Source organism: Lygodium microphyllum, chromosome 22 (genome assembly GCF_053477565.2).
Source record: "Lygodium microphyllum isolate KBCC chromosome 22, Lygodium_microphyllum_v1.1.10, whole genome shotgun sequence".
NCBI classification, from domain to species: domain Eukaryota; kingdom Viridiplantae; phylum Streptophyta; class Polypodiopsida; order Schizaeales; family Lygodiaceae; genus Lygodium; species Lygodium microphyllum.
In genome coordinates this window covers 126,395,901-126,540,079 of record NC_141156.1, presented here as the reverse complement: position 1 = coordinate 126,540,079, position 144,179 = coordinate 126,395,901, and positions in this window count along the sequence as shown.

Below are 144,179 nucleotides of genomic sequence, written 5' to 3'. Positions count from 1 at the left end.
CGATACCTTTGTCTATAAGGCTTGGGCTTCTTTTGTGGTCTTCTATGATATTTGTAAGTCCAAAGCCTATCCTTGGCATTGTCTCCTGACCTTCTTGTTTCAAGCATGGCCTCGCTTATTGGTTCTCTTTATTCAACATGTGCTTGTATCAAAATTTTCAACAAGTCCTTGCTCTTGTCACTAGGCTTACCTGCTATGTTAGAATATTCCTTGTTGTCTTTCCCTCGTGGTTTGATGAGGTCACCCTTGCTAAAGGTTGTGTTTATCCTCGCACATGGTAGTGTCAAGTGTATCCTCTGTGCTACATAATCAGCCTCACACTTTGTTGCCCTTTTGAAGCATCTTCCTAGGAGGGTTTCCTTTCCACAATTTGCACTATTTGCAGAAACATGGAATAGGATAGGCAAGCTTTTAGTTTCAATAGTTACAAGGATTCTGCACTTCCCTATAAGTGCTTGTGGATGTCCCTCGTAAAGGACTAAGAGTTGCCTTAGTTGGTGTGGGCTCTGATTGGCCTAGTAGGGTCCATGCTTCATAGGTCAAGATATTAAAATATGCTCCTTCATCGATGAGAGCATCGACATTATGCTCTCTTTTTGCAGTGAGGTTGACCCTACAATAAGTAGGTGGTACTACGTCTTCATCTTTCGGGTCTTGGCTTATAATTTCAATCCTTTTGATACATGCCTTTGAGTCCCCAACTACACAAACAAATGTGGATTATCTACTTATGTCTTGGGTTGTCTATGTCAAGATTGTGGGAGAGAAGGAAGGAGTCTCACTTGAAGCTTTCTTGCTTGCACAATGGGGGAATACACACAAGGATGGAGGCTGAAAACAGTTTTTCTCTTCTTAGTTGTGTAAGCCAAAAGAACTCAAGTACAAAGAAATAGAAGAACCCTATATATGGGTCTCAAACCAAACTCAACTAACTAAGGTGGCATACTAACCGAGCCATGAACTAGAGTAGATAAGGATAGCTATCATGTAGCTATTATTCATGGGCGGTGTACCAACCGCGTCTGCAACTGACAAGTCGGTGACATAAATACACAACGGTCACCCTGGCGTATCACGAGTGGAGCTCGATATCTCAACACTCCCCCTCGAGCTCAATCCCAATTCCTGCACACCAAGCAGGTCTCTGAACTTGCACAGCTTCTCTACGCCCAATGCCTTCGTGAATATGTCAGCTACCTGATCCTCTGTGCTGACATAAACTAGATCAATAAGACCTAGTAAAACCCTCTCTCGCACATAGTGATAATGCACCTCAATGTGCTTTGTTCTAGCATGATAGACTGGGTTATTTGCCAAGTGTATACTACTCATGTTGTCACAATAAATGACAACTGGCCCATCTGTAGACTGATGCATATCATAAAGTAGCTTATGCAACCAAGCTACCTCACATGCAGCCATTGCTGCACCCCTGTACTCAGCCTTTGTGCTCGACAAGGAAACTGTAGGCTGTTTCTTGCTGCTCCAAGTGACTGCAGCACTCCCAAAAGAGAACACATATCAATTGGTAGATCGTCTATTAGAAATACTACAAGCCCAATCAACATCAGTATATCCATGCAACTGTATCTGAACCCCAGTCTTATAAAATAGTCCATACTGCAATGTGGACTTCACATACCTGAGTATGCGTCTAGCCGCATCCAAATGTGGTTTCCTTGGAGCCTGCATAAACTGACTTACCAATCCAACAGCATAGCTCAAATCTGGCCTGGTAATAGTCATATAAATCAAACTTCCTACTATGCGTCTGTACATAGTAGGGTCTTCTAGAAGCTCACCTGCATCTGTGCTCAGCTTCACATTCTGCTCCAAAGGAACTGAAATAGGCTTACAGCCTGTCATCCCATATTTGGACAGCATGTCCAATCCATATTGCCTCTGCAAGAGCTGTATCCCACTTGGTGATCTAATCACCTCAATGCCCAAGAAATAACGCAGCTCTCCCAAATCCTTCATCTCAAACTTCTGCTTCAATAGCATTTTCACATGAAGGATATCTTCATCACTGTCACCTGTCATAATCAAATCATCAACATAAATGACAAGTAGCATAATATCTTTCTCTGTTTTTCTCACATAAAGTGAGAAATCTGCCTTGGAAATCTGAAAGCCAATAGTGACAAGATACTGTCCTATCTTGTCAGACCATGCTCTAGGTGCTTGCTTCAAAACATAGAAGGCTTTCTTCAACCTATAAACAAACTCAGGATGAATAGCATGCACATAACCTGGTGGCTGCTCCATATAGACCTCTTCTTGCAAATCACCATGCAAGAAGGCATTCTTTACATCCATCTGATGTAAAGACCATCCCTTTGATGCAGCCATAGCAATGACTGCTCTTAGGGTTGCCATCCTTGCAACCGGACTCAATGTTTCTTCATAGTCAATGCCATATGTTTGTGCATACCCCTTGACTACTAATCTTGCCTTGTATCTGTTCACAGAACCATCTGCATTGTGCTTCACCTTATAAACCCACTTACAGCCAATTGCATTTTTACCTTTAGGCAAAGGTACCAGTTCCCATGTAGCATTTGCTTCCAAGGCATCCATTTCTTCATCCATGGCTTTCTCCCATTTTTCTTTTCCCATGGCTTGCTCAAAAGAAGTGGGTTCTGGTTCTTGTATCACTTTGACCATATATGCATAGTGAATGGCTGTAAATCTATCATATTTTAGCCTATCCACAGGATACCTAGCTCTCGTAGACCTGCGCAAAGTAGATTCATTCCCAGGTGCTCTCAAAACATCCCTGGTCTTCCTTACTCCAGGTGTAACAATAGAAGGAATACCCAACTCATCATCAATGCTTTGTTCTGAGCCACTAGATTCACCATCCACATAAGAGTGACCTGCATTCACATCAAACATGGGCTGATCAACCTTCTCTTTTCCTTTTTGTGATACCTGCATACCACTATCTGCATTACTTTGAGAAGATTCTCCTGATCTCAATCTGCCTGTCCATGGCGAAGAATGTGAACCATTGCTAGAGGACGCTCCAGGTCCACTAATATTTTGTGACTGCTGCTGTGAATTCTGTGCAGCATTACCGTTTTGTGCATCTACATCATCAATCACATTTACTGGTTTATACCAGCTAGTCATCTCATAAAAAACAACATCTCTGCTCACTGTAAACTTACGAGTAGAAGGGTTATAGCATCTATACCCTTTTTGTTGCAGAGAGTAACCAATAAAGATGCACTTCTCAGCTTTTGGATCCAACTTGGATCTCAACTCATCTGGCACATGTACATAGGCAATGCAACCAAAAATTTTCAAATGAGAAATATCTGGTTTCCTACCAGTATACCTCTCCTCTGGAGTCATTCATTGTATTGCTGCAGTGGGAGTCCTGTTCATTATATAGACTTCTGTAGCAACTACTTCAGCCCAATAAAAATATGGCAAGTCTTTTTCATTGAGCATGGCACGAGATACCTCTCCAATATGCCTGTTTTTCCTTTCTGCAATTCCATTTTGTTGTGGGGTATGACTGCATGAATATTGTTGCTTTATGCCATGCTCCTGTAGGAACCTTGCAAACTCATTTGAGAGGTACTCTCCCCCTCCATCTGACCTTAGGCATTTTATTTGCAGGCCTGTTTATTTTTCAACCATAGCTTTAAGGGTTTTGAAATGCCCAAAAATTTCACTTTTCTTTTTCATAAAATACACCCAAATTTTTCTGCTATAGTCATCAATAAAAGTGACAAAATAATGACAGCCTCCAAGAGATGCAGCTTTAGTAGTCCACACATCAGAGTGGATTAATTCCAATGGCTTCTCACTCTCTTGAACATGTCTAGGAAATGGTTTCCTTGCCTGTTTTCCAAACTGACAGGCTTCACATACCTTATGCATTTCTGCAACCTTAAATTTAGGCAAACCTGCAACAATATTTTGGGCCTACATTGATTTAAGTCGCTGTACATTAACATGACCAATGCGTTTATGCCAGATATCAATATCTGCAACTACACCGGTCCCATGTGCAAACATTGCTACACTCAATTTAGACATGTCTGCATCCAACGTAAACATTCTGCCCTTCTTCTTTCATTTTGCTATCAAGTGACCTTTATTTTTCATATCGTCAACAAAGTATCCATGAGGATTAAATTTGACCTGCAAGCCCAGCTCAACCATTTGACCAACAGAAACCAGATTCTTGGTGATATTCGGGACATGAAATACATCCGACAGGTATTTCTTTTTCCCATCCTTCATAGACAAAGGAATTTTTCCAATCTGCACAATAGGACGTGCAGTATCATCACCAGTCTCCACAAATCCTGGTTTTTCCATTTTTCTTGCATCCTCCATCCATTCTGCATGACCTGTCATGTGGTTTGATGCACCTGAGTCAACATACCATACATGATTGCTTTCTTCTGCACTTGTCACAGAATTGTTCATGTGCTGCACCATAAACAAATGCTCATTTCTGTCATCATCCTTTCTACTAGAAGATACATGATTTCCTTGTTGCAGTTTTCCATTCATGATGTCATTCTGCTTTTTATAGCAGTCTTTAGCCATATGACCCATTTTACCACAGTAGTAGCATTCAACATTACTGTTTGCATTTTGGCCTCTTTGCCATCCACCACGACCTCTTTGGCTCCCCCTGCCTTTAGAGTTACCACATCCTTCTCCATAGGACTGGTTTTCTTGAGTTTGCTGCATATTCTGATTTCTACCACGGCCTCCAAAACGGCCTCCTCTACCTCTGCCTCTACCTCTTCCAGCATTTGAGTAGAAGACAGCTTCTTTTGAAGTTCCTCCTGAAGAAGATGCACCACCATTTCTCTGCTCCTCAAAAATTAGAAGAGCAATCAACTCCTCAAAATCAGGAAATCTTTCACGAACTGAAATGGATGTCCGAAACTGTGCATAATCCTTTCCTAGACCATTCAAGGTCACTGAAACTAAATCATCATCTTCCACTGGCGACCCAATGGAAGCAAGTGCATCTGCAATCTTCTTCACCTTCATGTGGTAGTCATTGATGCTCATATTTTCTCTTTGCACATTATGCAACTCTTGCTTGAGCTGCATTTTCCTGGCTTACGTTTTTGTGCTATACATTTTTGACAAAGTATCCCATGCCTCCTTTGGTGTACTTGCATCCTGAATATGCACAATCATAGAGTTTGAAATACTGATAGACAGCCAATACATAACTTTCCTGGCTCTCTGATGCCATTCTTTGAATGCTTGCATTTGCTGTTGATTGGGAACATCAGGAAGAACTGGTTCTTCTTCATTTCCTGCAACAAATTCCCAATATCCTTTTCCCATAAGGAAATTTGTCATTCTAAACTTCCATGCTTGGAAGTTGTTCTTGTCAAGCTTTTCAATGACAATCTGTGAAAGAGAATCAGATGCCATTACAGAACACTGCAAAAAATTCTGTCACTGCAAAAAACACAGCTTCACCCTCACAAGGGAAAATCTGCAAAACTGGCGAAAGTGGTATTTGACCACACAGTCACTTCCTAGTGACGATTTTGCATGAACAGGCAACATGGATGATTCTGTAACTCCCAATGTCTCTCCGCACAAGCATATGATGCAATTTCTACAGTAACTTTTCATCGACCTGTAGAACAGTGGTTGCACAGCATAAAACTGGGCCTTTTCTTGAGTGCGTGCAGAAAACTTCTGCCTCCAAAACAGGCCCCGAAATGGCCTCAAATAAAAAAAACAAGGTCGTCGAGGGCTATAGATCTCCCCCGCAGCATATACTACCCTCTTGCTTCACCGCGAAGGGCGTCTCAACCTGAGACAATACACTCCTGCACTTTCCGGCTGTGCTACCTACAGAGATCTGCTCCCAAAACAGAAAATGAAAGCAACACTGCTCCTCTTACTAGAACACCGCGAGCTTGGCTTGCTTTCTTGAGCTCCTTACCACGAACAAGGCTCTGATACCATGTCAAGATTGTGGGAGAGAAGGAAGGAGTCTCACTTGAAGCTTTCTTGCTTGCACAATGGGGGAATACACACAAGGGTGGAGGCTGAAAATAGTTTTCCTCTTCTTAGTTATGTAAGCCAAAAGAACTCAAGTACAAAGAAATAGAAGAACCCTATATATGGGTCTCAAACCAAACTCAACTAACTAAGGTGGCATACTAATTGAGCCACGAACTAGAGTAGATAAGGATAGCTATCATGTAGCTATTATTCATGGGCGGTGTACCAACCGCGTCTGCAACTTACAAGTCGGTGACATAATTACACAACAGTCACCCTGGCGTATCACGAGTGGAGCTCGATATCTCAACAGTCTGTGCAATGTCACTCAAGGTGCATCTATCGGTAGGACTGTCATGTCTAGTCATTATTGTAGTTGTGACTTGATGTTGTTGCATTCTACTTTGACTAGATGCAGTCTGAATGCAACATATACATGTTTTTGTGGTGTGGCCTTTTTGCCCTTATTGGTTAGATTGGTCCATTGAGGTTCTAGGGTCTCTGTTTGTTCGTTCGGGTCTGGGATTTTGGTTGTTGTTTTGCAAGTGAGAATATATGCTTGTGTAGAGCCATTACCACACTAGGATCTAATTTGGAGGACGTGTCATGGTATGTGTTTTCTCTCTAGTGCAGAGGGGGTAGAGCCATTACTACACTAGGATCTAATTTGGAGGACCTGTCATGGCACGTGTTTTCTCTCTAGTGCAGAGGGGGTAGAACCCCCTCTGCGGGGGTTTGGGGGGGGGGAAGGGGAAACAGTCCCTCCCAGCCCACAAGGCTGTTAGGCTAAATACCATGCACGATTGGAAGGACCCTTCGTAGCCAAGTTTTGAACTACTTGCTCTATATTTCAGCCCAATGATAGATCTATGATGTGCTTTCGGCTCTATATGGTCTTTAGGTCGGTTTCAAGGGTTAGATGTGTCAATTTTGTATTGTATTCACATGTCTAATTTTGATAGTTTTCTGTTTGATTCTTAGGAGTCCGGTTATCAAAATCAGATGTTTGATTTTCGGTCGGTCCGATCGGCTGATCGGATGGGATCCAAATCCAAGTGGTCCAATTTTGGTGGCATGATTATGGGTTGGTCCAATTTTTGTGTGTCCAATTTTCATGCTTCCAATTCTAGAAATCAAACATCTGATATGTGGTCCAATTATGGGATGTCAGATTTTTGAAATCGGACAAGGTATGTCAGATCGGATAGTATGGGTTGGTTGGAGTCTGAAAATCAGACCATCCAATCCTGGGAATTAGACCATCCGAGTTCGATTCTAGGAATAGGACTCTAGTAACAGTGTCCGATTCCTGTGGATGAGTTTCCATGGATGATAAAAATCAAATCAATTCTAATGATTTTGGTTATGAGGGGTCACAAAAACTTCCAAAATGTAAGATAGACCATAATGAAGGATTTTATATACCTGGAATAGCAAATAAACTCCTAAATACAAATCGGCAAACAAATCAAAACCCTCTTGCCCTGTTATGATAGCAAAAACCCTAATGCTTGTTTTCTTTTTCATTTCTTTTTTTTTCCTACCCTTATGCATTCAAATCACAAAGCAAACACCTACACTACTCCAACATACTTTTCCAAATCCAAAAAACTAAAAATTTACTTGCTAAGGATATCGAATACCTCTTCAATCTCCCTTACTTCCTAGCTATCTACCTCAAGCACTGGTTCGAGGAAAACCCTATCTCAATGCTCGATTCGGAGCGTGCAAGCACTCAATGCTTGAATTGGCAACTGAACCAAAATGTAAAGTGAGCTCAAGCTCAACCTCCAAGACCCACTGACTACTTATTGTTCAAGTGTTTCAAGCCGAGCACTAATGGCTACCTCTCACATAGCCGACACATTATCTCTCTCTACAAGTGTAGTGAGCTTACTTCCATGCCCGATCAAGTTTCCTCCTCTCCCAAGCGCTCTGATAGCTCATGATCCAAGTGGGATCCAAGTGGAAGCTTCAAGCGAGCTCGATCCTCAAGCTCCACGCTTTGAGCTAAATTGTTGTGAGCAAGACGAGACAAGAGAAGAGAAGACAATAAGAGAGGAGAAGCTAGAGAGCTTCTCCACCATAGTTCCTCACCCTCACACACTCACTCCCTCTCTCAAGCACAAGCTCAAGCAAGCAAGAAGAAGAAGAAGAGGAGGAGAGCTACTTTTGGCCACACACAATAATGAGCTCTTCATTCACTTTTCAACATTATATACAAAACCCTAACCCTAGTTCCCTTTGGGTGGTCATCCCCTCTTTTACATGGCGGGCCATAGCCTCTAGGCCCTTTTTCCCATGGGTGAGAGCCCCGGTGCTCTTAAAATAAATCACGGTGTGCCTTGCGCTCTTTTGCAAAAGTATTGACTTGCGCTTTTTCTTGTGTGTCTCTCTCCTTAATTTAGGGCCTTTCTACACTTGTTGTGTTTCCATATGTTTCTTGGCATGCCTTTGTCTTCTATTTCACTTTTTCCTTGGCCTTGTCTTCTGCTTTAGATTTTCCAGATTTTCCACCTTGTTCTTCGAAGGATTAACAGGAGTATTGGGCTACAGGGCTAATTGGACCATTGAAATCAATCCCCCATTTTTCAAATTATTGGTGTGGTATCACTTGGGTCAACTCCATCTTATCCATATAAATAGGGAATTTGGTTCGTTGCCATTCATCACAATGCTTCACAAACTTAATTGAATCATAGAATAGTGTAGACCACCACAATTGAGACTGGAGCACCTTACGCATTGTAGTGTCCCCATTGTAGTGTCCTCTAGCTATTCTACCATGAGATTCTATAAGCACATCATGCATCTCATGCTCATAGACACATCTCCTCAATAGTCTATCCTCCTATCCTAATTCGTAGAGTTGTCCCTAACAACCAATTGATAGGATTCAAACTTTAAAATGAGACATTTTAGCCTAGCCTTCTCAATTGGACATTCAAGTAATCCATGTTCTAGGATGTGGACTATGTTGTCTTCCCAATAAGTGTTGAGATATCGAGCTCCACTCGTGATACGCCAGGGTGACCGTTATGTATTTATGTCACTGACTTGTCAGTTGCAGACGCGGTTGGTACACCGCCCATGAATAATAGCTACATGATAGCTATCCTTATCTACTCTAGTTCGTGGCTCAGTTAGTATGCCACCTTAGTTAGTTGAGTTTGGTTTGAGACCCATATATAGGGTTCTTTTATTTCTTTGTACTTGAGTTCTTTTGGCTTACACAACTAAGAAGAGGAAAACTGTTTTCATCCTCCACCCTTGTGTGTATTCCCCCATTGTGCAAGCAAGAAAGCTTCAAGTGAGACTCCTTCCTTCTCTCCCACAATCTTGACATGGTATCAGAGCCTTGTTTGTGGTAAGGAGCTCAAGAAAGCAAGCCAAGCTTGCGGTGTTCTGGTAAGAGGAGCAGTGTTGCTTTCATTTTCTGTTTTGGGAGCAGATCTCTGCAGGTAGCACAGCCGGAAAGTGCAGGAGTGCATTGTCTCAGGTTGAGACGCCCTTCGCGGTGAAGCAAGAGGGCAATATATGCTGCGCGAGAGAGCTTTAGCCCTTGGCGACCTTGTTTTTTTGATTTGAGGCCATTTCGGGGCCTGTTTTGGAGGCGAAACTTTTCTGTACGCACTTATGAAAAGGCCCAGTTTTATGCTGTGCAGCCACTGTTCTACAGGTCGGTGAATAGTTACTGTAAAAATTGCATTGTATGCTTGTGCGTAGAGACATTGGGAGTTACAGAATCATCCCTATTGCCTGTTGATGCAAAATCGTCACTAGGAAGTGACTGTGTGGTCAAATACCACTTTCGCCAGTTTTGCAGATTTTCCCTTGTGAGGGTGAAGCTGTGTTTTTTGCAGTGACAGAATTTTTTGCAGTCTTCTGTAATGGCATCTGATTCTCTTTCACAGATTGTCACTGAAAAGCTTGACAAGAACAACTTCCAAGCATGGAAGTTTAGAATGATGAATTTCCTTATGGAAAAAGGATATTGGGAATTTGTTGCAGGAAATGAAGAAGAATCAGTTCTTCCTGATGTTCCCAATCAATAGCAAATGCAGGCATTTAAAGCATGGCATGAGAGAGCCAGGAAAGTTATGTACTGGCTGTCTATCAGCATTTCAGACTCTATGATTGTGCATATTCAAGATGCAAGTACGCCAAAGGAGGCATGGGATACTTTGTCAAAAATGTATAGCACAAATACGCAAGCCAGGAAAATGCAGCTCAAGCAAGAGTTGCACAATGTGCAAAGAGAAAATATGAGCATCAATGACTACCACATGAAGGTGAAGAAGATTGCAGATGCACTTGCTTCCATTGGGTCGCCAATAGAAGATGATGATTTAGTCTCAGTGACCTTGAATGGTCTAGGAAAGGATTATGCACAGTTCCGAACATCCATTTCTGTCTGTGAAAGATTTCCTGATTTTGAGGAGTTCATTGCTCTTCTAATTTCTGAGGAGTAGAGAAATGGTGGTGCGTCTTCTTCAGGAGGAACTTCAAAAGAACTGTCTTCTACTTAAATGCTGGAAGAGGTAGAGGAAGAGGTAGAGGAGGCCGATTTGCAGGCCGTGGCAGAAATCAGAATATGCAGCAAACTCAAGAAAACCAGTCCTATGGAGGAGGACGTGGTAACTCTAGAGGCAGGGGGAGCCAAAGAGGTCGTGGTGGATGGCAAAGAGGCTAAAATGCAAACAGTAATGTTGAATGCTACTATTGTGGTAAAATGGGTCATATGGCTAAAGACTGTTATAAAAAGCAGAATGACATCGTGAATGGAAAATTGCAACAAGGAAATTATGCATCCTCTAGTAGACAGGGCGATGACAGAAATGAGTATCTGTTTATGGTGCAGCACATGAACAATTCTGTGACAAGTGCAGAAGGAAGCAACGATGTATGGTATGTTGACTCAGGTGCATCAAACCACATGACAGGTCATGCAGAATGGATGGAGGATGCAAGGAAAATGGAAAAACCAGGATTTGTGGAGACTGGTGATGATACTGCACATCCTATTGTGCAGATTGGAAAAATTCCTTTGTCTATGCAGGATGGGAAAAAGAAATACCTGTCCGATGTATTTCATGTTCCCAATATCACCAAGAATCTGGTTTCTGTTGGTCAAATGGTTGAGCAGGGTTTGCAGGTCAGATTTAATCCTCATGGATGCTTTGTTGAGGATATGAAAAATAAAGGTCGCTTGATAGCAAAAGGAAAGAAGAAGGGCAGAATGTTTACATTGGATGCAGACATGCCTGAATTGAGTGCATCAATGTTTGCACATGGGACTGGTGTAGTTGCAGATATTGATATCTGGCATAAACACATTGGTCATGTTAATGTACAACGACTTAAATCAATGCAGGTCCAATATATTGTTGCAGGATTGCCCAAATTCAAGGTTGCAGAAATGCATAAGGTATGTGAAGCCTGTCAGTTTGGAAAACAGGCAAGGAAACCATTTCCTAGACATGTTCAAGAGAGTGAGAAGCCATTGGAATTAATCCACTCTGATGTGTGGACTACTAAAGCTGCATCTCTTGGAGGATGTCATTATTTTGTCACTTTTATTGATGACTATAGCAAAAAAGTATGGGTGTATTTTATGAAAAAGAAAAGTGAAGTTTTTGGGCATTTCAAAACTCTTAAAGCTATGGTTGAAAAAGAAACAGGCCTGCAGATAAAATGCCTAAGGTCAGATGGAGGGGGAGAGTACCTCTCAAATGAGTTTGCAAGGTTCTTGTAGGAGCATGGCATAAAGCAGTAATATTCATGCAGTCATACCCCACAACAAAATGGAATTGCAGAAAGGAAAAATAGGCATATTGGAGAGGTATCTCGTGCCATGCTCAATGAAAAAGACTTGCCAGATTTTTATTGGGCTGAAGTAGTTGCTACAGAAGTCTACATAATGAACAGGACTCCCACTGCAGCAATACATGGAATGACTCCAGAGGAGAGGTATACTGGTAGGAAACCAGATATTTCTCATTTGAAAATTTTTGGTTGTATTGCCTATGTACATGTGCCAGATGAGTTGAGATCCAAGTTGGATCCAAAAGCTGAGAAGTGCATCTTTATTGGTTACTCTCTGCAGCAAAAAGGGTATAGATGCTATAACCCTTCTACTCGTAAGTTTACAGTGAGAAGAGATGTTGTTTTTGATGAGATGAGTAGCTGGTATAAACCAGTAAATGTGATTGATGATGTAGATGCACAAAATGGTAATGCTGCACAGAATTCACAGCAGCAGTCACAAAATATTAGTGGACCTGGAGCGTCCTCTAGCAGTGGTTCACATTCTTTGCCATGGACAGGCAGATTGAGATCAAGAGAATCTTCTCAAAGCAATGCAGATAGTGGTATGCAGGTATCACGAAAAGGAAAAGAGAAGGTTGATCAGCCCATGTTTGATGTGAATGCAGGTCACTCTTATGTGGATGGTGAATCTAGTGGCTCAGAACAAAGCATTGATGATGAGTTGGGTATTCGTTCTATTGTTACACCTGGAGTAAGGAAGACCAGGCATGTTTTGAGAGCACCTAGGAGTGAACCTACTTTGCGCAGGTCTACGAGAGCTAGGTATCCTGTGGATAGGCTGAAATATGATGGATTTACAGCCATTCACTATGCATATATGGTTAAAGTGATATAGGAACCAGAACCCACTTCTTTTGAGGAAGCCATGGGAAAAGAAAAATGGGAGAAAGCCATGGATGAAGAAATGGATGCCTTGGAAGCAAATGCTACATGGGAGTTAGTACCTTTGCCTAAAGGTAAAAATGCAATTGGCTGTAAGTGGGTTTATAAGGTGAAGCACAATGCAGATGGTTCTGTGAACAGATACAAGGCAATATTAGTAGTCAAGGGGTATGCACAAACATATGGCATTGACTATGAAGAAACATTCAGTCCGGTTGCAACGATGGCAACCGTAAGAGCAGTCATTGCTATGGCTGCATCAAAGGGACGGTCTTTACATCAGATGGATGTAAAGAATGCCTTCTTGCATGGTGATTTGCAAGAAGAGGTCTATATGGAGCAGCCACCAGGTTATGTGCATGCTGTTTATCCTGAGTTTGTTTATAGGTTGAAGAAAGCCTTGTATGGCTTGAAGCAAGCACCTAGAGCATGGTCTGACAAGACAGGACAATATCTTGTCACTATTGGCTTTCAAATTTCCAAGGCAGATTTCTCACTTTATGTGAGAAAAACAGAGAAAGGTATTATGCTACTTGTCATTTATGTTGATGATTTGATTATGATAGGTGACAGTGATGAAGATATCCTTCATGTGAAAATGCTATTGAAGCAGAAGTTTGAGATGAAGGATTTGGGAGAGCTGCGTTATTTCTTGGGCATTGAGGTGATTAGATCACCAAGTGGGATACAGCTCTTGCAGAGGCAGTATGGATTGGACATGCTGTCCAAATATGGGATGACAGGCTGCAAGCCTATTTCAGTTCCTTTGGAGCAGAATGTGAAGCTGAGCACAGATGTAGGTGAGCTTCTAGAAGACCCTACTATGTACAGACGCATAGTAGGAAGTTTGATTTATATGACTATTACCAGGCCAGATTTGAGCTATGCTGTTGGATTGGTAAGTCAGTTTATGCAGGCTCCAAGGAAACCACATTTGGATGCGGCTAGACGCATACTCAGGTATGTGAAGTCCACATTGCAATATGGACTATTTTATGAGACTGGGGTTCAGATAGAGTTGCATGGATACACTGATGCTGATTGGGCTGGTAGTACTTCTGATAGACGATCTACCAGTGGATATGTGTTCTCTTTTGGGAGTGCTGTAGAGTCACTTGGAGCAGCAAGAAACAGCCTACAGTTGCCTTGTCGAGCACAAAGACTGAGTACAAGGGTGCAGCAATGGCTGCATGTGAGGTAGCTTGGTTGCATAAGCTACTTTATGATATGCATCAGTCTACAGATGGGCCAGTTGTCATTTATTGTGACAACATGAGTAGTATACACTTGGCAAATAACCCAGTCTATCATGCTAGAACAAAGCACATTGAGGTGCATTATCACTATGTGCGAGAGAGGGTTTTACTAGGTCTTATTGATCTAGTTTATGTCAGCACAGAGGATCAGGTAGCTGACATATTCACGAAGGCATTGGGCGCAGAGAAGTTGCGCAAGTTTAGAGACGTGCTTGGTGTGCAGGAATTGGGATTGAGATCGAGGGGGAGTGTTGAGATATCGAGCTCCACTCGTGATACGCCAGGGTGACCGTTGTGTATTTATGTCACTGACTTGTCAGTTGCAGACGCGGTTGGTACACCGCCCATGAATAATAGCTACATGATAGCTATCCTTATCTACTCTAGTTCGTGGCTCAGTTAGTATGCCACCTTAGTTAGTTGAGTTTGGTTTGAGACCCATATATAGGGTTCTTCTATTTCTTTGTACTTGAGTTCTTTTGGCTTACACAACTAAGAAGAGGAAAATTGTTTTCAGCCTCCACTCTTGTGTGTATTCCCCCATTGTGCAAGCAAGATAGCTTCAAGTGAGACTCCTTCCTTCTCTCCCACAATCTTGACAATAAGATGTAAGGTTTGGTCTAAACAAATCTCTTTTGTTAGACATTCTAAACATGTGTATTTGGAAGGTCATCTACAATGCCTTGTCTAGCTACTTCTCCTATGGTTATGCAAGACACATAGTCTACCATGTTTATAAGCATGTTGACACTCCTCAATCCACTCAAATACAATCAACAGCTTCCTACCTATCATGCAATGAGCGCATAATTCAACACAAACCATCAATAGTATCCCATGCGGTCGAGGAAGCACTAAACTTCCTTGTAGTTGGTTGGTGATGGTAAATCGACAATCACTCTAACTTTGGAAAAATCAATAGCAATTCCATTTTGCAAGACTACGTGTCCTAGGATATATCCATGCTTTACCCAGAACTAGCATTTTAATGGGTTCATTGAGAGACCGTATTGTCTACACCATTCAAAGATTATGCAGAGTTTGTCTAAGTGCTCCTCCCAACTTGAATGAACACATAAATCATCAACAAATACTTGCAACCAATTTCTAAGCATGTCCTTGAAAATAGCATATATAAGATGCTGAAAGGTAGCAGACATATTAGTTAGTCCAAATGGCATGACTATGTAGACAAACACACCCCATTCTGTTGTGAATGTCATTTTATACATGTCATCTGGGTGCACTTGCACTTGTTATAGCCAAAGAAGCCATCCAAAAAATTGTTGGCTTCCTTTCCTACCACTCTCTCAAGCATGGGCTCAATGTATGGTAATGGATAATTGTCTCACTATGTTAACCTTTTTGTAATTCACACACACTCAAATCTTCCCATTCTTGATCATGACAATTACTATGAGTGATACCCAATCTGTATGCTCAATCTTAATCCAACATTCAACATCTTGTCTATTTCCTCTTTCACAGCATGAGCATGCTTGAGATTCATTGTGTTTGGTCTTTGTTTGATTGCTGTTGCATTGGGGGTCATAGGAATGTTGTGAGTCAAAATACTCTAATCAATTCCTTTCAACTCTTCTAAGGACCAAGCAAATACATCTACATACTCTCGTAAGAGATTAATGAGACTACAAAATCTACAATCCTGTAATTCTTTGCTTCTTTCATTGACATGAAAACATCTCTCTCCATATCCTCGGGAATCATCCATAAGGGTTTGCCTATTCTTTGTACATAAACTCTAGTAATACAATCACGAAGTTTTAACACTTCTTCTGCTTCTGTGATGCACTCCCTGCTTGTCCATCATAATAAGAACTAGCAGGCTGGCATCAAAGTTCTTATGGGAGTAGGTCATCTCGAGATTTGGTTGCCCTATTGAGATAGTGAGCGACCAGGGCACCCACTTCATCAATGAGGTGATTGCCCACCTACTCTCAAAGTTCTTGATCATCCATAGGAAGTCTTCACCGTACTATCCCCAAGCCAATGGCTAGGCAGAATCAATGAATAAGATCCTGGTCAACGTGCTCACAAAGGTGGTTTCCACTTCTCGGAGCGACTGGGATAACAAGCTCATGGCAGCTTTATGGGCCTATTGAACAGCCTATAAAACAACTGTGCAACAAATGCCCTTCAGGCTAACATACAGAACCGAGGCTATCCTGCCGTTAGAATTTTTATCCCTAGCTTAAGGATATCAGTGCATGAGCATTGAGAAGGGAAAGAGGCTTGGACTAATCGTCTTATCGAGTTGGAACGCCTCGCTGAAACCAGACTCATCGCCAATGCTCTAATATGTGAAAAGGTGTGAAGAGAGATGTAGTTTGACAAGCATGTCAAACAACGTGATTTTGACTAGGGTAACCTTGTGTTGTTATACTCTATGAAGGGCCATAAGCAGAAAATGAAGTTTAGAGGGTTAGGACCTTTTAGAGTATATGCCATCAATAGGATGGGCAATGTCAAACTTGAAACACTGGAAGGCGAGGGCATAGGCTTTTTCAATGGCAGTCGCATGAAGAAGTACTATTCTCCCACACATCCTTTACATGAGCCCCCTATGATAGAGGCCCCTAGCAATGCCTACGTCACAACCATCACCAAGATAGAGGATGATGAGGAAGCTATTGCTCCAGCTCATTTACGAATCATGGCCATAGCCCAAAAGACACATTCTTTTGATGCTTTGATCGATGAGGGAGCTAACATCAATATCCTAACCCATGCTCATTGGACCCTCATTGGTCAACCCTAGTTGTAGTCAATTAATGCTTAACTTAGCCCATTTGGGACTGAATCCTATGCACTCCTTGGGAAATGCAAGGTCATTGTCTCTATTGAGTCTGAAAGTTTGCCAATCATCTTCTATGTGTTGCCCAACACGAAGGAGGCAGGCAAGGCGTTGCTGCTAGGGTGCACTTTCAAAAAGCAAACCCATTGTTACGTCGATTACGACTTGCAATGTATCCACCTCACCATAGAAAATGTGCGCATCATGAGAACCTTCAGCAAGGGCAGCGCGGGTCCCTCCAAGACTGCCACTCCACCAATAGAGAAGACCATGCCTAAGGTTAAGGAGAGGGGTCGTGATGTGTCACACCCCACTCAGCCCACAAAATACCACCCCACCAAACCCACTCCTAAGGTTAAGCAACCTACATTTCAATGGATACCTAAACATCAAGGCAAGCCTTCCCACAATAAGCAAACGTGACCCTCAGTCCATTGCCACTCTAGATTCTTTATGAGATCCTTAAGAGGTTTAAAGTTTGCAGCTAGGTTACTAGCTAGCTCTCTCATCAGGTACTCAATAATTCTATGGAGTTCAAGTTTATTAGTTTGTACGTGGTAGGTGATAGGCATTGATTAGCTGATGGAACTCTTGGCCATCATGTAGAGAGGTATTGATCATGTAGCATCATTCTTGGGTAACTCAGAAGCTATGACTCCCTTGGGTTTACTAGCTACTTCTATAGCTTGCCTATAGTCATCCTCATCATCTAAGAATGGCAAGTTGATGGTTGTCAATACATGCATCCAATCACACTCATCCTCAAGGTAAGGAATATGCTTAGTTAAGGGTCCATATTCATGCTTTCCTTGTGAGTCACCCTTTAGTATTGTAGAGATAGCATCAAGGTCAACTAGTGAGGTTTTCCAAGTGTCCATCTCTACTCAAACATATTATGTTCCATTGCCCAAGAATATCAGGCCATTACCCCAATCCTCTATCACTCGAGCATTTCTCATCCATGGCTTACCTAACAAAATATTGTAGTCCACTCCCTTCATGACTGTGAAGTTAACCAATAATTAGATTCCTATTATCTTTAGAGGCCAATTTTTTAGCACTCTAAATGTTCTAACTTTCATTCTATTTGTTAGTGTAAAATTAAACTATGCAATTTCCTTTAGTGGGTTTTCCCAAGCTTGAGGACTACGTAGCTAAGCATACTAACTCCTACTCCCATGTCCACAATTCCTTTATGTGTGGCATCACCTAATGTAACAACAGGTGAGACTATGTGCATTTCCGTGCCCTCCCAAAAGGCATTCACTTGTAGAGATTTAGACAATAGGTTCAGAGTTAAGCTTGGTATATGCATCTTTGCATCATGGTTTGACAAGTCAATCACTCCATGTCTGTCGGGTCTTTCTACCCACTACTTCAACACTTGCCATAGCATGGGGTTTTGCCTAAGCAATTCTCCTAATGGTAAGGTAACAAGAGTTGATATTAGTGTCGTGAGAAAATTTCCAACCTTTTCATTTTCCTCTAACTCAAGGCCTTTCTACCAATGCTCTTGGGCAATTCATATATCTGTGGCATCTAGATTCTCCTTGTGTAGTGCTACATGGGGTGTTGATGTGCCTCTTGATCTCAAGTGCATAGGGTAGATTGGTGGACTCATGATAGAGAGCTCATTAATCTCATCCTTCATGACAAATGACTTTGCAACCTACAAGTGTGCTTGAGCTTCTTTCACCCACTCTTTGACTTTGTCCACAACTTCTAATTGGTGTTTTGTGTCGAGGTATTCTCTAATCTTGGCACGTTCCTTTTCCACTATCTTAGAAGTAGATGTTTCTACCTCTGCATCTATAACTTGTTCCCCTTTGGTTAGAGTGGTGGCACTATCAATTTTGAGTGTTATCTTAGCATCTGCCCTCTTCCTTCTTCTCCTTCGACTCTTCTTTCCATCAAATGTTGCTTTTAAGTTGCTAGTTCCAAGTAATGAGATACTAGCCCACTTCATTTGAGCTCAAGTCAGGATGTTTAGTGGAATTGGTGTGGCTTCATCATCACGTGTTTTGACACTAAAGAATTAAAATGGTATTGATGGTACAATCATCATACTAGTAGGGGATCTCCTGTCAAGAATCGGGTGGTGGGGGGACTTGCTTGAGCTACGGTGCCAAACACACACTGTATACACAAGAGGAAGCTCACTCAAGAATACAAGAAGAGATATGGATGCCAAAACGTTTTCTTGCTGGTTTTTTCTTCTTCTTCCACACACTATACAATGTACACAAAGTATAGATAAGATACAACATAAAGGAAAGTGGCCTACTAAGTCAAACAATGCATAACCGACTACACTAATCGACTAGCGCTATATCTTTGCCAGATGTAGGTAGGTGTAACAAACTAAATATAATAAGTGATAAGTCAGTGGCCATGTGAGTATCATAATGACCACCAACGTACTAAGTGTAGACATGCGGACCCATCTAGCTAGGCGGTCCATCATCAATGTCTGCACGTGTTGAGCTTGCCATCTCAACACTCCCCCTCAAGCTCAACTCTATCTCTACAACTTTAAGTAAGCTTCAAAACTTTCGAAGCTTCACTGCACCCAATGCCTTTGTGAAAATGTCAACTATCTGATCCTGTGTGCTGACATATACCAAGTCAATCTCTCCTGTAAGTACCTTCTCTCTCACAAAGTGGTAGTGCACCTCAATGTGTTTTGTCCTAGCATGGAACATTGGATTCCTAGCTAGCTGTATGCTGCTCATGTTGTCACAATGAATGACAACTGGACCATCTCCCTGCGCGTCCAAATCACCTAATAACTTTTGTAGCCATACCACCTCACATGCTGCCATAGTAGCACCTCTATACTCAGCCTCTGTACTCGATAAAGCAACTGTAGGTTGCTTTTTGCTGCTCCATGTAAATGTTGCACTACCAAGGTAAAACATGAATCCACTTGTCGATCTTCTATATTGACATGCTACGAGCCCAATCTGCATCTGTGTATCCAAAGACTTGTACATCCTTACCTGCCTCATAAAAAAGTCCATAATGTGAAGTGGACTTCACGTACCTCAAAATACGCCTAGCTATATCCAAATGAGGCTTTCTAGGCATCTGCATAAACTGACTGACAAGGCCAACAGCATAGCTCAAGTCTAGCCTTGTGATAGTCATGTAAATCAAAATCCCTACTATCCTCCTGAACATAGTAGGGTCTTCTATATCATCCCCAATGTCAGCACTCAGCTTCACATTTTGCTCCAATGGTACTGAAAGAGGCTTACATGCTGTCATACTATACTTGGATAACATATCCAAGCCATACTACCTTTGGGATAGCCATATACCATCATCACATCTGATCACTTCAATACCAAGGAAGTATCTCAATTCACCCAAATCTTTCATCTCAAACTTCTTCTTCAAGAAGTCCTTAACTTCAGCAATTCCATTGTCACTGTCACCTGTAATAATCAAGTCATCCACATAGATGACTATGATGACAAAACTTGCATCTCCCTTTCTCACATAAAGTGAGTGATTAGCATTAGAAATACGAAATCCAATATTGACAAGATAGTCTCTAATCTTGTATGACCATGCTCTAGGTGCTTGCTTCAGCCCATAGAGCACCTTCTTTAACCTGCACACATATCTGGGATGCTCTAACTCCTCATAACCTGTTGGCTGCTCCATATACACTTCTTCTTACAATTCATCATGCAAGAAGGCATTCTTAACATCCATTTGCTGCAAACTCCAACCTTTGGCTGCTGCCAAGGCAATCACACACCTAACAGTTGCCATCTTAGTAACTAGACTGAATGTCTCTTCATAATCTATGCCATATATTTGAGCATAGCCTTTTGCAACCAGCCTAGCTTTATACCTGCTAACTGAACCATCTGCATTATGCTTGACTTTGTAAACCCACTTACAGCCAATAGCTTTCTTACCCTTAGGTAAGGGTACCAAATCCCAATTCTTATTGGCTTCTAATGTAGGCATCTCCTCATCCATTGTTTCATCCCAATGAGCATGACCAACAGCATCCTCAAAACAATTGAGCTCAACATCCTCAACTAGTTTCACCATATAAGCATAATGGTGAGCTGCATAACCTTCAAAACGAAATCTTTTAACAGGATATCTGACGCTGCTAGATCTATGTACCACCGGATCACTCAATGGAGCCTTTACATTACTATGAGCTCTGTGTATACCTGGTATCTTGACTGAAGGAATACCAAGCTCATCATCCAAGCTCTCCAAACCATTAGAATCTCCATCCAATCCCAAATGACCGATAGGTGCATCATTACCATCCAGCACTTTCTTCTTTCCTTTGTCCTTCCCTGCAACACTTATAGATTCACCTGAAGACGTGGGGCTACTCCTTAGTCTCCTAGACCAAGGGCTCACTGTAGGTGTAGTACCAGATGATGTTTTTGGTCCACTAAGACTACGTGATTCTTGTTTATCTTTCTGCACATAGCTGTCCTGATCATTATCATCATCCAAAACATCACCAGCAGGTGTATACCAACTTCCCATCTAATCAAAGATAACATCCATGCTCACTCTGAACTCACCTGTGACAGGGTTATAACAGCGATACCCTTTCTGCTCTAAAGAGTATCCAATAAAAACACATTTTTTTGCCTTCGGATCAAGCTTCTTTCGTAGCTCATCTACCACATGAACGTATGTAACATAGCAAATACCTTCAAGTGCGATACATCAGGCTTCTTGCCAGTAAAGCATTCTTCAGGAGTCATCCCATGAACTACAGCTATGGAAGTTCTATTCATAATGTAAACAGTAGTATGGATAGCCTCAGACCAAAAATGTTTGGGCATATTCTTTTCAGCCATTAATGCCCGTGCAACTTTTGTAATATGCCTATTTTTTCTTTCTACAACACCATTTTGCTGTGGGGTATACCTGCAAGTAAATTGCCTCTTTATCCCATGAGTCCTCAAGAAGCCACTGAACTCATTAGAGAGGTACTCTCCCCCTCCATTTGATCTCAAGCACTTTACTTTTAAGCATGTATCTGTTCCAAAAACTGCCTTAAAAGATTTTAAGTACTCAAACACATCACTTTTTTCCTTCATGAAGTATACCCATAACTTCCTTGAAGAGTCATCAATAAATGTGACAAAGTATTTGCTACTACCAAGAGATACATTCTGTGTAGGCCCCCAAACATCTATATGCACTACATCAAGTATTTTTCTACTCACTTCTCTATCATGTGAGAAGGGTTGTCTTGCCTGCTTTCCAAATTGGCATGCTTCACAAACTTTGTGCAATTTTACAACTCTAAAAGAAGGCAACCCTGTAACCAATCCTCTGGACTGCATTAATTTCAGCCTTTGCACATTTGCATGTCCAATATGTTTATGCCATATTTCAATATCTGCAACTACTCCTTTTCCTTTAGCATACATAGCAGCATCCATTGCAGGAATTCCAGCATCTAAAGTGAACATTTGGCCAACTCTACTTCCTTTTGTGACCAACCTACACTTATCATTAAAGTCTTCTACAAAATAACCTTTTATATTGAATCGGACCTGCAACCCTTGCTCTACCATTTAGCCAATAGATACTAGATTCTTTGTAATTGATGGCACATGTAATACATCTGTCAGACTCTTTGTCTGGCCATCATACAAGGACAAGGGAACCTTTCCAATGTGTGAAATTGGGTGGTATGAATCATCACCCTTTTGCACATAACCTGGATTTTGTAAGTCATGCATCTCTCCAAACCATTCAACATGACTGGTCATATGATTAGATGCACCTGAGTCAACATACCATACATCATCATGTGTCCCCTTTCCTGTAACTGTATTCATCATATGCTGCATAACAAACAGACACTTATTTTTGTCTTCATTCTGTCGTGAAGATGATGCATAGTTTCCTTGCTGCAATTTACCACTATGAATATCATCATTCTTTGCATAGCAATGGGCTGCAATATGGCCTGTTTTGCCACAATAATGGTAAACAATAGTAGAATTTCCAGAACCTCTACTCTACCATCCACCTCTTCCTCTAGAGCTTCCCCTACCTCTAAAGTTTCCTCGGCCTCTAGAAACCTGCATTTCACCAAATTATTGATTGAACCTGTTTTGCTGGTTATCACCAGTACGTCCCATACCACGGCCTCTCAAAGAGAATCTACCACGTCCCCTTCCTGAAATTGAGTAAAATGATTCGGCCTGTTCACCATTTCTTTCAAAAGAATCACCCTACATATTGATCTCTTCAGTAATCATGAGAGAGATCAGCTCATCAAAATCTGGAAATGGCTTTCGTACATATACTCAAGTAACAAATGATTTCCATGCCTTCTCATTGTTAAGGCCACTTAGAGTGGATGAAACCAAATCATCATCATCTGGCATTGCATCAATCCCTGCTAAAGCATTTGCAATGCTCCTCGCCTTCAACACATACTCATTGACAGACATTTTCCCTTTGTTCAAGGCATTCAACTCTTGCTTGAGTTGAATCTTTCATGCCTTTGTATTTACTGAAACATGCTCTCAAAAATTGTCCAAGCTGCATGTGAAGTTTCTGCATTCCTGATATGTCCCAGCATAGTATTATCAATGACTGCAGATAGCCAGTACATCACCTTTTTATTTTTTGCATTCCACTCTTTCCATGCTTTTAATTCATCTGTAGTCGGAAGGATACCCAGCTCTGGCTCATTTTCTTCACCTGAGACAAACTCATAAAGGCCCTTTCCAATGAGGAAGTTCGTCACACGGAACTTCCATGAAGGGTATTTGTTCTTGTCGAGTTTCTCAATAATGGAATTTCCACTGTTCTCTGCCATTATCACAAACAAGGATATAGCACAGCAAGCTAGTCTTCTGCAATCTATCACAATACATGCACAGCACTACATCAAGCAACCTTTTTCACTGATTTCTCAATAGTACATGTAATCTGCAACCCGTTTGCAGATAAACCTTATGTTTCCTTCCTGAAAGCACCTCAAAAATTACAGATTCGCAATCTGTAACCTGTGCACCCACTTTCGGTCAATACATCCGAAATCACAATGTATCCTGAAACTGCTATCCGCAACCTTACGGCTCTAAAACTGGGCCTGGAACGGCCTCAGACGCCCAAAATAACTGCGGGAAAGCCCTAAGTGATCTGCTCGCACACAAATATCATAGCAATCTGAGATTTTTGCTCAACCCTGCTTTTGGTGCCTCCACTGGCACTATCCAACAAAGAGAGTGGAAGAATGGGAGAGCTTCTTACCTGTTGCTTGCTTGTTGGAACCTTGCTTCTTCTCCTTCACTTTAGCCTTCAAAATTAGCCTCTCTCACTGGCATGGCTCTGATACATTGTCAAGAATCGCGTGGTGGGAGGACTTGCTTGAGCTGCAGTGCCAAACACACACTGTATACACAAGAGGAAGCTCACTCAAGAACACAAGAAGAGAGATGGATGCCAAAACGTTTTCTTGTTGGTTTTTTCTTTTTCTTCCATACACTATACAATGTACACAAAGTATAGATAAGATACAACATAAAGGAAAGTGGCCTACTAAGTCAAACAGTGCATAATCGACTACACTAATCGGCTGGCGCTATGTCTTTGCTAGCTGTAAGTAGGTGTAACAAACTAAATATAATAAGTGATAAGTCAGTGGTCATGTGAGTATCATAATGACCACCAACGTGCTAAGGGTAGACATGTGGACCCATCTAGCCAGGCGGTCCATCATCAATGTCCGCAGGTGTTGAGCTTGCCATCTCAACATCTCCATCTAGGGCAATCAATGTACAAATATGTAACTTTGTACTCTAGACATCTTAAATCTACCTTGTCCTTGCTTACTTGCTCCTTTTTAGGGCAACAAGATGAAGTGTGCCCTAGATGTCCACAAGTCCAACATGCTAGTAGCCCCCCTCCTAGACCCCTGCCTAAAGCCATAACCAACATTGGTCTAAAGTTCATCAATATAGGATTACCCTCCTCATCATAGCAAACATAGGGGCTTGCATATGTTTTTTCCTCTAGTGGCTCCTCTACGAAGAAGTGTATCAGAGTATTGCTTGGTATATGGGTCACTATGGGTATAGGTGGCCTAGGGATTTCCGTGGGGTTAATGTCAATCCTAGGGGTAGCTAGCTTTGAGTCATTATGTGCTAGTAGAGCTAATGGAGCTCATCTTCCAAAATTGGGTTACCTATTCCTTGGATAGTAGGGTTGAGTATAGGGTTGTGGGTATGGGAGCCTTCTTGGCAATCAACAGTGCATTGCATCATATCCAAATCTATCACAATTAGCACAAAGTCATGATTAGGGTCGGGACATTCAGCTAGAAGATGGTCCCCACCACAATGCACACATTGCATGTGGGGTTGCACTTTCCTTCTCAACATCTATTGTAGCTTGGACAAACTCTAACTTCAAGTTAGCTATCTCTTAGTTTTGGTCTATATTTTTCCCCTTATCTTGCATGCTATGGCTTGATTTCTCACTGAGGGTTGTGGTTCTCTTGGTGTTCCTAGAGGTGGTGTTCTCTTGCAATGTGAGTCTTAAGCTTCTCTCTCTTAGCAAGTCATCCATGTGTATTGCCTTTCAAAGACCCTAGCTAACACATCCCTTTTTAGGTTCGAGTTATTGGCTAAGGCCTTATAGAGTTCTTTGTTTTGGATTCCATTGTGATAAACATGGTGGAGAGACTGCTCTCTGATTGGATTGTTGTTACTGGCATCCTCTTATAGAAACTTCTCACATGAGTGACATAGTCTCAGATTTTCCCCTTGTCTTTTTGACCGACATTCATCAACCTGACAATGAGGTTGTCTGAGTATCTGGCTTCAAAAAATCTCTTAATGAAAAGATCTTTTAGGCTATTGAAGTTGTTACGCTCAACATTGCCTAGGCTAGTAAACCAAGTTCGTTCCTTGTCTCCTAGGTAGACTCCAAAAGCTTGTGCACATTGAGCAAGGTCCATGATGTTGTTTGCCTCACACACCTACTTAAACTGATCAACGAAACTGTGAGGATCATTACCTACTTGATATTTCTCAAGTTGCTTTGCAACTATGGGTATCTTAGTTTGGTTTTTAGCATTTGGGGTGATTCTTACTCTAGCTAGTAATGAAGTTGCTAGAGCTACCCCGTTTTTCTCTACGACAGTGTTATCTAATAGTCGCTTCATGAGAAGTTCACTCAATGTAAGATCTGCTTCTAACACTCTCTCCATATCCACATTTCCTCCTCCTCTGTTTTTGCCTATGATGGTTGGGACTCGTTGGACCTCGTTGAGCTCTATCTCTTGGCGTAGCCTCTGAGCACGTTGCTCCTAGTTGTAACTGGCTATGCATTGTAGGGCAAGTCTTCCTAGCCTCCTCGCCTCCTCAAGATCAACTATGATTTCATCTATGGATCTCCTAATGTGTGTTATTTTCATTTGACAATTGTATCGTGATATGAGTTGTTGTATGTCAACTAGAAAATCTCCTAAGTCAAGGTCTTGGTTGCGTGTGTTTGTGCTAGCACGTACCATGTTGGCGGTCTCTTAAACCACTAAGGTGTCAATGAGGGTGATTAGGTTGGCTAAGGATGTGTCTCTAATTCTGGTTCATTCCTTTCTTCGCTCAGTGATATCAAGTAGTTTGAGGTTATTCACTTCTCAGTGTTAGTTTTCTTGGTTTTTTCCATGGTCCTAAGGGTTTTGCAAGTTCTACTGGTGGGTTTGTTTCTTTGCTTAATTCTCCTTTAGTGTATTCCTTGTTAATTAAATCGCTTCATAAGTTTATGCTTATTCACATACTTGGATGGTGCAATGAAATGTGAGTTTTGCACAATCAGGCTTTCAACTTTTCTCATACACCTAAGTGTCTGCAATGCAATATGCAACCTTCAATGAACTCATTCACACACACACATCTCTTGCCAATTAGTTCTTTTATGGTTTTAGCTCTTTTACGCATGTTGTGATCAAACCTAGTAGTCAATTTTGATCCTCTATGGGGTCCTGATAGGTGGTCCGCCTAGGCAATCGAATAGTGTCTCTATTGGGAAGGAAGCTACAAGTGATCGACTAATTTGGTCAGTTCTTGGGCTATTGAGGGTAAATTTCAATGTTAGTCAGCTCTATGCTCACACTTGCAGGTCTGAGATCGTCACCTAATAATTAGCTCATAGCCTTTGGTATGTTTGGGGGGCCTCAATGGTCCCTAAAAACATGTTCTAGTTTAGGTTTCCTGCAAATTTGGATATTTGAGTTGCAGGTTTTTGTTCATTTGAGTCCTAGACTCGGTCGTCCGAGTGGTCGATTTGGATTGTCCAAATGGTTGATTTGGATTGTTTGAGTGATAGAGCCCAACTTAGATATGGATTCGTGTCTGAGTTTGAGAGGGTGTATCCAAGTGGACAATTTGACCATCCAAGGTTGTTCGAGGCCATCCAAGTGAGAGCTACTCAAGGGGACTTTTAGGTGTCTGTCTGAGTCCCAGATTCAGCCGTTTGAGGGGCCAATTGTCCAAGGTGTGGAATTTTAAGAGTTGTTTGAGAGGACAAAAGTGGTTTGGCCATCTGAGCAGTGAGAAAACACACCAAATGAAAAAAAATTAATGATAAATGACTCAATAAATCACAAGTGCACCCAATGACGATTCTATAATTATTCTTCAATTAGCAAGAAAGGTTTTCAGTATACCTAGAATCACCAAGAGTGATGATATGATGGATTTTTGTTGCTATTGCTCTCTTGACCTACTACTTTCTCTTGGCCTACTGCTATCTCTCTCTCTCAATCTCTCACATGCTAAAATGAGCTATTTCCCCCTTTTCTCTTCTTTTAATGTCCTCTCTTTCTTCCCTTACTCTCTGAATTTATTCAAAATCTATTTTCTTTTATTTCCATGCTTCTTGGTTGTTATGAAAACTTATCTTTTCTCTCTTTTTCCTTATTTTTTCAACCTTAATGCATCCTACTAATGAAAAATACCATACCACTAAACTAACTAATGTTCCTAATGAAATGAAGGTTGCCACTTCAATGGATATTTACACAAAGACTAACACAAAATATTGGATAACAAGAAATGCTCGAAACCATAGCTTGACATTTCTTAATTCAAGATGTCTTACAACCAAGAATTACAGGAGATGTTGAAGCCATGGAAGCTTGAGAATCAATTGATGATGGGTGTTGTAAGGAACTCACCCCTTACAATGGTGGGGAAGGAAATACCTTCAAGCTCCAATAAGTGGAGATGTGAAAAATGATTAAAAGATAATTTACATTGGCACCCTCTTGCCTTTTATACTCCAGTCCAAGATAGGCTAATTTCCTAATTAAAGCAACATGAAAATTGCTTTATTACAATCCACCATCCTTGCCCAAAAGTTCTGTCCTCAAAACTTTGAAGAGTGAAAGGACAAATGAATGGTAACTATTAAGAAATGAGAGGCCAATACTGAATATCCTTGTTGAAGTTGTCGATTGAAGAAGATAATCTTCCATTGAAAAGAATCTCCAAAATAAGCTCAAAATAGTGGAAATCTAGAATGATGTCCTGAATAGGGTAGTGATAGTAAATGACCCATAACTTTGGATAGAAATGTCAAATTGTCACATATGAGATATAGAAATGAAGTATACTTTATAAGGTAACCATCCATATCGTGAAAATCTAATTTTGATGTCGATAGGTTAATTATTTTCATGACAAAAAATTAATACAACAAGTTGTCCATTGTGCAATGAACTAATTATCTTCTTGAAGAAGCCATGGAAATTGATCCAAATATGAAGCATGTTGCCAAGATGATTCCTCCATAGGCAATCCCTTCCACTTGACAAGATATTCCATAACAATATAGTTCCATAAAACCTGCTCTCTCTTGCCAACAATTCTTTTGGGCTCATAGATGATTAAGCCATCTTCATCAAGAGGAGGTAGTTCTTCAAGAACTTGTATGTTAGGCCCAATGTATTTCTTGAGTTGAGACACATGAAAAACATTGTGAATGTGTGTGGTAGGAGGTAAATCAAGTTGGTAAGCAAGATCCCCAACTTTCTTTATGATTTGATATGGACCATAATAGCGATGAGCAAGCTTATAATGTCCACCATTGAGAGAAGCATAATGAGGCTTAGGTACTTTCTCAATTACCCATTCTACTTCTTCAAAATCCACATGCCTTCTTTTATCATCTGCATATGATTTCATTGTCTCTTGTGCCTTGCTAATATTTTCTTTGCACTGCTTCATTAAGGCTTCCATCTTTTCCAACTCTTCTCGAGCAAGAGGATTCACTTCATCATGAAACAATGCTGAAGGTACTTGGACTTTATATCCATACAATGCCTCAAATGGTGACATGCCAATACTCATGTGATGAGTATTATTGTAACACAACTCCACAAGATGAATCCAATGATCCCATGCATTTTGTGTATCATGGAAAAAGTGTCTGAGGTATATTTCTAACCATTTATTAACCCTTTCAGTTTGGCCCTGTTTGTGGATGATAGGCAGTACTTGGAGTTAGTTTGGTACCCATGGAAGTAAAACAACTTTCCAAAAAATTTCCATAAACTTGGAATCTCTATCAGAAACAATATTCATAGGTAATCCATGAAGTCTGAAAATTTCTTCCATGAACTGATCTACCACCTGTTTTGCTGAATATTGGACTTTGGTAGGTATGAAGTGGGCTAATTTTGTAAGACAATCAACCACAAAAAAAACGCTATTCCAGCCATGCTTGTAATAAAATCCATGCTGATATCAATCCATTTACCATGTGGAATAAGCAAAGGCTGAAGTAGACCACTAGGCAGCATATTTGAGTCTTCATTCTACTGGCATGGTAAGCACTACATCACATATTCCTTGACATCTTTCCAAATTCCTTTCCAATAGAAGAATTTATGAATCTTGTCAAAGGTTTTAAACAATCCAATATGTCCTACCAAAGGAGAAGAATGAATCTCTTGTAAAATTGGAGATCTAAATGATGACTGAGGGGTCAAGTATACTCTCTCTTTAAACCAAAGAAGTCCATTTTGCCATTTGGAATTGGGAAATTTAGATCCATCATCTTGCTATAATTTCTTCATAATATTGGTAGTGTGATCATCTAAAAGATATTCTTCTTGAATGTTGTGGATCCAATCCTTGTGTATGGTAGAGATGCTAAAAATAGAACATGCCTACATCTTGGATAAAGCATTTTCCACCACATTATCCTTGCCTGCCATATAAGAAATCTCAAAATCATATGCTTGAAGTGTAGCTAACCATCGTCTTCATTTGGGAGAGAGATTTGGTTGAGAGAGGAAATACTTCAACACACAATGGTCACTCTTTACCTTAAAATGGTCGCCATAAATGTAATGGTGCCACTTCTTGATCGCATGAAGAATGGCTAGCATTTCCTACTCATAGCCATGGAGTTGTCTTTCTTTATCATCCAGCTTCCTACTTTCATAGGCAATAACACCATGGTTTTGGCATAAAACAGCCCCAATACAACACCAATACCTCTGCCACTAGCATTAGTAAATATAGTGAACTCCTTGGAAAAGTCTAGGCACACTAAGATAGGTGCTAAAATTAGTAGACTTTTCAACTCATTGAAACTCTTAGTGGCTATAGCATCCCAAAAGAAAGCTTCCTTTTTCAATCTATCAGTAAAAGAGGAGCTGCTACATGGGCATAATTCTTGATGAATCTCCTATAGAAAGAAGATAATCCAAGAAATCCTCGTAGTGAAGTAGAATTTTGTGGTATGGGCCAATCCTTGATGCACTAGACCTTCTTTTGATCAACCATAATCCCTTTCTCACCAACTATATGACCCGAGTATTCTACTTCATCAGTCATAAAAGTACACTTGCTTTCCTTTGCAAAAATCTTGTGTCTCCTCAAGGTAAGAAGAACTTCTTTGACATGTTTCAAATGTTCATCTCAACTCTTCCTATAGATGAGAATGTCATCAAAGAATACCAAGATTGATTTACACAAGAATGGCTACAAAAACTTGTTCATAAGAGCCTGGAAAGTTACATGTGCATTTGAAAGTCCAAATGGCATAACTAGGAAGTGGTAGAGACCTCTTTATGTTCTAAAACCTATCTTGTACTCATCTCCTTCTTTCATCCTAATTTGGTGATATCCTGACCTTAAGTCAATCTTAGTGAAAACTCTTGCATCTTTAAGTTCATCCAACAAATCATCAATCCGGGGGATTGGGTACGTGTTCTTTATGGTGCTCTTCTATAGTCAATACAGATCCTAAATGACCCATCTTTCTTCTTGACAAGTAGTACGAGAGAAGCAAAAGGTGACTAACTAGGCTGAATAAACCCCATTTCGAGCAAGTCTTTAACGTGTTTCTCTACTTCTTCTCTCTCATACTTGGATAACCTATAAGGAGGTTTGTTGATGGGTTTAGTATCAGGCATTAAATCAATAGCATGATCTACTTCTCGCTGAGGAGGCGATGATGTAGGTGTCTAGAATATATCCTTAAACTCTTCCAAAAGTTTACATAGACATGGATCTTGCTCCTTAGGTGAAGTAGATTGTTGATTTTCATCTATCTTTGATGAAAGAAGTGTGAAAATGCAAGACATAGCATTAATTTCTTTCTTCATCTTCTTCTTGTTGATTATTTCCACTTGCTTTCTCTCCATGCCATTAAGTTTTACTTGTTGTCCATTCCAAGTAAACTCCATGAATATTTGATTTAGATCCAAAGAAAAAATTTCAAGCTTTTTAAGCCAATCACAACCAATGATGATGTCAATAGGACCCATATCTAGAACAATCAAGTCCGTCAAAATAGTGCAAGACTTTGATAATTCAATAGAGTCAGCTGGCATATCTCTTTGCTCAACTCTTGAGCACCATTAGCCACTTGTACCTTTAGTGGGGCTTCTATTTCTTGAGGTCATAACTTCAGCTCATATAGTGATTTGGCATTGACAAAACTATGTGTAGTACTGCCTGTATCAATGAGAATATGGGCAACCTTTGAATTTATAATACCCTTGAGCCTAAGTGTACTTTCACCTTTACAATCCATCCATGCATCCTGAGATATGGAACATAACATTGGCTGACAAGAAACTATAAAAGGATCTTCAATCTTTGATCCACCAGGATCAAATGGACCACCTGGATCATAAGCAAAATTACTAACCAGCTCTAATTCCTCCTGTGTGTCCTAATCATCATGCTCATGCATCTCATCACAAGTAGGAACTGCCTCTACTTGCAAAAAATTTCCTTCTTGTATCCCTTCTTCATCAACATCTTCAATATTCAGCATATTAGACTTTGCCATATATCCTTTGCACTTCAACTTGTGCTCAGGAGACCATTTCTCCCCACAATTAAACCTAGACCCTTGGATTTGTCATTGGGAAGTGCCTTGTTGCTGTTGTTATTGGAAAAATTCCTAATTGCACCTTCAGCCCTTTTGAATTCTCCTTTTGGATCAGCATTATATCTAAAATTATTGCCCTATTTTGAAGCATATGTTGTAGGATAGGAACCTTGTTGAAATTATTTTGAAACCCGTTTTCAACTCTAAATCCCTCTCTTTTTTGGCTGAACTGCTATCCAAATCTCATAGGCTGATTTGATTGATAATTCATTCATGTTTTGGGCTAAAATGAAGTCAAAACTCTTCTATATTTCTATTTGTACCTCTCAACATATTGAATGGCTGCATGAACATTTGCAGGCTTGGCTACCCCAACTTCAGCTGAAGGTCTAGATCAATACCAAAAATATATTTGTTCAATTTGGCTGAATCGAAAATGCCTTCCACGTACATGGAAAGGTTTAGAAATTGACTGGAATATTCTCTCATGATAGGACCACTTTGCCTAAGATCATACCATTTCGTTTCAAGCCTTTCCTTCTCCATTGGTGACACAAACACTTCAGTCATGGTTGGCTGATTTGAAGTCCTCCCAAGACTGAAAATTCTGTCCAATCTTACTCATGTATCTCCACCACATATGCACATATCCCTCTAGGTTTAGGGCTGCATAACAAATCTTTGCTTGATCATTGCATGGGTAGAGAGTGAAATACATTTCCAATTTGTCGAGCCATTCTTCAAGTTCGATCGGTGAAGGGTTATCTCCTTTGAAATTGGATGTATTGATATTGTCCTTGTATTCCTCAATGTCATAATGATAGTGTTGCCCATTAATGTGCTATAATACCTGTTCCTTCTTCTTATTCCTAGCCATCATGAAAATTGTAGTAATTTAGGATTGCCGAACAAAGAGTGGTCAATAACCAAAGCTTTACTCCTCCAATCTAAGTGCTTGATAGCTCCAAATGAAGCTAATAACATGTAATATACTGGATTTACTGAGATAACAAGTTTGGAAAGAGGTATATGGTTGCTTTAGATCAAAACAATGTACCTTGTCAACTTGTCCAAGTGCTGTCTACAATGACCACCTATAACTAAATGGCCAAAACTTTTGAACCATTGGTCCAAATGAGGTACTCTATAGCTAGCATAGAAGCTAACTTTGTCCTCTACGCAATGAGTATAACCAATTTTTCAGAGTAAACTATCCCATTTCTGTAATTGATTCTTTATGACTGTACAGGATGAGACAACAACCTATAATAATCTATAGATTCACTGTTTGGACCCTATTTCAATCCATTTGGTCATCGATCATCAAAAACATCACAAAGATTAAAGAAGAGTAGTAGAAATACCTCTTTCAATGATTGAGAAAGAAGATGTTGCTTGACTCAAGCCTCAGTCACAAAGATTGATAGACCTTCTCCTTAAATCCAACAATTGATCAAGAGAAGAATAGACTCCATAATCCCACACATTAGCTCCAAATTTGATCCAAGAATGGAGTCTAGATCAAGTCTTCAGCTCCAATGAATAGTATAGATGATAATTCTTGAAATTAGAAGCCTATTTGATGAAGATTTCAATGAAAATCTTCAATCCCTGTCATACTTGTAGTTCAAGAGAAGATTGGGCTTCAATCTTGAATACATTGATTGGATTCTTCAAAAATCTTGAATGCTTGAAGTAGAAGAGAGATCCTTGGAGTGATTTAGAGCAAAAGCCCCATGAAATGGAAAAGAATGATCCAAGAATTGGATTCTTAAATCTTGCTGCCATGTTTTGACTCCATAGCCAACTATTCTTGAAGCTTCAAGTCCAAGAATGGATCAATGTCCATTCCTTGAGTGTTGAGGAAGCTCCAAGAAGCTTGATAGAGCTAAAGCCCCTTGTTCTCTTGAAGAAATTTCAAAAAAAGTTCATTGATGTCATACATCTACCATAGCCAGGGCTTGAGAGGCCAAGAATGATCAAGAGAGTGAGAAATAGCTCTATATGATTGCTGAAACCCTTGAAGAATGACTGTCAAAGCTTGTTAAGCCATAGCCTTGACTAAAAATTTTTGTGGAGGAGGGGGGGTGTGTTTAGCACAAATAATGCAAACACATCCTCTTGTATTAGAAAATGAAAGTGCTATAAGCCAAGCACTAAGCTACTCTACTGAGAGTTTATACACTAAAGAATCCCGTCTTGTAGATCATTTGAGCCATTAATGGGCCTGAGAGAAAGGAGAAGCCAAGATCCACCATGAAAGCTTGAGGGAAGCTTGAGAGAAAGAAGAGAGAGAAACTAGTCCCAAAAAGTAATCAACGTTTAACTCTTGTAATCCCAATTTAGACTCCAGTTAAGGTCAAGAACCTTCAAAATAGGCCTCAATTTGACCACGACTTGCTATTTCGGCCAAGAACCTCCATCTTCCTCAAGATATCCTTCAAAGAAACCTCCAAAATTAATCATGACTTGTTTTAGAGAACTCTGACTAGTCACGGTTTGAATTGTACCAAATCTTGTGACCAAAACTTAGTACTCCAGTTACCTGCTACTTGTCCCTATGACTAAATTCTCTATGAAAATGACTCTTCCCATGGACCAAATCCCATGCTCTGATACCAATTGAAACGAAGGTTGTCACTTCAATGGAAATTTACACAAAGACTAACATGAAATGCTAGAAACCATAGCTTGCCATTTCTTAATTCAAGATGTCTTACAACCAAGAATTACAAGAGATGTTGAAGCCATGGAAGCTTGAGAATCAATTGATGATGGTTAATGTAAGGAACTCACCCCTTACAATGGTGGGGAAGGAAATACCTTCAAGCTCCAAGAAGTGGAGATGTGAAAAATGATTAAGGTCCAATACCTCTGAAGGAATGCCCTAAGGGTGCCCAAATGGGCCGAGTAGGTGCCGGGAAGCCGGGGAGTGATGGGAGCTCATCAGGAGAGTCTGCTATGGCTGTCGGGAAGGAGACCCAATGAGTGTAGGTAATCGATAGGAAGCTGAAGGAGTCATGAACCAAGTTGGAATGCTTGAGCAACTATGATTTGATACTAGTTGAAAGGAGAGAAGGATCGAAGCTTGCTTGGAAGATCTATGGCGGGAGAGCAAGAGCAAGAGAGAGAGAGAGAGAGAGAGAGACCAAATGGGAACTCCAACAGTCACAATGTGTGACCGAGCCTTCCTTTATTCAAATTGTCACTGAAAGAATATTGGGCAACAAATAGATAGTGACAAGTGCATATCATTTCTCAAATCCTTTGATGTTAAGAAGGTACAATGATGGTCAAATAAGGGGATGTAACCAAGAGTGTGGAAGTTGTGCTTGATATGAAGTTGGTTGAGAAAGTTCTAGGGTTAGTGGACAAGACAATAAAGAGGCCAAAGAAAGGTGTGTATGGAATGCTAGGGATGAATAAGCAACAAGTATACATGAACGATGGAATCACCCTAGCAGACATCCTCAATCCCATTGTCAGATTGCAAGCTAAGATGGTGCATGCTCTCTTCTCAAGCTAGAGGTACAATGCACTCGCAAATAGAATAAGGATACCACTACTCAATAATATTGTAGCCAAGGCATTGGATGGACAAAGTAAATTGAAACTCCCATGTTCGAACGCCAATCCATGCATAAGCTAAGGTACTAGCATAAGCTCCAAGATGGGTGGAGAATCCCAAGCAATGGAGGATGAGTCAAAATGGAAAAAATCTACAGCCAAGGTATCAAATATAGGTTTTAGAGGAGTGCTAATAGCCCTAATACAAGAGGCCATTTGGGATATTGACAGAGAAGAGGAAATGGAGGAAACACTAGAACAATCACCAATCCATGAGCATCATTCACCCATTATAGTGAGCCCTCCCGTTTCTTTCTCTACTGGGAACCTCGAGGAAGAAGAAGCTAATTGAGTCGAGAAGCTAGGAAGAAGCAAAGCAAGTGGCTAAGAAGAGGGAAATTGACCGCCAAACTCAACAACAAGAAACCTCAAGCAAGAGAATGGTCAATGAAGAGTAGGGGGAGCAAGGCTCAGCACCATTCAATCAGGGAGAGGGGCAAAGAATTATGCTAAGTATTCCCATCAAAAAGACTAAAACCACTAATGAAGAAAGTAGAGACTTGTAGAAGGTTAAAGAGGAGTTAAGGAGACTTGAAGAGGAACGTAAAAAGAAACAAGAGGAGGAGAAAGAAAGGTTAAGATGAGAGGAGGAGGAGCAAGTGTCCATTACCATTAGAAGATTAGCAGAACAAATCTCTCAATCCCAAGAACTAGCCATGATGAGGTGGACACATGAAAATGTGCCTAGAACAAGTGGTGCCACAGAGGAGGCTAAATGGAAACCAGTGGTAGAGGGTAGGGGAAAGGTCCCCATGCATGCACTACCATCATTCATGGCTACCACAACCACCTCAATACAAGGAGTCATAGAAGTAGTAGTTAATGAAAGTAACATAATGGCATGGGTGTAGTACCTACTAGGCAAAGTGCATGGGCTAGCACCAATAGTATCAGAAGGGGTCCCACTGGTAGGAGCTAAGAGACCAGCAGTAGTAGCCAATACAGAATCCCCTCAAGGTCCTAAGGTGCCATGCCTTGAGGTGTCAATCACTTTGGTATTGTTGACACTACACAACATAGAGGAGCATGATGAGCTAGTGAAAGAGCTTCAATGTCAGTGTGATAGAATGAATGAGGAGGGAAAAGTTGCACTTGTCGAGCTAGAAGCAGAAAAGGATGCTTTTGAAAGCCACTGCAACCCATTCCAATTCATCTTCTCCTACCCTCAATCACTTGATCGAGTACTACCACCAAGGGTGGTGAAGGAGGCAATCAAGCTTTGAATGTAGTGGGGCCAAAAGGTGGCTAGAAGAAAGGGCAAGGAAATCAAAATTGTGGCATAGGGAACAAGCTAGATATACTAGGAGGATAAAGTGATGGATGAGCCTAGAGTAGTCAAGGGTTTGAACTCGAATGCCTCTTGGAAACTCGACTTCTAGCTACCCATGCACTCATATGTGAGAAATCATGACGCAAAAGCTGGTTTGACAAGCATATCGGCGCGACTTTGAATAGGGAGACTTAGTGCTCTTGTACTCTGTTAGGGGGCATAAACAGAAAATGAAGTTTAAAGGTCTAGGGCCTTTCAAGGTTAATGCCATCAACCACGAATTGGTAATTTTGAACTTGAGACTTTGGAAGGTGAGGACAAAGGCTTCTTCAATGGAAGTCGCATCAAGAAGTACTACCCTCCCACTCATCCTCTCTATGAACCACCAATGTTAGAACCCCCCTATCAAGGTACGAGTAACCACAATCACAGAGATTGATGATGAAAATGAGGAAGCCATAGAACCTGCTTACCTCTGTATCATGACCACTACCAAGCAAACTTGCACTTTCAACGCCTTGATTAATGAGGGAGCAGACTTCAATGTCTTAACCCACGATCATTGGACCCACCTTGGCAAACCACAATTATAGCCCACTACTGTCAAACTAAGCCCATATGGGGGACCGATCATATGCACTCCTAGGGAAGTGCAGGGCCACAGTTTCTATCAAGTTTAAAAGAATACAAATGATATTTTATGTGTTGCCAAACACTAAAGATGCAGCCAGAAAGTCAGTGCTAGGTCAAACATTTAAAAAGCAAGCTCACTACAATGTCGATTATGAGTCACAGCGTATCCACCTAGCCATTGGCAATGTTCTCATAGTAGCAGCTTTCAGCAAGGGCTGCAGGACTCCTACAAGATCCGCAAGGCCACCGATAGAAACACATGCAGCCAAGTCTAAGGAGGGGGGTTGTGACTTGTTACAACCCACAACCCTCTATGCCAGCAACCCGCTACGGCCAAAGCCAATGCTCATGAACCCCAATTCAGATGGATATGTAAACATCAGAGCCTGCCACCGAGGAGCAATCAACCATGCCTTTGCAAGGATAAGAATGCAACCTCAAAATCTAGGAGGCCAAGACAAAGCTACAGACAGTGATGTACAGTCAAGCCGCGATGGGTTTCTAAGACCCTATTGCAAGTGCAAGGCTATTATGAGGGTAATTCTTGGATATGGATCCCTAAGGGTAAAACAACCAAAGGCACTGATCAAATGCTGCCCTCACACTTAATCATACCCATCCATACAACGTGTTGTGAGGTGCCCGCCCATCGGCTTTCCAGGCACTCTTTTAGCGGTCTATCGAGAAACGAATCTAAGCGTCGCTGCCCGGCACTCCCAAGGAATGTTCCGAGTTTTGTCGCCTAGGGTTTCCCGAATCAGCCTCGCAACGGAACGTTCACGACCGAACCCACTAGGATCGACCTGAAATTTGGGTTCCTAGTTGTCAAGGTCTCCTGTTAGCATTCTAGCGTCGGGTATTGGACATCCTACTTTACGCAGAGATATCCAACCCGAAGCAGATCTATGCCGCACTTGGTTCAAAGAGAATGGGAAACGAGAGGGATACATTGCTCAACCTCTCTGTCCATAGGGCATAGTCCCATTCCGGTCCCCTAAAACGGCATGAATCGGGTTCTGACCTATCAATATCTAAAGGTCGAATGACGATAAAAACTTGTGAGAAGCCTCCCAGTTCTCTGGGACCACCCTGCCATAGGACGGACCCGTCGGGGATTCCGCCCACCCGCTTCCCTTAATAGCTTTAGTTTTCTAATTAGGTCCTACCACATTTATGTGGGACACTTAAAATCAGCTTCATTAATTAAGCCTTTTAGGGAACAAGGTTCGTTCGCGTAAATTATAGCACAGACACGAAAACAGAGCAAAGCAATCTATTGACAAACAAGATCAAACAAGTTCCTTAACTTATCTTCAAGTTAATCTTTGTCTCCCGCCCATACAGGAGAAATTATGTTTCGCTTCTGTCCAACAGAAGTATCCCTTCTGCCCTGCAGAAGTAACTGGTCCAATTCACATGGCACCAAAACTCAATCCTTTATCTAGAATAGGATCTCCCAACATGCCCAGATGTTGGGGGCCACGGAGGTCTTCAACTCCATTCTTGACCTAGCAAGGGGTGTCCAGAGCTCCAACTGACCCACAAGCTGTCTAGGAGCGAAACATCATTCCCGTGGTTGGCCTTTTCACCACTCGACCTTCGGCCCATGAATCGAGCAGTGCCCTCTCGGGTTACTACGCGGTGCGACCATGGAGGTGATCCACCCGTACAATATATGTCAAGATTGTGGGAGAGAAGGAAGGAGTCTCGCTTGAAGCTTTCTTGCTTGCACAATGGGGGAAGACACACAAGGGTGGAGGCTGAAAACAGTTTTCCTCTTCTTAGTTGTGTAAGCCAAAAGAACTCAAGTACAAAGAAATAGAAGAACCCTATATATGGGTCTCAAACCAAACTCAACTAACTAAGGTGGCATACTAACTGAGCCACGAACTAGAGTAGATAAGGATAGCTATCATGTAGCTACTATTCATGGGTGGTGTACCAACCGCGTCTGCAACTGACAAGTCGGTGACATAAATATACAACGGTCACCCTGGCGTATCACGAGTGGAGCTCGATATCTCAACACTCCCCCTCGAGCTCAATCCCAATTCCTGCACACCAAGCAGGTCTCTGAACTTGCGCAGCTTCTCTGCGCCCAATGCCTTCGTGAATATGTCAGCTACCTGATCCTCTGTGCTGACATAAACTAGATCAATAAGACCTAGTAAAACCCTCTCTCGCACATAGTGATAATGCACCTCAATGTGCTTTGTTCTAGCATGATAGACTGGGTTATTTGCCAAGTGTATACTACTCATGTTGTCACAATAAATGACAACTGGCCCATCTGTAGACTGATGCATATCATAAAGTAGCTTATGCAACCAAGCTACCTCACATGCAGCCATTGCTGCACCCCTGTACTCAGCCTCTGTGCTCGACAAGGAAACTATAGGCTGTTTCTTGCTGCTCCAAGTGACTGCAGCACTCCCAAAAGAGAATACATATCCACTGGTAGATCGTCTATCAGAAATACTACCAGCCCAATCAGCATCAGTGTATCCATGCAACTGTATCTGAACCCCAGTCTCATAAAATAGTCCATACTGCAATGTGGACTTCACATACCTAAGTATGCGTCTAGCCGCATCCAAATGTGGTTTCCTTGGAGCCTGCATAAACTGACTTACCAATCCAACAGCATAGCTCAAATCTGGCCTGGTAATAGTCATATAAATCAAACTTCCTACTATGCGTCTGTACATAGTAGGGTCTTCTAGAAGCTCACCTGCATCTGTGCTCAGCTTCACATTTTGCTCCAAAGGAACTGAAATAGGCTTACAGCCTGTCATCCCATATTTGGATAGCATGTCCAATCCATACTGCCTCTGCAAGAGCTGTATCCCACTTGGTGATCTAATCACCTCAATGCCCAAGAAATAACGCAGCTCTCCCAAATCCTTCATCTCAAACTTCTGCTTCAATAGCATTTTCACATGAAGGATATCTTCATCACTGTCACCTGTCATAATCAAATCATCAACATAAATGACAAGCAGCATAATACCTTTCTCTGTTTTTCTCACATAAAGTGAGAAATCTGCCTTGGAAATCTGAAAGCCAATAGTGACAAGATACTGTCCTATCTTGTCAGACCATGCTCTAGGTGCTTGCTTCAAGCCATACAAGGCTTTCTTCAACCTGCAAACAAACTCAGGATGAACAGCATGCACATAACCTGGTGGCTGCTCCATATAGACCTCTTCTTGCAAATCACCATGCAAGAAGGCATTCTTTACATCCATCTGATGTAAAGACCATCCCTTTGATGCAGCCATAGCAATGACTGCTCTTACGGTTGCCATCCTTGCAACCGGACTAAATGTTTCTTCATAGTCAATGCCATATGTTTGGGCATACCCCTTGACTACTAATCTTGCCTTGTATCTGTTCACAGAACCATCAGCATTGTGCTTCACCTTATAAACCCACTTACAGCCAATTGCATTCTTACCTTTAGGCAAAGGTACTAACTCCCATGTAGCATTTGCTTCCAAGGCATCCATTTCTTCATCCATGGCTTTCTCCCATTTTTCTTTTCCCATGGCTTGCTCAAAAGATGTGGGTTCTGGTTCCTGTATCACTTTGACCATATATGCATAGTGAATGGCTGTAAATCCATCATATTTCAGCCTATCCACAGGATACCTAGCTCTTGTAGACGTGCGCAAAGTAGGTTCACTCCCAGGTGCTCTCAAAACATCCCTGGTCTTCCTTACTCCAGGTGTAACAATAGAAGGAATACCCAACTCATCATCAATGCTCTGTTCTGAGCCACTGGATTCACCATCCACATAAGAGTGACCTGCATTCACATCAAACATGGGCTGATCAACATTCTCTTTTCCTTTTCGTGATACCTTCATACCACTATCTGCATTGCTTTGAGAAGATTCTCCTGATCTCAATCTGCCTGTCCATGGCGAAGAATGTGAACCACTGCTAGAGGACGCTCCAGGTCCACTAATATTTTGTGACTGCTGCTGTGAATTCTGTGTAGCATTACCATTTTGTGCATCTTCATCATCAATCACATTTACTGGTTTATACCAGCTACTCATCTCATCAAAAACAACATCTCTGCTCACTGTAAACTTACGAGTAGAAGGGTTATAGCATCTATACCCTTTTTGCTGCAGAGAGTAACCAATAAAGATGCACTTCTCAGCTTTTGGATCCAACTTGGATCTCAGCTCATCTGGCACATGTACATAGGCAATGCAACAAAAAATTTTCAAATGAGAAATATCTGGTTTCCTACCAGTATACCTCTCCTCTGGAGTCATTCCATGTATTGCTGCAGTGGGAGTCCTGTTCATTATGTAGACTGCTGTAGCAACTGCTTCAGCCCAATAAAAATCTGGCAAGTCTTTTTCATTGAGCATGGCACGAGATACCTCTCCAATATGCCTGTTTTTCCTTTCTGCAATTCCATTTTGTTGTGGGGTATAACTGCATGAATATTGCTGCTTTATGCCATGCTCCTGCAAGAACTTTGCAAACTCATTTGAGAGGTACTCTCCCCCTCCATCTGACCTTAGGCATTTTATCTGCAAGCCTGTTTCTTTTTCAACCATAGCTTTAAGAGTTTTGAAATGCCCAAAAACTTCACTTTTCTTTTTCATAAAATACACCCAAACTTTTCTGCTATAGTCATCAATAAAACTGACAAAATAATGACAGCCTCCAAGAGATGCAGCTTTAGTTGTCCACACATCAGAGTGAATTAATTCCAATGGCTTCTCACTCTCTTGAACATGTCTAGGAAATGGTTTCCTTGCCTGTTTTCCAAACTGACAGGCTTCACATACCTTATGCATTTCTGCAACCTTGAATTTGGGCAATCCTGCAACAATATTTTGGGCCTGCATTGATTTAAGTCGCTGTACATTAACATGACCAATGCGTTTATGCCAGATATCAATATCTGCAACTACACCGGTCCCATGTGCAAACATTGCTGCACTCAATTCAGACATGTCTGCATCCAATGTAAACATTCTGCCCTTCTTCTTTCCTTTTGCTATCAAGCGACCTTTATTTTTCATATCCTCAACAAAGCATCCATGAGGATTAAATCTGACCTGCAAGCCCTGTTCAACCATTTGACCAACTGAAACCAGATTCTTGGTGATATTCGGGACATGAAATACATCGGACAGGTATTTCTTTTTCCCACCCTGCATAGACAAGGGAATTTTTCCAATCTGCACAATAGGATGTGCAGTATCATCACCAGTCTCCACAAATCCTGGTTTTTCCATTTTCCTTGCATCCTCCATCCATTCTGCATGACCTGTCATGTGGTTTGATGCACCTGAGTCAACATACCATACATCATTGCTTTCTTCTGCACTTGTCATAGAATTGTTCATGTGCTGCACCATGAACAAATGCTCATTTCTGTCATCACCCTGTCTACTAGAAGATGCATAATTCCCTTGTTGCAGTTTTCCATTCATGATGTCATTCTGCTTTTTATAGCAATCTTTAGCCATATGACCCATTTTACCACAGTAGTAGCATTCAACATTACTGTTTGCATTTTGGCCTCTTTGCCATCCACCACGACCTCTTTGGCTCCCCCTGCCTCTAGAGTTACCACGTCCTCCTCCATAGGACTGGTTTTCTTGAGTTTGCTGCATATTCTGATTTCTGCCACGGCCTCCAAATCGGCCTCCTCTACCTCTGCCTCTACCTCTTCCAGCATTTGAGTAGAAGACAGCTTCTTTTGAAGTTCCTCCTGAAGAAGATGCACCACCATTTCTCTGTTCCTCAGAAATTAGAAGAGCAATCAACTCCTCAAAATCAGGAAATCTTTCACGAACTGAAATGGATGTCCGAAACTGTGCATAATCCTTTCCTAGACCATTCAAGGTCACGGAAACTAAATCATCATCTTCCACTCGCGACCCAATGGAAGCAAGTGCATCTGCAATCTTCTTCACCTTCATGTGGTAGTCGTTGATGCTCATACTTTCTCTTTGCACATTATGCAACTCTTGCTTGAGCTGCATTTTCCTGGCTTGCGTATTTGTGCTATACATTTTTGACAAAGTATCCCATGCCTCCTTTGGCGTACTTGCATCTTGAATATGCACAATCATAGAGTCTGAAATACTGATAGACAGCCAATACATAACTTTCCTGGCTCTCTCATGCCATGTTTTAAATGCCTGCATTTGTTGTTGATTGGGAACATCAGGAAGAACTGGTTCTTCTTCATTTCCTGCAACAAATTCCCAATATCCTTTTCCCATAAGGAAATTCGTCATTCTAAACTTCCATGCCTGGAAGTTGTTCTTGTCAAGCTTTTCAGTGACAATCTGTGAAAGAGAATCAGACGCCATTACAGAATACTGCAAGAAATTCTGTCACTGCAAAAAACACAGCTTCACCCTCACAAGGGCAAATCTGCAAAACTGGCGAAAGTGGTATTTGACCACACAGTCACTTCCTAGTGACGATTTTGCATAAACAGGAACCAAGGATGATTCTGAAACTCCCAATGTCTCTGCGCACAAGCATACGATGCAATTTCTACAGTAACTTTTCACCGACCTGTAGAACAGTGGTCGCACAGCATAAAACTGAGCCTTTTCTTGAGTGCGTGCAGAAAACTTCCGTCTGCAAAACAGGCCTCGAAATGGCCTCTTGCTTCACCGCGAAGGGCGTCTCAACCTGAGACAATGCACTCCTGCAATTTCCGGCTGTGCTACCTGCAGAGATCTGCTCCCAAAACAGGAAATGAAAGCAACACTGCTCCTCTTACCAGACCACCGCGAGCTTGGCTTGCTTTCTTGAGCTCCTTACCACGAACAAGGCTCTGATACCATGTCAAGATTGTGGGAGAGAAGGAAGGAGTCTCGCTTGAAGCTTTCTTGCTTGCACAATGGGGGAAGACACACAAGGGTGGAGGCTGAAAACAGTTTTCCTCTTCTTAGTTGTGTAAGCCAAAAGAACTCAAGTACAAAGAAATAGAAGAACCCTATATATGGGTCTCAAACCAAACTCAACTAACTAAGGTGGCATACTAACTGAGCCACGAACTAGAGTAGATAAGGATAGCTATCATGTAGCTATTATTCATGGGCGGTGTACCAACCGCGTCTGCAACTGACAAGTCGGTGACATAAATATACAACGGTCACCCTGGCGTATCACGAGTGGAGCTCGATATCTCAACAATATATCCTTCCTTAATTAAATCCTTTAAGAATCAAGCACAAACACGGCATTCAGCCTAATATCATTTTCTAAGAAGACATTCCTTTATTCCCATGGCGACTTGTCATCACAGACCCTTGCCATGCATTTACCATAACTCACAAGCACTTGGAATAATCATCCAAACAACAACTAACAACCAGTTGAATGTAAAAGCATTTAGGATATTGTTTGATCAACCAACAAAACCAATTGCATTCTTTCCAAACAATGCAAGAATAGGCGATATAACATTTCCATCGTATATTTGCTCTCTCCCTTGGGATCTAAGAGCAATACCATGCAAACATGTTCTTAACACTTCCTTCCTTCGGCTAGGGCATATGTTAAGGGTTCAAACACTATTCATGATGTAAGTTCTATAGGTCACTTACCTTGCTTGATAACCCAACCCTGGATTTGGATTGGAAAAAAGTCATCGTTATCCAACGGATCTCAAGACATCCTAGTTTTAACCCCTATGATCAATTTCTTGTACTAGCTCTTAGTCAAGTCATGAGGCAACTAGAAAATTATCCTCATATATCAAACATGTCATAGGCATAACGTATAAATACTTGATAAGATAAGTGTGAGATTATCTCAAGTAATTAGACTTTAACATGCCTTGCCTTGAGCTAGAATATAATTCTTCTTAATATTTGGGCTCTTAAGCTAAGTACATTTGAAGTATCTAAACTTTAAACTAGTACTTCTCTATTCATGATTCTTAATGTCATATTCTTTTAGCAATCATGCTAGTTATAACCCTTGACTATACTTTAATCTAGTACTTGTATGCCCAATCTTTTAATGTCGTTCTTTTGACGACTATGTCATTCATAACGCTTGATTGATTCTTCCTTGTAATTTCTCTACTAGCAAATAAGTCATATGTAACTAGGTGCAATTATCTTCCCTTGATATATGCACTTCACAAACTCCATCTTCCGAGTAAGCGGGATGAAATTTATCCTTTTCCCATGACCTATTCTCGTGCAATAGTATGGGGCCTAACGTATCTCATACGAGAACAAAAGCAAGCATCTATGAATTTGAAAATACATTACTTACGATCGGAACCGCAGTTGGATTGACGGTGATGCCTTTGCCTGAAGCCTTGTTGCTGGTTGCAGGATTGTCATCCGCACGCGACATTCTTCGCTTGGAGGCCATCGTCCGTAAATAGACTCAAGAGATTAAGGAGGTAGAATAGATTCAAGATGGGAGAGCGTAAGAGAAGATGGTTAAGTCGAGGATCGAGATAGAGGGAATTGAGCTAATTCTCTTCCTCGCAGCCTCTCGAGGTGACTCTTCTCTCTCTCTCTCTCAAGCTCTCTTTCAAGCTCTTTCTCACAATCTCTTGGAGGGGTATCCTTCTCTCTACTTCTCTCTCGCAGCCTCTTCGGGATCTCCTTATGCTTATTATGCCTCTCCCATGCCTCATATTTATAGTGAATTAGAGAAGAGGGCTTGTGGTTGAGAAGTAGAGCTCTTTATGGAGGGGGATCTTGGAAAGATCAGTGATCTGATGCTCAGATCATAAATCTGATGGTTCCATTGGCTCCGAAAGGGGGGTAAAACTCCAAGACACTTGGTTAGAAAGCTCTCAGTTCACTCTTTCTTCTTTTCTCTGTTCGAAGTGCTGTCTACTGCCTGTAAACTGCGATCGCGGCGCGCGCCATTTCGTCAGTCACTTTTCTTTATTTTTCTTTTTATAAAATCTTCAAACTAACTAAAATATCACTTGTCTTTTCTTTTTAAATGACATCCAGTTCTAAAAATCTCCATATCTTTTTTTAAAGGATAATATCTAAAATATACTAGCTTTGCCCAAAATCTAATATTTTTGGACCTTTCAAACTATACACATGAACTTAGTGATTAATATAACTCATAAGTCTCATTCACGTTGTAATTTACGTGAAGGGTAGCTACGGTCTTTGCCAATTCGAGAAAAACATCGAATTTACGACTCTTGATTTTTCTAAATAAAATATTTTAAATTAAATAAAAATTATCAATAATTAATGTTAGTTAGTTTTTACCTTAGTTAGTCTTTAGTTAGTAATCTTACTAACTTATTAATTGACTAACTAACTTACGAACCAACCAACTAACTTTTATTGTGCGGAGATATTACACGTGTCAAGGCCTAAAGCCACATAAGCCTTGAGACACCAAGCCCATAGACTCACAACTGATTAGGCCCATGAAGACAGACCAAGTCTATTGGCCCAAATCTCAGCCTACTACTCCCAAATCAGTACCACGTAACGCTATTAAGACTCAAGAAGTTGCATCTGCAAGTAGCAGTGCCCCATTAGCAGTCTATTCCCAGCTCGTTGTGCAAGAGACCCAATTGCAATCTCAAGAACAACTGAAACCGCAACCATTTGCTGTCCAAACTCTCTAGTTCTGTCAAACCCCAACCACCCAAAGGCCTTACACCCTCCTACGAATGGAAATCATTCTTGACACTAGTTGCAAATCTTGCTAAAGACACAGGGGATGACGTGGTTGCTTGCCTTAGATGCTTAGATGCCACATTCATGTCGCTGGCTCTGAGCTATGACCACTTGGACTTGGACCTATTACAAGAGCCCTTAGAAACTGAAGTTTGTATGATGCCTTGTTCATGGGACACATTCGGATTTGCATTTGTCAAAGCACCCCACTCAGCTCTGCAGAGTTGCTCAGCACTGAGATATCTAGAGAGCAAGCCATCAAACAATGTCTCATTACATCATACGACAAGCGAGCTACTTCTGCTATCACTAACCAAGAAATCGAGGAGTTGAAACAACTTGCTGAAACCGAATCCCTGTTCTTATGGAACTACTACTATGCTCTTCGATTGCAATGGGAACTCAAAGGATACCAAATAATGACCAATGTTGAGCAGTGATGCGCAATAAAGACATCGGAGTATGACCCAACTTATGTCGCTCCAACCTTATATAGGGTGTTAACAACTATTTGTGGCCGACCCATGGAAGAGCACATCAAAGGACACCCTTACCTTGATCTTCTCCTGACCGAGGAAGAGTTACATATTGCTAGTCATGTTGATTCCAATGACTTCCTAACTGATGTCCTCACTTACATCACATGTGTAGGCATCTGACCCTTTGATATGGACTACAAAGCTCAGTTGGAGTATAATCCAGACTTCTATTCTTGGCTCATGCAAAGGTAAACACTCGACTCGTACACTGAATGCCCTTGGCCCGCTAACCTTCAATCCTAGGAAGGATTCTTCTCAAATCTGGAAGGGTAGGGGGTAAGGTGAGTCAAATTAGAACCAATCAAAAGCAAACACATAAACACATAATAAAAAACACACCGTCGTGAAAAACTCAGTCTACACTTAAACGTAGAAAGAAAAGAAACATGTTAATTTGTGATTGACAAAAAATGTCACAAAAAATTTGAAATAAAGGGTGAAAAGTCTGAAAGGAAAGTTTATTTTGGAGCTTAAATGTTTTCATTCAACAAACATGAAGTCTTTCTTTTCAGCAAATAATTATTTTGAAAGCACTAATGGGAATCATGGTTCATGACAAGAATGAAAGATGTCACAGCAAGATTGTGCTCTTCACTGACTCCCTTTCACAGAGGAGGAGAGGACGCAGTACATCATCAGCTTAGAAAATTGTGCTTATAATTAGCTAAAATTCCACAGTATCCTCAACTTCGAGGAAGTGGTAGCCAAGGAGAAGGCTGCAAGGAGAGTGGTGGAACAATGTAACCTCTTGAAGTACCTAGAGAAGTTTGTGCAGGAGCCTGACCACACAAAGTGTGTGGAATTTCTAAGAACATACAACCTCGATCAAGAATGCAGAATGGTGATCGTGGGAAGAGGGGAGAATGCTAAATAGGTGTAGGTGCCATTGAACCAGGCCTTTGTGGAGAAGGCACTGGGGTTGGAACCTAAGGTGGAGAAGAAACATAAGAGAGATGTGTATGCTATGCTAAAGATGAAGAGGGAGGATGTTTTAACAAACAACGACATTAGCATACAGGATATCCCCAATGTTGAGGCCCACATGCAGGAAAAATTGGTGCACTCACTCTTCTCTAGCTAGTGCTATAACTCCCTCATGCATCGAATCAATGTGCCTATGTTGGAGAATGTGGTAGCCCACACCTTGGATGAGGTAGACTAGAATGGCTATGTGCGCAAGACTATAGACCAAGCAGCCAAAACCCTAGCCCTGGGCAGTAGGTTGGTAGGTGGAGAGTCCCAAACCTCTAAAAGTATAAAGAGAAAGAAACCTTCTTTGAAAGCCTCTTCCATCGGATATGGAAGTGTGTTGATAGCCATAATCTAGGAGGGTGTGAAAGAAGCTCAGCAAGGAGAAGAAGGATGGGAAGAGACTCCAGATAGGTCTCCACACTAGGAGAAAGAGCCATCCAACAATAGGACAGAAACTGAGACAGAGAAGGAGGATCAGGAGGCTCAATCCAAAAGGAAAAAAGCAAAGAAGCCCACTAAAAAGATAGCTCAGAAGAAGAAATAGGATGAGAGCAAGAAGAAGGAAAAAGAAGATCTAGAGAGAGCCAAAAGGGAATCCTTAAGAGAGGTTGAAGAGAGGGAGAAGAAGAAAAAGCAAGAGGTAGAGGAGTTGAAAGAGGAAGCCAGAAAAGCCAAGAAGGAGTTGGAAAAAGAGGCTAAAGAGAGGAAGAAGAAAGAGAAGAAGCTAAAAAGTTCACAGAAGAATCAAGGAAAACAGAGGAAGAGAGAGAGAGAAGAGCTGGGGAAAAGGAAGCGGAGTTGTGGAGAAAGGAAGAGGAAGACATGGCCGAAGAAACTTGCCAGTCCATAGAACAACAAAGCTGACTCAATGACCTAGGGGCTTTAAGTCTGCCCAGGGATGAGGGACCTGGCTCAAGCACTCATGTACCCAAAGTCATATCGCTTGTGGTCATTGAAGGCAAGGGCAAGGCTCCCATCAATCCCATCCTGCCCCTCTTGGTGCCCACCAGTGAAGCAACCACTCTCGCTCCAAGCATCCCGGCTAGTGCTGATGTAAACAATTTTGTGGCCTGGATGCAGTACTTCATTAATAAGGAACTGACCCAAGGAAAGAGTGTGGAGACTACGGCCACTAGGCAGAAAAGACTGGCCACATATGTCAAGTCTAGGCAAGATCCAAAATGCCAAAAGGCGGAAGCTTCGACCACTCCAATCCCTACTACTATCACACCACTAGCAAACTATGATGAATACGTTGCTGAATTGCTCTCTTAGCTAGATAAGGCAAAGGAGGAAAGAAAGATAGCAGTGGTCGAGTTGGAAGTGGAAAAGGAGTCGGTAGAAACCTTCCAGCTTGAAAAGACGAGGCAAATAGTTGTGCAACAAAAGGAGATCTTTGATCTAAAACAAGAACTAAAGGCCAAAGATGACAAGGAGAAAAGCTAGCGGCAATGATTCAAAGATGAAAATCAAGAGCTAGTGAGAATGCAAAGAGAATATAAACTTTTGATCATGCAACATGAGGATTTGGCAGCAAAAATAGAGCGGATCGAACAAGGCATGGAAGAGTTTGCCGCAAGGGAAGAAGAAAGGAAGCAAGAAGAGGAGCAACACCACAGAGAGATGGAAACCATGACCGAAAAGTTGAGCCTTGAAAGAAAAGAGCAGGAGAGAATGAGCAGAGATTTGGAAGACTAGGAGTAGAGACTCATGGCCCTGGTACAAAGACAAGGAGAAAGTATGGAGGATATGAAAAAGAGAGTCGAAGAGTGGGCATGCCAAAATGAATGAAGAGTGAATACCTTCGCGCGCCGCTTGGCTCTCATGGAAAAAGGCAAAATCCTAGCAACAAGCAGAGTAGTAGAGGCAGCCCAAGTGGGCTTCACTACTCAACAACGAGCTTTCTTGAATATTTTGATGGATGCCACTCACATGGAGGAAGGGGAGTCCCTTGAGGTGGTAAAGAAGAAGCTGAGCATAGCATGTAGAGCTCTACAAGAAGGGCTACACATGCCACCACAATCCATTGCAGTTCAGTTGAGCCTTGATGAACAACACAAGTACATGTTTTTGGCCAGCCTAACCCCCTAGGAGATTGATGCACTGGGGTTTGTACAGGAGGTATAGCAAGAAGATCATCAAAGGGGTGAATCCGAATTGCAATTTGACATGGGCAGATTTGAAGAAAAATTGATCCCACAACCCCCTTCACCCCACTCTAAAGAACAACATCATTCAACAAACACATCCACGAAAAGAAAAACTGCCTTGAGGGAAAAGAGAAAGAAAATTGTGGAAGAAGATAGATAGAGATTAAGGGGAAAACCTATGACACAACCATCCACACCTCTTCCACCATGCCTAGGTGACCTGTTGGCTAGATTCCATGAGGAACTCGTAGTCTAGGAGAGACAAGAAAAAGAGAAACAGCCTTTGAAATTCAGCTTCCTCCTCCCCAACAGCCTGCACAGAGTCCTTTTCCTTAAAGTAGTGGAAGAGGTGATTGGCATTGGAAGCTAGCTAAGCCAACAATGACTAGAAAAAAGAGAGAAGAATCCCACCCTTTGGGGCATCAAGGATGCAGAGTATTGGCAAAATAAGGTTTTTGAAGTGCCTCGGTTTGTGTCCAGATACGAGTGCCAACCACCACTGTGGCGGAGACACATTTGCGATGACAATGTGTTCTTCTGGATGGCTTTTTGTAATACCCTCCCCTCTGAGAGAAACAACCCCACCCTCATGGCGTATCCTCGTAGGGTAGGAGTAGATTTTGATACAAAGATCCATGGTCACTATGACTTTCCCATCATATATAACCCCCGTACTACTACCTTAGCACAAGCCCTCACCTTCACCTGGGACATCCTAGATGCTACCATGACCCGCTTCATTGCTGACTTCTCCTCTTGTTCCGATCCTGCCTTCATTACCACATGCAACTACCTTAGCCTATTAAAAATCTTACCTAAGCAGGACCCCACCTTGGTAGAACTTGGTCTCCCCCCACTCTTTTTTTATCCTAATGCCATAGACAGCTGCGCAATGACCCTCCTAATGATGCATGCCAGCGTCCTATCTTCCTTCTGCCTAGCTATTCTTGAGGATATGAATGATAGCCAATTCGCCCACTGTAACCACCCATTCCTCTCCACCACCTCTCTCCATGTTTGCTTGAACCTTAAGGGTTACATGCAGAGTTCAAAATTTTTGAGTCACTCCATTAAATCCCCTTCCCCACCACATTCTGATGATGATAACTAGCAATTAGCTACTGCCCGAATCATGTAACTTAGCAAGCAAGCAAAAAGAAAAAAGAAAAAAGAAAAGGCCAAACACAAAGACAGCAAACAAATAACAATGAAAGGAGCACATGACATGTTTAAACACAATTCGTGGCACATAGCTTACAGTCATTGCACCTAGGGGTCTTTGAGTTAGGCAGCATGTCCGGTGGCCTTGGTCGGCCAACTTCGTTCCTAACCCCCTAGCCCTTTTTTACTCCCCACTTCACGCTTAGGGTACCTCAAGGAAAAGACATACCTAGGGAGGTAACACTCACCTATGGTTAGACATGTCACCCTAAGCTACACACACAACACCTTCCTTTACACGAACGAGGTTCTCAAGTGTGGGACATCACCCAGGCTTGCTTGTGGCTAGACCCAGATCCTTGCTCCACCAGCATGAGCACACATCATTGCACGGTGAGGTAGACACTCCCCTTACGTCGAGCCCTCTCTCCTTTTAGGTACAACAAGATGCTGCAAACCACCAACTTCCAAGGCCCCCATGATCCACTCGACATACCTTGGGTTCTCCATCCAAATCATTTCCAAAGCTTCCCAATCAATAGAGTTCGCATGTCACCCTATCATCAGCCCCCCAGCCACTTGCCCAGAGCCCACCCTTCCACAACAAAGAGCTCGAAGTGCCATGGGACTGGCACCCTTCTTGGAGGGGAGTAATGTTAATCTCAATTCAAGATGACAGAAATATGAAGCAAAGAGCAAAAAAAGGATAGAAAAAGAGCAAAGGCGTAGAGGTGGCCCCTAAAGCTAAGCTAAGGCAAAAGTGCAATTATAAATGGAAGGTGCCTCAAAAAAATCTAAAAACTCTGTAAAAGGGCACCAAGCTTCCCCCTGTGCCATTTGTAAAAGAATAGACGGGTGTAGTCTTAAGGCATGAGGCTAGAAGAGGGAAATAGGAAAAAGGACCTTGCCACAACGGCCGGTCATGTAAAAAGGGATGGGTGCCCATGGGATTTTAGGGTTTGTATATAAAGTTTAAAAAGTGAATGAAAGCTCATTCTTTGGTGTGTGGCTAACAAGAGTCCTCTCTTCTTCTCTTCTTCTCTTCACCTTGCTTGTGTGTGTGCTCTTGAGAGAGGGAGTGTGAGAGTGTGAGGGAGTGAGTGTGTGGGAGTGAGGGATGAAGAGGGTGAAGCTCCTCACCATCTTCTCTTCTCTTCTCCTTTCTTGCATGTGTGTGGCTATGGTGGATGGAGCTCGATAGAGGAAGCTTGAGGATGCTTGAGCTAGCATCTAGGATCGTGGAGCTACCAGTGTGTGCGAGGGAGGAGGAAAATTATTTTGGCATCAAGGTAAGCTCACTACACTTGTAGGTTCAAAGGTGTGTCAGCTAGGTGAGAGATAGCCATTAGAGCTCACCTGAAATGCTTGAGACAATAAGCAGTCTGTGGGTCTTAGCGGTTGAGCATGAGCTCTCTCCACATGTGGCCTCTCTATAGAGTGTCTTGACTCCAAATAGCCCCAATGGTACTAAAGATACGATTTCCAAACTAGAGGGTGGTGTCCATTTAGGGCAATCAGTAAAGAGCTGAGTGATTCCACACTCTGCACATCTAAGGTCAGCCTTATCTTGGTTGGCTTGCTCCATCTTGGGGCATGCAAAGAGATGTGTCTTAGGTGACTGCAAGTCCAACACAAAATTGGCTCTTGGGTTTGCCCTTCTAAGCCTCTTCCTCTTCTTCTTCCTAATGCCATCACCATCACTAGTAGATAGTCCATGAGAAGTGGATTTTCCTCTTTGTCATATGACACATAAGGGTTTACATAAGGCTCATCATCATTTGGCTCCTCCATGTAGCGGACTAGAGCGTCGCTCAGTGGATGGGTTATGAAAGGTCCATGTATCCTAGGTATGTTAGTAGGATTGATCTCCATCCTAGGAATGGTTGGTTTCATATCATTTGGTGATGGAAGAGCCAATGGGACTCCTCTCCACAAGAAATTCAGAGGCCTATTTCCTAGGTATGCCTAGTTATAAGGCTATGAGTATGGAAGTCTCCTTGGTAGCCTGCAAGGCATGGCATCATGACCAAACCTACCGCAATTGGCACAAGGTCGAGACCTAGGATCTTGACACTCAATTGAAAGGTAGTTTCTACTACAATACATGCATTGGACATGTGGGCACATAGGTCTTCTCATCATCTCTTGTAGTTTGGCTAGCTTCATTTTCATCTCTGCTAGCTCTTGAACTTGATCAACACTTTTTCCCTTGTTTTAAGTGCTTGGAACCGATCATTCACTAGATGAAATTGCCCTTTTTGAGGTTCTAGAGTCGTCCTCATCTCGATTTGAGTTCCTGGAGCTCCTCTACTCAAGCTGGTCATCCACTCGTATGGCCTCTTTGAATACCCTAGTTAGTGCATTTCTTTGCAAGCTCTAGTTGCATGCCAAGGCCTTGTAGAGTTTCTCACTACAAATTCCATCAATGAAGGTTGTGGACACCACTCTCTTAGTGGGTCATTCATTAGTTGAGATTCTCTTAAGTAAAGAGACTTTGCATATGGGTAACATAGTCCCTAATGCCTTCTTTGCCCTTTTGCTTAAGCCACACTATGAGATTATTGGAGTGCCCAGCCTGAGAGAATCTCTTAATGAAGAGGCTCTTGAGGTTGTTGAAGTTGTTGCACTCTGCAATGTCTAGGATTGTGTACCACATCCTACCCTTATCGCCTAGGCATAGGCCGAAAGCTTGTGAGTGCTGAGCAAGATCAGTGAAGCCATTGGCCTCACAGACCTGCTCAAATTGCTCCACAAATCTATAAGGGTCATTGTCCGACTAGTATAAATCTAACTACTTTGCAACTACACGGATTTTCGATTGACTCTTGGATCCTTGGGTAACTCCTAATCCTGCAAGCAATGAGGTTGCTAGTGCTGTTGTGCTTTGTTCTGCTAACATATTGTTTATGAGATGCTTCATGAGAAGCTCACTCAGCATTAGGTCTACCTCTAGTGCTCTCTCTCTCTCTCTCTCTCTCTCTCTCTCTCTCTCTCTCTCTCTCTCTCTCTCTCTCTCTCTCTCTCTCTCTATGCATTTGGTCTTGTTTGGTTCCTATTCACTAGGGCTAACACCCGCTAGACTTCCCGCATCTCTATGTCCTAGTGCAATTTCCTAGCTTGCTACTCTTGGTTGAATGCCGATATGCTTTGCAAGGCTTTTTGTGCTAGTTTCCTCTCCTCTTCAAGATCCTCTATGATGTCCTTTGATGGCCTTACCTTGGTGGTCCATCTTGGTGTGCACATCATGTTTATTCACATCTACTAGATTTCGACTAGGAAGCCTCCCAAGTCAAGCTCTTTGTTTCTGCAGTTCAGACTAGTTTCTGCCATATTTGCAGTCTCTTGCTCCACCAAATTGTTGATGAGGTTGATTAAGTCATGCAGTGTTGCACCTCTCCAATGGTGTCGATCCTTCTATGCATCAGGCTTTCAATGTTAGGTCTCTCTCCTGGTCCTATAGATTGGGGCTCTTGATCAACCTCTAGGTCTGAGGATCATCTCCTATTGGTGGGTTCATTTTTCTTGTTAAGTCTAAGTTGGTTCCTTCTTATTTACAGACAACCCTCAATTTATGTTCACTCAGTATGTGTGTGGTACTCTTTCCATCCATGGTGCGAAACTAGGCTTTCAATTTTTTTAAAAGTGCACTTCAAGGCCCAAACAATGTGGGGTGTAATGTAGAATAGTAAATGCAGCTTCCACAGTCCTATCTATATTGTTGGTTAAATCTAGCTTTAGGCTCAATTACTAGCTACTCTCATTGGTCTCTAAAGTCTGTCCTGCTTCTTTCAGCTTAGTCAAGGTCTAACTAGGATCTATAGGTTAGCTTGTGGCTCTAAGAGGGTTCTAAAAGCTAATGTGATTGTCAGTGGTTGTTTTTAGATGCCTAGTTGTGGATTTTAAGATCAAATGTGCATATAAGGCTTTTGAAGGATTCCCCCATTGTGGGGGGTGTTCTGCTTTGCACGAGATGTGCTAGATTTGTCAATTATTTTGCTATCAAATTTTTGGTCTAATTCTACAAGAGTGTTCAATCCTCAGAATTGGACATCTGAGTGAGGATAGACCAATTCTACCTCATTCAAATTTTATGTATGATTCTAGGTGGTCTGAGTGATCGATGGCCAATCATCTGAATCCAATTCTGTTTGTCGGATTTCTGCATCTGATCGAAGTAGTTTGATGGTAGGTTATTCGATTTCTAGAATCAGACATGTCGAGTGTCCAATAAGACATGCAAGTTGTGTCTGAGTGTCCGATGGTCCTATTTTCTAGAATCAGATGGTAGTGTCCAATTGGATGGGCTAAATAGGTCCAAGTGTTTGATTCCTAGAATTGAACTCTATCACATGCGTCTGGTCCTGACGACATGAAGGCAATTATGACATTAAATCAATTCTACGCAAAGATTTATGACATGCAAAGTGACAAGAATCTCCACAATGCAAGTATGGATCAAGAGCAAGGTTTCATATACTTGGTATGTGTGAAAAATGCTTGTGGAAAACGATCGATCTGTTGGGGCTCTAGGTCTCTCTCTCTCACTGCTCTAGGTGAAACGAGCTTCACCCTTGCTCTCTGGGGTCTTAAACCCTTGCCTCACTCAACCTTGACCTCTCTAATCTCTCCCCTTATGACGTCAACACATTCATCACTCTTTTTTCCCTTTTTTCCCTTATTTGTGCCTTGTTTGGGCATGTTCTACAATAGCAACCCAAAATACTTACTGTTAAAAACCATGAATCTAGAGCATGGTAGCTATTGAGGTTGGAAAATGAAGACTATGTTCATGTTGTCATAAACCAAGAGAGATCGGTTGTTACACCAGTGAATTAGGTTCCAAGATAGATTAACTTGGACTCATAAAGACAATCTTGTATAATGAATTGACACAGATAAGATACTAAGTGAAAGTACAAAGCATCATAATAATTGTCTTGAAAGATGAACCAAGTACATGCTTTTATAGCTTTTCAGTTTCTCCACTCTCCTCACTGTGCGTATGGGATTTAGGAAACCTCTTCTTGGAGCATACATCATTTGTTATTTCTCAACACCCCCCTGTTGAGATATCGAGCTCCACTCCTGATACGCCAGGGTGACCGTTGTGTATTTATGTCACCGACTTGTCAGTTTTGCAGATGCGGTTGGTACACCGCCCATGAATAATAGCTACATGATAGCTATCCTTATCTACTCTAGTTTGTGGCTCAGTTAGTATGCCACCTTAGTTAGTTGAGTTTGGTTGAGACCCATATATAGGGTTCTTTTATTTCTTTGTACAAGTGTTCTTTTGGCTTACACAACTAAGAAGAGGAAAACTGTTTTCAGCCTCCACCCTTGTGTGTATTCCCCCATTGTGCAAGCAAGAAATCTTCAAGTGAGACTCCTTCCTTCTCTCCCACAATCTTGACATGGTATCAGAGCCTTGTTCGTGGTACGGAGCTCAAGGAAGCAAGCCAAGCTCGCAGTGTTCTGGTAAGAGGAGCAATGTTGCTTTCATTTTCTATTTTGGGAGTAGATCTCTGCAGGCAGCACAGCCGGAAAGTGTAGGAGTGCATTGTCTCAAGATGAGACGCCCTTTCGGGGCCCTTGTCAACCTTGTTTTTTTGATTTGAGGCCATTTCGGGGCCTGTTTTGGAGGCAAACGTTTTCTGCACGCACTCAGGAAAAGGCCCAGTTTTATGCTGTGCAGCCACTATTCTACAAGTCAGTGAAAAGTTACTGTAGAAATTGCATCGTATGCTTGTGCGCAGAGACATTGGGAGTTATAGAATCATCCCTGTTTCCTGTTGATGCAAAATCGTCACTAGGAAGTGACTGTGTGGTCAAATACCACTTTCGCCAGTTTTGCAAATTTTTCCTTGTGAGGGTGAAGCTGTGTTTTTTGCAATGACAGAATTTTTTATAGTGTTCTGTAATGGCGTCTGATTCTCTTTCACAGATTGTCACTGAAAAGCTTGACAAGAACAACTTCCAAGCATGGAAGTTTAGAATGACAAATTTCCTTATGGGAAAAGGATATTGGGAATTTGTTGCAGGAAATGAATAAGAACCAGTTCTTCCTGATGTTCCCAATCAACAGCAAATGCAGGCATTTAAAGCATGGCATGAGAGAGCCAAGAAAGTTATGTATTGGCTGTCTATCAGCATTTCAGACTCTATGATTGTGCATATTGAGGATGCAAGTACGCCAAAGGAGGCATGGGATACTTTGTCAAAAATGTATAGCACAAATACGCAAGCCAGGAAAATGCAGCTCAAGCAAGAGTTGCATAATGTGCAAAGAGAAAATATGAGCATCAATGACTACCACATGAAGGTGAATAAGATTGCAGATGCACTTGCTTCCACTGGGTCGCCAGTGGAAGATGATGATTTAGTTTCTGTGACCTTGAATGGTCTAGGAAAGGATTATGCACAGTTTCGGACATCCATTTCAGTTCGTGAAAGATTTCCTGATTTTGAGGAGTTGATTGCTCTTCTAATTTCTGAGGAGCAGAGAAATGGTGGTGCATCTTCTTCAGGAGGAACTTCAAAAGAAGTTGTCTTCTACTCAAATGCTGGAAGAGGTAGAGGCAGAGGTAGAGGAGGCCGATTTGGAGGCCGTGGTAGAAATCAGAATATGCAGCAAACTCAAGAAAACCAGTCCTATGGAGGAGGACGTGGTAACTCAAGAGGCAGGGGGAGCCAAAGAGGTCGTGGTGGATGGCAAAGAGGCCAAAATGCAAACAGTAATGTTGAATGCTACTACTGTGGTAAAATGGGTCATATGGCTAAAGACTGCTATAAAAAGTAAAATGACATCATGAATGGAAAACTGCAACAAGGGAATTATGCATCTTCTAGTAGACAGGGTGATGACATAAATGAACACTTGTTTATGGTGTAGCACATGAACAATTCTGTGACAAGTGTAGAAGAAAGCAATGATGTATGGTATGTTGACTCAGGTGCATCAAACCACGTGACAGGTCATGCAGAATGGATGGAGGATGCAAGAAAAATAGAAAAACTAGGATTTGTGGAGACTGGTGATGATACTGCACATCCTATTGTGTAGATTGGAAAAATTCCTTTGTCTATGCAGGATGGGAAAAAGAAATACTTGTCTGATGTATTTCATGTCCCGAATATCACCAAGAATCTAGTTTCTGTTGGTCAAATGGTTGAGCAGGGCTTGCAGGTCAGATTTAATCCTCATGGATGTTAGATATGATCAATGCCCCACCCTCATTAGGTGCTACCAATGATCCATGGTGCTCAAAGTTGTAAGGCCCCCATTATTAGGAGAAGCCAAATGTGAGCCTGGCATTGGTTGAGTCCTGACTTGTATATCAGATGAGGTCTATGTGATCGGATGGCAAAAAGGTGACTGTTGTGGGTCTAATCTTTGGGTTAGACGGAGTGGTTAAGCTGGTGGCAACTCGAGGCGCATTGCATCGAGTTGCGGTGTAAGGGAGTTAAAAGGGGCCCCTATTGTGGGGTCCGGGGGCCGTGGAAGTGGCCCCTGGCTGGGGGGTCCGGGGGTAGCGCCCCCGGCCCGATGGTAAAGGGAATATTCCCTGGAATATTCCCTGGCCGACTAGTGGAGGCTCATATGGTAGGTCCAGGCCGACCTAATGACCTTCGCAGGCTATAAAAGCTAAACCCCTTCGCAGCCATCTTTCACTAATCTTTCACCCAGTCAGAGTTGTTATTCCAGCTAGCCTTAAGCTCTTCACCTATCTTCTGTCTAGATCACCATCTAAGCTTCACACAGTGGAAGCGCATGGGTGGACAGAGCCATCTTTGTATCAATTGTTTGGAGTTAAAGAATTTACTGATTCTCCTCTTATCTGTTGTGAACTCTCTATCTCTTTCTTAGATTCTGTTCGCTGCGGCGTGTAATATTTTACATGGTATCAGAGCCCAGGGGGCTCTAGAGATCGGAGAGCGTGCAAGAGTCAAATGCTTCAACAGCAAAGAGAAACTATGTTGACTCCGGGAAGCGGTTTTGGCGCATCAGGAAGCGGTGCAGGAGGTGGTGCTGCTGTACCGGCTATTCAAACACTGAGGATTCGTCCACCAACCTTCAGCGAAGGCAAGTTAGATGGTACAAACTACACCTTGTGGAAGTTCAAAATTACAACTATCCTTGATTCTTATGAGCTTCTGGAGACTGTGCTGGGGACTGACGCAGAACCACAGCCTACCCCCGACCCATCAAATCCTAGTGTGATGATTCCTCCGAATGCAGATCTTCTACGAGCTTGGAAACGAAGGAATGCAGATGCATTGTGTGCCTTAGTTACAAGCTGTTCTGACATTGTTTTGACTTTGATTCAGCGTACAACCAAAGCGTCAGATGCTTGGAATGTACTAAGGAGTCAGTATGAAACATGAAACCAAACAAGGATTCAAAACTTGGAGAATCAACTAGCAACGGAGAAGTTTGCTGAAGGAGAGACGGTTGAAGCATTCATCACTCGGATTAAGAATCTGCGCGACCAGATGGCTGGCGCTGGGATACAAAAGACTAGCGAAGAGCTAGCTCGGAGATGTCTTCGGATTTGTCCACAAAAGTTTGATGGACTAGTAACTACCCTTAATACTCAGGTGAGGCCTCAAGCTTTGACTTTTGAGGAGTTTTGTGCATTATTAATGGAGGAGGAGTTGAGGCTGAAAGCCCGAGAAGGAAGCAACAATGGAGATGCTGCATTCTCTGCCAATGCAAAAGGCAAAGGTGTTTCCTCCACCAAAAATTATGGTGACAAAAAGAAGAAGGGCAGCAAGAAGAAGTTTCAAGGAGAGTGCTTCTACTGTAAGAAGAAAGGACATGCAATTGCAGATTGTCGTGTCAAGAAGGCAAATGAAAAGAATGGTACCCTTAAAAGTAAAGGGAAAGAGACAGCCAATACGGCTGAAGTAGAGTTGGAATTATTCATGGCGACCATTGAGGAAGTGTGCTCCTCAGCGCAAGAAGAATCTACCACTGACTCATGGGTGTTGGATAGTGGGGCCTCCCGTCACATGACCAACAAGAAAGGTCTATACAGTTCTATGCAGCCTCTACGAGAATCCATCACTGTGACAGTTGGAAATGATGCTAAATGCCCTGCTGTGGGCACAGATACTATTTCTTTTGTTGCTGCAAATGGTGAAGTCAAAAAGCTTTCAAATGTGTTGTATGTTCCCGTAATCAAGAGAAATCTCTTATCAATTGCTGCCATAACTAATCTTGGTCATGAAGTGAGGTTCAAGAAGACAGGTGCAGAAATTATTGATAGTGCTAGCACAATTGTTGGCAAAGGAGAAAGAAGGAACAACCTGTATGAGCTAAGTGCTCTTAAAGCCACCGCTGGAGTGGGCACAAGTAAGCTTTGGCATGAAAGGTTTGGACACATTGGATTTGCAGTATTGAAGGAGATGCAAAAGCAAGGCATGGTTGCTCACCTACCTACAATAATTGAATTGAAGGAACCATGTGAAGCTTGTATGATGGGCAAGCAACAGAGAAAGGCATTTCCACAAGAAAGCAAGAATAGAGCACAGGCTCCTCTAGAGTTGGTGCATGCTGACTTGTGTGGTAAGATGCCTACACAGGCCTTGGGGGGATCTTCTTATTTTATGTTGATTGTCGACGACTACAGTAGGAAGATGTGGGTGTACTTCCTTCGTGATAAGGCTCAAGCTTTTGGTAAGTTTAAAGAATGGCTAATACTTGTTGAGAATGAAACAGGGAAAAGTGTGAATAAATTTAGAACAGATGGTGGTGGTGAGTTCAACTCAAAGGAGTTTGAAGGCTTTTGCAAGAGCAAAGGGATCAAGCGTCAATTGACGACGCCTCACACACCTCAGCAGAACGGTGTAGTGGAACGCAGGAATCGCACCATTGTGGAGATGGCAAGATGCATGCTAAAGGGCAAGGGATTGCCTAATCATTTTTGGGCTGAAGCTGTTAATACTGCAGTCTACATTCTAAATCGGAGCTATACAAAGGCTCTCAAGGGAAAAACACCTCATGAGGCTTACACTAGTAAGAAACCATCTGTCTCACATTTCAGAATTTTTGGATGTGAATGTTATGCACATGTTCCAGATGAGAAGAGAAACAAGTTACAACCAAAAAGCAGAAAATGTATCTTCTTGGGTTATAGTGATGAGCAGAAGGCTTACAAATTATATGACCAAGAGGCAAAGAAGATCATCGCGAGCCGTGATGTGGTGTTCAAGGAGGAGCCGCATACAGTGGAGGAGGAGAAGGCAAGTTCTTCCACTTTATCATCAAGCGAAGAAGTAGTCCACTATGAACCTGTCCCAAGAGCTATCCCTATCCTTAAGGAGGAGGAAGCATCATCTTCAAATGATGAGGAAAAAGTTCACCTACCTGACATCACCCCACCGGAAAAGCCATTGCCACGCTGGGTGAAGCAGCTCTATGACCACAATAATCCTATGCCTGCATCTGTTGAGGAGAAGGCAGACGGACCAAGGAGGTCTCAGAGAATAGAGGAGCAAAGGAGGGCTTCTGCTCACATAGTCAATATGGCCTTGATGGTTGAGATTATGAGAGAAGTAAAGGAGCCAACTGACTTAGAAGAAGCACTTGCAGATCCATCATGGAAGGCTGCTATGTAGGTGGAGTATGACAGTATAATGAAGAATGACACTTGGGAGCTAGTGGATTGACCAGCAAAGCAGAAGGTCATTGGCACCAAGTGGATCTGGAAGGTAAAGTACAAGGTTGATGGTACCTTAGAAAAGTACAAAGCTAGACTGGTTGCCCAAGGATTTTCACAAATTGAAGGGTTTGATTTTCAAGAGTCATTTGCCCCAACTGCCAGAATGACCACTATTCGCACGGTACTTGCAGTGGATGCCCACAAGAAGTGGCCAGTGTACCAAATGGATGTTAAGTCAGCGTTCTTAAATGGTGACCTCAAGGAGGAGGTGTGCGTGGCTCAGCCACCAGGGTTTGAGGCCCCCCATTCTGAGAACAAAGTGTGTAAACTGAAGAAGGCATTGTATGGGCTGAAACAAGCCCCCAGAGCATGGTACCAGCGGATAGATAGGTTCTTTTTAAACCTAAAATTCAAAAGATGTGCCTCAGATGCTAACTTGTATGTTTATAGGGATGGTAAAAAGTCTGTAGTGATTGTTCTATATGTGGACGACCTTCTTATTACAGGTGACTATGAAGATATGATCAACCAAACTCGAAAGGCTTTGAGTTCTGAGTTTGAAATGATAGACTTGGGCTTGCTGCACTATTGTTTGGGGATTGAAGTCTGGCAAGAGCCAGGAAAGATCTTCATCTCTTAGAAGAAGTATGCATGGGAGATCTTGAAGGCATTTGGCATGACCGAGTGCAAGGAGATAGCTACACCTATGGAGGTGAATGCAAAGTTATCCGTCGAGGATACATCAGCACTAGCAGACATTGGGAGGTATAGGAGGTTGGTCGGCAGTCTGATCTACTTGTGTAACACCAGACCAGATATCAGTTTTGACGTTGGTGTTTTGAGCAGGTTCTCAAACAAACCTCATGAGAGTCATTGGAAGGCTGGGATGCGGGTGCTCAAATACTTGAAGAAAACTCTTGACTATGGTATCACATACAGTTTCGGAACCTCTCTTGTGGGGAATTGTGACTCAGATTGGGCAGGAGACATTGATTCCAGGAAGTCAGTTTCTGGTTATTTTTTCTCTTTGGGTTCAGGAATTTTCTCTTGGATTAGTAAGAAGCAACCAACAGTGGCATTGTCTTCTACCGAAGCAGAGTACAAGGTAGCTTGTTTTGCTGCATGTGAGGCCGTATGGTTGAGAAGGATTCTATGGCATATGGGAGTGCAGGATGAAGAACCAACTGTGCTGAGATGTGACAATCAGAGTTGCATCGCCATTGCCAAAAATCCAGTGTTTCATGCACGCACCAAACATATAGAGATCCAATATCACTATGTGCGTGATTTGATGGAGGATGGGATACTAGTGGAATTGGTCTACTATCCAACAGAGGAGAATGGAGCAGATATCTTCACCAAAGCACTTACGAAGGATCTGCTTCAAGTTCATCTTCAGAGACTCGGCATTGGGACGAGGAGATAGTTCACCTATGGGTGGACATTGAGGGGGGGTGTTAGATATGATCAATGCCCCACCCTCATTAGGTGCTACCAATGATCCATGGTCCTCAAAGTTGTAAGGCCCCCATTATGAGGAGAAGCCAAATGTGAGCCCGGACATTGGTTGAGTCCTGACTTGTATATCAGATGAGTTCTATGTGACTGGATGGCAAAAAGGTGACTGTTGTGGGTCTAATCTTTGGGTTAGACGGAGTGGTTAAGCTAGTAGCAACTCGAGGCGCATTGCATCGAGTTGCGGTGTAAGGGAGTTAAAAGGGGCCCCTATTGTGGGGTCCGGGGGCCGTGGAAGCGGCCCCTGGCTGGGGGGTCCGGGGGTAGCGCCCCCGGCCCGATGGTAAAGGGAATATTCCCTGGAATATTCCCTGGCCGACTAGTGGAGGCTCATATGGTAGGTCAGTGAGCAGGCCAACCTAACGACCTTCGTGGGCTATAAAAGCTAAACCCCTTCGCAGCCATCTTTCACTAATCTTTCACCCAGTCAGAGTTATTATTCCAGCTAGCCTTAAGCTCTTCACCTATCTTCTGTCTAGATCGCCATCTAAGCTTCACACAGTGGAAGCGCACGGGTGGACAGAGCCATCTTTGTATCAGTTATTTGGAGTTAAAGAATTTATTGATTCTCCTCTTATCTGTTGTGTACTCTCTATCTCTTTCTCAGATTCTGTTCGCTGCGCCGTGTAATATTTTACAATGGATGCTTTGTTGAGGATATGAAAAATAAAGGTCGCTTGATAGCAAAAGAAAAGAAGAAGGGCAGAATGTTTACATTGGATGCAGACATGTCTGAATTGAGTGCAGCAATGTTTGCACATGGGACCGGTGTAGTTGCTGATATTGATATCTGGCATAAACGCATTGGTCATGTTAATGTACAGCGACTTAAATCAATGCAAGCCCAAAATATTGTTGCAGGTTTGCCTAAATTCAAGGTTGCAGAAATGCATAAGGTATGTGAAGCCTGTCAGTTTGGAAAACAGGCAAGGAAACCATTTCCTAGACATGTTCAAGAGAGTGAGAAGCCATTGGAATTAATCCACTCTGATGTGTGGACTACTAAAGCTGCATCTCTTGGATGCTGTCATTATTTTGTCACTTTTATTGATGACTATAGCAGAAAAGTTTGGATGTATTTTATGAAAAAGAAAAGTGAAGTTTTTGGGCATTTCAAAACCCTTAAAGCTATGGTTGAAAAAGAAACAGGCCTGCAAATAAAATGCCTAAGGTCAGATAGAGGGGGAGAGTACCTCTCAAATGAGTTTGCAAGGTTCCTGCAGGAGCATGGCATAAAGCAGCAATATTCATGCAGTCATACCCCACAACAAAATGGAATTGCAGAAAGGAAAAATAGGCATATTGGAGAGGTATCTCGTGCCATGCTCAATGAAAAAGACTTGCCAGATTTTTATTGGGCTGAAGCAGTCTACAGCAGTCTACATAATGAATAGGACTCCCACTGCAGTAATACATGGAATGACTCCAGAGGAGAGGTATACTGGTAGGAAACCAGATATTTCTCATTTGAAAATTTTTGGTTGCATTGCCTATGTACATGTGCCAGATGAGTTGAGATCCAAGTTGGATCCAAAAGCTGAGAAGTGCATCTTTATTGGTTACTCTCTGCAGCAAAAAGGGTATAGATGCTATAACCCTTCTACTTGTAAGTTTACAGTGAGCAAAGATGTTGTTTTTGATGAGATGAGTAGTTTGTATAAACCAGTAAATGTGATTGATGATGTAGATGCACAAAATGGTGATGCTGCACAGAATTCACAGCAGCAGTCACAAAATATTAGTAGACCTGGAGCGTCCTCTAGCAGTGGTTCACATTCTTTGCCATGGACAGGCAGATTGAGATCAGGAGAATCTTCTCAAAGCAATGCAGATAGTGGTATGCAGGTATCACGAAAAGGAAAAGAGAAGGTTGATCAGCCCATGTTTGATGTGAATGCAAGTCACTCTTATGTGGATGGTGAATCCAGTGGCTCAGAACAGAGCATTGATGATGAGTTGGGTATTCCTTCTATTGTTACACCTGGAGTAAGGAAGACCAGGGATGTTTTGAGAGCACCTGGGAGTGAACCTACTTTGCGCAGGTCTACGAGAGCTAGGTATCCTGTGGATAGGCTGAAATATGATGGATTTACAGCCATTCACTATGCATATATGGTCAAAGTGATACAGGAACCAGAACCCACGTCTTTTGAGCAAGCCATGGGAAAAGAAAAATGGGAGAAAGCCATGGATGAAGAAATGGATGCCTTGGAAGCAAATGCTACATGGGAATTGGTACCTTTGCCTAAAGGTAAAAATGCAATTGGCTGTAAGTGGGTTTATAAGGTGAAGCACAATGCAGATGGTCCTGTGAACAGATACAAGGCAAGATTAGTAGTCAAGGGGTATGCACAAACATATGGCATTGACTATGAAGAAACATTCAATCCGGTTGCAAGGATGGAAACCATAAGAGCAATCATTGCTATGGCTGCATCAAAGGGATGGTCTTTACATCAGATGGATGTAAAGAATGCCTTCTTGCATGGTGATTTGCAAGAAGAGGTCTATATGGAGCAACCACCAGGTTATGTGCATGCTGTTCATCCTGAGTTTGTTTGCACGTTGAAGAAAGCCTTGTATGGCTTGAAGCAAGCACCTAGAGCATGGTCTGACAAGATGGGACAATATCTTGTCACTATTGGCTTTCATATTTCCAAGGCAGATTTCTCACTTTATGTGAGAAAAAGAGAGAAAGGTATTATGCTACTTGTCATTTATGTTGATGATTTGATTATGACAGGTGACATTGATGAAGATATCCTTCATGTGAAAATGCTATTGAAGCAGAAGTTTGAGATGAAGGATTTGGGAGAGCTGCGTTATTTCTTGGGCATTGAGGTGATTAGATCACCAAGTGGGATACAGCTCTTGCAGAGGCAGTATGGATTGGACATGCTGTCCAAATATGGGATGACAGGCTGTAAGCCTATTTCAGTTCCTTTGGAGCAGAATGTGAAGCTGAGCACAGATGCAGGTGAGCTTCTAGAAGACCCTACTATGTACAGACGCATAGTAGGAAGTTTGATTTATATGACTATTACGAGGCCAGATTTGAGCTATGTTGTTGGATTGGTAAGTCAGTTTATGCAAGCTCCAAGGAAACCACATTTGGATGCGGCTAGACGCATACTCAAGTATATGAAGTCCACATTGCAGTATGGACTATTTTATGAGATTGGGGTTCAGATACAATTACATGGATACACTGATGCTGATTGGGCTGGTAGTATTTCTTATAGATGATCTACCAGTGGATATGTGTTCTCTTTTGGGAGTGCTGCAGTCACTTGGAGTAGCAAGAAACAGCCTACAGTTGTCTTGTCGAGCACAGAGGCTGAGTACAGGGGTGCAGCAATGGCTGCATGTGAGGTAGCTTGGTTGTATAAGCTACTTTATGATATGCATCAGTCTAAAGATGGGCCAGTTGTCATTTATTGTGACAACATGATTAGTATACACTTGGCAAATAACCCAGTCTATCATGCTAGAACAAAGCACATTGAGGTGCATTATCACTATGTGCGAGAGAGGGTTTTACTAGGTCTTATTGATCTAGTTTATGTCAGCATAGAGGATCAGGTAGCTGACATATTCATGAAGGCATTGGGCGCAGAGAAGCTACGCAAGTTCAGAGACCTGCTTGGTGTGCAGGAATTGGGATTGAGCTCGAGGGGGAGTGTTGAGATATCGAGCTCCACTCATGATACGCCAGGGTGACCGTTGTCTATTTATGTCACCGACTTGTCAGTTTGCAGATGCGGTTGGTACACCGCCCATGAATAATAGCTACATGATAGGTATCCTTATCTACTCTAGTTCATGGCTCAGTTAGTATGCCACCTTAGTTAGTTGAGTTTGGTTGAGACCCATATATAGGGTTCTTTTATTTCTTTGTACGAGTGTTCTTTTGGCTTACACAACTAAGAAGAGGAAAACTGTTTTCAGCCTCCACCCTTGCGTGTATTCCCCCATTGTGCAAGCAAGAAAGCTTCAAGTGAGACTCCTTCCTTCTCTCCCATAATCTTGACACCCGCCCTCAAATGATGAGTATCTACCCTTGCTGGTTTTTGCCCCCCCCCCTACATGTGTACATGGACCAGGAGACTAGCTCTTTGGCAGCCTAGTGAAGTTAAGGCTTGAAAATTTACATCTTGGTAGGGTTTTTACATCCACTATGGGAAACAAATTCCTTAGAACAATCTGTCAGAGAGTTTTTGATGGTAGCAGAAGCATCTGCTTCTTCTTCTTCATTCATGAATTGGTTTTGGTGGTGGTCATTCTACATTTGCTCTGCTCTTTTCTTGTGAAAACATTCACTGGCTATATGGCCAGTCTTACCACAATAATGACATGTCATCCAACTTTTGTTGTTAGTGTTGAATCCTCGACCTCTTCCCTTGGGTCCAATAGCTCCTTTGGTGTATAAGAGATTTTCCCTTGAGCTAGTCTCTTTTACATCTTTGCTTTTAAATTTGCTTTCTCCATCAAGTAGTGAGTGCTCAATGTCTTTGAGTGAGAGATTGGGAACATTACTTAGTGTTGAAACAAGGTTCTCATACAATTCATGATTAACACAGGCAAGTAGCACTGCTATTGCCTCATCCTCATCAATGTTCTTTTTAAGAGTTGCTAGCTAAGTTTTAAGGCTCTTGAACTTATTGATGTGTACAGTCATAGATGAATTGTCTTTTACATCCAAGTTATAAAACTGCATAAGTAATTTTACTTTTGAGTTCTTTGCTTGTGTACCAAAGATTTCATCAAGTTCTTCCCATGCCTTCTTTGCATCCCTGATGCTAGAGATGTGATGTAGTACATCAATTGATAGACCCCAAGAAATAATACCTAGAGCTTTGTTGTTCATCTTCTTCCATGCCTTTGTTTTAGGCTATTCTTCTGAAACATCTTCTTTCTTATCATCTGCAACTTCCTCTTCATCTTCAAACAAATCCCACAAATCTTTCTACATAAGGTGGTACATGGTCTTCTCCTTCTAGGCATGAATTACTTCCCCATTAAACTTTAATATTTGCTCAAGATTTTCCATTTTTGACCATTAGCAATCAGCTTCAAAGAACCAGCAAAGAAGTTGTATCAATGTGTTAATAGACACAGGATGATTAGTGTTCAACAACATTGTATGATTATCAAGGAGATACAATCTTGGAGTTCAATGTTGGCCATTGATGCTTAATCTTCTTCTTGAAGCTTTTTCTTGTTGGCTTGGAGAGGAAATTTTGTTGGAATCTGAGTAGGTTTGATTGGTAGAGGCTTTAGGAGGAGGAACACTGAGAAAAAATCAAGTTTTCAAGCTTTAGCTATGGTTGCCAGTTAGGGTTCCAAGACATGGGCCTGGTTTTTCAATCTGCGTGGACTATATACACTATCATTTCTAGAGGTTTTTTTATGAGAAGAGAGCTTAAGTGATGGGCTTCAATTGCCCTATGATGGCCGCCTAGATTGCACCTCATGCTACAAGCACAATCGTACGATCTGAGAACGGTGTAGTTCTTGGTAGTAGCGACATCAATTTTTTCGAAATGCCAGGCTCTATATATACCAATGTCACACTTTGATATACCAGGAAAGCATGCAAGGAGTTGAGGAATGTTTCTTTAGAAGGGAGCTTGGGAAGATCTAGCCTGTATGTGGAGATGCAGCTCCTCCAAGGTAGGTGTTGTTGTCCACAGATATAGATATGGCAGCAACTTTGAAGGCATGCAATGCTGAGGCTATAGCTGCACAATGTCACTAATTGAGGTGCAAGAGAGGAGCTCTAGAAGCAAAGAAACACTTCTCTAGAAGGAATTCTAGAGGAATTTGGCCTGTGGAGATAGATATAGAAGCTTCAAGCTGACAATGTACTATTGGCTATGGCTGCCATGGAAGCCTTATTGAAGGTAGGAATATAAATGAAGTTAGAGATGAGATCCACCACTCAACTTAAGCTAAGAGGATATGGAGATGAGCTAATCCATGCTTGAATGGGCTCTGATACCATATTAAAGACCACGGATCTAGAGCATGGTAGCTATGGAGGTTGGAAAATGAAGACTATGTTCATGTTGTCATAGACCAAGAGAGACCGGCTGTTACACAAGTAAATTAGGTTCCAAGATAGATTAACTTGGACTCATAAAGAAAATCTTGTGTAATGAATTAACACAGATAAGATACTAAGTGAAAGTATAAAGCATCATAAAAATTGTCTTGAAAGATGAACCAAGTACATGATTTTATAGCTTTTCAGTTTCTCCTCTCTCCTCACTGTGCATATGGGATTTAGGACACCTTTTCCTAGAGCATACATCATTTGTTATTTCTCAACATTTACTTGTCTTGAAGATTAAAAACCCAAATATCCTATCTATATCAAGCATTGGTTCGGGGATGAAACCCTACTTTGACACTCGATTTGAAGCACACAAGTGCTCAAGCTTAAATCCATTAGTCCCGAAAAACAGAACCAAAATGAAGTGGGAGCTCAATGTTGAGTGTTGAAATGACCTATTTTTTGGCTGATTTTTATTGTTTTTGGGAGCTGAATGGTTGATTTTATGAGATGATTGATTGGTTTGGAAGTGGTTTGAGAGTGTTTTGGATAGGTTGGAATGGTTTTATTAAGCTCATGATATTTATTAGTAGAGATGTGAAGTTCTGATGATGTTCTGATATGTTCTGTTTGGTCCTGATAGCTTCTGTTGAGCTTCTGTTTTGTTCTATTTTCTCTCTTTAAGCAGGGATGGAGTATTGATTGATAGGGTTTGAGATTGTTTGGAAGCTTATTGAGTGATTTTTGATGGTTTGGAATGGTTTTGGTATGAGTTATGTGGTTCTGATGCTTTCTGTTGACCTTCTGTAACTCTCTGATGAGCTTCTGATGAGCTTATGTAGACCTTCCGTATGCTTCTGTATGTGTTCTGTTGGATGAGAGTGTAGATTGGGAAAGTTTTCTAGCCTTGGAAATAGGTGAATACAAGTTCAAAAGAGCTAAAAGAAGTCAAAGAATTAGATGCTGAAGACTCAAGTAAAGACTAGAGTGAAGTGACAGTGGTGAGCTATGAAAAGACACTGTAGTGGCTCTAGTGCCTCTTCATATCAGACATACCTCTTGGGAGGTGTATCCACGACCTAATAAGGATTATTGTGAGTTATTATTGAGTGATTTTAGTGAGGATATGATGTACTATTGATGGAGAGAGAGAGAGAGAGAGAGTCAGAGATAATCAAATCTATCAAAATAGTGTGATTGTATATGAGAGATTGAGAGAGAAGACTATGAAGATATTGAAGATGAATACTATGTGATGTATTTCCATTCAAAGATAGTGTATTCCTTTACTTTCTTTGTTCTATTGATGTATTTTATGAAGATATTGAAGAATATGGTTGATTCTATCAAATCCGTGGGAGATCTACATGATGCTGCATGAAGATTTGTTGTGCCTGGTGTTCTTTTCTTCATTGTGATCATATAAACCCTAATAAAAAAGCTTGTTGATGTTACAAGATAGATTTTCTTGCAAGATAATTCCCTTTTTCCTTGGTGTTCCTCTTGGGGCTCCATGTTTTTGGTGTGCAGCCGGGGAACCTTGCCATCAACAAGCACCAAAAGAGGCTGAAAATGAAGGAAATGGCATTGCCAAGAAGAGAAGAATTCAATGGATGTTTGTAAAGTTCCTTCTTCCACTGAAGAGTTGGAATTTCTCATAATCAAAGCCACTTTCCACAAGAATTTCATCCCACAATGGCGGAAACACATCACCATCATGATGCATGCTCTATGTGGTAGACAGTTTCCTCTTCATGTTGAAGCAGCAGAAACTTGCATCTTAGTGGCAAACTGTTTGGGAATAAACTGAAGAGCAGAAACAGAGAGAATGACCATCCATGGAAGATTTGGCATTCATTGAGAAGTTTCCAGACATCATCAAGTGGGAGATTGTGAAGAATCTTCAGGAGTCTTGGTCTGTAGAGGTTCACAAAGACAAGAAGGAAAAGAGTTGGAATTTGTTCGTGGATTCTCAACAGCAAGATACGTGGGATGCTTGGTGTTCTGACAATCTTTTGTTTGTTCAATTGGAAACCCACTGGAAGTTGGTAGACAGAGTGTTTTTCACAACATACACTGTTGAAACCATCAGAAGCTGGCATTACTATGATAATGGCACCACTACAATGCTTAGACGTATGCATTTTGACACCTTCATAACCGAATACCTTCCTCTGTGCAGTGGCATGAAAGTAGAATTCAGAGACGTTGAAAAGGAAGAAGTAGAAGAAATGTTGGCAAGAGAGTCCTCCAGAGACTGAAGCCTTCTGTTATCCCTCTGTGGAGCACTAACAACATAGTGGAGCCAACCCCCTGATGAATGACGCAATAAAGAGGCAAGCGTTAGAACGAGTCCAGAGGTACGTGAGAAGAGAGAAAGCAAAAATCAAAGCTGAGAACGAGCTCGCAGTAGAAGTCGCCTTTGACGCCCTTGCGGAACTCTTTACAGAAGTCCCAATGGCACATCAAGCCCTTCCTCCTCCTGCTGGAGGTCCACTTCCAAGCCAGATCCGTCCTGGAAATATTGATGACAGGCCAGCGAATGTAGTTCCATTGTGCCAGTTTTTTAGAGAGAGTACAATGAAGACCCCGATCTTCATGTAGCAGAGTTTATGGTAGCATGTGTGGCTAACAATGCCAGAACCCCTGAGCATTGGTTAGCAATATTCCCCGCCACTTTCAAGGGCGCGGCGTTTCAGTGGTATGAGAGATAAGCAGCAGGAACTTTTGGCACATGGGACGACCTGAAGTTGGCCTTCCTCACTAAATTCAGGCGTGAAGGTTTTGAAGAGCGGATGCGAGAGGAATTTATGAATTTAAGTCAGTCCTCTGGAGAAAGAGTAGAAGCTTATGTCTCACGAATGGAATCCATCTTGAAGAGATGGACTAACCATAATCTAGATGATGGCATTCAGAAGGGGGTGTTTCTCAGAGGATTACAACCAGAAGTCCGTAAGTTTGTGGAGCTGCAAAGACCAGCCACACTGCAAGCTGCAACCGAAGGTGCAAGACTATACGATGAAGTGGAAGCTAGATTGGCAATGAATCCAGGAAGAGGAGTCCTACCTCCTCTGATGCCAGGAATGATGTACCCACCAAATGCAGTCCCAGGAACAGTCCCCTACCCCTATCCACAGATGCCCCCAGTATCACAGTACAGTGCACCAAATCCACAGTGGCCACAATCAATGCCTCAAATGATGGTTCAACCACAACAACAATGGTCCCAACCAATTTCCCCAATGCCAAATCAGCAACAGTGGAACTCTACCAACTAGAGCCAACAGCCAATAGTTCAAACAGGAGCTCTGAATCAGAATCAGAATAGAGACCCCTCTGCACCCGCCCAAACTGTTTATGCAGTGATTACAGAGACTTCTCAAAACCCTACTGCCAGTGCCTCAGGAGGAGAAAGCTTGAAGGATTATTTATCCAACTCAGTTGCAAATATCAAAAAGGAGTTGATGGATGTGATTACAGAGCAGTTGCAAGCGCTGAAAGTGAATACCGCTAGCATATCCAACGTTGCAGGAGCAGGAAGAGATGTGATGCAGTCAAATACTTGGTGTGGTAAGTGTCACCAAACAGGCCATTTAGCCACTGAATGTACACGAAAACCAACCATCCCTGGAGCTTTCTGTTCCTACTATTTGTGGAAGAACCATATAGAGGATATTTTCTCTCTGAAGGAGATGCATGATAGGAGAAGGAAGGAAGAAGATGCAAGATTCAACTTGCTGGAATCCAAAATGACAACACAGGATATTGGACCCAAGCCTAGAGAGTTTGGTCCTAATTTCGGTCCAAGGAGGTTTCCCTCACAAAGTTACAGAGGAAGACAGTCTGGCGGTGGTCAGAGATCAGAAGTGGAGTGTTACAAATGTGGAGAAAATGGACACATTTCACCAAATTGTCCAAATCCCAGAAGGTCAGTGGATTACAAGCCCTTATGCAGTCGATGCAAAGGAGAAGGCCACACTGCAAAAGACTGTCCAAGCCCAGCCCCAGTGAAAAACAGTGCTACTGATAGTCCGGCCAAGGCCCAAGAGCCTACCTCCAATTTAGTGGAATTGGAAGTTGCTGCCATCACGCGTGTAAAGAAGAAGGAACCACCTATCCAGAAAGAAAACAATCCTCCTGCCAGAACAGTGAAGTTCAATCTTCCAACAGAAGAACAGAACAGAACAGAGCCTGACATTGCGGTACAGAGCACCACAGTGCCACAGAGAGTCACATAGATAGGTCCAGATATAGGACCAGAGGTCCAGGAGATAGAAGAGGAGGAAGTGCCGCAAGTGGCAGAAGAAGGCCCCATGATGCCCCTGTTGAAAGAAAAACGGAAAATGAAAATGGGTGTTGCCCCATTCCCTAACCGGTTAGAGAAGCCAGTGGATCCTATTAAGGAATATGATATGGTTAGAGATCTAGATACCTTTAAACCAAACCTCACATTCCGACAATTATTGATGTTGTCTCCCAGTTGCCGAACAAGGTTCAAAAGTATACTGACCAGAAGACGTGGCTTAAGGATTGCTCCCTCAACAGCAACAAAGTCCAACAAAGCTCCAGAGCCTGTAAAAGAAGTGGACGTGGCTAACGTCTTCCTAGATCTGGGTACCCCAGAGACTGGCGTGTGGATAGAAGGCTACTTTATTGCAAATGCACTAATTGATGGTGGTTCATCAATGAACATTATGACAGATGTGACAATGAAGGATCTAGGCCTACAAGGTGTGCAACCAACCCAATGGCTCATCAGACTGGCAGATCAGAGCAGAATCAAGCCTTTGGGCATTCTCCCGTATGTGAAGACTACAGTGGCTGGAAGAGATTATTGGCTAACCTATTTGGTGGTGAAGCCAAACTCTTATGGTACATTCTACCCCCTATTACTGGGCAGACCATGGCTTTTTGAAGCCAGAGCAAGGACGGATTGGTTCAAAGGAACCTTGACCTTGGGTAGAGGACCTAATAAAGTGGTGCTGAAGCTATATGGTGCTCAAAAAGGACATGGATCCACTTCCTTGGAATTATCTTTTGACACCCCTGATGAGGCTACAGATGGAACGTCAGCAGATGAAGGTGCTGTCAAACAGATCCTTCCCAAGAAAATAGTGGCACGTGCCTTAACAATGGATACTGTAAGCCAACTTCCAAAAGATGCAAAGCCATTATCAATGGGTGAATACTTCCTGCCTGAACCAAGAACGATTTCCGAAATCACTTTTGACAGTGAGATAGAAGCATGGATGTACTGCTCTCCCTATTACATGGCCATAGCAGAGCCAGAGACATAGATAGAAGATGAAACAGAGAACATGTTCTTCTCTTACAGAGCTCCTATAGAGACAGAGATAGAGATAGAGCCAGAGAGACAGAGACAGAGACAGAGGCAGAAGATGAATCAGAGAACCTGTTCTTCTCTTACAGAGCTCCTACAGAGACAGAGATAGAGACAGAGACAGAAGAGGATGGAGAGGATATGGAAGAAGAAGGTTATGAAAGCAAGATGGAAGAGTCTATCCCACCTGAAGAGGATACATATGAAGAAGAAGTTCCAGAAGCATCGAAAGCAGACGAGCTCATGCTGTGGGACAGAATGGCGATGGTACCATCTGGTTTGGTAAATGGATCTTCTCATATGCAAAATCTTTATAAGAAATGGGTTAAGAAGAATAAGCCGTCTTTCAGTAGTGGCTCTTGTCGTCCGCAACCATCCTTGCCAAAGAAAGATATTGATGATGATGATGATGCACCGTGCAAACAAGCACCAGTCTCACGATTCCAACAGGCATCAAAGGGTCCCTGTTATGTGACGTTCCTGGACGTGTCATCAGAAGATGAGTCTTCAAGCTAAGAGGTAACTAATCTTGAAACCAAACCCGAAACGGCTCTAATCCCATTTCAACATCTCAAGAGGCAACCTAAGTCTCCACCAAAAGAAGAAGTTGGTTCTAGTGGGACATCAGAAGAGGATACCACCCCCTTGAAGGAGTCGGATTTGTACCCAGAAGCCGTCCGTGGGACCTTCATTCGTGAAGTAGAAGGTGAAAGGCAGTTAACCTTTGTAGATGCAGATGGCACTGAACGCCATTTGAAGGGGGGTAGCAGCCTACCAGAAGAGGAGTTGTCAACTTTGTACAACTTGTTGAAAGAGAATTTGGACGTGTTTGCGTGGTCCCACAAAGACCTAAAGGGGATTGACCCCACAATATGTCAGCATCATATTGATTTGGAGCCTGATGCCAAGCCAGTACGGCAACGACAGAGGCGAATGAACCCGAATTATTCCACATTGGTGAAAGCAGAGCTGCTGAAGCTTCTGGAAGCCGAGTTCATCTATCCAGTGGCAAATAGTGAATGGGTTTCACCCATCGTGGTTGTACCCAAGAAGAATGGCAAGCTTCGTATATGTGTGGATTTCCGCAAGTTGAATTCCAAGACCAAGAAGGATCACTTTCCTATCCCTTTCACAAACCAACTGTTGGACACAGTGGCAGGACATGAGCTTTATTCCCTTCTGGATGGATTCAGTGGATATAACCAAGTGCAGATAGCAGAAGAAGACCAATCCAAAATAACCTTCACCACAGAATGGGGGACCTACGCTTACCGAGTGATGCCGTTTGGACTCTGCAATGCCCCCGCTACCCTCCAGCGAGTCATGATGGCCGCATTCCAAAATCATCTGCACGACTTTATTGAGGTATATTTGGATGACTTCTGTGTCTATAGTTTGATCTGTGAACACTGGGGACACCTGGAACAATGCTTTGACCGATGCTAGGAGTATGGGATTTCCCTCAACCCCAACAAATGCATCTTTGGGATCTCTTTTGGAGTTTTGTTGGGCCACATTGTCTCTGCACAAGGGATATCAACAGACCCTGCAAAGATCGAGAAGATTATAGCTTTGATAGCACCCACCAACCTCAAACAGTTGAGGGGATTCCTAGGCCATGTGGGTTACTATAGAAGGTTCATAGCCCATTTTGCAACAAAGGCAACCTCCTTGCACAAGCTTCTGAGAAAAGATGCAGAGTTTATTTGGACGGAGGAATGTGACACAGCCTTCAACACTCTGAAGCAGTGTCTGATTGAGGCACCCATTCAGCAACCTCCTGACTGGACGAAGGAGTTCCATGTACATACTGATGCATCAGTTGAAGGGCTAGGTGCTGTCCTATGTCAAAAGGGCCCCTCGAAATTAGATCAACCCATCTATTATGCAAGCCGAAAAGTCACTGATAGGGAATGGAACTACATAGTGGCAGAGCTGGAGTGCTTGGCAATGGTGTTTGCCCTAGAGAAGTTCTGCCACTATCTGCTGTCTACCCACTTTAAATTTTATGTGGATCACGAGGCCTTGTCCTTCCTGATGAACAAAGCAGACGTGAAAGGACGAATGATGAGATGGCTCCTTCTATTCCAGGAGTTCGACTTTGAGGTGATTACTAAGCCTGGTTGTTCCCATGTTATGGCTGATCATCTGTCGCGTATCCCACAAATTGCAGATGAGGAGCAGGATGATCCAGACCTCCCTGATGCTTCCCTATTCCTGGTAGAAACTATAACCCCCTGGTATGCAGACATTGCCAATCTGCTGGCAACCCAACAGTACCCTCTTGGCATTTCTAGTCGAGAAATGAAGAAGCTTCTGTTAGAATCAGCCCCCTACACCCTGTTAGGCGGTGTACTATACAAGAAAGGCAAAGATGAAGTGCTTAGAAGATGTGTTACAGGAGATGAGATTGGGATTGTTTTGAAGGCTTGCCATGACGAGCCATGTGGAGGCCACTTTGCAGGAGAAGCCACAGCCAGGAAGGCTCTGCTCGCAGGATACTGGTGGCCGACCATTCATAAGGATGCCCGTGATTACTGCAAGCGATGTGATGCTTGTCAGCGAATGGGGAAACCCGCCAAAACAAGTGCTATGCCACTGCAACCTATCCTTCCTTTGAAGCTGTTTGAGACGTGGGGCATCGACTTCGTAGGCCCAATCGATCCTCCCACTAGAAGGAAGCAGAATAGATACATCCTCGTATGTACGGATTATGCCACAAAGTGGTGTGAAGCTAAAGACCTGAAGTGGGATGATGGTAATAGCGTGGCCCTGTTCATGTACGAGAATATCATCACCTGTTTTGGCAATCCCCTAGAGCTGGTAAGTGACAGAGGCACTCATTTCATTAATAAAGTTATGGAAGAGTTGACAGAGTTGTATAAGATCCGCCATCGCAAGTCCACTCCTTATTACCCCAGAGCCAACGGCCAAGTTGAAGTCACAAATCGCATCCTCTGCTCAATCCTGACACGAACAATTGCCACACATCATCGGGATTGGGATGATTGACTTACAGAGGCCCTCTGGGTATACAGAACCTCCCATAAAGCAGCAACAGGACAAACACCCTTCCAGCTGGTGTATGGTACAGAAGCTATTTTCCCTGTTGAATTAGAATTGCCCTCTTTGCGAGTGGCTATCAAAGAGTGTTTGGGGGACGATGATTCACTGCAACGCCATCTCCTGCACCTGGAATGTTTGGACAAAACTCGCAGGATGGCTCTACAGTGCATGGAAGCCACGCAAGCTCGACGTAAGGCTTACCATGATAGCTTCATCAAGCACAAGGAGTTCAAAGAAGCCTATGATTCACGATTTGGCAAGTTTCCTGGCAAGCTGTAACAACGTTGGATGGGCCCATATAAGGTACTTGCCGTCAACCCTAATGGCTCTGTCCAAGTGCAGACCGTTGATGCCTCTGATGATCCCTTCCTGATCAATGGATATCGCCTGAAGAAATACTTCCCTCCTTGGGGATCTTGATAATCATGGTCACCTGATCCTTTCCCTCGTTGGCGTAGCACTATCACTCTTATGATGCTACTTCTGATAGCAGTTCTTCAGCCACTCCTAATGAGATGGACACAACCCCCTGTCCCCTCAGCCCCACTTTCCAGCCTTGATCTCTTATCCTCTATTTTCCACCAGCGGCAGTGGTGAGGTTGGTTCTGAAAAATGATATTTCCACCATTCCCTTGCTTAATTCGAAACATATATATATATATATATATATATATATATATATATATATATATATATATACAAATCGGTCATGGGAGAAAAGGACTTCGGTCCCTGTCATGCCGACCTATTCTTCGAGAAAAGGTGGAGACACCCTCGGGAGTAGGAGAAAAAAAAAGGAAAAAAAAACAACAACAAAACAAAAAAAACAAAAAAAGGAAAAAAAAGAAAAAAAGAAAAGAAAAGAAAAAAGAAAACTGTTATGGGAGAAAAGGAAGAAATTCCCTGTCATAGCAAGCCTCGCTCCAAGAAAAGGTGGTCAACACCCTTGGGAGGGAAGCTGGCTGTGGAAAAGGTGGTAACACCCCGCAGTTCAGGATAACTGACTCACCAGCAGAGAATTGTCCAGAGAAATTTGAAGCCACCTCCCTTGGTGCGCTATCTCTGCAACTTCATCAATCTGTCTGTCCCCTTTCGCAGACGATCTTTTCTACAACCAATTGAAGTACCAGATCTGATGGCTACCTCCCTAGGTATGCCTCTTCAACAACTGACAACGATCTTCATCGACAAACAATCGAGTGATGCGAGCGTTCATCCTAACCGGATGGGGAAGTGAGTATGGGTTGCCCTCTGTAATTATCAACAAAGCGTGAGACAGAGGGTGGGGCGAGTGACCAGTCTTTCCCTTCAAATCAAATGCGAGGTGAGAAGTGTGAATGAAGTGTTGCACGCACGGGATGGGCCTCTCAATGCACAAAGCACGATCTGTTTCTATGCACTGCACCATAAGGCTCCCTGGCCTTCCTTCTCGCACCGTATGCCAGCACAGGGCGGGATGCACAGTTGCACCATCAAATGGGCACAAGGCATACAACCTCTGCACAAGTGACCGTGAGGATTACATCAATGGGTTTCAGGACATGGTTGCCCTCCTTTATCTATCAATAGAGCGTGAGACAGAGGGTGGGTTGAGTGTGACTGGTGTTTCCTCAATCACTCATTGAGAGGTGAGATTGAGGGATATTACGAAACTTGGAGTCAGGTACGTTCCCATTTCCCTATGCACCCTCGGGGTGGGTCTCTACTGTCATCATAGGACACATCACCCTGTTCTGTACACTGCACTGTAAGGCTCCCTTGCCTTCCTCCTTGCACTTATGCCAGACGAGTTGGACGCACTAATGCACCATCAACTGTGCACCCTGGCATACTCCCTCTGCACTATTCCCTTGTTGATTCCTAAACCGGGTACGAGATATGGGTTTCAATCATTATTCCTCAAGTGATATTAGTCATGGGGCGAGTGATTGTTCTTTCATTCCATATGAGTGATTGTAAGTTGAGTGCAACATTTCTCATCATCGGCGACTTTCCTACGATTTCTTCAACCAGCTACCTCCTTGGGTGCTGCCGCATGGTCCCTGCCACGAAGGACGTGTGCTGTGAAGATACCTTGGTACCTCCTACAGCAGCCGACAATGACACAGGACGTGCCATCGACAATCAACCTTGATTCTCGACAACATGGGCCAAGTTTTTCTAACCCTACACCTTCTGTTTCTTAGTGACGTTCATGTTTTAAGTGTGGGGACGTTAGCGGTTGGTCTGTTTAGTGGTCCTAGGTCCCTGTTGCTCGGTTACCCCTGTCCGTTAAGGTCTTAAGTGTCGGGACGCGTCCCTGTGCGTCTACATTACATACCCCTCTACATATGCCTCAACCTGCTCATGCATGTATGCCATGACTCACTTTTACCCTGCTGGGGTCCCTTCCCACTCCACCCGTTCATTTTCCACCCATCCTCGGGGCTGTTCCCTTGCAGTTTTTCTTCATCCCCTGATTTTGTTGTCCTACCAAGTGCACGTACCCTACGTTCACTGAAATCCACATCCAACCTTATATCCCTGTTCATCCCTTTGAACAGACCATTTTTCCTTTTTACCCACCCTTGTTCCGGTGCACAGTTCTCGAGTTATTAATTTTTGAAGCATTTTGCGTAAATTGGTCAGTTTTCCATGTGAACGCGCTTTTCTTGTTACGGAACCGTGATCTGATGTCATAGCCCTGAAACCACTTTCTCCTTGACATTTTTCCTTTTTACTCCGTGTCCTTCCGATGCATGGTTTGTCCAATATTAATTTTTGCGGTTTCTCGAGACTTTTTCGTGTGTCTTTTTGATATTTTTTCATGTGAACCTGCCCTGTTTACATCAGAATTCCAATTTGATTTGACAATCGTGTCCATCGCGCCTTCCCCCACCTTTTTCCTTTTTTCTCCACCCTCTTTCGACTTCTGGATTTTTACTTATTAATTTTTAAATGTGTTTTCAGACGTATTTTTCCTGTTTTTCGCATGTGAACCCCTCCTACTTCAGTCGGAACTGCGTTTTGACATGACAATCCTGTGCCACCCCTTCCTATGGACCTTTTTCCTTTTTACTGCATGTCATTCCGGCTAGCGGTTCATCCAATATTAATTTCTGATTCCATTTTCGGGTCTGTTTTTTGGGTTTTTTCCATGTGAACGTGTCTTATCTCAGTCGGCACCATGTTTTGATGAGATAGGATTGTCGGGCACGTGCTTTTGCATATTTTTCCTTCTTCCTGCACCTCATTCCGATCCACGGATCTTTCAATATTGATTTTCATTTGCATTTTCGGGGCCGTTTTTTGCGTTTTTTGCATGTGAATGCCCTTTACCCCCCGGAACCCCTGTTGCACATTTCCCCTGTCTTTCCCCTGCCTTCTTGCCCAATTTTTGTTTTTACGACATTTCGTTTCGATGCTTGGATTGGGAGATATTCATTTTTCTTTATTTTTACGTGTTTTCACGCGACTCGTCCCATGCGTGAACACGCCCATTTTCGATTACACGCGTCTCCACACGCGCCAGTCGCGTCCGCGTGCCCCGTATCGCCATCCCGATGCCATTCCGCTCCCATCATGGTAAATTTTTTTACCCCGCCCCGCGCACGCGCGCAGGACGGGGGTACGCCTTTCTTTTATGGTAGGCACCCCTTTCCCTTGGCCACCCCAACCCTCCTCCTATGAGCACCCCATGGGCACCCCTTCTCCCCTGGGCACCCCATGGTCACCCCTTCTCCCCTGGGCACCCCATGGTCACCCTATCCCCCCCACACCCCCGGGCACCCTTTCACCCCCCCACCCCCCGGGCGCCCTCCCCTATCCACACCACCCCCACCTTTCTCTCTCCCCGCCCCCTTCCCCCCCCAACCACCTCTCTCCATCTCCCTCTCCTCCTTGCGTGTTCTTCTCCACCTCCATCTCCCTCCTCCTCCTCTTCTCCATCTCCACTTCCCTCTCCCTCCTCCTCTTCTCCTCCCTCCTCTCCTACCGGCGCCCCCGCCCTGGACACATGCCCTGCCCCCCTCCTCGTGGGCCTCCCTCACGCCTTCTGCCTGTTCGCCGCCCTCCCTCACGCCTTCTGCCTGTTCGCCGTGCCTCCTTGTGGGTCACGCCGTCCCCGCCAGCCCTGTCTGCGCCTGGCGCCCTTTGACCCGCCGCCACCTCCTTCACGTCCCGCCTTCGATGCCCCGGCCGCCCCTGCCCTTCCCCCCCAGGCACAATCCTACCCACCACCCCCCTCTAAGCCCCTGTTCCCCCCTCCGCAGACACCAGCAGAAAACCCCCCATAAGCCCCCAGTCCCACCTGCAGAAACCACCCGACGACACAAGCGGAAACCAACCGAAAATTGCAGCACCACGCAGCACCCTGCAGATCCCTTTTTCAGCCCCTAGTCCCCTGACACACGAACGCGTAGTTGTGCGCGTATAGTTGTGTTCGTGTGCGGGTGCGGGTGAGGTGGTGTGCACTAGCCGCTTGTTCACACGCAGCTGACACGTAGTCCATTCCTGGGTATATTCCCAGATTTTTAATTCCAAAACCCGAAAACCTTAAAAATACATTGAAAACTTAAACAAAAATCATTAAAAATCAATTAAAATTCACAAAAATTACAAAAAAATCTTAAAAATTTCTTAATATTTCTGCAGTAAATTGCAATATTTTTCTAAATTGCAAATTTTAGAAAAAAAATTCAAAATATTTTAAAATTAAAAATTCTTTTAAAAATACCCACAAAATGAAAAAAATCATTAAAAATGGTACAAATTCCAATTTAATTGCAAAAAAATTCTTAAAAATTCCATCAACTTTTTTGCTTATTTTTGGAATATTTTCTAAGCTAAAAATGATATGCCATTTTATTCCATTATTATTTTATGGTAAAAAATACTTCATTAAATGCTAAATTCATGAAAAATCTTCTTTAATTCCAAACACAAACTGAAAATTTTAGAAAAATCTGGATACCTTGGTTCTTTTTGGATTGTTGACTTACATTTTGGGATTGAGAAGTGCGCATTCATTGCATACACATACATCCACTTCCAGGTATTTTTCCTTTTATATTTTTTAATTTTTTTTTCGCTACCCCAAAATCCACGTTTAATTTTTAACATGAATCCTAAACACCACCATGGCACGCGTGCTCGTGCCAAACAAACATTTTTCTAATTAAAATTAACCAACCGTTCACTTAGCACGCACTAAGTGCGCTTAAGAGGCACTTTAGTATTTTTAATTAAAATCAACCAGCCATCACAAGAGCACGCGTTGGCAAAAAAGTGCTCCACATCACCTTAATTTTTAATAAATGAATTTGCATTTAGAGACCCAGTCTGGGTATCGAAGTCCAGGTTGCGTTAATGCACCGCTCCAATCTAATAATTGGTAATTAAAATTTTAAGAAGGAACCGTCGTTTTCTTGTTAAGGTTTATCACTTAATTAAAAATTCACCCATTTCTTAATAATTTATTAAAATTAACCTTTCATTATATTAATTCCCCCTCACTGCACTTATTTCCCCTTTTTAATGAACTCGTTTCGTGGGATGGGTACGTGAAGTCTTCGGAGTTGTCTCCATGGTCAAAACTGATTATCAAAGTACATGAAGTTTCTTTGTTACGGTTAAGGGAACGGTGTGTAGTTTTTTTCTTTATTGCCTGATACGGGGATTTGGGTATTTGCATGTTGCATAGCATGAAGCTTTTGGTTGCATATGTGTAGAGGTCATGTCGAATTTTTTCTAGGCTGTGGTCTACTTGGGGCTAGTTGCTTGAGTCACGTTTTATCATATTGGTTGATATCTTATCCTTGGTTTTTGTCTGTTGCTTTGCAGGCATTCTCTTTGTTTGTCTGTGTTTGTGGTGTGTGTGTGTAACCATCTGAATGGTGCCCTCTCGTACTCCTCCCCCAATTCAGTATGTTCCTTTGGCTGTCCATGATTATTCTTTGTTACTGGATTCGGACGTTGTCGCTAAAGCGGGCTTGTCCAAGTTCGTGAGCCTTTCTTTCCCACTGGTTCCAGATGATCCTACCATTTGTGATGAGTTTTTAACCTCTTACAGTAAGAGGTCTGGTCCAGTCCGTGGCACTACTGTTCTTCTGACACCAAAGAGTCTAGGCAAGGCTCTTGGTCTGCCATATCGTGGGGAGTCTGTCCCTGCTTTGCCAGACAGTTGTTCACCAATGATGATATTTTGAAGCTGTTCCAGAAGCAGACTCAAGATGTTCTTGATCCGAAGAAGGTCATTACCACGTCAGGAGTGGGTGTCTCCATGATTTCCAATCCCCTATGGAAACAGCTATGCCAATTCCTTCAGGACAGGTTCATGCCTGCAAAATCCCCATCTCATTATCTTTACAAGGAGTTGTTTACAGCTTCACGAATGATTTTGAAAGGTATAACTATTGATTGGAGTACCTACCTCCTCTCCAAGATGGATCACCATTTTATCCGAGCTACTCGAGGAAATGTGACTAATGTTACATTTGGGTCCTTCCTCTATGTCTTCTTGCTACATGCTGCCCCTGCAAAGGAAGTTCATTTACCTCCCGTTGATCCTCCAGAAGTTCCTCCTCCACCTCATAATGAAGATGATGAAGTGATAATTGAGGATGATGGTTCTCCTCCTCCCCTTGTCATTCAGAGAAAACGCCTCAAGAGGGTGGCTGAGTCAATGCCTATTCCTCCAGTTCCAGTGACAATTCCTGCCTAGTCTTGAAGCAGCTTGCCTCCATTCCTTCAGACGCCCAATCTTTTCAGAGCCCATAGAGATGGGATGCTAGATCTTACTATTCCTTATGTTCACCGTCTGGTAACAGGAGATGCTATTCCGTTCCTGTGCAAGGATATCCAGAGTTCTATTGAACTTTCGATGACTGCATGTATCCAGCAATTATATTCTTCATTTTATGATGAAGTTCAGCAGTCTAAGGAGGAATTGAATAAGACTAATACTGAGTTAGCCTCTGCTCAGGAGAAATTCTCTGACCTTTGTATGCAAATGGAGCAGCAGACTAAGCTCGTGGATCTCAGAAAGCTGAAATCTCTAAGTTGAAAGCTGAGTTGGCAGAAGCTAGGTCTCAAGTGGTTGCTGTAATAGAGGAGAGGGATAAGTTACAAAAGGAGAGTCAAGAGATGAAGGAGGTGATAGCTGCCCAAGCAGAGAAGTTTAAATCCACCACAGCTATCTTAGACCAGAGCAATGCTCAAATCCAGCAACTCAAAGATCAGTTGGCTCAGTCTCGGTCTAATACACAAAGTCCTGTGCAACTAGTTTCTCTTTTATCCCCTGCAGACTTGGTAGCTCTTCAGAGACAAGCTACCTTATGTCCCTTATTTCAAGCCAAGGTGGAAAGATTGCAATCTCGCATGGATTTGTTATGGTCTTCTTTTGAGCAGTATCAAGAATATGTTCCACCAGATCATTCCTTTTTTGTCCATTATCAACAACAGAAGTTGGTCTTCTATATAAAGCTTTCCACGATGGATTTACCTATTCCAGAGGATGGATGGAGTGGGGCCTAGTCATCTAATTTGCTGATAGAAGTAGTGAGGATGGTTTTTGAAGATTCTGTCACTCCAGATACGATGCTTCTGTCCTATATGTATTTGAGGGGTGATTTACTAATTCCAGATGATGAAGATCTGGCTTGGTATGTCGGAGATGTGGTATTGCAAGCTTCTTTGTATGTCCAACATTTGGAGTTGAGGATTGATGAGATATTCCAAGGATATTCTTCAAAGGTGGCTGATTGTCCTGAGTTTTCATGGCACACTATGGTTGATGCTGTCATTTTGAATCACTGTCAGGTCAAAGCTTCAGCTCATGCCTAGAACACTAACCAACTGAGGGTGGATCTTTTAGCCTATCTTTCCAATCAACCCCCATTTGATACTTCTTTCTTTGAAGCCTATCATTGTAGATAAGCTTTAGGTCCGTCCTTACCATGTCTAACTCATTATCAACAAATGGCTCATAGGTATAATGCTTATATTTCCCTTTTTCAATCTAACCCAAAGGTCATTCTACCCCTTCTTTTCCAACTTCAAGGATCTTCTCAAATTCCTATCTTTACCCATTGTTCTTTTATTGAAGATCGAGTTTTTCTACCTCCTGATCCTTGTCCTTCCCCATCCCCTAACATTCTATCAACTTTTCCTGCTTATCTTTTAATGCCTTTCTTAATTGAATCTCCTCAATTTTCAGCCAATCCATCTTTAATCCATTCTTCATTTTATGATTCTGCCTATCCATTGCTTTATCCTCTTTCATTAGTCCCCCTTCCGTCTCCTAACACTTCTATTCCTAATCCTCCTCAGTTGGTTAGTGGGTATCCAGGATTTGATCAGAAGATTCTTCAAAGAAGAGGTTGGAGTTCAAATGATTCCCTTATTGGACCTCAAATCAATTGGCCATTGCTCCCATGAGAATGGATAAGTGCTAGTCATGCTTATCAGAATTATCTGCATTTTGCTCAACAGTATTCTCAGTCTGCAGATCCTTCTGTGGTCTTAACTGCTCATTTTACTTGGTACCTGGCATATATGCATAGGAATTCTCATAATGATTCAAAGCCTATTCCAAAGTTGTGCATGAATGTCAATGTGAGCATTGATTCCCAGCAATTGGATGTCTTGTACTTTCATGCCCTCTATTTGCCTAGCAGATACCTTGTCTTGTTGGAAAGTATGTGCTGCCTTCAGTTTTTTCAGAATCCTCCCAAGACATTTGTAGATGAATCCTTGTCTATGGATCGTTTTCGAAATCACCAATCTTTCAAGAGGGATCATCTTCATTGATACCTTTGCAATGTATGGTGGATGATTTTTAATGCTAAATCTCTCTTTTTTGGAGGAGTCATTCAGATGGTTGTGTTGTGTGTAGTGTTTGTGTTGTGGGTTAATTTATGTGATAAGATCGTGGTGGTTGCCTTTTCGATTTGCTTTTGTGCGAGCTACATTTTTGGAGAATTGTGGTGATGGTGTTGCTGGTTGGATAGTTGAAGATGCTGATGCAGAAGAAGAAACCTCTTATATCATTTACAAGTTTGTTGTGATTTTCAGTTTGATAAGATGTGTTAATGTATAAAGGGTTTTCCTTTCGTTGTATTCCTTATATCAGATACAGGTTATAAGTTGGGGTCGTGGTTGGATGGACTATTTTTGAAGATTTATTGAAGATCAAAGTTGAGCTCTTGAATGAACTTGTATTCCCTTTTTCCTAGGTCACGAGGACGCTTCCTTATTAAGTGTGGGGATATGTTGAGTGTTGAAATGACCTATTTTTTGGCTAATTTTTGTTGTTTTTGAGAGTTGAATGGTTGATTTTATGAGATGATTGATTGGTTTGGAAGTAGTTTGAGAGTGTTTTGGATAGGTTGGAATGGTTTTATTAAGCTCATGATATTTATTAGTAGAGATGTGAAGTTCTGATGATGTTCTGATATGTTCTGTTTGGTCCTGATAGCTTCTGTTGAGCTTCTGCATTGTTCTGTTTTCTCTCTGTAAGGAAGGATGGAGTATTGATTGATAGGGTTTGAGATTGTTTGGAAGCTTATTGAGTGATTTTTTATGGTTTGGAATGGTTTTGGTATGAGTTATGTGGTTCTGATGCTTTCTGTTGACCTTCTGTAACTCTCTGATGAGCTTCTGATAAGCTTCTGTAGACCTTCTATATGCTTCTATATGTGTTCTGTTGGATGAAAGTGTAGCTTGGGAAAGTTTTCTAGCCTTGGAAAGAGGTGAATACAAGTGCAAAAGAGCTAAAAGAAGTCAAAGAAGTAGCTGTTGAAGACTCAAGTAAAGACTGGAGTGAAGTGACAGTGGTGAGCTATGAAAAGACATTGTAGTGGCTCTAGTGCCTTTTCATATCAGACATACCTCTTGGGAGGTGTATCCACGACCTAAGAAGGATTATTGTGAGTTATTATTGAGTGATTGTAGTGAGGATATGATGTACTATTGATGGAGAGAGAGAGAGAGAGTCAAAGATAGTCAAATCTATCAAAATAGTGTGATTGTATATGAGAGATTGAGAGAGAAGACTATGAAGATATTGAAGATGAATACTATGTGATGTATTTCCATTCAAAGATGGTGTATTCCTTTGCTTTCTTTGTTCTATTGATGTATTTTATGAAGATATTGAAGAATATGCTTGATTCTATCAAATCCGTGGGAGATCTACATGATGTTGCATGAAGATTTGTTGTGCCTGGTGTTCTTTTCTTCATTGTGATCATATAAACCCTAATAAAAAAGCTTGTTGATGTTACAAGATAGATTTTCTTGCAAGAGAATTCCCTTTTTCCTTGGTGTTCCTCTTGGGGCTCCACTCAGGCTCATGTGCTAAGACCCATGGACTGCTTATTGCTTCAAGCATTTCAAGCGAGCACAAATGGCTATATCTCACCTAGTCGACGTGCCTTTAATCCCATGGGAGTGTAGTGAGCTTACCTTTATGCCCGAATGAGTACTCTCCTCCCTCAAGCAAGCCGGTAGCTTCATGATTCAAGATGCGAGCTCAAGAAACCTCAAGCCTCCTCCTTTGAGCTCCATCCTCCATTTCCACTTACGAGACAAGACAAGAGAAGAGGAAGAGAGGAGATGATGGAGAGCTTCTCCATTGTGGTTCCTCATCCTCACACACTCACTCCCTCTCTCAAGCACACACAGGCAAGCAAGAAGGATAGAAGAAGAGAAGAAGAAGAGACTACTTTAGCCACATACCAAAGAATGAGTTTCTCATTCACTTTTTGAGTTTATATACAAGCCCTCAATCCCTTGGCGCCCATCCCCTTTTTACATGACCGAGCATCTTGCCAAGGTCCTCTTTGCCTATTCCCTTCTAGTCACCTTATCCCTTGACCTATGCCCATCTATGTTTTATAATTTGCACAAGAGGGAGCCTAGCACTCATTTTCAAAATTTTAGTGGTGCCTTTGCATGATAAAATGTGCATTTTCCTTTGACTTGACTTTTGCGGTCGCCCTTGTGCTTTTGGTATTTCCTCTTTTATTCCTTGCCTGGCTACCTTTTTTGCATTATTCCATATTTTTGCATTTTCTTTTTCTCGTGGATTTAACATTTATTATTCTGAACGTCAATGCATGATAATTGTTTTTATCAAGCTTCTCATTAACAATGTGGTTGAAGTTGTCAAACATTTTGACAAAACAAACAACTAGTGAGAAAATGCAATCTACAAGCAAGATGATACCAGCAAGTGTACTACAACTAAACATACAACCTTTTTTTACTAACTACATAATAATAGCTGCAATAATTTGCAATATGTATACAGATGCCTTTTGTGTTTGCAATTTAGCAAACACCTAAAATCTTACAAATGCAAAAATGATAACTTGTGCCTCTATAAATAACCGACATAGTAAAAAACTATTGTATATCCAAAACTTACTATTGGGACCATTCCAAGTCCAAAATGGAGGTTGAAATGACCCCAAGTGCCAAAAATCACAATGGGAAAGCCCTAAAGGGTCCGTTTATAGTATATACACTATTATTTTTTCTTACCAAGTTTCACTGTAATTGAAGATTGTAGCCCTGCCAGCCTCAAGAGCCTCGTCAGCTATAACCTAGGGCAAATTGAGCAAAGGTGGAATAGATTCTTACCCATTTCTTGCTTTCTTACTTTTGTACTCCAACGCCTTCACCTTAGCCTTCACTCAAGCTTGGTGTAGCCATGGGATGGCTCTGATGCCATGAAAATAGACAAGAGGGAAAAGAGATAAAGAGACCAAGAGCACAAATAAAAAAGCAATGGAGACTTGAGCACATAGAGAGATAGGGATGAAATCTTCTTCTTCTTCTTTCACAAAAAGAACAAAGTCTACAACCTGATAAGAGACTAAGATAAAAGTATCACAACATATGTACATGCAATCATTAAGTGTGAACTTGCTAAGAAAAGAAGAGGTGGCACAATAAATGTGTCATAGCTAGGGGTGGACTATGTGGGTATAGTCCATCTATAAAATCATTGGAGTATCCTCATTTGAGTCACCTTATATGCCAATGAGAAATATCTTGCCACATTACAAGGTGTGTCCTCAAAGTAAACAATGGTCATTCAAATATCAAACTAGTATAAAAGTGATCAGAAAATAATATTTTAGCACTCCCAAGAGCACATGAATTTTCTACAAGGTTTTCTAAATATTTCAACTATCCTTTGAGCATAAAACAACCATTGAAGACCAAATATATGCAAATTGCCTTCACAAACCAATTTTAGCCTACATAATCTTTGCAAAGTGATCACAAATGTGGGAAATCCTTCAAGATGATGAATTCATCAAAATATGTTTGTAATTTGAAGCCGCAAGAGTAACCTTGGACCCTTTAAGTATGAACTACTCACAGTATCGACTAATATTTAAATCTTACAGAAATATTTATATGAAAAAATAGATGCCCTACAACTTTCAAAATGTAAAAAATTTGGAAAAATGGTACGATCAATCTAATTGACAAAAATGGATCAATATACATTTTTAAAATTGTAAATTTCCTCTTCATATGTCCACATCAACAACATAATCCATACATCACAATCTCAACAAATCATCAAATCTCTCTCTTTTCTTTTCTCTATTTATAGACACAAGAAAAACCTCTACTTAAGGCCCAAGCTTGAAACCTATACTTAAACCCTCTATTTGCAACAAATAATCATTATGCTTCCAAGAGACAAGTGACCTCCTACTTAAGTAGGCCTGTGCTTATATACATCAAAATGATGTATCAATATCTTCTCTCGAGCATCCAAAGGCAAGCTATTTTTCTTAAATCCTAGCCATTGATGAATACCCTAATCAATGCAAAAATGGGCTATTGCACCTCCAAATCAAGCCTCAACAACTCAATTACCTTCTTGACTTAGATCTAGATTTGAGTGATGAGAATAATACCTTTATAAATATGGACAACAAGTACCAATATTGAAGAAGAAGCTCAAATCCTCGATCTTCATGACAAGACTTCACTACTCATGCTCCTCACTCTAGGCACAAGTTTCTATGAACACCAAATGCTACTTTGGTACTAGTTGAGAAAAAAGCAATGATGAGATATGAGGTAGAAGCTACGGACTCCCAAGAGGGTTAAGAGAGATAAGAATACAAGGAAATCATGTGGGCCAGCTATAGGCTATTGGCCTCTACCCCAACATCTCTCTCTCTCTCTCTCTCTCTCTCTCTCTCTCTCTCTCTCTCTCTCTCTCTCTCTCTCTCTCTCTCTCTCTCTCTCTCTCTCTCTCTCTCTCTCTCTCTCTCGGTGAATTGGATTTTAGATCAAGTAAAGAAAATTGAAAATTTATAGAATGAGCTAAAGGATTGGATCAAACTTATGGAGCTAGACTCCATGCTTTGAACAAAAATTTGGATTGAGGGATGAAGAGAATGCCAAAAGGAGCATATCTAAGATATATGATCATTTATTAAGTAATTTTATAGGGGGATGTGTGTGTGTGTGCGTGCGTGCATATATACATACATATATGTGTGTGTGTATGTATGTATACACACACACACACACATTGATTTCAATGTTGTTAAACATCCAATTGTACTACCATACCATAGAGAGAGAGAGAGAGAGAGAGCTAGTAAATGTTTATGAAAAATTGGATGAGCTGTAACAATACCCTCTTTTCAAAATAAAATAAATTTGTGCTAAGAACTAGTACAATTATTTTTTCTCCTTGATCACACTATGGGTGATGTTGGTAAATTTCTTTTGCTTCCAAATACGAGGTTTTTGTGAGCATGGGTTGGTGTATACACATGTTTACATTTGCATCCATTCCAAACACTCAAAGGTACATGTGTACAAGTGCTTGCAAGCCAGATATACCTTCCCTTCTCTGCACAATCCATGAAATATTTACAATTACATATTGGGGTCTTTGTAAAGTGCACATTGTAACACTCTTGTAAGACACTAGAGTTGGGTGTCTCTAGTTTGAAAAGCTCATGTTTCAAGGCTTTCACCATTATGTGATCCTTCACAGTTGCATCTAGAGCAAATGTTGAATCTATCCTCTTCCCTACAACTTATAAGGCACCTTGGTAATATTTATGTGAGCCTTCATTAGTATCCAACTTGTTGTGGTGCCTTATATAATATGAACCCACCACTCTCTAACATGTGGATTTCTTCTGTGGTAAAATTGGTGGCACAAACCACTGGCCTAGGTGGCATCTATTGAATGGAAGAATATACCTTCAATTTGTAGTCTACACCACCATTGCAAAAGCACATGAACTAATTTCGCATTCCATCTCTATTTCTATCATCTCCTTGTGAGTTGGACCACTCCCTGATGTCCCGAAATGAAGGTGCAAGTGCCCCATGTATTGTGTTTCTAATCATTTTCTTACATTTTTCTTGTCAAACCCCCAACCAACCTTGACATTGAACATGGCTATGTGTTGGAATCCTTTTTATAGAGCGTAGATAGTATAGTGTAGATTAGTCCTTGCCACTACTTCCTATAAAGAAATTGGAGATAGTGCCTTGCTTGGTTTGATGGTGATGGGCCCTTAAATTTTACTTTTCGTGTACCCTTTGTTCTCCGGTTGATATTCAGTTACATACTCTAGCATGAGAGTTTTATGTTTCCACCTCTAAAATCAAGTTGTTGATGCATTTTAGTTCCAAGTGTCACCTCCCCTGCTATCCATGCTAAGACTATTGGTGTAGGGCTATCCCCTTCTTATTGTTGACTTAGAAGCTTCTTTATAATGGGTCCTACACCATGGAATTTACCTCTAATGAGTGCATGATGGTTTATGCTTTGTAGACTAAAGCACTGGCTAGATCATTGGCATGCACATAATACAAGCTAATAGTCCCCTTGAAGCCCTCATTTGATAGCCAGCTTGCATGTACGTGCTCTGCTAGTTTTATGGCTAGCATATGAGCAATGTCCTCTACTACTTGCATAAAACCAACATGAATTTTATAGTGTGAGAAGAGAATAACAACACATATCACTAATTACTCTTAGGGATAAAACTTATCCTGGCAAAGTATAATCTCCAATGTGGATAGTTGAGATACCACCAATTAAGACAACAATTCATAGCAAGAATATTAGAATATGCAACCTTGACGGAGGCCCACCAAGCCTAAATGAACTAGTGTCATGTAGTTACATCATCTTCTATTGATGCATATCTCCACATGTAGCAAAAATGCTTATGCTGATGTGCTCATCTTGGAAATTCATGTGTACATATTGCAAGGTGTAAATGGGAAGACTTTGTTTCCAATTAACAAAGAAAGAGTCTCTTCCTTGCATTACATACTCTAAGCCATTATTGAGCACTATATGGACTACTCTCCAATAAGCACTCTCATCTACCATGATTCCTTAAAAATAAGCTTTGACATGGACCTTTCCCTCATTTCATTTGGCTTTAACCAAAACAAGACTTGTGCATCTGCATCTTTTCCTTCATCTCACATATTACCATAGTCATCAACACTTGCCACACTAAAAGAGATAATCACAAATTAAACTCTAAGGAATAATGAGGGAGCAATATAATCTTTGCATTCATGTGGTGATGACAAAACAAAATAGAGTAACTACCTTGGGTCATATACATGTGTTGCCATGGTGCTCCAATCATTAATATGATGCACATGATTGAAGCATATTCAACTATTGCATAGGTCCCTAGCACCATTCCTTTGCATGCAATCCATCAAATCAATCTCTAATACTGGCCCTATCATCATGGGAGATTTTTTAGAGGTCTTAGAGAGAGAAAATATTTTTTTAAAATTATGATTTTAAAATTTTATATTCCAATAAATAGATATATTTAAAATGATCAAGAAGTCATTATCATATTATTTTTGTGCCTTGCATCAAACCTAAAAATCTTAGATGTCACAAAGCTAACAATAATTAACTTAATGAAGATCCTATCTTCTCTTGATAAAAGTGAAAGTAAATATTTAATTTGCATAATTTGGACATTTGGTTACATCCATCCTCATTTTCTTTTTTCTTACTAGTTACTTTTTCATTCATCTTATTTTTTGAATTCACACTGTTTTCCCACTCAAAGTTGCTGATCGCATCCTTAGCTATGGATCAATCATCCAATGATCTTTATAACACAAAGTACATGGATCCTTCTTATGTTGAGATTGCAAGCTCAATATGTGTGGACATTGATGATGGACCACTTGGTTAGATGGGTTTTCACATCTATACTTAGTAGGTCATTATGATCCTCACATAGTTACTGAATTATCACTTATTGTATTTGATTTGTTGCACCTCCCTATAGCTAGCATAGTTATAGAACCATTAGACTAGTATAGCCAATTATACACAGTTTGACTTAGTATGCCACTTTTATTTATATTTTATCTAATTTATATTTTGTATATATTGTATTATGTATGATAGAAGAAGAAGAACCTAGCAACAAAATGTTTTGGCATATATTTTTCTTCTTGTGTTCTTGAGTGAGCACTTTATCTTGTGTGTATGATGTGTGTTTGGCACAATAGCTCAAGCAAGTCCCCCCATCATGCAATTTGTGACATGATATCAAAATACCACCACTAAGAGAGAAGCAAGGATTCGAGCAAGCAAGTAACGGGTCTCCCATTCTTCCACTCTTTCTCTTGGTACTTATGGAGATACTAGAAGTAGGGCAGAGCAAGAATCTCATATTGATGTGAGATTTGGTATGCAAGTATAGCATTGTATATTCTACAAATTAGCCCTTTAGGGAATTCTCACCACCTTTTTGGCCATTTGAGACTATTTTGGGTTCTATTTTAGACTCGCAATATTGTGGACAACAATTTTGGGGTAAACTATGATTTTGGCTATATTAATTGAAAGTGGATGCACAAGTTACATATGTTAAATCTGTAAGATCTTACGTATTTTCCAAGAAGCAAACACAATTTTTATCTACAAACGGGTTACATATTACTTGTACTATTGAGCAATCATTGAAAGAGTTTTCTGAGTATATTGTTGTGTACTTGTTATAAAAGGTTGCGGAAAACTTGCTTGTTGTTTTGCATCAATTTTGTGATAATAGTAGAGAATAGTGAAAATCCCATCATTGAGAAGTTGGACGATAACAACTATTCATCATGGATGTTTCTTGTGACTAATATCATTAGTGGAAAAGGTATTTACTAGTTTATTTTAGGTAAAGAGCCATAGCGAAATAATCCTAGAAATGTAGAAGAACTAAAGGGGTGAAAAGAATGGAATGCAAAATACAAAAAAGGTGGTCTATTGGCTATCTGCAGTTATTGATAATACTATATTGGAATATACAAGAAATGCAAAACTTTACATGTAGTTTGGATAATTTTTGAGAACATGTTTTTAGTAAATATAAAGACATGAAGATTCAACTCAAGCAAGAGTTAAATACTTTGAAGAAAGAAAAGATATCAATAAATGAGTATGTTTTGTAGTGAGAAGCTTTATAAATGCCTTAGTACCTATTGAGGCAATGCTTGATGATGATGATTTCGTTTCACCTACCTTGGGTGGCCTTGATAATAAAAAGGCTTGAAAATCATTTGCCACTTTTGTGTATGTGTAAAAGCCTTTGTCAATTTTTGATGAGTTTGTCTCTCTCATGATCACTGAAGAGATCAACATGCATGATAATTCATTTGAAAGAAGTGGTAAACAGGTCTAAGAAAGCATTTTACTCAAGTTCAATTTGAAAGAAGTGGTAAACAGGTCTAAGAAAGCATTTTACTCAAGTTCAAGAAGGAGATATAGCATATTCTCTTCAAGATACTATGGTATGGGACATGCTAGTGATAACCAATAAAATAGATTAAATTAATACTTTTATGAAATGGAGGTTTCAAGAGGCCATGGAAACTTTGGAGGTGGGGGGAGCTCTAGAGAAAGAGATAGATGGCAGAATAGAGGTTCTAGCAATTCTAGTATCATTTTCCATTATTGTGGCAAAAATGTCATATTGCCACACAATGTTATGCTAAGAAGGATGATATCCACATTGGTAAATTGCAACAAGAAAACTATGCATCATCTTCACAACAAAATGATGATAAAAATGAGTGTATGTTGGTTATGTAGCATATGATGAATTGTCTTACAGGAAAGGGGACACGTGATGATGTATTTGATGTTCATTAAAGCATATCTTATCATATGACTAGTCATGCTAAATGGTTTGGAGAGATCCATGATTTACAAAATCCAGGTTATATGCAGACGGTGATGATTCATGCTACCCAATTTCACATACTAAAAAAGTTTCCTTATCTTTGCATGATGGTTAAGACAAGGATTTTGTCAAATGTATTGCATGTGCCATCCATTGCAAAAATACAAGTATCTCTTGGCTAGATGGTTGACCAAGGGCTAGAAGTTTGATTTAATTCAAAAGGCTGTTTTATGGAAGATTTTAATTATAAGCATAGGTTGGTCACAAAAGGAAGTAGAGTTGGCCATATGTTCACTTTAGATATTGGAATTCTTACTATGCATACTGCTATGTATACTAAAGGCAAAGGAGTGCTTGCAAACATTGAAATATGGTACAAACATATTGGACATGCAAATGTGCAAAGGTTGAAATTAATATAGTCCAAAGGGTTGGTTATAGGGTTGCTTACTTTTGGAGTAGCAAAATTTCATAAAGTGTGTGAAACATATTAGTTTAGTAAGTATGCAAGACAACCAGTTTTACATGATAGAAATGTGAGCAAGAATATAATTGATATTATGCATACAAATGTGTGGGGGCCTACACAAAACACGTCTCTTGGTGGTAGCAAATATATTGATGATTGTTCAAGAAAGCTATGGGTGTATTTCATGAAGGAAAAGAGTAATGTGTTTGAGCACTTCAAAACTTTCAAGGCTATTATTGGAATAAAAACAAGCTTGAAAGTTAAGTGCTCGAGGTCAAATGGAGGGGAAGAGTATATCTCTAATGTGTTCAGTGACTTTTTGAGGTCTCATAGGATAAAGGGATAGTTTGCTTGCAGGTATACTCCACAGCAAAATGGAATTGCAAAAAGGAAAAATATGAATTTTACTAAAGTTGCACAAGCATTGATGGCTAAAAAGAATTTGCTAAAATATTTTTAGTCTAAAGCTAGTCATAATACAATCTATATTATCAATAGAGCTCCCACAACTATAGTGTATGGAATGAGACTCAAAGAATGATTTACATGCAAGAAGCCCAATGTGTCACATTTGAAAGTGTTTGGTTGTATTACATATCTTCACGTGCTAGATGAATTGCAAAAGAAGCTTGATTCAAAGGCTTAAAAATATATTTTTATTAGTTACTCTTTTGAATAAAAAGGGTATTATTGTTATAACCCTATTACGAGTGAGTTTAGAGTGAGCTAGGATGTTTTTTTAAAATGAAATGAGCAGTTGGTATACATCTAGCAGTGATGCATTGGATGATGATGACGATAATCATTATGTGTAGAAAGAAAAGCAATAATCATAGAGCCTTAGTTGACTAGAAACAACATTTGGTACTACATCTACAATTAGCCCTTGGTCTAGAAGACTAAGGAGCAATCCCACATCTTTAGGTGCATCTACTAGTGTTGCAAATAAAGACAAAGGGAAGAAGAAAATGCCAAATGGTAATGATGCATGTGATAGTCATTTAAGGTTTGATGGAGATTCAAGTGGCTCAAAGATTTTGGATGATAATCTTGGTATTCCTTTAGTCAAGACACCAGGTGTATAGAGAACACATGGTAAAGTAAAGGCTCCACTGAGTGATCTAGTTGTACGCACATCTATGAGGGTTGGATATTCTATTAAAAGATTTGGTTTTGATGGTTATGTAACTCATCATTATGCTTATATGACAAAGGTGGTTGAGGATATCGAGCCCACTTGTTTTGAGGATATTGTTTCTCATGTTCATTGTGATGCAACAATGGATGAGGAGATGGCTGCATGAGAGGCCAATAAGTCTTGGGAGCTAGTACCATTGCCTAAGGGCAAGAAAGCTATTGGATCTAAGTGGGTCTACAAAATCAAGCATAATATAGATGGTTATGTTAGTAGGTATAAAGCTAGGTTGGTTGCAAAAGGCTATTCTCAAACATATGACATAGATTATGAATAGACATTCAATCAAATTGCTAGGATGGCAAGTGTTGGATGTGTGATAAATTTGGCAATAGCCAAAGATTGGAGTTTGCAAAAAATGGATGTAAAGAATGCCTTCTTGCATGTGAATTACAAGAAGAGGTGTATATGGAGCAACTATCAGGTTATGAGGATTTAGAGCATCGCACATATGTGTGCAAGTTAAATAACGCACAGGTTGAAGCAAGTACCTAGAGCATGGTCTAACAAGATTGGAGAGTATCTTATCAACATTGGCTTTTATGTTTCTAATGCTGATAACTCACTTTATGTGAGAAAGTGAGATGTAGGTTTGGTCATCATAGTCATCTATGTGAATAACAAAAAGCAACCCGTAGTTGCTTCATTAAGTATAGAGGGGATGAGTACAGAGGTGCTACCATGGAAACATGTGAAGTGGTATGATTGCAAAAGTTATTGGGTGATTTGGATGTGTAGGGAGATGCCAGTTATCTTCACTATGACAATATGAGCATAGTTGGCTAGGAACCTAGTGTTCCATGCTAGGACAAAACACATTGAGGTATATTACCACTTTGTGAGAAAGAAGATGCTTGCACCAGAGATTGACTTAGTATATCTCATTGGGTGTAAATAAGTTTTGAAATTTTCAAAGCTTACTTGGAGTTGCAAAAATACAGTTGAGAATGAGACAAATCGTTGATTTGGCAAGCTCAACACATGTGGACATTGATGATGGACCGCTTGGTTAGATGGGTCTTCAAGTCTACACTTACCACATTAGTGGTCATTATGATCCTCACATGGCCACTAACTTATTAGTTATTATATTTGGTTTGTTGCACCTACTTACAGTTGGCCTAGTTATAGCATCAATGGATTAGTATAGTCAATTATGTAATGTTTGACTTAGTATGCTACTTTTCTTTATGTTGTATCTTATCTATACTTTGGGTGCATTATATTGTGTGTGAAAGAAGAAGAAACCAGCAGGAAAACTTTTTTGCCTCCATCTCTTTTCTTATGTTCTTGAGTGATCTTCCTCTTACGTGTATGATGTGTGTTTGGTGCAGTAGCTTAAGCAAATCCCCCCACTGTGCCATTCGTGATGCTTTAGGGTTGGAGGATAGGGGTAAGAAATATTTTTTTCAAGAGCACTAGCAAATGATTTGATATCAACTTCAAGGACAAAGTATGGGTTTGTAAATGAAATTTAAATGTGACATTCACATATTTTTGTATTACTTCATTTGGGAAGAACTCATGGAAAAACATAGACAAAATTACCTATGTATCCAATAAAGCAAGAGAGAAGTTGTTCCCTCTCTATTGTAGAGCTAAACATTGCTTAGTAAAATAAATTTCGAATGAACTTAAACTAGTGTAGGCTAGCATGGACCTCATAGATACCTAGAAACCACCTTGAAACTCCTTGTCTAAGGAAACCCTTCCCATGAAATAAAACAAAATACCAAAAGTAGCTACCTGGGATAGCTTGTTTGCAATAGGGTTTCTTTGGAAAACCCTCCCTATTAGATATGCTCAATGTCCCACCCTCATAAGGTGCCACCAATAATCCATGGTGCTCAAAGTTGTAAGGCCCCCATTATGAGGAGAAGCCATAAGTGAGACTAGATATTGGTTGAGTCCTGACTTGTATATCAGATGAGGTCAATGTGACAGGATGGCAAAAAAGGTGATTATTGTGGGTCTAATCTTTTGGTTAGATGGAGTAGTTAAGCTACTAGCAACTCGAGGCACATTGCATTGAGTTGTGGGGTAAGGGAGTTAAAAGGGGTCCCTATTTTGGGGTCCGGGGGCAGCGCCCCCGGCCTGATGGTAAAGGGAAATTCCCTAGCCGATTAGTGGAGGCTCATATGGTAGGTTGGTCAAGCCGACCTAACCGCCTTCATGGGCTATAAAAGCTAAACCCCTTCATAGCCATAGATAATCTATCTTTCACCTAGTCAGAGTGGTTCCAACTATCCTTAAGCTCTTCACCTATTTTTTGTCTAGATTGCCATCTAAGCTTCATAGTGGAAGCGCATGGGTGGACAAAGCCATCTTTATATCAATTTTTTGAAGCTAAAGAATTTTATTCTCCTCTTATTAGTTGTGTACTCTCTATCTCTTTCTCAGATTTTGTTCACTGCACCATGTAATTTTTACATGGTATCAGAGCCTAGGGGGCTCTAGGGATCGAAGAGTGTGCAAGAGGCAAAGGCTTCAATAGCAAAGAGAAACTATGTTGACTTTTGGAAGCAGTTCTGGCACATCAAGAAGTGGTGCAGGAGGTGGTGCTGCTGTACGGACTATTCAAACATTGAGGATTCGCCCACCAACCTTGAGTGAAGGCAAGTTAGATGGTACAAACTACACCTTATGGAAGTTCAAAATTACAACTATCCTTGATTCTTATGAGCTTTTGGAGACTATGCTGGGATTGACGTAGAACCACAGCCTACCCCCGACCCATCAAATTCTAGTGTGATGATTCCTCCAAATGTAGATCTTCTACGAGCTTGGAAACGAAGGAATGCAGATGCATTGTGTGTCTTAGTTACAAGATGTTCTGATAATCTTTTGATTTTGATTCATCATACAATCAAAGCATTAGAGGCTTGGAATGTATTGAGGAGTTAGTATGAAACGTGAAACCAAACAAGGATTCAAAACTTGGAGAATCAACTAGCAGCAAAGAATTTTGCTGAAGGCTGGTGCTAGGATACAAATGACTAGTGAGGAGCTAGCTCAGAGGTGTCTTCCGATTTGTCCACAAAAGTTTGATGGACTAGTAACTGCTCTTAATACTCAGGTGAGACCTCAAGCTTTGAGTTTTGAGGAGTTTTGTGCATTATTGCTGGAGGAGGAGTTGAGGCTGAAAGCTCGAGAAGGAAGCAACAATGGAGATGTTGCATTGTCTGCCAATGCAAAAGGCAAAGGTGGTTCCTCCACCAAAAATGATAGTGAAAAAAAGAAAAAGGGAGGTAAGAAGAAGTTTCAAGGAGAGTGCTTCTACTGCAAGAAGAAAGGACATGTAATTGCAGATTGTCGTGTCAAGAAGGCAGATGAAAAGAATGGTACCCTTAAAAGTAAAGGGAAAGAGACAGCCAATACGGCTGAAGCAGAGTTGGAGTTATTCATGGCAGTCATTGAGGAAGTGTGCTCCTTGACGCAAGAAGAATCTACCACTGACTCATGGGTGTTGGATAGTGGGGCCTCCCGTCACATGACCAACAAGAAAGGTCTATATAGTTCTATGCAGCCTCTAGAAGAATCTAACACTGTGACGGTTGGAAATGATGCAAAATGCCCTGCTGCAGGCACATATACTATTTCATTTGTTGCTGCAAATGGTGAAGTAAAAAAGCTTTCAAATGTGTTTTATTATCCCGAAATTAGGAGAAATATGTTATAAGTTGTTGCTGCCATAACTGATCTTGGTCATGAAGGGAGGTTCAAGAAGACAGGTGCATAAATTCTTGATAGTGCTAGCAAAGTTGTTGGCAAAGGAGAAAGAAGGAACAACCTATATGAGCTAAGTGCTCTTATAGCCACCACTGGAGTGGGCACAAGTAAGCTTTGGCATGAAAGGTTTGGACACATAAGATTTGTAGTATTGAAGGAGATGCACAAGCAAGGTATGGTTGCTCACCTACTTGTAGTGACTGAGTTGAAGGAACCATGTGAAGCTTGTATGATGGGTAAGCAATAGAGAAAGGCATTTCCACAAGAAAGCAAGAATAGAGCACAGGCTCCTCTAGAGTTGGTGCATGCTGATTTGTGTGGTAAGATGCCTACACAGGCCTTGGGGGGATCTTCTTATTTTATGTTGATTGTCAACGACTACAATAGGAAGATGTGGGTGTACTTCCTTCATGGTAAGGCTCAAGATTTTGGTAAGTTTAAAGAATGGATAAAACTTGTTGAGAATGAAACAGGGAAAAGTGTAAAGAAATTTAGAACAGATGGTGGTGGTGAGTTCAACTCAAAGGAGTTTGAAGACTTTTGCAAGAGTAAAGGGATCAAGCATCAATTGACAATGCCTCACACACCTCAGTAGAACGGTGTTGTGGAAGGCAAGAATCGCACCATTGTGGAGATGGCAAGATGCATGCTAAAGGGCAAGGGATTGCCTAACCATTTTTGGGCTGAAGCTGTTAATACTATAGTCTACATTCTAAATCGGAGCTACACAAAGGCTCTCAATTAAAAAACACCTCATGAGGCTTACACTGGTAAGAAACCATTTGTCTTACATTTTAAATTTTTTGGATATGAATGTTATGCACATGTTCTAGATAAGAAGAGAAACAAGTTAAAACTAAAAAGTAGAAAATGTATCTTCTTGGGTTATAGTGATGAGTAGAAGGCTTACAAATGATATGACCAAGAGGCAAATAATATCATCACGAGCCGTGATGTGGTGTTCAAGGAGGAGCCACATATAGTGGAGGAGGAGAAGGCAAGTTCTTCCACTTTATCATCAAGCGAAGAGGTAGTCCACTATGAACCTATCCTGAGAGCTATCCCTATCCTTAAGGAGGAGGAAGCATCATCTTCAGATGATGAGGAAAATGTTCACCAACTTGACATCACCCCACTAGAAAAGTCATTGCCACGTTGGGTGAAGCAGCTCTATGACCACAATAATCCTATGCCTACATCTGTTGAGGAGAAGGCAGACAGACTAAGGAGGTCTCAAAGAATAGAGGAGCAAATGAGGGCTTCTGCTCACATAGTCAATATGGCCTTGATGGATGAGATTATGAGAGACGTAAAGGAGCCAACTAACTAAGAAGAAGCTCTTGCAGATCTAGCATAGAAGGCCACTATGCAAGCCGAGTATGATAGCATAATGATGCCCTACCCTTGAGTGCGACTTAAAAAATCGACGCGTTCGGTCTATAGCGGATCTTTTACAAGAACAATTCAAATTAGCTTTGAGTCGCTTGGAGAGTTCTATTCGACAAAACGTTCGTAAAGCCGCCTCTTAATTGATCAAAATAGTCTTACAGGCTATCGATATATAAAAGAAAAATTCTGAAACTCTAAAACAAATTAGGTGATGCCGCAGGTTGCCGGTAGGACAGACAACTTGATCTGCACCAGTTGGTTAATCGGATGGACCAATGGATCTACCAAATGATTAGTTTAGGATTTTCTCTTTTAACTATTGTCATTTTCTTTGCATTTGGTCTTATTTGTTACTCGTAGAATCCGCTATCGGAGTAAAAAAACGATCTAAAGAAAACAAGATTGTTTATCTTTTTCCATATTATCTTTTCAATACAGGTTAATAAAAATCAAGATTTTATTGAACCCAGAATTTACCAGTTGCATTTGGAACGAAAAGAAGTGCATAATCTCGATGAATTACTTGCGCAAAGAAAACCCCTTTCTTTGATGAAGACGATTTTTTAATGACACTTGGGAGCTAGTGGATTAGCTAGCAAAGCGGAAGGTTATTGGCACCAAGTGGATCTAGAAGGTAAAGTACAAGGCTGTGGTACCTTAGAAAGGTAAAAAGCTAGACTGGTTTCCCAAGGATTTTCACAGGTTGAATGGTTTTATTTTCAAGAGTCATTTGTTCCAACTGCCAAAATGACCACTATTCTCACAGTACTTGCAGTGGCTGCCCGCAAGCAGTGGCCAGTTTACCAAATGGATGTTAAGTTTGTGTTCTTAAATGGTGACCTCAAGGAGAAGGTGTACGTGGCTTAGTCACCAGGTTTTGAGGCCCCCCATTCTACGAACAAAGTGTGTAAGCTGAAGAAGGCATTGTACGGGTTGAAACAAGCTCCCATAGCATGGTACCAATAGATAGATAAGTTCTTCTTAAGCTTAAACTTTAGAAGATGTGCCTCAAATGCTAACTTGTGTACAAGGATGGTGAAAAGTTTGTAGTGATTGTCCTATATATGGATGACCTTCTTATTACAGGTGACTATGAAGATACGATCAACCAAACTCGAAAGGCTTTGAGTTCTGAGTTTGAAATGATAGACTTGGGCTTGCTGCACTATTGTTTGGGGATTGAAGTCTAGCAAGAGCCAATAAATATCTTTATCTCTCAGAAGAATTATGCATGGGAGATCTTGAAGACATTTGGCATAACCAAGTGCAAGGAGATAGCTACACCTATGGAGTTGAATGAAAAGTTATCCGTTGAGGATACATTAGCACTAGTAGACATTGGGAGGTACAAGAGGTTGGTCGGCAGTATGATCTACTTATGTAACACTAGACCAAATATCAGTTTTATTGTTGGTGGTTTGAGCAGGTTCTCAAACAAACCTCATGAGAGTCATTGGAAATCTGGGATACGCGTGCTCAGATACTGGTGCACAGATCGGTCGCTGTATACTCACGTAGTGAATCCCGGAAGGCCCCCAAGAACAATGAACTCTACCTTTTTGCACAAAAAACAATGTAAAAGCATGAACGACAAGAAGCAAGAGACCAATTGGGTTCAATCTCCCCCCATGCCTTGTGTGAGCGCTTCACAAAGCATGTATTTTATGTATATTTTAATCTTTATGCTCAATAATAGCCCAATTTACAAAAATATGACAAGCTTTTAGCTTTTGAGTTTGCTTTCTACAAAAATAGGAAATAAAGCTAATGGACGGTGCCCATAGAGTCTGGCACGCCCAACACAATGTCCCAAATAGAAATAACATATCCGTGCGCATAGGCGCATACAAAATAATAATCAATAATCAATGCCTCAATAGACATGACAAAATATAGGCGTGGCGCCTATCAAAATATAATCCAAAGGTCGAATACTCGCTAGACTCCAATGCTTTCCTCCGCCACTGCTGCTATCTCTACACATCAACTGAAGCATTCACAATCGTTAGTAAAATAATACAATTAAACCGACAAAAGTGAATACCTAGCAATCTTCAGCTACATAAATAAATCAACTGGTTAGAAATAAATCCTAACCTTAATTTATTACGAGTGCGCACTCTAAACTCATAAACGTTTATTAATTTAATATGCATTTTGCGGAATCACCCGCTATGGAATCACCCATGTACACACTAAATTAATGAAACGCCCGAAAAGGACAGGCGTCCCCATCAACTTCTCGCACAAAGAATCCACTTTGTGTATGAGCCCCGGTCATCTAAGTTTACGGAATCCACCGTGGCACGGAATCCACTGTGGCACGGAATCCACCGTGGAATATGCCTCCTAGCATCATACCCCCGAGGTGGGATAGCAATTGACCTCAATTGCTATTAGCTCAATGTGGAGCTGACAGAGTGGGGAAAGCATTTAAGTCTCTAGCGTGCATCCATTGTGCTTCCTCTACAGGACGGTTCTTAAATTTTACTAGATATCTAGAATACCTTCGGCCAGTTCTAGTGGTCATATAGTCAGTGTCTATGATGGCTTCTGGTTCAAGTATTTCAGTTTCTTCCTCTAGTAAAGGTGGGTTTTCATAAACAGGGTGGACAGGTAATTGGCCTCTAAATGGTCTTAATAAACTAATGTGAAATGTATTGTGAATTTTCCAATGAGATGGTAATTCTAATTTGAATGCATTATCATTAATTTTATGAATGATTCTAAATGGTCCATAGAATCTAGGAGCTAATTTGACAACTGGATGTCTATCTACACTTTGCAGTCTACGTTTTTCTATTCTCAGCCAAACATAATCATCAACTTTGAAATTCATGGCTTGTCTTTTCTTGTTGGCTTGTTTGGTATATGATTGTTGGGCTTTAGCAATCATATCCTTAACCTCATCAAAAATACTGTTATGCATACTAGCAATATCATCAGCACTCTGAATTCTATTAAACAAAGATGCAACAGGTGTAGATAATCTATATCCATAAATGACTTCAAAAGGTGCTTTCTTTGTAGATGTGTACGGTGTATTGTAATATGCAAACTGTAATAAATGCAAATGAGTGTCCCATGTGTGAGGTTTAGAGATAGTATATGCACGTAAAAGATCTAGAATGGTGCTGTTTGTGGCTTCTGTTTGTCCATTAGTTTCTGGATGAAATGCAGATGAGAAATCAATCTTTGTGCCTAGATTAGCAAACAGTGTAATCCAAAAATTGTTACAAAATCTGGAATCATGATCGGAAATGATAACTTTTGGCAATCCATGGTTAGTAAAAACAGTTTTCAAAAATAACTGTGCTGCTTGTGATGCTGTTAAAGTTTTCTTACATGGAATGAAATATGCTTGCTTACTAAATCTATCTACAACTGTCCAAATCATATCATGGTTAGATTTAGTATTTGGTAAACCAGTAATAAAATCCATAGAAATATGTTCCCAAGGTTTAGATGGAATAGACAAAGGCATTAGTAATCCATACTGTTTACCATGATGTCTCTTTATTCTTTGACAAATCAAACATTCAGAAACGAAATTAGATACATCTGCATCCATATGCGGCCAATAAAAATCTTCAGTTAACATACGTAATGTAGATATGATACCTCTATGACCTTGATATGGGGGACAATGAATTTCATTCAAAACAAAAGATCGGAATGGAATAGTAACACACAGTCTCTTTTCATAAAACATAAATCCATCATTATATGACAATGAATCAACAGGAATGAAATTATTTTGAACTAGTTTATGCCAATCAGAATGAAAAGTAATATCTTGGTGATATGTATCTTTCATAGCAATCAAAGAATCAAAAGATATGACAGAAATATTATGAATTGCAGGTCTTCTACTCAATGCATCAGCAACTACATTTTCTTTTCCAGGTTGGTATTGAATGATAGGATGAAAACTTTGAGTAAAGGAAGCCCATTTGATATGACGGTCAGAAATTTGGGGTTGGCTAAGTAAATGTCTAATGCTTTGCTGGTCGGTCTTTATCATGAATTCTGAACCCATTAAGTAGTGTTTCCACTGTTTTAATGCTTGTACAACTGCTAATAGTTCTTTGTCATAAGTGGAATATTTCAGCTTAGAGGGTTTCAGCTTAGAACTAGAATATGCTATTGGATGATTGTCTTGCATTAGTACGGCTCCTATTCCTGATTCGCTAGCATCGGTCACAACTAGAAAGAATGGTCTATTAAAGTCAGGCAATTGTAAAACAGGGGCATTGGTTAATGCACGTTTTAGTAAGTCAAAGGATTTCTGTTGGTTTTCGGTCCATTGATAAACAATTCCTTTCTTGAGAAGTTTGGTTAATGGTAAAGCAAGTAATGAAAAATTACGTACAAACTTCCTATAGAAACTAGCAAGACCAAGGAATGAGCATAATTCATGCACGTTTTTAGGAACAGGCCAATGCAATATTGCATCAATTTTCTTAGGATCAACTTTAATTCCTTTAGATGATACAATATGACCTAGATATTCTATTTCTGTCTTAAAGAATTCACTCTTTTTAGGATTTGCAAACAGTTGATTTTCTTTCAATAATTGAAAAACTAATGACAAATGCTCATAATGCTCTTTCTCATTTTGACTAAACACCAAAATATCATTTAAAAAAACAATCACACAGTACTGATATTTCAAAAAGATACGGTTCATCATTCTACTGAAGGTAGCAGGTGCATTAGTCAATCTGAATGGCATAACTAAGAATTCGTAATGGCCAAACTATGTTTAGAATGCAGTCTTAAATATGTCAGCTTTATCTAGCCTCACCTGATGATATCCAGACTTAAGGTCAATTTTACTAAATATAGAAGATCCTTGCAGTTTGTCCATAAGGTCATCAACTCTAGGTATAGGATACCTATTCTTTACAGTGATCTTATTTAAAGCTCGGTAGTCAATACACATACGATAGGTATTATTCTTTTTCTTGATTAAGAGTACAGGTGCACCGAATGGAGAACTGCTAGGTCGAATTCAACCTCTATTTAGTAATTCCTCAACTTGACTCTGGATTTCTTTTTGCTCTATCTGATTGTGCCTATATGGTGCTTTGCAAGGTGGTTGTGTGCCAGGGATCAAATCAATCTTATGGTCTTCTGGTTGTGAAGGAGGTAAACCTAGTGGTAGGTCTTCGGCAAAATAGTCCTTAAAATATGCAAGAAATTCCTTATGCCTAGGGTGCATATGATTTTCCTTTGCGTGCAATTCATTCACCCAAATGAGATATGATTTACTATTCTTGCGTAATGCACGTTTAGCTTGGGTATGCGAAAGCAGTGGAAAAACATTAGATACATGCATACCATATACTGTAATAGATTTTCCTTGAAAATTAATATTCATTGTGTGTGTGGAATAATCTATATCTGGGTTATGCTGGTGTCGCCAAGGCATTCCTAGAATAATATCACTTGACTGTAATGGAACAACTAAGAAATTTCTTCTTTCAATGTATGAACCAATTTGAATCTCTAAATCTTGAACTTCTTGTGTGCCATTATACCTAGTGCCTAAAAATGTAGCTTTTATGCGATAATGCGTAGGTACAGTCTGTAATTTCAATTCCTTTACCAATTTTGCTGAAATAAAGTCATGAGTACTACCGTCATCATGCAAGATAGTCTTTTCCTTTCCATGAACCAAACATTTCATAGTCAATAATGAATGTGAAGTAGGCATACCTGGTAAAGTGTCGGAAGTAGTAGTAGTGTCATCCTCATCTTTAGTGAAATCAGGCATATCCTCATGCTCGTCTTCGTCCATGGCTCCAAGATAGTTGATATGTGCTGGTGGCTTCTTTGAATGAAAATTTGCTGCGAGATGCCCAGGCTGGTGACATTTATAGCATACTATTGGCTTGGCTTTGGTTATATTATTTGCAATGGCTGGAAGTCTGGGTACATTTGAATTGGCTTGTGGAATAGGCTTAGGATTTGGATTGACATTGGATGGTAATGCAGGTGGTTTAGCCCAATTCTTGCGGAAAGATGGTGAAGAGAAACGACCTGGATTAAACCTTCTAAAATTGGAATTGAATTGTTTAGATCCATAATTACCATTGGCTTGGAGTTGCTGTGGTCATCTGTCTCTACCGCGTAACTTATCTTCAGTGTCATGAGCTAGTGAGATGGCGTCTTCAAGGGTAGCAGGCTTGAACATGTTGACTTGAGCGTAGTAATGTCCAAGAAGTCCAGACATATACTTCCGCTTATGTGTCGTCTCTGGTAGGTCTTCAAGCATGCGTAGCTGTAGGAGTGCATTCCAAAAACGCTCTGTATACTGTGGTATAGGCTCACGATCCCATTGTTGAAGTAAATCCCATTGCTTGATAGCCTTCTCATGAAATTGCGGTGGAAGGAAATTCTGCATGAACTTCTTCTTGAAATCTTCCCAAGTAGCAGGACATTCAATGCTCTTGCGTATTACAGTCCACCAAAGTGATGCTCTGTCTACCAGATGATTAGTAACACACTTGATTTTATCTTTTTCTGGATAGGTTTCCTCATGGAAATAATCATCAAACTGGCTAATGAATGATAAAACAATCTTTCCTTCTCGTATGCCATTGAAAGTGCGAAATTTGAAACTTCATTTACTTATCTTTGATTCCTTGCGAATGGTTTGAGCTTCAAGGGTGGCGTCGATAGTATGTCGAATCAAATCTTCAGCTTGAGATTCTTCTTTGTCGGTAGACGCTCTTTGTAGTTTTGTCAATTGAGCTTGCAATGCTTGCCTAGCCCTTCGTTCTTCTTCCAATTGCAGTATGATTAGATCCAGCTTTTGTTCCATGGTAGGCTCAGGTAGGTCATCTTCAGCCATAGGATCATCCATATGTGGGGTCGTCATCCTGTAAAACTCAAAAGACCTTTCTCACTCAAAATCAGGTTAGCGGGATGAGCGTAGCTCAAATTCAGGGTTACAAGGCTATGTATTTTTGGGTATTTCTTTCTCAATTTTCAAAAAATCTGCAATATTTCCTTCTTCGTATGCTGAAAACACTTCAGCGGACCTGTAGATGGGTAGAATACTTTGCCACGAACAACTTTGCAGTTCAGAGTTTCTGCACAGGAACAGCCCTTCTAGGAGTTTTGAGCACTAGTCAGTTCTGACTCCAGTTGACTAGTCTGACTTGCAGAGTTGCAGACTTAGCCGACTTGCAGAGTTGCAGACTTACAGAACTTAATGAACTTTCAGAACTTGATTCCAGTCGACTTGCAGGACTTGACTTCGGAGGTGCAGGACCTAAAGTTTGTGAACTTGATTGTCGTGTGTGACTTGCAGGAAGCTTAAAAGCTTTGATTGACTTAATGGATTAAGAAGCTTTGAGCTTCTTAATCCGTCGTGGATTTTTAGGATAAAAATATATCCTTGACGGATTCGCGCCACCCTGGACAGCCTCACGCTTCGATTTCGATTGGATTAGGAGAAGCTTTCTCAAGCTTCTAATCAAGTTAATTAAGTTTTAAATTGAAGCTTTGAAGTTTTATGAAATAGGAAGTTACTCTTTTTTGTCTGTTATCCACGATTTTGGTGAAGGAGATGATTGCGTGGTCCTCCGCCTATACAGCCTGGTCCTTCGCGATCTGACAGTAGAAACAGGGGTTCTTGATCGCCAGAAGTCTGCCTGTATCGACGGTTCGCGACGAGATTGACTGTAGAGCCCGATCGTTCCAGGAGCTCCGCCTTTGCACGAGATGGGTAGCGATTGGAAGCTCTTGATCTCAGCTCCGCTCTGATACCACTGGTGTGCAGATCGGTCGCTGTATGCTCACGTAGTGAATCCCGGAAGGTCCCCAAGAACAATGAACTCTACCTTTTTGCACAAAAAACAATGTAAAAGCATGAACGACAAGAAGCAAGAGACCAATTGGGTTCAATCTCCCCCCATGCCTTGTGTGAGCGCTTCACAAAGCATGTATTTTATGTATATTTCAATCTTTATGCTCAATAATAGCCCAATTTACAAAAATATGACAAGCTTTTAGCTTTTGAGTTTGCTTTCTACAAAAATAGGAAATAAAGCTAATGGACGGTGCCCATAGAGTCTGGCACGCCCAACACAATGTCCCAAATAGAAATAACATATCCATGCGCATAGGCACATACAAAATAATAATCAATAATCAATGCCTCAATAGACATGACAAAATATAGGCGTGGCGCCTATCAAAATATAATCCAAAGGTCGAATACTCGCTAGACTCCAATGCTTTCCTCCGCCACTGCTGCTATCTCTACACATCAACTGAAGCATTCACAATCGTTAGTAAAATAATACAATTAAACCAACAAAAGTGAATACCTAGCAGTCTTCAGCTACATAAATAAATCAACTGGTTAGAAATAAATCCTAACCTTAATTTATTACGAGTGCGCACTCTAAACTCATAAACGTTTATTAATTTAATATGCATTTTGTGGAATCACCCGCTATGGAATCACCCATGTACACACTAAATTAATGAAATGCCCGAAAAGGACAGGCGTCCCCATCAACTTCTCGCACAAAGAATCCACTTTGTGTATGAGCCTCGGTCATCTAAGTTTACGGAATCCACCGTAAAACCTCACGGAATCCACCGTGGCATGAAATCCACCGTGGAATATGCCTCCTGGCATCAGATACTTCAAGTAAAATCTTGACTATGGTATCACATATAGTTCCAGAACTTCTCTTGTGGGGAGATGTGACTCAGATTGGGCAAGAGATAGTGATTCCAGGAAGTCAATTTCTGGTTATTGTTACTCTTTGGGTTCATGAATTTTCTCTTGGATTAGTAAGAAGTAGCTAACAGTGGCATTGTCTTCTATCGAAGCAGAGTACAAGGCAGCTTGTTTTGCTGGATGTGAAGTAGTATGGTTGAGAAGGATCCTATGGCATATGGGAGTGCAAGATGAAGAATCAACTGTGCTGAGATGTGACAATCAGAGATGCATTGCCATTGCCAAAAATCCAGTGTTTCATGCATGTACCAAACATATAGAGATCCAATATCACTATGTGTGTGATTTGATTGAGGATGGGATAGTGGAACTGGTCTGCTATCCAACAGAGGAGAATGGAGTGGATATCTTCACCAAAGCACTTATGAAGGATCTGCTTCAAGTTCATCTTTAGAGACTCGACATTAGGCCAAGGAGCTAGTTCACCTATGGGTGGACATTGAGGGGGGGTGTTAGATATGCTCAATGCCCCACCCTCATAATGTGCCACTAGTAATCCATGGTGCTCAAAGTTGTAAGGCCCCCATTATGAGGAGAAGCCATAAGTGATCCAGGATATTGGTTGAGTCCGGACTTGTATGTCAGATGAGGTAAATGTGACCGGATGGCAAAAAAGGTGACCGTTGTGGGTCTAATCTTTGGGTTAGATGGAGTACTTAAGCTGATAGCAACTCAAGGCACATTGTGTCAAGTTGAGGGGTCCCCCGGACCAATGGTAAAGGGAATTTTCCCTAGCTGACTAGTGGAGGCTCATATGGTAGGTCGGTCAGGCCAACCTAACCGCCTTTGCGGGCTATAAAAGCTAAACCCCTTCACAGCCATCGATCATCTATCTTTCACCTAGTCATAGTGGGTCCAGCTAGTCTTAAGCTCTTCACCTATCTTCTGTCTAGATCGCCATCTAAGCTTCATAGTGGAAGCGCACGGATGGATAGAGCCATCTTTGTATTAGTTGTTTGAAGCTAAAGAATTTTATTCTCCTCTTATCTGTTGTGTACTCTCTATCTCCTTCTCAGATTCTGTTCGATGTGCTGTGTAATTTTTACACTCCCTCCTCAAACGCATCATATTGTGGAAATAAATTTAAAAATAAAAGTTAGTTTTTGAATTGCCTTCTCCTTAATAGATTGTCCTTTTCTAATGTCAAAAATCACAAAATCATATTTTTGTGCTTGCATTGATTAAATATTTTTCTTGAAAAATGAAAATTCCCTTGAATGAACTATCTCAAGTCTCATAAGTTTTCTTGGATCCAATGTAAGTCGACCAACTTTTTCATGGTTCATTTGAGAGCACATCATCACAAAGCTCATAGGGCACATCATACCAAAGCTTGTAGATCTTGTTGGGACAAGGTTGATCTATAATCTTTTAAATTATCCAATCCAAATCAGACCATACCAAAGCTATTAGATTGGCTAGTACAAGGCATATCTATGAGCTATAGCATGGTCCATTCTAGAGTGAACCATCATAAAGCTTAAGGACCTACTTCAAGATAAGGTAGAGCTCTAAAATTGACCACTCTAGAGTGGACTATCTCTGATCTCATAAATCTAATTGGGTCCAACATGCCAAAACTCCTAGACCTATATTGGACACAGGTATAGAGTGGACCATCCTAGAGCTTATAGACCTCCTTAGGGCTTGGGATGGTTTTCTTGGAATTTGACAAGCTTATGATCCTTGGGATGGAAACACCTACTATGAGCTCTTAGGTGGTCCCAAAGGATGCCTATAGGCATCTAAAATCTCATAGATATACCTTAGGCCAAGGCAAGTCTGTGAGCTCTCAAATGACAATGGACCATCTCAAAGCTTTTAGACTTGATTTTGTTTAAGGCAAGTCTAGGAACATAAGCATGGTTTGTCCCAAACTTGTAAAGCTCATGAGATCTAGTATGGTCCAAACTGGACCATGCTAGAGCTTGTAGATTTTCTTGATTCCAATGTAGGTCTATGAAGGGGATGTAATGGCAGTGGAGAAGGAGAAGAGAAAGATGCAGGAGAGAAGAGCACACACAATGTAGGTGATGTCAAGAAATGATTGATAGCCTTATTGCACTTTCATATTATATATGAATAAAGAATGGGCGATCTATGTACATGGGTAGGCCCACTGGCCTTTTACCCCAACAATCTGCCACTAAAAGGCCAATGTGCCGAGGAGTGAAAAAACAAAGAAAAAGGAAAAGAGACAAGGTGACGACAACTCGTCCAATGCCCAATTGGAAAGCAAGCTATGCAATAAGCGGGAACCTCTACGAAATAAGAGTCAAGCATCTCCAAGTCCATGATATCCAGGAGACAAGAAATCCCACAGCTCCATATAGAGGAGGAATCTAAGAATGCTTCTCATGAAGCAAGCACAACTCATGAGTGTAAGGTTGTAATGCATAAGCATTAAAGTAGTGCATAGCATCAACATGGTGTATAGGAGACAGCTGAGAGTACATAGACTCTCCAAATTCAATCATAGAAGAAGGGCCAACCTCTCGCAGACGGGGTCTCAATATAGTATGCGACCTCAGCAAAGTGGAAGATTGACATATGACTATAGCATCAACCATAAAGCACACTGAACACCCATCAAGAGGCTTGAGAGATATATATGTCTCATAAAAGACAGAATGACGTCTGCATATAACCTATTGGGCATCCAAATCCCATAGCCTGTAAGCTTGGAAGTCACCATCTCCATAACCAAGGAGGATACATCTACATGACATAGGCATATTTGGCATACATACAAATGCCTGGTAGCCAAACATCCTCATGTAATCATAAGAGGGTCTCGTGCCACTCCATGCCTCATGGGGTGTAATACTGTCCAAAGTCAAACATGACATCCTATTAAGAAAATAGATTTCCATCATAAGGGCCTCAGCCCAAAATCCATAAGATAACCAAGCTGTGATAAGCATAGAAGCAACCTTTGCCTGTAGAGTTAGGCACATGCCATGAGCAATCCCATAATACCATGGGCATAGGAAATCAATGCCAGATTGCTAACAATAGGACTGAAAGCTGGGAGAGATAGCATGACTCTCATAATCTATCTACAAGCACCGAGGCTTGCAACCAACAAAATCCATAAACCTGTCAAGCATAACTATGGCATCCTCAATCCGTAAAAGCCCAAACACGGTGGGTAGCATGATCCATGAAGGTCATAAAGTATGATGCTCCACCAAGTGATTGGGAAGGCATAGGTCCATATACTGCATAATGGACAAGATCTAGAGGATCATGCCTCTCACAATCGCCATGAGCCAAACCATAAGTACAATCAGGGAAAGCATCAAGATCTGTATGTGACAAGTGAGGCAGCATGGAGTCTGAATGAGACAAGATCTCCATCTCTCTATGGTGCATATGGCCTAGGTGATAATGCCATAATAATGCATGTGGTATATCTGGATAATTGCAACCATAGAATCTCCCACATAAGAGACATGCACTGGGTAATGAGAACCAACTCTAGAACCTTTGGCCAAAACCAAGCAACCACGATAGATCTTTGATGACCTATCGTGAAGAGAAACAGAGTAATCTGCATCATGCAACTGACTAATAGGAATCAAGCTCTTATTGAGCATGGGAACATGTAGAACATCCTTGAGCATAAGAGAAGTCCCATTAGACAAAGCTAGGTGTATGTCCCATGTACCAACAATAGCATAAGTCTGCTCAAGGCTCAAATCAATACATCCATCAACCTCCCTATAAGAAGAGAACCATGCTCTATGAGGGGTAACATGACAAGATGCCATAGAGTCCAAAATCCAATCAAAGGCATAGGCATGATTACTAAGCAAGTAATTTGTATGGAAACAAGATGTTAAGAGTACATGCTCTACTGTATCATCATGGGTAACCACATGTATCTCACCACTAGAAAGAGTGGTAACACCTACTGCATTGCTGACTCTCTACTCATGTCAAGTCTATCTCTGTCTCTGTTGCTCTCTAATCCGTCTAAAACATTTGCTTTTAACATGCCCAAGCTTTCCACAATGGGAGCATACAACATCTATAACTGAAGAACCTGTAGAAGATGATAAGGAATCCAAGTCATCATGAATAGGGCTATCCATAGCATCCACGGAGCTCAAGAAGTGGAGGGCTATCCCAAAAAAGGGAACATACTTATAAAGACAATCATCTGCAAGTACATCAATGGTAGAAGCATGCTGCAAAGACTCATGAAACCTCAACGGACGGGAGGACATAAAGGCATCAACCAAGGTTGCAAAAGCTCCCACATGAAGAAAAATCGTAGCCAACTGCATGACATAACCAACCACAGTACGGTAAAGCATAAGACATTTGTCATAAGAGCATATGGTATTCAGCCATGAAATCAGCCCATAACCATATGCATACGCATAGCTCTGCAGTACATCTTGCCACCTAGGAACATCCAAGTCAAATAAAGACTGACAAGTGGCAAAGCATCTTGCAAGAGTCAAGCTCCAAGAGAAGCCCAAACATCTGTACAACAACATCCAAATAAGTGGCTCTATAAGGTACAAGATAGTAGACAAAGTGCATAGCCGCGTAAGCATGCATAGCATTTTCTCTCTGACATGCACGGGCAACAAGAGCCCCAACTACCATAGAGGCTAGGCAACAAAGAAGCAAGAAATCCATAACTGCATCCCAAGCACTGTAAAGTCCACTAATTGACCAAGTAACTCGTAATAAATCCAAGCACCAATGAGCATACAAAGCTCAATAAAACTGTGCCAAGACAATGAAGCAACTCTGCTCAATACATGTCTGCATCAATTAAACATCTAGGGATCCATAACATTAGAGAATAAGGCCAAGTAGCATCCAAGGTTGTAATGAAAAAATCCAAATCAATGTCCAACTACTCCACAAAAGTCCTCAAATGCAAGTCTTGTCAAGCCCAAACATCTACCATACCAAACCCAAATGCATCCACCAAGACATAAACCCACATGAGTAGCCTAGGCATAAGCAATCATAAGTGAAATGCCAATTGCAAATAAAAAAATGATAGTGAACCATAAAATTGAGCTCTACTTCTTGCTCAAAAGCATTCCGGAAGCAAAAAGAACCATGTGGCATCATCCAAATACATCAATACATAACCCCGAATGGCCGAGAGCACCCCGTGACCAATAGGCATAACCCAACTGTAGCATAAATAGCTTCAGCACTGAATATTCCAGCAGCAAATAACCTCTATAAACTGAGCAGATCAATGCTCAAACCAAGCTCAAGTCGATAGGCAAACCATAGGCATACATTCCCATATGTATAGGCACCAACCGGGCATAATTAGGCATCAAATGACCATGTAGCTTAAGCATAAAATGTAATGACAAGGGGCTGCCCTATTTTGGGCTGCCTATGGACTATGTAAAATAGTCAATGGATGAGAAAATTCAGCCCTAAAAGCATCTCACATCATAGACATACATTCCCTGACATCGTATAGGCATCATCTAGGGATAATCGAGCATCAAATGACCATCACATGTACCTATAAAGATCAATGACAGGGTGCTGCCCTATTTATGACAGTCCTGGGACTATTCAAACAGTTCATGGCTGAGCAAAATTAGCTCCAAGCTCAATGCCCACTATAAATATCAATGCCCAAATCCAAAGCCAAGTGTTGGGAGGCTTCAACAAGCCATAGCCAAGTGCATAAAGTAAATGAGCTGAGGGCTGATGTAAATGTTTGGGACAGGCTGAAATTAGGCCCATTGTTGTTTATACAGCCAAGAGGAGCTCAAGATCAAAGCCCCAAGTCAAATGTAAGTACTCAAGCTCAATACCAACTTCCGAGGGGTCTCTATAGACCATAAAAAAGTGCCAAGTGGGTGAGGAGCTACTGTAGATCTCTGTCATGCTGGAAAAAAAAAACGTTTGTCAACATGGCATGATTGCATCAGCTATAAATATGGGGCTGGGGGGCTGCTACAAAGGTTGCAAGTGGTGGGGGGGTCCCCAAGGGGCCAAGGAAGGCCATTAATCAAGCCAAAGGTGGAGTGGAAGCTTCTAAGCTTCACGGGCAAGCTCAACAATGGCTGCCCTCTTCAAAACCCTGATGTCCATGAAAATGGCTGAAGTGAAGATCTCATACCTCGTAAGGAAGCTAGGAAGAGGCCGGGAAGCGCTCGCAGAGGACCCACTCTGATACTAGTTGAAGGGGATGCAATGGCAGTGGAGAAGGAGAAGAAAAAGATGCGGGAGAGAAGAGCACACACAATGTAGGTGCTATCAAGAAATGATTGACAGCCTTATTGCACTTTCATATTATATATGAATAAAGAATGGGTGGTCTATGTACACATGGGTAGGCCCATTGGCCTTTTACCCCAATAGTCTACAAGCTCTTGTTTTGTTCAAACATTCTAGATCTTGTAGAGATACTTAGATCCAAGGTAGACCCATGAGATGTGGCATGGTACAGATCTAGAGCAAACCATCTCAGAGCTCGTAAAATTGCCTACATCCAAGGCAAGTGTGGACCATCCCTATGGTCTAGGTGGCTCACTAAAAGAAGTTCACAATGCAAAATGCAACTCTTTCAGTTTTCTTGAGGCCTTTTTTAGTATGGAGCTCACCCCATGCCATGGTCCCTTCCAACGTTGTATGAGAATATGTTACAAACAAGATGCAAGATATAGCAAAATGAGAACAAGAGGGATCTCAGGAGCTAGAAAAGATAGACAATGAGAAAGACAAAGAGACAAAAGGTAATGTAGAAGGAAAGTCAACAGGGAAGGAAAAAGAGAAATAAAGTGACTTGGGGAAAAAACCAAAGGAATAAGATTTATTATAAAATATTCAAGATCTAGAGAAGGACAACTATGTGAGGATATATATTATCCCAAGGTACGTGGTTATGGATGTTGGGACTAATGGAAAGTCACATTACATCACCCTTAATTCTTGTGTCAATTGCTTTATAGGTGTCTTTTCCTTTTCCTACCAACAAACAAGATTTAAAAAGCCCAAGTTGTGGACCCCTTGATATCTGGAAAGGCTAATGTTGTAGATATTAAAAAAATCTTATAGAGACTATAAGCACATATTTTTGTTTTAATTTATATAAGAGAATGGAAAACCTTTTGGATATTGTAGGCCAACTATACTTTTTGTTAACAATAGATCACACTGGATTAGTGCAATCCTAGATATAAAATTCATGAAAATCTACTCTATGAATTCACTCCATGATGATGTAAAACTATAAATGTTGACCTTAGCAACTTTTGAGTAGTTTGATGCATACGAGTAGTGTATACTAAAAATTTTGCCAACTAGTTTTCAAAAAGGGTGTTTGATGCCTTGGAGGAGGTATGTTCATCCTTCAAAATATACAAGAAGCTCTTTTTGTACAACCTTCAAGTTCCTCATTGGCTAGACATCTCCTCTTATGGACGGAGGACAATTTCCAATAGTTGGAGGTTTTTGGAGGGAAATTTTATGCTTGAGGACAAGAGAATAATTGTAAGTGGCAAAGTCACTTCTTTCTCACAAAAGAAAACACCTTGGAGTGGCAAAGGGGAAGAGACCTACTACATATGAGGGTGCACATCAAAAACACCCAAGAAGAAGTAGTAGAAAATTGAAGAAGATAGTGTAGATGAAAGGGTCAATAAAGGAATGAAGGGAAGCCCAAAAGAAAGAGCCCAAGGAAGAGAAAATAAGGGTAGGAAAGTCAAACTAGGGAAGACCAAAACAAGAGCCTAGAAGAGACCCAAGGGCAAGAAGCTTCACAACAAGCCATCGAAAAGACCCTAGAAAAGCCTCCAAAAAGGACTCCTTATAAGATCTTATAAGAAAACCACCACAACAAGAGAAAGGACCCCAAGCAACCCCTAGGAGGACTCCTAGGATATCCAAAAACAAACCCCAATTAGGGATCATTAAGCCAAACATAAACAAGTCCTTGTACTTATATTACCTATGATCTATAAAAATCAATACAAGCCCATAGTTTTTTGTTTTAGTTGTTTTATTTGCTCTAGTGTTCTCTTGAAAATGGCTAGTTCTAATTGTTATCTTTTTCCGTTTGTGTCTTTTTTATAAGGCAATTCATATTTTATCCTTAAAATTCTTATTAAATATGTTAGGATATGCAAAGAGAATATTATAAATCACACAAAATTGATGATTATTACCAAGGCACAAGAAAATTGTCAAAAGTGCTCAGATAGGGGTTTGCAAATCTTACGATCCCTTTTTTGGAAAACTCATCACATCGATACGATTCTTTTGCCTTTCTTCTAATTAGTTCATCATTTATACTAAATCAAAATCTCATATGCATGGTTGCAAATAAACTTTAAAGGGCCTCTTTAACATCATTAATTTTCATTTATTGTTTATTGATAGATTCTTTGGATCTTTATCCTCTAGATTAATAGTCAGAGAAAACTTATCATCACTTTCCTCAGAGTATAAAGGTGCCCATGCACCCTTAGTTCTCATGTAATTCCTCCATTTACTTCTAATCTAATCTAGGTTTTCCAGCAATGTGGTGGACAAAATTTCCACCCCAAACATGTGTTTTTTCTTATTTTCAAACCTATTCCTTGAAGAATTGATCCATAGACATGAATCATGATAAACTAACATAGGGGGACTTGCATTGATATTCTCCCAATATTCATAGAGTTTTGAATATCTTTGATGGCCTTAAAACTTGAAGCTTTGGAGGGTTTGAGCATTTGGAGTTTCCCAATTTGTCAAAGAACTGAGATCAAGCGAAGGAACCTCTTCCAACCTTCCAGACACTTGTACATTTGATGGAACAATGTAAGTTCTTGAGTAAAAAAGTAAATTCTTTTCAATGAAAAAGGATGGACAATCAATGTAAATAAGGTTGCCAAATTTAGCATGTATGACACTGATGTACTTGTGAGTGTCTTTATGGGCTACCACTCTACACTTGTTGATGGGAATACATTTGCACAACATTCTCAAAGTTAGTTTATGAGATCAATGAAACAAAAGAACTAATATAAAATTGCATACTAATTATGTAACTTCTTTGAAATATAAATTTTGTTGACTTACAATGGGATAGAATATATGGTTGCATAGAGGGCACCAGGTAAAGATCCTTTGTAGAATGTGCATGTTCGATGTTTGCATAACATTTCTTATCTTGTAACTTGAACCCCAATATTCATCATTTCTAATGAAAGCTCACATTTTCTTTTTTTTGTTTGTTGATTTTGCCAAGGATCTTTGCAAGAGGGAAGCATTGTTATACAATTGTTAAGCTTGTAGGTTGTTGGATACCACATATCATCCTCTCTTTCATTATTGTAGCATGTACAAGCTTGTATAGAGTTAGTTGGTTGCCTAGAAGAATCCATGGATGAAGTCTAAGGTATTAACAAAAAACTAAGTTGGAATAGAGCAAATATAATGTGCAAAAAGAATTTTGGTAAGGAGCTGAGGTATCAAAAGATGAAAGCTACAAGAGGTATGCACACTACAAAAGCTTTCAAATATCTATTAAATTAATATTAAAATTTTTGGATTTTTAATTTTAAAGTAGCTTTAACAATCTATGCTTTTTAAAATTCACATCATGGTGTTAAAAGAAAGAACAAACAACCCAAAAAACTATCAATATCAATTATAGATATTTTGGATCAAATTGCTTTGTGTGATGAGAGCGGAATTTTGGTGCTGAAAAGTGCTTAAAAATAGCTAAAAATTACGAATATCAAGGGAAAAATATTCATCGTCCAAGGCGACGGCTCGATCTAGGACGATTTTAAGCGTCAAGCAGTCGACGGGCGCCCAAGTGACACGTCTGGATTTTTAGTAATTTTTCTGTCAATTGGGATGGGATACGGGTTTTGCAAGCCTGTTTGGGATGCCGAAAGGGATGCCCAGAATTTTACAGCACGTCAATCGGAGCTCAGACGAGGTAGATAGCCAAAAACCGGCCGGGACGCCCAGGAGAGTGGCCAAATTGGAGAAGTGAAGAGGCATGATTAGTGGGGGGGTGCCCTTTGGTTTCCCCCCCCCCCCCCCCAATTTTTTCGTGGAGGGCAAGGAAGTGGCGTCAACAGATCTGCACCGAAAAAAACGGCGCCCCCCCCCAAATCGAGATGTAGGCTCTCACATAAGCCATGGATTCAATCATAGCAGGCAACAAGATTCAATCTTTGCTCCGCATCGCTCCAATTCATGCGAGGAATGGCAGCCTGTAGAGGGAGAGAGAAAATCAGTCTTTCTCTCTCCTCCCTCTCTCTCCTCTAAGAGGGAATTCATGTGGGAAGAAGAAGGAAGAAGAAAGAGTGATGGAGGCTTGTCCGGCATCGATCGGATTGCTCCACGGGCTAGAAATGGTAACTTGTGATCGTCATGAGTATGAAGTGCTGCTGATTTTCAGATTTGCAGCCATGGACATGAAACCCGAAACACGCAAATAAGCGGTAATTCAATTTTTTCAAAGGAAATTTGAGATTTTATGGCTTTTGATTGATAAAAGGTTGTTCATGTGGGCTAAAAATTGTTTATGTTGCTGGTTTCCATGAGTACTTGTTGACCATAATCAAAAAATCAGAAAAATATGCATCTTGTGGTTCAAAATAATACACTAAAACACGTAAAATATAGAAAATCAAGGGAAAATGATGTTTTTGGGCATAAAAATGGGAAAATTAATAGGAACACCAACTAAATTTTCATTTTTTCTGCAAGAAGGAACTAAGGGCCACAGCCCATAACCTATTTTGAATTTTCAGTAATTAAATAATGCAAAAAATAAGGGAAAATAGAGGAAAATCACTAAAAATAGGGGAAAATGCATTTTGGGTGCGGAAAATTAATGAAAATTAAGAACAATGTTTGTGAATGTTTGTGGGGACTGAAGCATGATGATTTTCCTCAGTTCATCCCCACCTTCTTGTTCTAGTGTGTTTTTCCAGCTTTTTACACATAAAAATGATGGCAAAATGCCTTATAAATCTAAGCAACGATGCAATACTTAAACAGGGAAGGGTAGGGAAGTTGAAATATGTCTAAATGCCATGTGAGATGATGGAATAGTGGCTTATTTCTATGCATAGCATTTAGGATGGATAATGATTAAAGTTAAGAGCTTAGTAGCACGAGGATCACCTCGATGCTAGGTCCATGCAACGAAGTAAGAATGGTAGTTGAAAATCATTGAAAGGATGTTTTCCATATGTGCACAATATTGATTTCATAATTGTTTGAGCACTTGGCATCCACACTATGCATAAATCATGGAAATATTTAAAGGTATCAGAAATCCTGGATGCACAGCAATTGCTTTCACTAGGACCTTGACCCACGTGGAGTGAGAGACAGGACACCCTAAGCCATAGGCTAGTCGTGGGGTCTAGGGAAAAGAGAAGTAAGGACAATGGTACATTCCTGTATACGATTAAATGGTACCTTGAGTGGATTTTGTGCGAAATGTTCATATGTTGAGCGACGCATCGAGGGGCCAATCCCCAAGGTGTAGGAGAGTCGCAGAGGGTTGACAGCATCCAGCCGTAGGAGGAACCCCATGTGTATGTGATTCGAGCCTTTTGGCTATGTGAAAGGGACTCCCTCTGAGGAGAGAGCAATATTGGGTTAGGATCAGTAGGACTACAACGTATTACAAACGCAATGTTTAGGAAGGCAGAGATTTTGATAGACGCTCCTGGCCGCGAGGCCGAGGGGTTGTCTTGTGCTACTTTGAAGATCTTCAAAGTAGCACTCCCACTTCATCAGATTTAACTTTAATGTTCTCCCACCCGGTTGATTCAATGCTTTGGCTTTGATATGAAGGCTTCATTGTAACATTGCATAGTTTTGGGAATAAAACTGAACCTTAGGGTTTTAAGGTTTTCATAAAAATAAAAGATTATATTATCCTTATTTCTGGTTGCCATCTTGTGCAGATTCCGTGCAGATAAGGGCGTGAGAAGACGAATGGTCTACCTTGAATCTGCGAGAGGTGAAAGTAGAACAAATCATCATGGATCTATGACGAAGCAAGAGAGGAACATGTCGCCAAGATTTGCGAGAGGAGACGAAAGCAAAGCAGATCACCATAGCCACACAGATGAAAGGGGAGAGGGATAGAAATGGAGCACCGCTGGTCCTAGATGGATGATTATGTTGGTCCCATCATGTGGAAGTAGCAAGTTGGGGACATTGTGAGGAGGCCGTGACAACAGAGGTCGAGACATGGCTCCCTCGTAGCCTGCTCTGGTGCCCGCCCACATGGACGACGGGTCCCGCTATCCGGCCATGACTGCATTTGCGCTGCCTGCGGAGCTTTCCCCTCCCTTCGACCCGTCGCGCGTGGATCTGGAGTGGGTGGACAGGATGGTGGACGACCTCCTCCTGCCCGTCGGCGTGGTCCCCCTCAGCCTCGCTCCCAACCTCGCCCGGGCCCTCATATTTGGCATCCAATCCGTCTTCAATGTCCAGCGACAGCAGCAGAGACTAGAAGGCAGACCATATGTTGTTATCCCATCTTTATTCTTCTACTTACTTTCCTCTAACCTTGAAAAATATAACATATGAGAACAAATCTGCATACAACTCCCTGCTCTTCAAAGTTCTTGAACACCTGCTCTTTACTTTGCAGAATCCATGGCTAGCCCGTTCCCGGCAACGGAACCAAAAATGACCAGCTCTCACCCAGCACTCAAGAAAGCATAAAACCAGGGTACCGAGCAGCAAAGTATATGCCTGGAGCTTTGCTCCTCACCATGAAACCTGCAACCAAGCCTCTCTTGCCATGAATACACACACACAAAAGACTCAAGACACACCCTCACCAATCAAGAAACAAGATCAGGAGGCTCCTCCTCTTCCTCTACACACTCAAGATCCATAGTTACAGCACAAAGGAAGAGCAAGAAGAAGGATGAACAAAGAGAGTTTGGAAAAGAGGGAAGAGAGAAGTTAAAGAGGCACCACAATCTGCCGTGCTCCAACCTCCTCAACCACTTTTCCCCAAGAACCCCAATTGCACCCTTTTGAACCTTTATTAAATCAAATATTTTTGACCATACAAAAAGACTAAGGTTGAAGACCTTATGTGTTGCATGTATTCTAGGCAAGATTCCTAAGGTTTTTAAAATCAAAGAACATATGCAATGGCTTTTATAGCTCCAAGCCAAGCATTTACAATACATAAAAATATATATCAATGAAGTACAACTTAGATACAATATCACAAACATTTTTGATAAAGTGAATAATTTGTCGATGTAGATCCCAAATCTTTTAGCCTTTTTGATGACAAAATTGGAGGCTATCAATGAGCCAGTGCCGGCCCGGTTTTAGGTCCATCAGTGGTGCGTCTTCTAGGAGCCGCTTAGAAGTGGCGGTCCTCGAATCTTGGTTATCTAGGGACCAATTAGTAGTTAATGCCAAAGGATATGGAGATTCATCTCTTATTTATCGATAAGCATCGTCTAGCAGAAATCCAAAAGCAAGAGAGAGACAAAAGAGCTAGGCGACATGCTGAAATTTTTAGGAGATATTCTCCTAAGCGTAGCAGTGCTGAACCCTTACGAGGGAGTGGATCTAGTGGTCTTGGTGCCACAAGCAGTAAGTTAGGAGAAGGTGGAAGCTCTAGTGCTCCCCTTTCTTCCATAAGCCAGTCTACATCAAGTGCGGGAGGTGCAACCCCACCGTCCCCTATTCCTAGTGCAAATCCAATTCTCGTCATGGCGCAGCCTATTGCAATTCCAGCAGGAACAACGGATTTGCCGGCCCTAGGTTACCCGCTACCCATTTTTAATGGGCTAGTTGAGAAAGATGGAGAACTCCACATCAGGGAGTTTCAAAAGCTGATGTTTAACTGTCGCATTCAAGAAGAAGGACATTTAATGATGTTCTTCAATATGACTCTCAAAGGAAGAGCCGCTATATGGTATCATGGTTTAGAAGCCGGAACCATATTGAATATTGATTCATTTTATGGAGCTTTTCGAAGGGAGTTTGCCCCTGAAAGGGGTGGGCAATATTGGTTGCGTGTACTCAACGTGACCCGCCAAGAACCACACGAGGATATTCGTGCTTATGAGAAGAAAATAAAAGAGGTTTTCCGTAAGTTGGACACCTCTATTCGCATCCCCGCAGCTACCCAATTGCAATATTTTCTACATGGTTTGGACTTTAACATTCAATTGCAATTAAGTAGTGTCCCCTTGGGGGATATAGATACTGCCATTACACGAGCACAAGAGGTGAAATCCCAACTACAAGCAGCCTATGCTTCTCGAGGCAATTCGAATATGGGTTTAGTGTTGGGAAACAATGTGGCGATGGGCAATGGCAGTAGTGGCCAAGGGATATCGATGGCTAACCCTAATGGGAGGGGGAACATGATGCAGAATGTGCCTTTATTACCAACTCCCCCTAGCATGTCGATGCCTACGGGCAGTCAAATGGCTCCAAATGGTGGAGGCCAGGCGGTCAATTCTAATACCATGCATGTGGCTCAACAACCAGTGCCTAATCGAATTGTTAGGCCGATGGAACGACATGGTAATGACCAAGGCTATGAGTCGAGCGCTTCCAATGCTCTTGGCGAGGTTAAGGACATGATGAAGCATTATACCGACATGATTACGGAGCAGTATCGGCAAATAGCCGTTGATGTCAACTTCCTTAAAAAACAACAAAATTTGATAGGAAGTAGATACCCAGATGAGGGTGCACCTTCGAGGTTTAGCTGCAAATGGTGTGGTAGGCAGTACTATCCAAGAAATTGCCCAAATGTTAAGTGCGACATCTATCAAAAATCCGGCCATTTAGCAGCTACTTGCTAGCGTAAGATCAGTTCCCTCTAGCGAGGTAGTCGGCAACCAGGGCCTGTTAATCATCGTGCCCAAGGAAATGATTCCCAGCGAGAAGACGGGCCTAAACAAATACTTCAACGACCAAAGACTACAGTGGAGGAGCTACCAAGTGGTAGTGGGGTCAGTTTGATTGAGCCTATACGCGTTAATGATGCTGAAACCTCTAATCTGTGAGCTGTTCTTACAAGAGGTCAAAAGGGTAGAGAAGCCGACAAGGATAAGCCTGTCGACGGAAACCCTAAACAAGGCGACAAAGGAACGCAAGTTTTGGATCCTGCCATGGAAGGGGGACCTTTGAAGCCGGTGGAGAGTAAAGTCGATAAGGAACCACCAAAGAAGAAGGTGAAAGTTAAGAAAGAGGCAATAAAGCCGGTTCAGCGACCTAAAGAGCAGATGGTTTGGCGTGAAAAGCGAGCTCTATCGAACTATCATGAATTCGATTTGGCGAGCTCTCTTTGCGAAGTCAAGCCGGATGTGAATCTTTTACAGCTTATTAAGCTTTCCCCAGGAGTACGCAAGGAATTTAGAAAGATCTTACGTACCAGGTATATCGTAGAACCTTTGGGTATTGCGCGAGTTGGTGATGACTGGTTCGAGCATGCTGAGAAGCATTGCCCAAGGGTTGCAGCCTATGTCGATGGGATATTAGTAGATTATGCCATTGTTGACACGGGATCATCTGTTAACATTATGAGTTCTGAACTGATGGAAAGGTTGGGTCTTGCGATCCAGAAAGATACCTCCACAATTCTCAGGATGGCAGATGATAGTTTGAGACAGCCGGAAGGCTGCATTACTAAGGTCCATGTCACTGTTGCAAATGTAGAATGCCTGTTGGACTTTAGGGTGATTCGTTTTGCAGGCCGGACAAGTTACCAAGTATTACTCGGATGTTCTGCCTCCCTAGAAAAATCCTTCTGTCTCCCGGCAACAAAACCCGAAGGTTTATCCTACCAAGATTTTGCCTTGTAACTAGTATCAAGGCCTCGAGATCCCATCTCAAGTCATGTAGAACACTTGTGTAGGGCCCGAAGGCATTGGGATTTACAGCTAGAGCCCCCATTGGCACCCAAGCATCCTCCTACGCCAAGTAACTTCTATGGAGAGACCTCTCGCGGTAGGTTTGGTCCACATTCCCAGCGCGGATTCACAACCCCCTTGGATAGGTTTTGGCGGTTTGCGGGGGGTAGCTAGCACCATCCTTCCTTAATTATCCCTTTAGGAAATCAACCACAGCTGAAGCACCCAGCTTAAAAAAACAATCACTAGGGAAAACATCCCTTTTATTTCCATGGTAATCAGTCATCTCAGACCCGGCCATGTAATCATCAAACACACCCCACTTGGGTTAACATCCAAAACCACATTAACAAACAGTTGAATGCATAACCTCTTCCTTCAAGGCATTGCAATCCCATTGCATGCACAATCAGAATTTAACTTGGATGTATCAAAACACTTGCTCAAGGGATTTACAAACTTTTCAAACAACCAAGCAGAACTTGGGTCAACAGTCCATTTAGGGTTAGGTCACCAGCTTCAATTAAGCTAAGAACGTATCCATTTGAGATAGTCCACAACATGATCGATAAAACTATTCGTAGGCAATTATACTTATCCCTAATGCACCGGATCCCATGAAGGTCTAGGTTTCTATCCATCGAAAACTACCATTTCATGTGTTTCTTTTAGTTATGATCGCGAAGCATGAATTCTAAATGACTACTCATGCACTAAACTGGTTTAAAAGCTATTATTTTATGTGAAATAATGCAAAAACCTTATCATTTTACGTGTGTAAAAGCTATCATTTCATGCATATAAACTTATGCGAACTCCATACTCTACCATTTCATGCATGCAACCGAGCGCTTAGAGTAAACAAAAATCGTACGACTCGTCCTTGTTCCATGCACGTAGCTAACCCTTTTATCTCTTCCATGAGAAATAATACATAATTAATTATAACGCTTAAAGAACCTAGGTTTGATTTATGTTCGTAGGGGCGTTTATTGTGTTGGTCGCTCCGCTTGCCTCTCTCGCATTACTGGTACCAACGGTAGCTTTGGCACCTACGCTTCCCGCGATTTTCTTCTTGGGAGCCATTTCTACTCGGGGTCTGGATAGTCCGGGCCTTAGTGGCCTTCCACATGACTGGTTTCGGAGGGATTGGTCGCGGGCAGGGGATCCCTTGTCGATGAGGGGGTGGCTTGAGTGTGGCTCCTCGAAGCTCTTCACTCTCCAACTCTTACCCTCTCTCTCTCTCTCTCTCTCTCTCTCTCTCTCTCTCTCTCTCTCTCTCTCTCTCTCTCTCTCTCTCTCTCTCTCTCTCTCTCTCTCTCTCTCTCTCTCTGTGTGTGTGTAATATCTCCGCACAATAAAAGTTAGTTGGTTGGTTCGAAAATTAGTTAGTCAATTAATAAGTTGGTAAGATTACTGCCTAAAGTCTAACTAAGGTAAAAACTAACTAACATTAATTATTAATAATTTTTATTTAATTAAAAATATTTCATTTAGAAAAATCAAGAGTCGTAAATTCAATATTTTTCTTGGATTGGCAAGGACTGTAGCCATCCTTCACGTAAATTACAACGTGAACAAGACTTATGAGTTATATTAATCACTAGGTTAATGTGTATAGTTGGATGGTCCAAAAATATTAGATTTTGGGCAAAACTAGTATATTTTAGATATTTTAGATATTATCATAAAAAAAGATATGGAGATTTTTAGAACTGGATGTCATTTAAAAGAAAAGACAAGTGATATTTTAGTTAGTTTGGAGATTTTATAAAAAGAAAAAATAAAGAGAGGATTTGCGAAATCGCGCGCGCCACGATCGCAGTACACAGGCAGTGAACAGCACTTTGAACAGAGAAAAGAAGAAGGAGTGAACTAAAAGCTTTCTAAGCAAGTGTCTTAGGGTTTTACCCCCCTTTCGGAGAAAATGGAACCATCAGATTTATGATCTGAGCATCAGAAACTGATCTTTCCAAGATCCCCCTCCACAAAGAGCTCCACTTCTCAACCACAATCCCTCTTCTCTAATTCACTATAAATATGAGGCATGGGAGAGGCATAAGGAAGCATAAGGAGACCCCGAGAGGCTGCGAGAGAGAGGTAGAGAGAAGGATACTCCTCCAAGAGATTGTGAGGAAGAGCTTGAAAGAGAGCTTGAGAGAGAGAGAGAGAGAGAAGTGTCACCCCGAGAGGCTGCAAGGAAGAGAATTAGCTCAATTCCCTCTATCTCGATCCTCGACTTAACCATCTTCTCTTACGCTCTCCCATCTTGAATCTATTCTATCTTCTTAATCTCTTGAGTCTGCCTGCAGACGACGATGGCCTCTAAGCGAAGAATGTCACGTGTGGATGACAATCCTGCAACCAGCAACAAGGCTTCGGGCAAAGGCATCACTGTCAATCCAACTGCGGTTCCAGTCATAAGTAATGTATTTTCAAATTGATAGATGCTTGCTTTGATTCTCGTATGAGATACGTTAGGCCCCATACTATGATGCACGAGTATAGGTCATGGAAAAGGATAAATTTCATCTCACCTACTTGAAAGAGGGAGTTTGTGAAGTGCATATATCAAGGGAAGATAATTGCACCTACTTACATATGACTTATTTGCTAGTAGAGAAATTACAAGGAAGAATTAGTTAAGGGTTACAAATAGCATAATTACTAAAAGAATATGACATTGAGAATCGTGAATAGAAAGTACTAGTTTAAAGTTTAAATACTTCAAAAATACTTAGCCTAAGAGCCCAAATATTTAGAAAAACTAGATTCTAGCTCAATGCAAGGCCTATTGAAGTCTAATTACTTGAGATCATCTCGCACTTATCTTATCAAGTATTTACACGTTATGTCTATAACATGTTTGATATATGAGGATAATTTTCTAGTTGCCTCATGACTTGACTAAGAGCTAGTACAAGAAATTAATCATAAGGGTTAAAACTAAGATGTCTTGAGTTCCGTCCAATGACGATGACTTTTGCCAATCCAAATCCAGGGTTGGATTATCAATCAAGGTAAGTGACCTATAGAGCTTACATCATGAAAAGTGTTTGAACCCTTAACATATGCCTTAGCCAAAGGAAGGAAGTGTTAAGAAACATTTTTGCCTAGTATTGCTCTTAGATCCCAAGGGGGAGAGCAAATATGCGATGGAAAATATTATATCATCTACTCTTGCATTGTTTTGAAAAGAATGCAATTGGTTTTGTTGATTGATCGAACAACATCCTAAATGTTTTTACATTCAATTGGATGTTAGTTGTTGTTTGAATGATTATTCCAAGTGCTTGTGATTTATGGTAAATGCATGGTAAGGGTCTGTGATGACAAGTCGCCATGGGAATAAATGAATGTTTTCTTAAAAAATGATATTAGGCTGAATGCCTTGTTTGTGCTTGATTCTTCAAGGATTTAATTAAGGAAGGATATATTGCACGGGTGGATCACCTCCATGATTGCACCACATATTAACCCGAGAGGGCACTGCTCGATTCATGGGCCGAAGGTCGAGTGGTGAAAAGGCCAACCACGGGAATGATGTTTCGCTCCTAGACAGCTTGCGGGTCAGTTGGAGCTTTGGACACCCCTTGCTAGGTCTAGAATGGAGTTGAAGACCTCCGTGGCCCCCAACATCTGGACATGTTGGGAGATCCTATTCTAGATAAAGGATTGAGTTTGTGGTGCCATGTGAATTGGACTAGTTACTTCTGCAGGGCAAAAGGGATACTTCTGTTGGACAGAAGCGATACATAATTTCTCCTGTATGGGCGGGAGACAAAGATTAACTTGAAGATAAGTTAAGGAACTTGTTCGAACTTGTTTGTCAATAGATTGCTTTGCTCTGTTTTCATGTCTGTGCTATAAGTTATGCGAACGAACCATGTTCCCTAAAAGGCTTAATTAATGAAGCTGACTTTAAGTGTCACACATAAATGTGGTAGGACCTAATTAGAAAACTAAAGCTATTAAGGGAAGCAGGTGGGCGAAACCCCCGACGGGTCCATCCTACGGCAGGGTGGTCCCAGAGAACTGGGAGGCTTCTCACAAGTTTTTAATGTTATTCGATCTTTAGGTATTGATAGGTTAGAACTCGATTCATGCCATTTTAGGGGACCGGAATGGGACTATGCCCTATGGGTAGAGAGGTTGAGCAGCGCATCCCTCTCATTTCCCGTTCTCTTTGAACCAAGTGCGGCATGGGTCTACTTCGGATTGGGTATCTCTGCGTAAAGTAGGATGTCCAAAACCCGACACTAGAATGCTAACAGGAGACCTTAACAACTAGGAACCTAAATTTCAGGCCGATCCTAGTGGGTTCGATCGTGAATGTTCTGTTGCAAGGCAGATTCGGGAAACCCTAGGTGACAAAACTCGGAACATTCCCTGGAGTTCCGAGCAGCGCTTAGATTCGTTTCTCGATAGACCGCTAAAAGGTGCCTGGGAAGCGGATTGGCGGCACCTCACACACACACACTCTCTCTCTCTCTTCTTCTTCTTCTTCTCTTCTCCTTCCCTCTCTCTTCCTCTTTTTCTTCTTTTCTTCTTTCCTTTTCCTACTCTCTCTCTTCCTATTATCCTTCTCTTCCTCTTCTCCCACTCTCTCTCCCTCTCCTCTTCTTCCTCTTCTCTCTCTCCTTCTCTTCCTCTATCCCTCTACTCTTTCTCTTCTCTCTCTCCTTCTCTTCCTCTCTCCCTCTCCTCTTCCTCTTCTACCTCTTCTTCTTATTGTCTCCTTCTTCTTATCTCCCTCTTCTTCTCTTCTCTCTCCCACTCCTTGTTCTCTCCTTCTTCTTCTCTCCCTCTTCTTCCCTTCTCTCTCCCTCTCCTTCTTCTCTCCCTCTTCTCCCACTCTCTCTCCCTCTCCTTCTCTTCTTCCTCTTCTCTCTCTCCTTCTCTTCCTCTCTCCCTCTCCTCCTCTTCTTCTCCTTCTTCTTCTTCTTCTCTCCTTCTTCTCTCCCTCTTCTTTTCTCCCCCTTCTTCTCTTCTCTCTCCCACTCCTTCTTCTTCTCTCCTTCTTCTTCTCTCCCTCTTCTTCCCTTCTCTCTCCCACTCCTCTTTCTTCTCTTCTTCTTCTTCTCTTCTCTCTCCCACTCCTTCTTCTCCTCTCCTTCTCCCTCTTCTTCCATTCTCTCTCTCCTCTTCTTCTCTCCCTCTCCTCCTACGTCTTCTTATTCTTCTCCTTCCCACTCTCTCTCTTGTTCTCCTTCTTCCTCTCCTCTCTCTCCCTCTTCTTATCCCTCTTCTTCTCCTCTCTCTCCCTCTTCCTTCTTCCCCTTCTCCTCTTCTTCTCCTTGTCCTTCTTCCTTCTCTCTCTCCTTCTCTTCACCTCCTTCTCTTTTCACGGAGCCGCAGCGGACTGATGATCAAGGGGGGGTGCTTTGACAGTCATGGCTGCAGGGGGGACTGCGTGTCTCTGATGAGGGGGGGACTGTGTGTACCATGGAGGGGGGAGGCTTTATAAGAGGAGGCACAGCTATCCGCCGCCATCTGGGGGGCTGCATGCCCCCCTTCTCCCACTTCACTCCCACTCTCTCTCTCCCCGACGTACTGTTAGCGAGGAGAGGGAGAGGGAAAAGAAATTTGAATTAAAGTTAAATAAATTTTAAGGGGGGGTTTCCATGGGGGGGAAAGTACAGGGGTCGGGGGGGAGGGGAATGTTACATCCTCTCCCCCTTAGAGGAATCGAGATGTCCTCATCTTGAGCGAAACAAGGGGAGACAGGCGCTAATGGGGCTTACGACCTGTGAGTTAAGACCCACCATGAATCCACTACACTACTCTTAATGTTTCAAGTAGTGCACTCATATTATTTCAATTGACCATAGGTACAAGAATAGGATTTATTCCAAGTATAAGACTTATTACCTCAAGAAGATCTTTCTAGGATATCTAGTCATTCTCAAAGGTTACAACAGGCTCCAAGCCTTCATCATCATGTGGTTCATAATATGAGCCAAAAGTAGAGTTTAGACGACTCAGTTTGACCGCACTTTCCTGATTCTTAGGGTCCAACAATCTGTTTGTATTGAGATGACAAGCTCAACACATGCGGAAATTAATGATGGACCGCCTGGTTAGATGGGTCCACACGTCTACACTTAGCACGCCGATGGTCATTATGTCTCTCACATGGCCACTGACTCATTACTTATTATATTCAGGTTGTTACACCTATTTATAGCTGGCATAGTTATAGCGCCAGTCGACTAGTGTAGCCAGTTATGCATTGTTTGACTTAGTAGGCCACTTTCCTTTATGTTGTATCTTATCTATACTTTGTGTACATTGTAAAGTGTATGGAAGAAGAAGAAGAAGAAACTAGCAAGAAAACGTTTTGACCTCCATCTCTCTTCTTGTCTCTTGAGTGAGCTTCTCCTTGTGCATTCTATGTGTGCTCGATGCAGCATCTTGAGCAAGTTCCCCCACCATGCGATTCTTGACATGGTATCAGAGCCACGCCACTGAGAGAGGCTGATTTCGAAGGCTGAGGTGAAGGAGAAGAAGCAAGGTTTGAGCAAGCAAGCCACGGGTAAGAAGCTCTCCCATTTTTCCACTCTTTCTCTTGGACAGTGCCTGTGGAGGCACCGGAAGCAGGGAGAGCAAAAATCTCAGATTGCAGTGAGATTTGGTGTGCGTAAAGAACACTGTGTATTTTGCAGATGAGCCCTTTAGGGCATTCCCGCTACTATTTTGGCCATCCGAGGTCATTTCAGGCCCGGTTTTAGAGCCGCAAGGTTGCGAACAACAGTTCAAGATACCCTGCAATTTCAGTTGTGTCTGCCATATACAGGTGCACAGGTTACAGATTTTAGATCTATAAGTTCAAAGGTGTTTATAGTGAATAAACACAAGGTTTATCTACAAACTGGTTGCAGATTGCATGTATTGTTGAGCAGACAGTGAAAAAGGCTGTCTAGTGTATTATTGTGCACTACAGGTCGAGGGTTGCAAAAGATTTGCTTGCTATTTGGTATTAGTTTTGTGATAATGGCAAAGAATAGTGGAAACCCCATCATTGAGAAGCTTGACAAGAACAACTACCCTTCATGGAAGTTTCGTGTCATGAACTTCCTTATTGGAAAAGGCCTCTACGAGTTTGTGTTAGGTGAAGAAAAGGAGCCGGAGGTGAGTGATCCTCCAACTACAGAAGAGACAAAGGCATGGAAGGAATGGAATGCAAAAGACAAAAAAGTCATGTATTGGCTATTTGTAGTAATTAACAATAATATGCTGGGACATTTAAGAAATACAGAGAATTAATAAGCAGCTTGGACTATACTTGAAAGTACGTTTTCTGTAAATACAAAGGCACAAAAGATTCAACTCAAGCAAGAGTTGAATACATTGAAAAAAGGGAAGATGTCTATCAATGAGTATGCACTGAAGGTAAGGAGCATTATAGATGCCTTGGCAGCTATTGATGCAATGCCCGATGATGATGATTTGATGTTGTCTACCTTGGGTGGACTTAACAATGAAAAGGCTTGGAAGTCTTTTGTAACTTCCGTATATGTCAGAAAGCCATTTCCAGATTTCGATGAGTTGGTCTCCCTTATGATCATTGAAGAGATCAACATGCAGAGTGAGACATCTGAAAGAAGTGGTGAACGGATCCAAGCTTTCTACTCCAGTTTAGGAAGGGAACGTGGCAGGTTCTCTTCAAGAGTCCGTGGTACAAGACGTGGTAGTGACAACCAGCAAAATAGATTGAATCAACAATTTGGCGATATGCAGGTTTTAGGAGGTCGTGGTAACTTTAGAGGCAGGGGGAGCTTTAGAGGAAGAGGTGGATGGCAGAACAGAGGTTCTAACAACTCTGGTATTGTGTGTCACTACTGTGGCAAAACAAGTCATATTGCAGCCCAATGTTATACTAAGAAAGATGATATTCGTAGTGGTAAGTTGCAGCAAGGAAACTATGCATCGTCTTCATGACAGAATGAAGACAAAACTAAACATCTGTTTATTATGCAGCATATGCTGAATGCTGTTACAGGAAAGGGAACACATGATGATGTTTGGTATGTTGATTCAGGTGCATCCAAGCCTCAAAATGATTTGGAGAGATGCAGGATTTGCAAAATATAGGTTATGTGCAGATGGGTGATGATTCATGCCACCTTGCATGATGGTAAGACAAAGAGTCTTTCAGATGTATTACATGTGCCATCTATTACAAAGAACTTGGTGTCAATCGGTCAAATGGTAGAGCAAGGGCTGCAAGTCAGATTTAATGCAAAGGGCTGCTTTGTAGAAGACTTCAATGACAAGTGCAAGTTGGTTGTAAAGGGAAGTAGAGTTGGACGTATGTTTACTCTGGATGCTGGAATTCCTACTATGAATGCTGCTATGTATGCTAAAGAAAAAGGTGTTGTTGCAGATATTGAAATTTGGCACAAATGCATTGGACATGCAAATGTACAAAGGCTAAAATTAATGTAGTCCAAAGGATTGGTTACAAGTTTGCCTACATTTAGAGTTGCAAAATTTCATAAGGTATGTGAAGCATGTCAGTTTGGTAAGCAGGCAAGACAACCCTTTTCACATGACAGAGATGTAAGCAGAAATATCCTTGATGTTGTGCATACATATATTTGGGGGCCTACACAAAATGTATCTCTTGGAGGTAGTTCATACTTTGTCACATTCATTGATGATTGTTCTAGAAAGTTGTGGGTATATTTTATGAAGGAAAAGAGTAAAGCGTTTGAGCACTTTAGAACTTTCAAGGCTACAGTTGAAAGAGAAACGGGATTGAAAGTAAAGTGCTTGAGGTCAGATGGAGGGGGAGAGTACCTTTCGAATGAGTTCAGTGATTTTTTGAGGTCTCATGGGATAAAGAGTCAGTTCACATACATGTATACCCCACAGCAAAATGGGGTTGCAGAAAGGAAAAACACGCATATTGCAGAAGTTGCACGCGCCTTCATGGCTAAAAAGAATATGCCTAAGTATTTTTGGTCTGAGGCTATTCATACTGCTGTTTATATCATGAACAGAACTTCCACAACTACAATTCATTGTATGACCCCCGAAGAATGTTTTACAAGTAAGAAGCTTGATGTCTCACACTTGAAAGTGTTTGGCTGTATTGCATATGTTCATGTGCCAGATGAGTTGCAGAAGAAACTGGATCCAAAGGCTGAAAGGTGTGTCTTTATTGGATACTCTTTAGAGCAAAAAGGGTATCATTGTTATAACCCTGTCACATGTAAGTTCAGAGTGAGCAGGGATGTCATCTTTGATGAAATGAGCACTTAGTATGCATCTAATGGTGATGCATTGGATGATGATGATGATCATGATACTCATATGCAGGCTGAAAAGCAAGAATCACAGACTCTTAGTGGACCAAAGACATCATCTGGTAGTCCTTGGTCTGGGAGACTAAGGAGTAGCTCTACATCTTCAGGTGCATCTAGTAGCACTACAACTAAAGACAAAGGAAAGAATAAAGTGTCAGATGGCATTGATTCAGTTCTTGATGGAGACTCCAGTGGCTCAGAGAACTTGGATTATGAGCTTGGCATTCCTTCAGTGAGGACTCCAGGTGTGCAGAGAGCACGGGTCAATGCAAAGACTCCATTGAGTGATCCAGTGGTACGCAGGTCTAGCAGGGTGAGATACCCTATTAACAGATTTGGTTTTGAAGGTTATGCAGCTCACCATTATGCTTATATGGTGAAACTAGTTGAGGATGTTGAGCCCACTTGTTTTGAGGATGCTGTTGGTCATACTCATTGGGATGCAGCAATGGATGAGGAGATGGCTGCATTAGAGGCCAATAAGACTTGGGATCTAGTATCATTGCCGAAGGGCAAGAAAGCTATTGGATGTAAGTGGGTTTATAAGATTAAGCACAATGCAGATGGTTCTATTAGTAGGTACAAAGCTAGGCTAGTTGCAAATGGCTATGCCTAGACATATGGCATAGATTACGAAGAAACCTTCAGTCCAGTTGCTAGGATGGCAACTATCAGATTTGTGATTGCTTTGGCAGTAGCCAAAGGTTGGAGGTTGTAGCAAATGGATGTGAAGAATGCCTTCTTGCATGGTGATTTGCAGGAAGAAGTGTATATGGATCAACCAACAGGTTATGAAGATTTAGAGCATCCCACGTATGTGTGCAGGTTGAAGAAGGTGCTCTATGGGCTCAAGCAAGCACCTAGAGCATGGTCTGACAAGATCAGAGAGTATCTTTTCAATATTGGCTTTTATGTTTCTGATGCTGATCACTCACTTTATGTGAGAAAGGGAGATGCAGGTTTGGTCATCATAATCATCTATGTGGATGACTTGATTATTACAGGTGATAGTGATAGTGGGATTGCTGAAGTCAAGGACTTTTTGAAGAAGAAGTTTGAGATGAAGGATTTAGTTGAGCTAAGGTACTTCCTTGGCATTGATATGATCAAATGTGATGATGGTATATGGCTGTCCCAAAGAAAGTATGGCTTGGATATGTTGTCCAAGTGTGGTATGACAGCATGCAAACCACTTTTAGTCCCATTGGAGCAGAATGTAAAGTTGAGTGCTGATGTTGGGGATGAGATAGAAGACCCTATTATGTTCAGGAGAATAGTGGGGAGTTTGATCTACATGACCATTACAAGGCCTGATTTGAGCTACAATGCTGGTCTTGTGAGTCAGTTTATACAAGTACCTAGAAAGCCACATTTGGATGCAGTCAGACGCATATTGAGATATGTGAAGTCCACATTACATTATGGACTTTTCTATGAGGCAAGTACATATGTACAAATGTTTGGATACACAGATGTAGATTGGGCTAGTAGTATGTCTGATAGAAGATCTACTAGTGGATACATGTTCTCTCTTGGTAATGCAGTAGTTACTTGGAGCAGCAAAAAGCAATCTACAGTTGCTTTGTCGAGTACAGAGGTGCTACTATTGCAGCATGTGAGGTAGTGTGGCTGCAAAAGTTATTGGCTGATTTAGATGTGTAGATGGAAGGTCTAGTTGTCATTTATTGTGACAACATGAGCAGTATACAATTGGCTAGGAACCCTGTGTTCCATGCCAGGACAAAACACATTGAGGTATACTATCACTTTGTGAGAGAGAAGGTACTAGCATGTGAGATTGACTTGATATATGTCAGCACATGGGACAGATAGCTAACATCTTCTTTTACAGAGAAGCTTCAAAAGTTTCAAAGCTTACTTGGAGTTGCAGAGATGCAGTTGAGCTTGAGGGGGAGTGTTGAGATGACAAGCTCAACACATGCGGACATTGACGAACCACCTGGTTAGATGGGTCCACACATCTACACTTAGCATGTCGGTGGTCATTATGACTCTCACATGGCCACTGACTCATTACTTCTTATATTCAGGTTGTTACATGTATTTACAGGTGGCATAGTTATAGTGCCAGTCGACTAGTGTAGTCGGTTATGCATTGTTTGACTTAGTAGACCACTTTCCTTTATGTTGATTCTTATCTATACTTTATGTACATTGTAAAGTGTGTGGAAGAAGAAGAAGAAACTAGCAAGAAAACGTTTTGACCTCCATCTCTCTTCTTGTCTCTTGAGTGAGCTTCTCCTTGTGCATTCTGTGTGTGTTCGGCACAGCATCTTGAGCAAGTCCCCCCACCACATGATTCTTAACAGTTTGGATGTGTCCTAGTTCATTGCAGTGGAAACATCGGCAGGTGGGGCATCTCTTACGGATATGTCCTGTCTCTCTGCACTTGTGGCACCTCTTGTCTTGATCTTGTGGATCATCTTCATCATAGTTGCCTGATTTAAGTTCTTGGACGATTGGATTCGCTCGGAGTAATGCGTTTTGCAAGTCTGTTGGGCGCATTGATTCCAATCAAGTGTTTATGGGTGGATTCAACCCAGTATAGAGCTTTGACGCTTGTTGTGTCATATCCATTGGGGGTGCATACTTTAGGAGTGAAACGAACTTTGAATAATATGCTTCAAGGGATAATCCTAGTTGCTTCAAGTCATAGAATTCATTCATCTTTTGTGTGCGGTAGGCAAGTGGCAGATACCTCCCTTGCACAGCTTCCTTAAGCTTATCCCAAGCGACTGTCCGCTCCGAGATCTCTTGGTCTCTGCACCACTGTTTCCACCAAAGTCTCGCTTGGCCTGTAGGCTTAAGTTTGGCGAGCATGGCTTGGTTAGCAAGTGCAGTTCCTGCTGCCTCAAAATAGTCCTCCATGGATTCAATCCAGATCTCGGCGTTATCTTGAACAGTCCTTCCCTTGCCATCAAACTTGGGTGGCTTAATTTGCTTGAGAAGGAACTTCTTCTCTTGCATGTCAGCATACGTGGGTGCAAAAGGTGCCTGACAATCAAGACATACCACTTAGGTTATTTCTATTTAGGATATGTTCATGAACTGAACATTAATGAATCATGTATCATTAAGAAGTTCTGCTCTGATACCAACTGTAATGTGCCCGCTCCTTAAATCACGGGACACGTCTTAGCAGTCCATCAAGAGATATATCTAGAAGATGCCGCCTGGCACTCCCAAGGAATGACATGGGGTTTGCCAACTAGGGTCTCTCGAGTCTGCCCCACAACATAACTTATCCGACCGTTCCCATTAGGATCAACCTGAAGTCCGGGTTCCTAGCCAACATTGTCTAAGGTCATAAACCGACTTTTTCCTAACATTTCTCATTAACATTTCCTTTGAGGAAAGCTCTCCGCTAACCGAGACCACCCTTCCATAGGATAGACCCATTGGTCACATCCACCACGCTTCCCTCGGGGGTTGTTTTAGTTATCTAATTACCTACCACGTTATGTTTGACACATAAAAGCATCTTCCTTAATTAATCCCATTAGTCACAGGTTTCTTTACGTAATTTAGGGCCCAGACACAAAGACAAGATAAAACAAGATCAAACACTTCCTTAACTTATCTTCAGATTAATGTTTGTCTCCCGCCCATACAGGAGAATTAAGTGTTCCTTTCTGCCTCCCTAGAAAAATCCTTCTGTCTCCCGGCAACAAAACCCGAAGGTTTATCCTAACAAGATTTTGCTTTGTAACTAGTATCAAGGCCTCGAGATCCCATCTCAAGTCATGTAGAACACTTGTGTAGGGCCCGAAGGCATTGGGATTTACAGCTAGAGCCCCCACTAGCACCCAAGCATCCTCCTACGCCAAGTAACTTCTATGGAGAGACCTCTCGCGGTGGGTTTGGTCCACATTCCTAGCGCGGATTCACAACCCCCTTGGATAGGTTTTGGCGGTTTGCGGGGGGTAGCTAGCACCATCCTTCCTTAATTATCCCTTTAGGAAATCAACCACAGCTGAAGCACCCAGCTTAAAAAAACAATCACTAGGGAAAACATCCCTTTTATTTCCATGGTAATCAGTCATCTCAGACCCGGCCATGTAATCATCAAACACACCCCACTTGGGTTAACATCCAAAACCACATTAACAAACAGTTGAATGCACAACCTCTTACTTTAAGGCATTGCAATCCCATTCCATGCACAATCAGAATTTAACTTGGATGTATCAAAACACTTGCTCAAGGGATTTACAAACTTTTCAAACAACCAAGCAGAACTTGGGTCAACAGTCCATTTAGGGTTAGGTCACCAGCTTCAATTAAGCTAATAACGTATCCATTTGAGATGGTCCACAACATGATCGATAAAACTATTCGCAGGCAATTATACTTATCCCTAATGCACCGGATCCCATGAAGGTCTAGGTTTCTATCCATCGAAAACTACCATTTCATGTGTTTCTTTTAGTTATGATCGCGAAGCATGAATTCTAAATGACTATTCATGCACTAAACTGGTTTAAAAGCTATTATTTTATGTGAAATAATGCAAAAACCTTATCATTTCATGTGTGTAAAAGCTATCATTTCATGCATATAAACTTATGCGAACTCCATACTCTACCATTTCATGCATGCAACCGAGCGCTTAGAGTAAACAAAAATCGTACGACTCGTCCTTGTTCCATGCACGTAGCTAACCCTTTTATCTCTTCCACGAGAAATAATACATAATTAATTATAACGCTTAAAGAACCTAGGTTTGATTTATGTTCGTAGGGGCATTTATTGTGTTGGTCGCTCCGCTTGCCTCTCTTGCATTACTGGTACCAACGGTAGCTTTGGCACCTACGCTTCCCGCAATTTTCTTCTTGGGAGCCATTTCTACTCGGGGTTTGGATAGTCCGGGCCTTAGTGGCCTTCCAAATGACCAGTTTTAGAGGGATAGGTCGCGGGCAAGGGATCCCTTGCCAATGAGGGGGTGGCTTGAGTGTGGCTCCTCAAACCGTCTTCACTCTCCAACTCTCACCCTCTCTCTCTCTCTCTCTCTCTCTCTCTCTCTCTCTCTCTCTCTCTCTCTCTCTCTCTCTCTCTCTCTCTCTCTCTCTCTCTCTCTCTCTCTCTCTCCTTCTTCTTCTCTTCTCCTTCCCTCTCTCTCCCTCTTTTTCTTCTTTTCTTCTTTCCTTCTCCTACTCTCTCTCTTCCTATTCTCCTTCTTCTTCACTTCCTCTTCTCCCACTCTCTCTCCCTCTCCTTCTCTTCTTCCTCTTCTCTCTCTCCTTCTCTTCCTCTCTCCCTCTCCTCTTTCTCTTCTCTCTCTCCTTCTCTTCTTCTCTCCCTCTCCTCTTCCTCTTCTACCTTTTCTTCTTCTTCTCTCTCCCACTTCTTCTTCTCTCCTTTTTCTTCTCTCCCTCTTCTTCCCTTCTCTCTCCCTCTCCTTCTTCTTCTCTCCCTCTTCTCCCACTCTCTCTCCCTCTCCTTCTCTTCTTCCTCTTCTCTCTCTCCTTCTCTTCCTCTCTCCCTATCCTCTTCTCTTCTTCTCCTTCTTCTTACTTTTCTCTCTTTCTTCTCTCCCTCTTCTTCTCTCCCCCATCTTCTCTTCTCTCTCCCACACCTTCTTCTTCTCTCCTTCTTCTTCCCTTCTCTCTCCCACTCCTCTTTCTTCTCTCTTTCTTCTTCTCTCCTTCTTCTTCCCTTCTCTCTCCCACTCCTCTTTCTTCTCTCCTTCTTCTTCTCTTCTCTCTCCCACTCCTTCTTCTCCTCTCCTCCCCCTTCTTCCCTTCTCTCTCTCTCCTCCTTCTACATCTTCTTCTTCTTCTCCTTCCCACTCTCTCTCTTCTTCTCCTTCTTCCTCTCCTCTCTCTCCCACTCCTCTTTCTTCTCTCCTTCTTCTTCTCTTCTCTCTCCCACTCCTTCTTCTCCTCTCCTTCTCCCTCTTCTTCCCTTCTCTCTCTCTCTCTCCTCTTCTTCTCTCCCTCTCCTCCTTTTATGTCTTCTTCTTCTTCTCCTTCCCACTCTCTCTCTTCTTCTCCTTCTTCCTCTCCTCTCTCTCCCTCTTCTTCTCCTTCTTCTTCTCCTCTCTCTCCCTCTTCCTTCTTCCCCTTCTCCTCTTCTTCTCCTTCTTCTTCTCCCTTCTCTCTCTCCTTCTCTTCACCTCCTTCTCTTCTCATGAGCCGTAGCAGACTGACGATCAAGGGGGGGTGCTCTGACAATCACGGCCGCAGGGGGGCTGCCTATCTCTGACGAGGGGGGGGGATTGTGTGTACCAGGGGGGAAGGTTTTACAAGGGGGGGCGCAGCTATCCGCCGCCATCTGGGGGGGCTGCATGCCCCCCCTTCTCCCACTTCACTCCCTCTCTCTCTCCCTGACGTATTGTCGGCGGGGAGAGGGAGAGGTAAAAAATTTTTGAATTAAAGTTAAATAAATTTTAAG